The sequence below is a fragment of the Rattus rattus genome, chromosome 2 (assembly GCF_011064425.1).
Source record: "Rattus rattus isolate New Zealand chromosome 2, Rrattus_CSIRO_v1, whole genome shotgun sequence".
NCBI classification, from domain to species: domain Eukaryota; kingdom Metazoa; phylum Chordata; class Mammalia; order Rodentia; family Muridae; genus Rattus; species Rattus rattus.
The window spans coordinates 21,857,339-22,001,517 of NC_046155.1; the positions used below are offsets into that span (position 1 = coordinate 21,857,339).

General features: G+C 43.2%; 1 protein-coding gene and 1 pseudogene across 1 annotated transcript; both read left to right on the forward strand.

Moving 5' to 3' along the window:
* Positions 1–20,275: 20,275 nt before the first annotated feature.
* Cemip2 (cell migration inducing hyaluronidase 2) lies at positions 20,276–103,872 on the forward strand. Its single transcript, XM_032891715.1, has 24 exons — positions 20,276–20,660; positions 34,970–35,312; positions 39,818–39,958; positions 40,314–40,875; positions 44,516–44,685; positions 48,397–48,585; positions 50,421–50,590; positions 51,108–51,317; positions 51,575–51,780; positions 51,914–51,983; positions 54,939–55,067; positions 58,088–58,176; positions 63,707–63,838; positions 64,990–65,025; positions 65,965–66,120; positions 69,528–69,705; positions 79,683–79,898; positions 83,075–83,283; positions 88,770–88,952; positions 91,302–91,521; positions 94,182–94,280; positions 97,950–98,104; positions 101,237–101,340; positions 101,740–103,872. The coding sequence occupies exons 2-24, from the start codon at positions 34,982–34,984 to the stop codon at positions 101,934–101,936; spliced, it is 4,152 nt and encodes a 1,383-aa protein (XP_032747606.1). The 5' UTR covers positions 20,276–20,660; positions 34,970–34,981; the 3' UTR covers positions 101,937–103,872.
* LOC116894721 lies at positions 83,888–86,185 on the forward strand (annotated as a pseudogene).
* Positions 103,873–144,179: the final 40,307 nt, after the last annotated feature.

Here is a 144,179-nt window from a genome sequence, read left to right on the forward strand (position 1 = left end):
TGTTGTTCTTTGTCAATGTCTTCAGCTCCTGGAACAAGACTTGGTACACACCGGGAGCTCAATATAGACTTGTTAATAGATGAATGGAGTTTTCTCTGTGAGGAATCATGAACTCTTGTCTTTAATTCATCACTTGGAACTATGGTGATTTATTCACTCCTGAATGGCTTTGTTGTAACTCAAAATACCAATCAAAAAATACTTCGCTTCTAACTTCTTTCTTCTAATTTTTTGTTTTGCTTTCCGAGGCAGGGTCTCAGTATGTAGTTAAAGCTGGCCTAGCACTTAAAATCCTCACGTCTTAGCCTGCCAGTCGCTCTGATTACAGGCGTTCACCAAACTACTTTGGATTCCTAGTTACTTTAGCTAATTTTAATTTGCCAGAACCCTTTCTGCCAGTAGAATACAAAGATATGATTTCCAAAATTTCCCTGGCCAATTTTGTCTCTCAGTACCAGCACCAGTCATTCCTTGCTATAGTTTAATCCAGATTTTTTATTAATCATTTTATTCATTTGCATTTCAAATTATATCCCCCTTCCTGGTTACCCCTCCATGACCTCACCCCTCGGTCCCAAACCCCCTTTGCTCCCTCCCCTTTGACTCTATGAGGGTGCTCCTCCACTCATTCACCCATTCCCGCCTTACCCCTCTGGCATCCCCCTATGCTGGAGCATCAAGTCTTCTTCCCCTCCCATTGACATCAGATAAGGCCATCCTCTGCTACATATGTATCTGGAGTCCTGGCTCCCTCCATGTATATTGTTTGGTTGGTGGTTTAGTCCCTGGGAGCTCTGGGTGGTCCATTAGTTGATGTTGTTCTTCCTATGGAGTTGCGATCTCCTTCAGCTCCTTCAGTCCTTCCCCTAGCTCTCCCTTTAGGGTGCTCAGTCGATGGTTGGCTGTGAGTATCTGCATCTGTATTGGTCAGGTGCAGGTAGAATCTCTCAGGGAACAGTCATACCAAGGCTAGATTATAGATTTCTGTAGATTTTTTAAAAGAGATCTTCTAAAGATACACAGATTCCTTAAATGGCCAGGCATGGTGGCACAAGCCTTTAATCTTAGCATGTGGGAGGGAGAAAGAGGTGGAAAACTGAGTTTGAGGTCAGCCTAGTCTAATAATATAGGGTTCAAAACTAGCTGGAGCTAAGTAATCAGACTGTCTCAAAAACTTTCTTCACAGGATGGTGGTGGTGAACACCTTTAATTCCAGCACTCAGGAGGAAGAAACAAGCAGATTTCTGAGTTTGAGGTTAGACTGAGTTTGAGTTCTACAGAGCAAATTTCAGGTCAGCCACGTCCACGCAGAGATACCCTGTCTTGAAAAAAAAATCAGTTCCTTAAGTGATTGATTGCCACCAACTTCCAGCTTTCTACCCACTCTTTCAAGCCCCAAAGGCGACTGGATACTTTTTACCACACAGGGCAACTGATTGGACAAAAGTTTGGGACTGGTAGAGGTGTGAGGTCTCCTGGTTCTTCTCTCAATGGTGTTAACGACATTAAGAAATGTGGTCACAACATATAAAAAAGACACGTGCTCCACTATGTTCATCGCAGCCTTATTTATAATAGCCAGAAGCTGGAAAGAACCCAGATGCCCTTCAACTGAGGAATGGATACAGAAAATGTGGTACATCTACACAATGGAATATTACTCAGCTATCAAAAACAACGACTTTATGAAATTCGTAGGCAAATGGTTGGAACTGGAAAATATCATCCTGAGTGAGCTAACCCAATCACAGAAAGACATACATGGTATGCACTCATTGATACGTGGCTATTAGCCCAAATGCTTGAATTACCCTAGATGCCTAGAACAAATGAAACTCAAGACGGATGATCAAAATGTGAATGCTTCACTCCCCTTCTTTAAAAGGAACAAGAATACCCCTTGGCAGGGAAAAAGAGGCAAAGATTAAAACAGAGACTGAAGGGACACCCATTCAGAGCCTGCCCCACATGTGCCCCATATATATACAGCCACCCAATTAGACAAGATGGATGAAGCAAAGAAGTGCAGAAGTGTAGATCGCTCCTGAGAGACACAGCCAGAATACAGCAAATACAGAGGCAAATGCCAGCAGCAAACCACTGAACTGAGAATAGGACCCCGTTGAAGGAATCAGAGAAAGAACTGGAAGAGCTTGAAGGGGCCGAGACCCCATATGTACAACAATGCCAAGCAACCAGAGCTTCCAGGGACTAAGCCACTACCTAAAGACTATACATGGACTGACCCTGGACTCTGACCTCATAGGTAGCAATGAATATCCTAGTAAGAGCACCAGTGGAAGGGAAGCCCTGGGTCCTGCTAAGACTGAACCCCAGTGAACTAGACTGTTGGGGAGAGGGCGGCAATAGGGGAGGGTGGGGAGGAACACCCATAAGGAAGGGGGGGGGAGGGGATGTTTGCCCGAAACCGGAAAGGGAATAACACTCAAATGTATATAAGAAATATTCAAGTTAATAAAAAAAAAAAAAAGAAAGAAATGTGGTCACTATCAATGTTGCCTTGAATATTAAAACATAAAACCCTCGGCCTTCTGGCCATCTATAGTGTGCCTGGCATCCACTCCAGGTCCACCACACATCTATGTGGATATTTATTTATCTACATCCATCTCTTTTTCTGTTCATCTGCCCACCAGCCCTCCTCTGTACAAACCACAACCCACACAAAGGAAGACTTTCTCAAATGATGGCCATTCATTCCGCTTCCCTTCAGAACCTAATCCTTCCTATGTAACACCATTTTTTGGTCTGTTTTGTTTTCATTTTTTATTATTTAAAACAAATTTTAACTTTAAGTATATTTTGGTCATATTCTTCCTCCAAGTTCTTCCAGATCTTCTCCCACTCCCTATACACCCAACTTGAAGTTCTTTGTGAACAAACAAACAAAATATGGCAACAAACCATTCAAAAACAAGAAAACAAAAAAATCACCCAAAATAGAAAACAACAACAGTAGAACAAACAGACACCCAAAACAACAAAACCCCTAACTAACTGTAACCAAATAAAAACACACAAAAAAGACTGCGGAGTTTGTTATACATGGTTGGTTAGCTACTCCTGAACATGAGGACTGTCCTGGAGTGGTTGATACAGCCTGTGTTGTTCTTTTGGGTAAAACTGACTTTCTATCACCAAGCAGTTATCAATGACAATTTACTTGTTAACCTTTACCCTAGTGGATAGGTTTTCATTCATTCATTCATCTATTTTTGAAATAAAACAAAAACAGGATAAGATAAAACTAAAACTATCACATTGACAAGACAAACCAAAGGAAGGAAAAAGAATCCAAGACAAGGCACTTGAGTTAGAGACCCACCTGTTCATACACTCAGAAATCCCTAAAAACACTAACTGTGGAGCCATAATGCATACACAGAGGACCATTGCAGACCTGTGCAGGCCTCGGTCATGCTAACTCAGTCTCTGTGAGTTCATAGGAGTTTTGCTCAGTTCATTTAAAGGACCTTATTTTCTTGGCGTCCTTCATGCCTTCTGGTTCTTACATTCTCTTTTTCTCCTTTTCCATGGGGGTTCCTTGAGCTCTAACAGGAGGAATTTGATAGAGACATCCCGTTTAGGAATGAATGTTCCACGGTCTCTGATTTTATCCCCATACACGGCAGGAAGAAATGTCTCTGAGGATGGCTGAACGACTGTTAAATTCTCTGTTGAGCTCACCGTCTTCTGTTGTTTCTTCAGTGCCCTGGGTGTTAAGAACAGTGCTCCCAGCAACAGTTTCAGAAGTTGTCCCACATACTTTTGATGGTGATTAATATTCACCAGGAAAAGTGACAAGGAAATGGTTTCTGCTTCTTGAAATTTCCCATTTAGTGAAATCATATAGATGTAAAAATCCTGAGTCTCGCATGGTGGCTCACACCTCTGATGCAGGTGCATGAAAGATGGAGGCAGGAGACTTGAGAGACAGCCTGGGCCACGTAGGAAGTTCCATGCCAGCCCAAGCTACACATTGTCTCAAAACAAACCAAACTGTAAAACAAACAAACAATCAAACAGACACAACAACAACAACTCCAAACCAACAGAACAAACCCTTCCAAGTTCCTCATTTTCCTCGCACTAAGATTAAACATGCAGTCAGTGCTTGGATGAGCGGCTCAGTGTGAAGTGCTTGTCTGGCATTTCAGAAGCTCTAGTTTTAATCCTAGTACCAACACACACACACACACACACACACACACACACACACACACACACACACACACACACACACACCCCAGTGTAAATCAATTCTAGTCTTGCCTAGAGGTAATTACTAGTGACATTTGGTGGATTTATTTCTCGACTCTACTCCACACCCCACACACCCATCTGCACTTGCTTTTCTGAAAATGAGATTCTATTGTGCCTGGTATTTTAGAAACTGGCTTCCCACTTTACATCTCTTGAGTGTCTCACTAAATATGCATTTACGCCTTGTGTTAATGATGACAGAGAGCCTGTGTGGAGGTTGGGAGGTCGTCCTAACTCTTACAGATAGTGCTGATTGAGCTGTCTTGTGTGCCAGTTCATGAGGACTGATATTGTCTAGATATGAGTCTTGTTTTCTGAAATAAATGAAACAATCAACAAACAAGCAAAAAACCCACAAACAGTTGAATGGGATAATCCCTACGTGTCTCTCTGTCTAAGGATCTAATTATGGCAGATATCCCTAAGTTATAACACGGCTTTCTTGCTTCTGCATAAACTTATCTTGCATAGATTACATGAGATACTCATGTTTTCAAAGTTCAAAAATAACTGAAGTGAACAGATGTAAGCCTCAAGCCTTTAGAAATCCCTAAAGATTCACTTGATAGCATGTATTAAAACTAACTCATTTCAGCTAGATTCAAGCTAATTCTGTTAGGAAATTTTATTCAATTAATTTTTTCTCATTAGCAAAGCTCATCTGAACCCTCTAGAGAATGATACTTCTCATAGATACTTTGCAGGTTTAACAGTTCATTTTATCTTTTTTTTTTTTTAAGATAAAACAATTAGAGCTGTTCATACAAAAGAGAAAGGTTGAATTGACAGCAATCTTGATAATAAACAGTCACTCGCTTTTCTGCCTACACTAAGGGACATTATTCAATACCATGCCTGAGCTCTACACCATTCATGCCAGAGAAGACAAAGACGTTCTGACATGCTGGTCTAGACTAAAGGGAACCAAGAGGCATGACAAAGGTGACACCCGACCCTTGGCTGGATCCTGAGTTCTGGACTGGGGACATTGCCGAGGCCATGGATGAAGTCTGAATGTGGACATTATGCAGAATTTGATACTATGCTACGTTGTGTCATAATGTCCCCTTTCCCAGGAGATGCAGACTGAAGGGAATGGCATCTGCCATTTATTTTCCAGTGATCCAGACAAAACATATCGAAATGTGCAGAGAAAAGAAAGAGGGAAACATACAAAGATATGGCAAAGGGTTGACAACTGACACGCATCTGGGTGAGGGATCTCACTCCATCCTTAGAAATCCTGTAGCCTTGAAATGATGCCAAGTGAAAAAGAAAACCTGTGCCCAGTGGCACAGGACTATAATGCCCGATGCTCTCAGGAAACTGAGGCAGAAGCTACACAGTCAAGACCTTCCTGGGCAACTTAGTGAGGCTGCCTCACAATTAAAATGACTATGACTGAATGAAAAGGGCTTGGGGCATAGCTCACCCATGTCTCTGTGATCTCAGTCAGAGAGTGCTTGACTCGTGTGCACTCCAATAGTGCAAAAATGAGAGAGAGAGAGCAAGAGAGAGCGTAGAGAGAGAGAGAGTTTAGAGAGAGAGAGAGAGAGAGAGAGAGAGAGAGAGAGAGAGAGAGAGAGAGAGAGAGAGAGAAGGCCTTAATATTTTTCCTAGTGTTACATGATGGAATTGTACAAAAGATACACCTTTAAAATGTAATCCAAATACGAGATCAGGCTTAGTCTTCAAACTATGTTTCTTGTACACCAAACTTTTTATAAAAGAGAGCAAAGCAAGAGATTAAAATGCAAAATGAAACAGACAAGGGCATTCAAGGAAAAAAAGAAGAATCTTTTAATAGCGTTAAACATGGAGAATTTAACATGTAGGAAAATACATGTAGAGAACAGTAATATCAACACGCATTTATTCACAATCTGGAATTAGCAATTGTCAGCAAATTGCTACAGATGTTTCATTTACTGTTTTGTGCTAATGTTTTAAAAATAAGGCCATCAGGACAATTGTAACTATGCACCATGGTCAAGGCTGGCTGGATTAACAGTGACCCCTCAATGGTGCCTAATTCTTGGTCCATGTTCAAATATTCTCACTCTACCCCAAATGTGCCATTCACTGACCAGTTGGAATCAGGAGGCAAAGTGCACATTGTTTCTTTCCAATATTCCTGCAGCCGCTCCCACTCTTCTACCCTCCTTCCTGCCCTAGACTGAGGATAACCTGGAGTGGGTTGAGACAGTTAACAAGGATTAAGTCTTTGTCAGATAGGCTAATTATACCAAAATGCAAGGGTGTTTTTCTCCTTAGGAACAAGGTAAGTGGGGTTTTGAATAGTGTTAGCTCTCCTCCAGGTCTTCACTGATCTCATTATGAGATGATATTGACAACAGTCCTTTCATGTAGTCCAGAAATTATACATGTGTGGGCATTCTTTTTACCTACCTACCTACCTACCTACCTACCTACCTACACACACACACACACACACACACACACACACACACACACACACACACATGCAAATTGGCACTATTATTTTATTTCCCTTTGGCAGAACAACTTAACAAGAAAACTTGAGTGTTAGCACAAGGTATTACACCTAAATAATTTTAAAAGTAGAGATCGAGGGTCCTGTTGAGAATACTTCATCATTTTCTTCCTGTTCTCCCCTTAATATCCAAATACTGAATTGAAGCTGGTGCTAAACTTTAAAAAACCTGAATTATAGCTATGTAATGGGGGACGAGAGGTGTGTGTGTGTGTGTGTGTGTGTGTGTGTGTGTGTGTGTGTGTGTGTGTGTGTAGAGATGGTTCAGCCATTAAAGGCTAGGCTCACAACAAAATGCCAAGATGTGCAATGGGAGCCCATTCTCCTCTGTGGCACACAGTCAGAGCTGTGTATGCAGCTGTCCAACACGGCTTGGCTCCGGCACGAAACAGGCTCTAAGCAGGCAACCTGCTGGTGCAAAGAACCAACTTTCCCACCTCTGCTTGCCCCTGTCTGTGCGTCAGCATCCCTGTTGTGCTCACAATGTGTAACTCTGTCGATGACAGTGTTGTTTCCTGTGTAAATGAAAGTGCGTCAGGGTCTCACGTCACATGGTCACCCCAAGGGTCCTAGTTCATGGCTCTGTCTGAGCAGCACGGTCTAGTAGAAATGTCCCACTCCATCCGGCAGGATTCCCCTCCTTGGCGTGAAGCCAAGTCCAGCTTACCGTTTTGCTCTGTCTGTCAAGCTTGAATCCCTCAGCTGTCCACACCTTACTTTGACCTCTATGCTTCCTGGAAGGGAGATAGAAGTCAAGGACAGCAACATCTGCCTCACTACAGTCAAATGTGTTTCACACTGGAGCTCGTGTACAGTTTTTAGGGTTTTGTTTTGTTTTCCTCTTGTGGTGAAGGAAGTGTAGCAGGCCAGACTCCTTGCGTTCACGTTCCTGGTGCTTATTAACTGCACGCTATGCCAGAGGTGAACCAGATGTCCTGTCAGTAGTTTTTTCAATGGTGTCTACTTCCTCAGGATGATGTGTGAACCAACGGAATCAATATCTACTTCTACTGTGACACACACACACACACACACACACACACACACACACAGACACACACACAGAGACACACACACAGAGAGAGAGAGAGAGAGAGAGAGGACAGGAGGACAGCTTGGCTCATACTGACAGTATATGTGCCACTATTTATTTGCTGGTTTTGCTCTTTGTGCTTAGTGAGAGCATTAGGCCTCAAGGAAGCAAAGGCAAGCAATTGGTTTGATTTGGGGGAAGGAGAAGAGTATAGAAGAGACTATGCTGGGTCCCTTAGTAGATTCATTTACTTACCTATATATGTATGTATGTATGTATGTATGTATGTATGTATGTATGTATGTAATAGTATGTTTAGCCTCAGGGAATGATTTGCTCTCATTTTATTGATTTACACATGGCAACGCCGAAGCATGAAGGGATTGATAACTGAAAGAATGAGTTAATGGGTGAGTTGGGATTGAACTTGAACATCTTAACCCTTCTTTATTTGCTCAACAATCAGAAATGGGACAGTGCTTCGGGAGGGATTCACAGAAAGCATAGCAAATGAAATGACCTGGAACCAAGTTTTGCATCCTTTGATCTCCTTGTTGGTGTCGCTTCTGTGATCAGCCGCAGAGATCAAGGTTATTTCTGGTCCTCACAATGACTCTTCATAGAGTTGAAGATCCTTTTCCAGCTGCCTGTGTGATGGAGACTTCTCGTTCTCCTGGGTTTCCTCACCAAGATAGTCGTCTCTCTAATATTGCAGACAACCTAAAGTTGATGAGGAAAATAAGCCTTATTCTCCGAGTTTCAATCTAATCTGTGAAATGAGGACAGGTACCCTCAATGTATGATTAAAAATCTAGATATTATACTATTCGTTAGAGACAGAGTAATCACGTACATTTACTAGTGTGAATAAGGATATTCGCTAGCTTTAACTGGTCACTCCTCTTTGTCGTGCCTATTACCTCTTTACTGCTCTGTGAGCTGAGAATCAGTATTCTCATTTTCCAGATAATTAAGTGGAGACGTGGGGAGGCTAAGCTCCTACAGAGTCACACAGCTAGTCCTCAGTAGAGCCAAGACTGGATCTGAGCCATGGGATGGTGGGCATTTTTATATTAAGCAGGGCTGAAGGAAAGAGAAGATCCCCGTACATCAGAAAGGAAAAGGTAAGCAGGAGACTAAGCTTGAGTGTGACTTTTGCCAAGCCTCCCTACTCTTTTAAGTACTTACTTGCATTTTGAAATCCAGTTTCTCAGCTCCTCAGCCTGCCTGGCCTCGGAAGGGGCTTCCTCACGGCCTCTTTGTGGTATGCAGTCTATCAGCGCCTACTCACACGATCTGGCTCTTTGTACCTCACTGAATGGTTTTGGCAGCAAATATTAGCATTTTTTCCTCTAACACATCCATTTGTTGGTTTTCACTGGTTCAAGTTACAGCATGCAAACATATTTTTTCACTTATGTGTACTTCTCTTGGTATGGTTTAGTTTCTAGCTATTTACTGCTTTCAGTCAGTTTGCTAAACAGGCAGAGCATAGTTTCAACTAACGTCATAAACAAAGGGACACATCTAAAGCGTTAGCGAATCAACAGGAAGGGTCTGTGGTATAACCGAGAGACCATTTTTGCCCGCGTTTACTCCTCAGCACTGCATAGAGAAGAAGAAACCCACAGAGAAAGAGAGCAATGGGCAGACAGTAAGCATGAGGTCATGAGAGAAGTATAACTGACTCACACTACCAACTCAACCACACTCAACCATACTCCTAAGAGCTGTGTCGTGGGTTGGGGATTTAGCTCAGTGGTAGAGCGCTTGCCTAGCAAGCATAAGGCCCTGGGTTCGGTCCTCAGCTCCGGGGGGGGGGGGAAGGAAGCTGTGTCGTGAGATCATAGGGTCTGTTGTTTCTATTGAAATACAATGATATGCTATATAATTACTCGTATATTTCTGTTGTGTCCAATGAAGGAATAGAACATAGGATTTTTATTTAATGCCCTTGGTAAAATATATTGGTAAGACCTCTGTGAAGGACTGTGTGTCAATGACCTTTTCAAAAATTATAAGAAATCACTTTGTTTAGGCCAGAGTTTCTTAATAGGTATCCTTGAGAGTTTGGGCCAGTCGTTGCCTCATTCTATGGGTTGGGGGATGTTTAGGACCTTGCCTGGACTATATTCACTAAATGCTAGTAGCAGTTTATCCTCAAACCGTTTGAGTGAAAAAAAGTCAAAAGTGTCTCCACATGTTGCCAAATACCTTCTGGGAGACAAGATCACCTCTATTTAAGATGTACTGATCAATTTGAGACTGGAGCCTCGAGCTGGAGATTACATATCTCAGCACATGGGAGGCTGAGGCAGGGGGATGGAGAGTTTGAGATCAGCCTAGGATAAAGAGAGAGGAAAAGAAAACTGTGAGTTCAGTTTGATGCCTGTATTCTTGGATTTAGCTACAAAGTTCCTAGGTGAATTTGTACATAGGGCAGAAGGACCAGTCTCAGGTGAATATTGAGATGGCTGGGTCTTCTCTTTCTCATATCTGTAATCCTCTTTCCTCACACATGGCCTCTCAGTCCAGTGTCGGAGTGAAGATGCAATGGTGTATGCCCTGCTCTCCCTAGCAGAACGTGTCCTGGGCTGCCAATGCCATAGACTCCAGCCTGGCATTCCTGCAGCTATTGCAAAATTTCAACTAAGTAGTATTTTCACATTTCTTGACACAGAGTGAAACACTATCCAAGAAATACTTCATGACTTCCTTTGGTGTACTGTGGATTCTGGGTAGAGGGCAGCTCAAACAGAAGTTAGGCCAAAGAGTTTGTAGTTGACCTTTCCCAGGGACACAGTGATTTGAGCCTGGTTCCCCAGACTCCCAGGTTCTTTCAGCAGCACAGCTTATCTTCCTTGTGAAACCTCCTTTAGAGCTCAGCTTAACTATCATGGTTTGGGAGAAGCATTCCCTGTTCATGTTATTACAAATTCCCCTTTCCCCACCAAACCTTGTCCCCCTGTGCAAATGCTCTCCTCATGGAATGCATGACACACACACACACACACACACACACACACACACACACACACCCCTCATTTTCATGTCTGTCTATCTGTCTGTCCATCTACCTCCAGTCCAGAGTTGACTGGGAAAAGGAGCTTACCAAAAATGTGAATGCCAGAGAGATGCCATCAATATCTGGGGAAATGTAAATCAAACGCATTGCTTTTCTTATCAGAGGGTTAAAGGAGACAAAATTCCACCAAAGAAAAATAAAGCAAAAATCCCTAAACCGTGAAGAAGTTACTTGGCAAAGATTCAAATTCTTCCAAGGTCTGCATTTCTTGAAATCAAAATACACGCTCGAGTTTCATTTCTCCCTAGAAACTGCGCTGCTCTGTGTTAGCCAATAGTGTAAGAGGGTGAGGCCGAGATCCGACCACTCAGAGTGAAGCACAGCTACCTTTTGGTTTAGGAATAAAAAGCATGCACGGTGGGCGAGATTGCTTGCGTGTTCAACTTAGCACAGCTCTGTGCCCTTCTGTAGAAGCAAAACTTTGCTTTGCTGAGAAACTTTGGTTCCCTTGGTCATTTTCTTGAGGCCGCAGATCATTTCTTACAAATATAGCTTCCATTTTACTCAATATGCATGATTTTTATTTGCTCCAGGGAGTTTTTCACATTCTGAGCCATTGTCTTTATTTGAAGAAATATCCCCCAGTCTTAGATACGCGAACACTTGGTCTCGAGTTGGTAGCAGCGTTTGCGGATGTTTAGGTGGCCCAGTCTTGCTGGAGGAGGCATGACACTGGGTGGAATTTGAGATTAAAAGCTTCGTGGCGCTTACAGTTTGCTCTCTGACTCACGATCGCAATAAAAAATGCTGGCCTTCGGGGTTGGGGATTTAGCTCAGTGGTAGAGCGCTTGCCTAGCAAGCGTAAGGCCCTGGGTTCGGTCCCCAGCTCCGGGGGGAAAAAAAAAAAGAATGCTGGCCTTCAACTTCCGACTCAGGCTGACAGACTTACCACCTGCCTGCTGACACGGTTCGCTGCCATCACGGACTCTAACCATCTGAAACAGTGAGCCAAAATAAACTGTGCTTTCTATACATTTCCTTGGTTACAGAGTTTGGAGTTTAATCCCAGCAGCAAATTGCTAATAACAGCCCTCTTCCCCCACTAAGTATTGAGGCCAGGTCTTGTGCACACTCAGGAAGTGCTCTCCCATTGAGCTATGGTCTCGGCCCAATTTGCTTTTATCAGGAGGAGGGATCCCGCCCTACTTTACTTCTCTGATGCTGTGGTAAAACACTGACCAGAAGCAACTGTGGAGGGAAAAAAAGGTTTTTACTACATCTTAGAGGTTACAGAAAAGTTAGGGCAGTAGCTCAAGGCAGAGACCTGGAGGCAGGAATTGAAGCAGAGACCATGGAGGAACCCTGCTTACTGGCTTGCTCAGCTTGATCTCTTGTATATCTCCTGACCACCTGGCCTGGACAGGCTTGGCACTGCCTACAGTTGGCTGGGCCCTCCCACATCCATGAATAATTAATTAAGAAAATGCCCTATAGGCAAGTCAATAGACCAAGAATGGAGGCAAGGTTTCCTCTTCCTGATAACTTTAGTTTGTGTAAAGTAGACAAAAACTAACTAGCAAATCCCTTTAAAAATGCAGGGGCTTCGTGATTCCATTTACCTTCTTGGGGGAAACAGTGAATGATTGTTGAATGACTAAGTGAGCTTTCTGTAAGTGCTCCGAGCAGTATTTAGCTCATCTAGAAAAGATTTGATAACAATGCGACAATACAAAGGTTTAGAAATTCTTCCTCAAAGTAAAGCAACTTACACATTTTAACAGTGCTTTTCTGACAGCACCTCAGCACCTTAGATTAATTACGTAGCCCCCACTACCAGGTTTTCTCTCTAGCCCTAGCTGTCCTGTAACTTGCTCTGTAGACCAGGCTGGCTTCAAACTTAGAGATCTACTCTGAGTAGATCTACATACAGGTCTCTGATCCCGAATCTAAATGCTAGAATTAAAGGTATGTGCTACCACACCTGGCTACATGCAGCAAATCCTTATGTCCAAAGGGAATATAAAAATCATGTTTTCCACTTTTGTTCTAAATGATATGTGTGTATATATGAAATATATTTATGAAATATGAAATATGGAATATTTGACAGTTTTGTTAGTTTTTTAATATTATTTAAGTAATTTTAGCTAGATTTATTGAGGCACAATTGATAAATAAAGATACTGTAGATTGAAAGCATACATGTGATGGTTTGATACACATGGACCTTGGGCAAGGGCAGCCACCATCAAATCCATCAACACATCCTTCTTCACACATAGCAGGCTAGTGATCTTGACTGTCTTTCAAAAGTCTCATTTTTATTTTTTTCCAGAGAGAAATATAGAAAAGTAATTTAAAAATTGTGGAATTTAATTGGAATGGTAACTTTAAAATTTGTTAAGTATGATTTTTCAACTCAAGGTGAGCTTCCAATTCCTAGAGAATTCTTTTTCCAGCCGAAGGGCCTAGTGATGTTGAGGGAATCTATTACAACTTTTGCATTTAAATTGGTTTTTAGTAATAACTTTGGGAAACACGGAGAGCTTTTGTATAATATATTTTGAGGTAATTTCAATAGCGACACATTACTGGAAATTGCACTTTTCCCTTCTGATTCTCCTGCTTGAAGAGAACACAGGATCTTAACTTTTCTGGGCAGGGTGGGGTTGTACTTCCTTTTTCTGGGTGCCTGGAAAGCAGGAAGGATGAAATAAAATCCAGGCGGTAATATGTGATTTAGGATATTGGTTTTATTCCAAGTTGAAGTTTATGTGCTGGGACACTCCATTTTTGTTTGCTGTGACAAAGCACCTGAGCAGCTTCTAAAGAAAGAGGCCACAGTTTTGGAAGCCGATGAAGGGCTTGGGGGAGGAGGCACCGTAATGCAAGAGCTCTTGCTAGAGACCGCATGGCAAGACAGGAAACCCCAGATTTGGAGGCGCTGGGCCTACTTTCTAAAATGTATCATAACCCACTCCCTTTAGGAGCTAATCTCAGAGTCCTGATAGGAGAGAACTACATTAATCCCCCAACTTAATCTAATCCTCCCCTTGGCCTCACCTCTTATAGGTTCCTTCAACTCTCCCACTACCACCTTGAACAAGCTTTGCACACATGAGCAGTGTGTGTGTGTGTGTGTGTGTGTGTGTGTGTGTGAATGTGTGCATATATGTGTGTACATATGTACATATATATATATATATAACTCTCTTATATCCGTTCTTATGTAAATTCATTATTTTATTAGAAATCTCCTAATACTGCATATATATGGGCACGCTGAAGAGATGCCACAGTTCTTATGTCTTTTTTTCTCTTTACAGAAATGCATAGCAATGAGGAAGAATGAAACTATATGTATCTTAGGCACATCTGATAGAAAAATCTTAACCCAAATTAAGCTACAGAAGCAACTTCATTCAGGTCAAATGATCTGAAACAACCATTCTCAAGGTCAGCCCCCAACTGCAGAATGAGAATCAGTGAGAGCGACCCTTTTCAAATTCTCAGGTCTGGGTGCCAACTGCAAAGACTACTGCATAGAAAAGAAAAGAAAAAAATTGAAAAAAGAAAAGGAAATTAGGAAGTTATATTCTTTGAAAAGGTTTGATTCGGGTTGGAGGGATGATTCGTCACATGGTGACATGCTTGGTGCACAGCAGGAGGACCTGACTTGAGGTCCTCAGCATTGTGTAAGGAGGCAGATGTAGCTATGTGGCTGTAACATCCTGCGGGGAGGCAGAGCCATGAGGAATCGAGGGGCTGGCTGGCCAGCTAGGCTAGCCAACCAGTGGGCTTCAGGTTCAGTAAAGATGCTGTGTTGTAGTCGGTATTCATCTCAGTTGTGAGTTTCTACCCCACTTTTGACCATTCAATTTCCAGATAAACGACTCATAGCTTTTATATTTATAACAAGCCTTTAATGCACTAGAGCTAGGCAGATATCTCCCCTCTAATCTATTGTATCTACTCCCCTATCAATAATCCCGAGTTATAACTTGCCATATTCCAACTGGGTTGCTTTTAGTACCAATTGGCCAGCTGTCATGGCCATGGTTTTATGATTCATCTACCCCAGAGCATCTTCTCCTCTTTCCACCTTCTTCTTTCTACTTGTGGTCTCTCCTCAGACCCCAAGCCCTGGAACTGAAACCCCACCTACCTCTCTTCCACCTAGCTATAGGCCGTTGCATCTTTATTCAGTCAATGGTTTTAAATTAAGAAGCAAGTTTACATAGCATCGCGAAGATTTCCTCCTTCCTGGGGGCAACCAATATTTAGCATTACAGCACATGGCAACAGATCAAACCTCAACAATCCTATTTTAAAAGTTAAAATGAAGAGTGTCAGAGGACAGCCACCAATATCCACTTCCAGACGCCAAGTGTGCACGTGTGTACATCCCCTGATACATTCCACTTAGTATGCAGTGCATACATGCACTACCATTACCCTAACAAAATATTTTGTGTGATTTTTTTTAGATGTTGCATGAGGTTACCATTTGTTTGTTTCTTTTTAATGATGAAAGAGATTTAATTCCTGTCAATCACATGGAATTTAAGAGTTTGAAATAGAATACACGGAATTTAAGAGTTTGAAATAGAAAACATACACACACACATGTTTTTTCTTTTTGTAAAAAGATTGTGTCAGAGGTTTTAATTACACTAGGAATTGCTTACATCATAAGTTAAGGCTAATGGCCAGCAAGTTCAACAGGAAGCAAGCCGCCTCCATTAGGAACCAATAAAGTATGAGAATGTAGTTGGCTGGGCACAGGGAAATAAATAAAGAAAAGATGGCCTGTAGACACGCAGTTACGCCATGGTGGCGAAAGGTTACAGTAACATTCCGTAATGTTATTGCACAGAGTGGATGGCGGAGAGGAGGTGTCTCTAAAACTCTTAATTAAGGTGTGGATGGGAAATGGCCTCTCAACACCTTTCTCATGAGTCATTACCACACCCATGCACTGGTGCTAGCAGGAACAAGTATGACCAGGATGACACAACTCGAAAACGACCATTCTGACCCTCATAGGATGGACGTTGTGGTCCAAGGAACAAAGTTCTAGCAGGCTGGAGGAAAGGGGCAAGAGGAAGAGCACATGTAAGTCAAGTGATGGTTGTCTTCAAAGGGTTTAAAAGCTGGATGCTGCAAAAGGGAAGGTGCCCAAATGTGCGCCCCATCTCAGCATGAGTTCCTCTCCCTTCTCCCCGAGGGCAACTCCATTTTCTTCTACCTGGCAGGCAGTGTAATCAAGCCCTGTAATCTGAGGTTGTGGAAATGAATAAAGGTTAATCATGACTCTTGGAGTCTTTAGGTGTTTAGTTCACCAACTCTGAGCAGTGGGCAGGATGGAACCAGATGGGTTGAGACTTGTGGGACATCAGAGCCTTTAGATAAGATGTATAGCAAACATGTGGATGGGTCCATTGCACTGAGGGGAAACCATAACTGTCCCTGGGATGGCTCACCAAGGTGACATTTGCTAGTCATCGAGAGAAGAAATGGCAACTGTGGTAATAGTCAGGGCTGCTAAGTTATGGGAGGTATTTCAGAGAGACCAGGGAGGAACCCCCCCACTCCCACCCCCACACACAGATGCTAGAAACTTGAAAAAATAAAGCATGTTTAGAGGGTAAGTACCACTTTTTAACATTAGAATGCTCTAACTTCGTATGGATAGTGTTTTTGTTTTGTTTTGTTTTGTTTTTAATTAATCTGTGACCTTCAGGTATGGCCTGGGTTCTAAGAGTAGCCAGTTTCCATGCCTGACCCCCCCGTCCAAAGAAAAAATCACCATGAAAGTTACCAGATTGAATATTTCGGTTTAGCTTAATCTTGGGGAGTTAAAGAAGAGCAAATCTTAGACACCAGTAGCACAAGTGGATGGGTACTTAAGAGTACCATAGTTAAGCTGCTTACAGTGTCACTGTATTTAATTCTCATAATGATTCTGCTAGCTAGGTACTATTGCTTTAAAAATGCAAGGGTATCTTGTCCGAGTTATAGTAGTGAGCTGTGAACCTTGGTTCTAATCCAGACAATCTTACTAAAGGGTTTTAACTCTCAGACTTCGGGCTATCCTGCCTGAAGACAGTGACGACATAGTCATGACAAGGGTGGGGGTGGAGGGCATGTTCTGAGCATCCCTCTCTCCCTGATGCTTTGAACATAGCAGTGAGGACATCAAATACCATGTAAGTGTGTGGTATTCCCAGGATGGACCAGGTCCAATGGCTGCTTCAGAAGAGTGTCCAAACACCTAGCTCTTTAGACCTATTTTGCTGGGCCATGCTAGCCGGAATGCCTCCAGTGGAGTTGGTGGCTGGCATTGGGAGTACGCTGGTGCATAGCTTTTCCTTTTCCACCTCCTTCTGGACGCCCTCCATTTACAGGTACCATTTGATGGACGGGCCTAACAAACATTCTGCTACTCTGCCTCAGAGCCTGCGACCCTGGGAACCACAATTGATGATGGTGATGATGATGATGACGACGACGACGACGACGTGTGTGTGTGTGTGTGTGTGTGTGTGTGCTTGCGCGCATGCGCGTGCACGTGTACACGTGCACACGTTACCATTCTGTCTCCTTTGCAGCTTTCTTATCAGTTTCTTTTGATTTGCTTTCATGTTTGACGTGAACATCTAAAGCAAAGTTTGTAAAAATTCTCAAAGGTAGTCTATGAAAAAAAAATGCCTCAAAACTCCTTGTTAACAGAGTTCAGTCTCTAAGTGTAGTTTTAGTTTCGCCTGAAAACGGAGCAGAAGGGAGGTTTGTCTCCCTAATCTTCCCGACTCTCAGCATCCATTTCCCTTGGTTTGGCAAGGAACACAGATGGCGGAAGAGCTCTTTACAATCAAAACCTCTTTTAAAATAGTTTACATGAATTTGTGATGACTATTTATAGCTACAGAGTAGTTGGCCGCCTTATTTCTAATATGCTCTTGCAGAGCTATTTAATCATTCCTGGTGTAGTGGTATAATCACTTTTAGGAGGATTAATATAATATGTCTGAATTCTGTGTCTGGTGCTTCATAAAGATCCAGAAAAGCCATTTTGTATAAATTTGGCACAAGTTGGGATGCAGGTTGCCTCAAATCGCATCAACACCATCGATAGATCAAAACAACAAATGGATTCCCGTCTTTCTAGAGGTCTGACATTTGAACTCGGTTACACTAGTGTAGTCAGCTTCTAGGGAGGTTTCTCCCTGGACCCTTCCAACTTCAGGTGGCTGCTTGCCTCCTTGACTTCTGGTTGGTTTTGTCACTCCAGCCATTGCTTCCTTGGTCATATACCTTCCACACCTTTGTGTTTTACATTTCTCTCTCTCTTCCTCTTGGGTGATTGTAGTTAGGGCTCACCCAGGCAACTCATAAAAATCTTTCAGTCAAGACACTTACCTTAACCACATCTCCTTACCCAGTAGTTTCCAGGATTAGAATCTTGATATATAGGGGTGCACATATGTAAGGGTGGCCTGCCTCTCTTTTAAAAAAATATTTTTAGTATTTTATGTGCATGAGTATTTTGCCTGCATGTATGTGTACCTACCATTGAAGTCAGAAGAGGGCATTGGATCCCCTGGAACTGGAATTTGAGATAGTTATGTAGGTTGCTGAGAATCGAACCTGGATTCTCTAGAAGAGGGGTCAGAGCCACATCTCCAGTCCCCCACACTCCCTTCTTTATTTTTTTTCTTTTTTTCTTTTTTTTTTGCGGAGCTGGGGACCGAACCCAGGGCCTTGTGCTTGCTAGGCAAGCGCTCTACCACTGAGCTAAATCCCCAACCCCCCCCACACTCCCTTCTTATGTTCTAAACATTTCCTGTTGAGGCTACCAAAAAAGTCCTTGGTCTACAATTTGTCACAGAAAACCATCTGCTCTATTATTTTAAGTCGTCCCTTTTTCTCTTCTAAAAAGGGACTGGGGCTGGAGATGGCAGATGGCTAAGGATTCTGTGACTTCTCAGAAGTATGGCTATGTAGAGCTGCTCCTTGGGTGCATCTTTCCAAGGCTTTAGTGCACCGTGGGCCGGATCTAGAAGTGGTTCCAAAATTTACATTTGCAGACTCCTCTGACTCAGTCCATAGAGCTTTGTTGAGGCAATCCCAAGTTTTTCAGGATCTCAGGGGATTCTTATTGGTTCCAGTCTGGAAACATTGATTCAGTTCTACGAAGTCCTGGACCAAACCTTGGAAATAGGGTATCCCCCTTCCCGTCTGCTGGTGGGTCATGGTCACACGGTTGAATTTTTACTGGAAGGGTGGAGAAAACAGGCAAACAAACAACAGCAACAGTGAGCCTGGAAAATGTACAATCCTGTCTGTACAGTATTCACTGAAACAGTTCCCCAGCGGGGACACTTCCAGCTCCGAATTAGAGGATGATGACTGTCCGAATTGGGCAATCTGGCAGCTGTCCGTTAGCTCCTGACCTGGTGGGTCTGACAGACCAAGTCAGGTCGCGCCCTTTGCTGCAGGAAAGGCTTTTCCTCTGCCAGAGCAACTTCCTCCTGGGGACCGGGTGGTGGCAGAGCTACTCAAGCCACCCGGTCAGTATATTCTGCTGGAGTAGGGTGGGCTGAGGATTGGCTTTCAGTGTTGCATCTCCGCCCCCTGCAAGATTCAGCCACTCTGGAGTAGCGTGGGCAGAAGGCGTGACCAGACCTAGGTATATTATTCCGGCCTTAGTGTGAGACGCTGGGGCTGCTCCAAGCTTCCAACAGGGACGGTCTGCAAGAACACACTGCCTCTGCGGAGAGGGCTACGAATCCAGCTCTCCCTTGCTGGTCAGGTGGGGGCAGTCGAGCTGCCAGGACCCGAGGATCAGAAAGTTTTTGAGTGAGGTGGGGGGCTTGCGGGGTACTATTGGGGGAATATTTCTATGCCGAGCCAGATACATTCCGGAGCGATGAAGGATGTCGACAGAAGAGAATAGATCTCAACCCTCTGTGTGTGTGTGTGTGTGTGTGTGTGTGTGTGTGTGTGTGTGTGTGTGTGTGTGTGTGTGTGTGTGCAGGCTCAGGTCGGCTTTGTTAAGAGGTGACAAAAAAAGCAGTATCAGACTCAGCTGGGGTGATGAGGAACACAGACTTAGGTTCAGTCCCACGGGTTTTCGCGAACTCCCAGGTAGTCATCTGCAGCCGAAGGTCAAGGCGCCGCTGGGGAACTCTGGCCACCGACTGTGTTGGCGGGCGTTCTTCCTGCCGAGGGCAGTTGGAGGCGCTGAGTCTTCGTCTGCAACTTGTGGTGGGCGGAGCCTCCGCAGGGCTCTTCCCTCTGACAGCAAGCTCCGCCCAGCCCGCCATTGACACGCCTCCCAGCTCGCGGCCGCCGGCCCAATCCGCCGCACTCTCGGCCCAGCCGAGCCGGCGCTTGTGTGGCCGGAGGCTGCGACCCTATCGAGCCGCGGCGCCCGCCGGACCGGGGACCTGCGCGGCTCGGGAACGCGCCCTGCTGCTATTGTCTCGGGGCCGCACAGGCTCGCGCCGCCCGGACGGCGATTCCCCTCCTCTTCCTCCCGGAGGGAAGGATCCAAGAGCGCCAAGCCGGGCTGGCTGGAGGAGGTGGCCGGGAAGGCGGAGGGAGGAGCGTTACTCCCCGGCCCGGACTGCTTCTCCTACGGCGTAGGCTGCCGCTGAATTCAGACCGGCAGCGGGTCGCGGGTTCCTGGCCATGGAGAGGAGATCTGCACGCGGGGACTCCAGGAGCTCCGCTCCCGCTCCCGCTCCTCTGGCCATCGCTTAGACACCTGAGTAGACCGACGCTAGGAGGGGGAGGGGAAGGTAAGGCTCCTCTGGTCCCGGGTGCCCAGCCCCGCCTCCTTGGCGGTCCCAGGGGCCGGGAGGGCTCAGACCCGACCTGCGCACCTTGGCGTCTTGGAGGCCTGGCCGTCCTGGTGCTGGCGTTTTTTGCCGAGAAGCACAACATCCTGTGTGTCCCAGCGTCCGCCTTCGCCGGCGCCTTCCCGCCGGGGTTCTCCCAATGCGCCCCGAGACTTAACCTTCTTCCACGAAAAGGGGTCCTTAGGAATATGGGTTTGATCCGTCTTTCATCCACCTTTTCACCACGGGGAGGGTAACAATGGATCTTTTAAAGTCGGTGTGAACAGCCCTAAACTTTCTGGAAAGGCTTCGTGGGGGACGCGGACCGCTGTGAAAGGTTGATGGAATGTGCATTGTGGAGGCTTGGCGTCTACAAGAGCGCGCTTGTGTAAAGTTTGGTGGTGGTGGTGGTGAATCTTTGTCTCCTACTGTTCCCCTGAGTTAGTGTGACCCTGTTCCTTGGGGGTAAGGCGCGGCTTCAAAATCTGGGCATCCTTAAAGCTGGGGACCAGTTTTAGCACAGGATCCCACTCCTAACAGTTCCTGGCAGAGTTGGGAGGTCCTGGCAAAGAATGGGGTTCGCACTGTGAGTGTCCTGAGGTGCTGCAGTTAATACTACTTACCGACCTCCAGCAACGTAACCAAGATCTCTGCTGGGGGTTGATGTTTGTCACCAGACCCTCCTGAGGAGCAGAAACACTTCCCTTAAATCCTCCGCTGAAGGTTAGGAAAACAGACTTTGACATGTCTCCTTTCATCAGCAGTTGGGGTTAAGGGTAGAGTGCCTAGTCTTTTAGGAACTTCCATTCAGCTCCTGAACCACGCAGTGTCTGGGACTGACTCCACTGTGCTGGCGACTAGTGTGATGCTGCCCAGTTGCACGTGTCGAAGGCGTGCAGAACTCTTGAGGGCTCTTACCAGTAAAAAAGAAAATTTAGAGGGAGAGGAGGTGGGAGAAGAGTTTCATCAAAGCTGAGGGAGGCCCGAATTCCCACTGCAACCAGGCATATCTGTTGTAAATGGCCACCAAACCCAAATAACGTACAAATTATATATACCCCTCAAGATTAAGAAAACTTGACCAGTTAGCACCGGTCTGGGGACAGAGTCTGAGGTACTCTGGTGTGTCCCTCATTGTCTTTCAAAGGGTTCCTTTGAGTTTGCATTTCTGGGCAATGCAGAATGTGCACCGGGACTGTTGGTTTAGTGTGACGGTGTCTTCTGTTTTGAAACCACTCTCCCTATTTATGTGTAGAGTGGTGGGTTGGAGCTGGAAATTTGTCTCCTGACCTCAAGTTCACTCTCTCCCGTACTGTTCATCTAACTTTTGTCCTTCCAGAAAGTTAAGGTTAGAAGTGCACTCCGAGCCGTCACCTGTCCTCTGTCAGCCTGTGGGTGAGAGTAAGCTGAGTGTGCACCTCTCTGTGTGTTACTGTGTGCACAAGACATCAGCATCTAAATTCTTCTCCCCGCTCCTAGGAAATTCTGTGTAATTGGGATAGCAGGTCCGTGCGTGGTCAGTTGTTTGAGGAAGGTCTCCTCTCTTCATTTAGCCTATAGCCAGTGGATTTCCTGAAGTGTTAGAATCACAGCAAAGTTGAATGTGGCATCACCTCTGTTATGCTGTAGGGGACGCAGTAGGATACCAAGAAAAGGGACAGAGCAGACTAGTGGGCCATTATGTAATCCCGAGACTACCACTTAGTAGCTGTGTGCGCCTCTGAGCAAGCTTCTGAAATGGAGATAAATGAGCCACATTTCAGGAGGAGAAAACCATAATCCCTATTGAATGGATCGTTCGAGTCCTACATTTGTAAATGTCTATACACTATAAAGCACTCTGGATTATTTATTAGTGACACACCCATCCATCCATCTGCCATGGATCCATTGACTGCGTACTTAATAAATCCACTCATCACGCGCCAGGCATTCTGGAAGGACTCTCAGCATACTCTGTGGCACTTTCTGTTAGCAGGAGAGGGAAGTGGAGGAGTGGCAGCAGATGGGGAAGCCAGAGGGCAGGAGATCCCTGTGTGCTTTCCATTGACAAAGATGAGTAAGGCTGCAGCTGAGGAAATGAGTGTTGCTGGGGACCCAAGCAAACTAAGAATACTGAGATCTTATCAGCGTGTGAATGGGAGATCCACGGTGCCTGCGTTTCTTTAGGAGGGCAGAGGAAGCTCTTACTGGAGGGTGGGCAGCAGAATAGTTTCGGACATTATTTGTTAAACCAGGCAAAATAGTAGAGACTGAAAACTGGCCTAAGAGGTATCACCTTTATTCTTCTTTATTTTTTTTTGAGGTAGGGTCTCACTGAATAGCCAGGGCTGGCTCCAACTGCTAAGCCACCATGGTTCTCCCAGTTACTGGCTGACCATTCTATCCAGCAACGCTGAAGGCGGCACGTCAGGCATGGATTTGAAAGAAGGCAACTTTGGCCGTCGAAAACAGTTTGCTGCTGGGCTAATTGATAAATTTTTTTCATCCGTGAGATAAGATTTAAAATGCTTGATGAATATACCAGAGTCAACTAAGTTTCCAATTGATATGCAAATTATTGAATTAACACTGCCAACCCAAAGGTATTTTATACTGTAGTTTGAAACGAGCTGTAACTAGATATAAATTACAGCTTAATCAAGCTGGCTTCCGCCATAGACTTCTGTTTCTTGGCTCCTGTCAGAATGAAAGCAGGTGTGTGGGACCGCTGGCTGCCTGCTGTTCTGTGCTATACCTCCCTGGTCCAGGCATCTGCCCCTCCCCCTCAAAGGGAATCTTTTCACTGGCTTTGGTTTGTGAGCGTTGACCAGAGGGATGAGCTGTCTGGGGCAGGGCATCACTCAAGATGGCCTTGTCTGAGTTTGTCTTTCAAGCCAGCTTCTCTATTAACTCTGCTGTCCCAACAAGATCAACATAGGAGTGGGGTGGGGGTGGGGCATCTGCATATCTGAGACTATGAAAAGTCCCTCTTCCTGTCTCCATTTGTAAAGAGGCATAATTTTCAACGAGACTTAAGTGCTCTCAGAACAGCAGCTGTTGTCGGGGTGAAACCTGAAACTGGAAGCGGCGTTCGCTTTAGTTCCCCCACTGGAAACGCACGTAAGGTCAGCTGATGTTTTATAAATCACGGTTGATGGGAATAGACTAGGCTCAGATATTTAAAGCTATCAAGTTAAAGGTGGCTTTTGTGGGTGACAAGGATGTGAGTCAGGGTGTTGGACACTGCTGTACGTTGCCGAATCCTGGCCTATAGGGGATCCTAAAAATACTGATAAAGTAAGGAAGTGGAGACCCTGAGAGGCTCACTAATTAGGTAAGGTCATGTAGTAAATTAACGGCTGGGCTGGGACAAGTACCCCTTTGTCCTTCTTTCTAGACGGTAATTTCCCACTCCTTCCCTATTTATTCGTTTATTCCACTTTGCTTTTGTTGGCAGTTACTTAAGTGTTTGGTTTTCCCTTGAGCTTAGAAACCCATTGTACTTAAGTTTAAAAGGCAGACCCATGGCTTTTCCCCTCCCACATTTGTTGGCCATGATATGCAGCTCATAGTAGGGTGATCTTTGTGGGAAATTTCTGTCAAATAAGGAACTCTGAGGAAAAGCGTTAGCTTTGCTTGCATTTTCTGTAAACAGGATGCAGAGTTGCAGTATTGTGGAAGGGCATTTTCCCCCCTGAGAAGTTCCTGGAAACATGCAGACTTTTTTTTTTTTTTTTTCCTTTGTGAATCATAGGGATAAAAACATGTTAGGGATAGTTTGTGTGTTCTTTTGTTTCCTCTTTGCTCCTTTGGAGAACTTTAATGCTGGTCATGGAGAACTATGTCCAGCAAGTATTTTATTGAACTTCTAGACTAGGCAAGGCACATGACATCAGTTAGATAAACGAGGCCCAGAGTCTTTAGTAAAGCACCTCTAAGAAAAAGTAAAACAGACCTAGAGAAGGTACTGACTGTCTCTCTACAAGTTGGCCCCTTGTATTATAAGACAAATCTGTTTTGAAGTTATTAGTAGATTCCCTCTGTCGACAGATTGGTAACACGACATTCTTTTCACAAGGTGGAAAAAAGTGAGGCTTTTATATGAGGCCTACCGGGAAAGGTTATGCCGCATTTAAGAATAATTTTTGTTGTTTGCTGTTGTTCTCTTGGTTGACATGCTGTCCCATGGAGCTTAGGCTGGACTTGAACAGCCCAGGATGACCTTGAACTCCTCGTCTGCCACCTTCCTTCTGGGTCTGGGCGTTCTATGATAGACAGTTGCTGAGGGGAGATTGTAGTCTTAGCCTTACCATGTTAAATGCAGCTTTGTGTAGAAGTGCTACTGGGACATTGTTGCTGAAAAGACTTGTAGCTTAAGACAGTCTAGATTGAGCCGCCAAGAAAAGAGTCCTTATTGCCTCATCACAAATCAGGTCGGGAGACTGAGTGTCTTGAGTGAACCAGTTATCAATTTGGAAGCTTTTATCTAATTCTTGGCCTTCGTTTTGGAGACCGCAAACTTCTGCATCAGATGGTTTCAGCTATGGGTTCTCTATTGCTACTCTTTCCTGAGGAACGAGTAGTTTGGCAAGTTTGATAAGTAGCAAAAAACCAAAATAAACAAACCCCCCCCCCCAAAAAAAAAAAAACTACCATCACCACTACCACAACAACAAAACAAAAAAAACCCCTGCATCCCATTTCAGAAGAAATGAGAAAAATTCATTGTGGGTTTTTTTTTTCCAAAAGCCAATACGATAATACTATACAATTAATTTTGTTGACTATGAAGTCTTCATATGAACCTTAAACTCTTGTACCCGTGAAGTAAAAGATGTGGCCTTAATCGCTCAATGGGAATGCATGGATAACCACTAAAGATAAGTAAGTGCTGTTAGTAGGGTGTATTTGAAGGTGGTCTAGCTCACAAGGTGAAATGAAGGGTGTGAAGTCTTCTTGGCAAGGTTCTTAGCATCCTTTTACTTACTAACAGCAGCCGCTGATTTCACAGCATCCGTGTTTGTTTAGACCATGCCTGACCCACAGCCATTTCCATCGGGGTCAGCCAGTTGCTAACTCCACCTAGCTGCGCAGTGAGCACGTGGTCTTATCTTGATCTGGAATCCTTCTGGTCTCTTTCAGTTTTGTTGCCAGTGTTACTGAGTCTGGGACACTTGCTGGTCATGCGTCTCAGGTGTTTAGTTCTCCCTGGTTTGGTCGTGTGAGGTGCAGTCACAGTCCTAGTGCTGGCAATGCTTGCTCGTGAGAGGACCTGTCTTTCAACTCCAGTACCCCTCGGTCAGGGCAATTGCTGACAAGGTGTATGGCCATTTTGCTTGGCTGAGGTTTTACATGCTCTGGAGAGGATGGAGAATGACTTGTAGCTTGACTTAGAGCTCACCTGCAGGTGACATCATGCCCTCAAGAGCCAAAGACTATGAAAGACTTCTTGGGTTTCCCCAGCCACCTTGGTTGTTGCTGGGCAGTATGCTGTCTGTCATTCAGGTGTTGGCAAGCACTCACAAGGTAGGGGAATTGGCACGGGAGTGGTCCAGTGCTCTACATTTGGGTGAGCCAGCTTGAGGGAGTTTTTAGGAAATGAGAAGTATGTTGTATTCGCAGACTGAATAAGATCGCATGCATTCAGATCCACCAAGCCAGTTTTCTTTGTTGTACCGTGTGCTGCAGGTCTTTGTTGATGCATTACTCCCCACTGCCCTTCACACAGAACTTAGAGCTTCTTGACTGGAGGGCCGTCCATGCATGGGTGTGCCCCGTATATGTATGCGATGTGTGTGCCTGTGCGCATGTATGTATCGTAACTATCATGTCTCTATTGATTACCGTGTTTCTATGGTGAGGCAGGACCTTTGTGTTAAGAGATGGTGGTACACACCTTTAATTGCAGGAAAGAGGCAGGTGGATTTCTGAATTCGAGACCATCTAGTCTCCATAGTTAAATTCCAAGGTAGCCAAACTACATAGAAAGACCCTGTCTCAAAGAACAAACACAAACAAACTGGACTTTGTTCTTGCGTTCTCGGATTAGAAGCTTCCTGTTTAGGGGAAGGGCAGTAGTAGTATATGTGGGTCCTGGTCCTGTGATCGGATACCCTAGATCATTTCAACTTGTCTTTATCCTGTGAGTCCCAGCATTTCCTTGTTAGTGTATCACTAGATTATGACTTTGTGGTGAATGTGGGCTTGTTAGTCAAACATTCCTCCTGTTTCAGCCTTTCCCCTACCTTTGACTTCTAGCAACATAACTTCCTGGTGCTTTCTTCTTGAGCAACGTTTTAAAGGGTTGTCCCTGGCATTGTGCAGAGAACGCAGCCAACCAGTGCAGGCCGCTGGCAGCCTTGCCCTTTCCTGTGTTAATGAAATCAGCCTCCTTCAGGTCAGAGCCCGGCTTTGGGGCTTGCTTTGGAAGGTCAGCTGCAAGGCTATGAGGTGCAGGAGCCTCCATTGTGGGCCTCTGCACAGCCATCTGTCACTGTCAGCAGGTTGGAAGCCTCTCTTGTGTCTTTCTAGCCAATGGGGAAGGAGGGTTGGGTGGGTGGGGGGTGGCCTAAGTAGTCTTGGAGGGGACTGGGGAGGAGCTTCCTAAGAGACTGAATGAGGGGAGTGGGAAGGGATCTGAGGAAGAGTTCTAAAAAAGAAACAGCCCTGGGCTGAGATGCAAATGACTCTTCCCTCTCTTTGTCTGATTCTTCAGATTGAGGAGCCTTTGAGATCTGAAGGAGGAACCGCACTGAGTACAGTTGTGGACCTGCTTGGCTTTTATTTGGGGTTTGTGACTGGGGGCAGCTCTTACTCTGCAGAAAGGCGGTGGCAGGACAGTGGGCTCTGTAAGGTAGGAACACAAAATGGAACTATCCCTAAAAGCTGACTGGTTAGCACCCGCCTGAGGCAGGCTCTATTTTCTGTGTGCCACTGCAAATGGCAAGGGCTCAGGTAGACTGATGTTCCTGTATTCAGGGGAAATTTGTTTTTTTTGAGATCTTTTTCTTTGTTTTACTTACAGTTTGATTATGTGGCATTGGGCACAAGTGACTGAATTGGTCTGATCTCTTGGACCTATTGCTCATTCTAGAGGAAAGCTATTCAAAATTGACAGTTCCCACACAATCCCTGTGTCGCCCTGCCCCCCAGCCCCACCCCCTCGCCTCCCCAGGCCTGTGTACTCTGCCTCCTTTTGCTTTTATTTCTGCTTGGGCCAGACCAGTGTTAGCTATTGTCCTTGCTGCCTCAGCTCCTCAGGCTATAGATAGGCAGAGCTTTTCCCAGTGTAATGGATACCTTTGGTTTCGTTCAGCAGTTGAGGACTTAGGAGTCGCCACCCACTGCTTCTCGTGGACTTCTTTAGCAGAGTTGAAAGGGCAGCGCTCTTCAGAATATTTATTGCCAGACATACAATGTGAAGGACTGGACATAAGAATGAATTCAAATGCTTAAAGCCACTTACCTAAGAATAATAGAAAGTATTCACTTGACTGGCTTTTGGTCTCAGACATTTGTAAATATCCCGATTTTGGTTTTTGAGAGACAAGTTTTCTCTGTGTAGCCTTGGCTGTCCTGAAACTCACTCTGTAGAACTCAGAGGTCCACCTGCTTCTGCCTCCTCAGTGTTGGGAGTTAAAGGCGTATGACATCACTGCCTGGCTAATAATTCATTTCTTAATCCCTATCCTTTCCTTTGTCGGGGGAGGTTTGGCTTATCTTTTCTCACACCCGGGAACATTGGCTTGGGTACATGGTGCTTCACGAGAGCAAAGTGGGCTCTGTGTAAGTAAAGCAGTTGCAGTGAAATCAGCCAACATTTCAAAGCCAGACGGTTTAGGGGAACGTGACATCCCCTGAGGGTGAGACTGAAAGGAAAGAGGCGTGGTGTCCTGATGGAGTGTGGCCTTATAGCCACAGTGCATATGGGCTGTAGGGCTTTCAGTTCTCTGGGGACATTGCTTATTCATATCTCAGCTCTGAGTGAAAGGGCACCATGCTCTTCCAACCTGCTGTCTGCTCCTGCAACCAGTGCGTGTGCAGACGTAGGATTCATGCTGAATTTCCCACAGTGGTTATTTTAGGAAAACATACTTTACACTATGTGCTTTGGGAATACAGTGTGTAGTATTTTATTTTTCCCTAAAACACAGATACACATGCACAGGCACTCACACTCACATAAAACTTCCCAACATCTCTTTGTCCCACAGAAATCTATATGTGTTTAAGTACACAATTTTCTTGACACTGATCAAATTTAAATATGTACTTGAAAGTTTTGAAAACTTAAAAGTGCCTAGAAAATCCCCAGGTGCTAAGGTTGTTTCTCATTGAGCAGGTTTGCGAGTTCAAGCCCCTGTCTATTCTTTAGTAGTGCACACAATCTCTATGTAAACAAGACACCTGTATGAGACACCTAACATTTATCTCTTTAAGCCAAACCAACTCTGTTGGGTCTCTCTCTAAGGAGAACCTTAATCGAAAAGTCAGAGCAGCTAGGAGCTAATGGATTGATTGGGTCAGAGGTTCAGATATATTTTATAGTCTGTGTTTGCATAGTTTGTGTGCCTCTTTTTTTTCTGGAATATTTTACTTTTTAATGCATGGTTTTACATTTTAGATACAATAACGATCACACTGTAAAGATTTTCTAAGATCACAACAAAAGAGAAAGGTAGCCAAATTTTAACCAGCTGGACAGAAATTCTCAGAAGCAAAGATTGTTGACTTAACTATTCCGTTGGTCCTTTCAAAACTTACAACCTTGCTAAGGAGTCTTTGATCAGATTATGCTGCTGTCTTGACTGCTTCTATGAGCCTGAGTTTGTATTAAAAATAGATCCTCGTAAGGAAGAGTATAAACAAGGCGAAAGGATTGGACTCCTCCTGAGTGCTCTGCAGGGCTGGGAGCTGCGTGCGTCTGATGGAGCACAGTGGGCGCCTCTGCAGTGGGTAGTGGGTCTGCTCATTTGGAAAACTTACGCTGCAGAAGGAGAGCGAGTGTCCGCCATCACTCTGTGAGTAATAAGCACCTGTGGTGTACATCTGGCATCTCCACATACAGAGACCCTCCCTTTCATCCGCCCCATCATGTCTGCCAGCAGTGTAGAGGGGAAGGTTTTCCGTTATACTGGGTGGTTGAAGCCATGATAGCACACTGTGGAAGGGGAAAGTTAGCAGCCAGTTTGCTACCCTCTCTGTAGGAGCCCTGCTTGCAGATGCAACTCAACCTATTGGTCAGCAGAATGCAGCAGGCTAGAACTGTGTTTTGTAATAGTCGAACAAGAACCAACTTTCTAGTTACATTTCTCAGAGTCTCAAAAAATATTAAAGGTGGGGCTGGAGAGATGGCGCGTGGGCTAAGAGCACTGGCTGCTCTTCCAGAGGATGGGAGTTCAATTCCCAGCACCCATATCTGTCTGCAACTCCAGTTCCAGGGAATCTGATGGCCCCACACAGATGTACATACAGGCAAAGCACCAATGAACATAAAATAAAAATAAATTTAAACACTATTGAAGGTATAAATGGAAAATTCCTGTGGGGTCGGGTAGGGAGAAAAGGTGTGGAGAGCAGCTTATCGACAGAGAGAAGAGATGGGAAGAGAAAACCAGAAATCTGTGGTTTAACAGATTCTTTGGGACTATAATTAACACAAAATTAGACAGATTTTCACCCACTTCGTGTTCCTTCTACTATGTGTGTGTGTGTGCATGTGTGTATATGTATATATATATATATGTACATAGAGAGAGAGAGAGAGAGAGAGAGAGAGTAAATATATGCCCTATTATACTTGGAACACGACACAACACACACACACACACACACACACATGCACACACACACACACACACACACATGCACGCGCACACACACACACACACACACACACACACACACACACACACACATGAACACACACCCTTCTCCTAACATTTATGGTGAATTCCTTTGCAGGAATTTGTAGTCTAACTACAGTAACCACTTAGTTGAGCACCTACTGTCCACAAGACCCTGTGCAAACAAAACCCCAAGGTGAGACAGATGGATAACTGCATAAATTAATCAAAACATAAGGGTCAAAGCAAGGTTTTCTTTAAACAGTATAGGAAGAGCAAACACAATGGGAACTTAGAGACTCTTGTTTAAAACCCCCAAACAGTCTTCTCCAAGTCCTACCCCTTCTTAAAGGTTAAAACTCATAGCTCCCTTTAACATTATCAGCATTAGAAATAACTGCTTTCTGTGACAACTGTCTGTACTTACACCACACAAATTAATTTGTGGCTTGATCTCAGCTGTGTGTGCTCCTCCAGCCTTGCTGTTATTAGGAGCTTGCGCATGCCTGTTTCCCAAGGAAAATCTATTTAAATAATGGTGAGGTTTTAGGGTTGTTTTGGGGGGTGGGTGAGTGGGTGAGGAGGGACTAATAATTGAAAAATAAAATAACATATTGCAACTTCTTTGAACGCTTATTTTTCCTAACATCAGCATTTGTAAGTCAGGCTTTTATGGTCTTAGAAATTGCTTTAGTTATCTTCCTTAAATATTTACTTATATTGCTCATGTAAGTATTTCTAATTGTTCGCTTGTTTGGTTTATAACCAAGTCTTGAGCTAATATTTTTACGTTACCAGGTATATACTCATAATTGTTTCAGGGGGCTGGAGAGATGGCTTAGTGTTTTAAAAGCACTGACTGCTCTTCCAGAGGGCTTACAACTGTCTGTAGTTCCACGATGGACACCTCACATAGACATACATGCTGGCAAAATACCAGTGCACATAAAATAAAAATAAATAAATTAAAAAAGATAATTGTTTAATTGTTTCAAGGACTTCTGAAATATAATCAAACACCAAAAATTATGCTTTAAAAACTGTGGAATGTTTTTCTGATCTCTACACGAATGACCTGGGTATTCCCATTGTAGATAGCTTATTTATTTCAGGGGTAGTGCCATGCCGTATTGGTCTTTAAAATATATATAAAATGGATGAGCCCCTTCTTTGTAATCTGATTTTCACTACAAGAATGACCTTTAAAAAGGGACTGGTGATGCCAGCTCACACCATTAAAGTGAAACATGAGCCCCCAGTGAAACCCAGATTGTGCCTGATGCCCACACTGAAGCCAGAACACCGGAGGAAACACCAGTGCCCTTCTGTTACTGGATTTTCAGGCTTAAGCAGTTTTTGTTGGGAGCTTGGGAGGCTGAACATTTTGGGGGTATTTCCTGGGTGAATTCTACCCTTTCTTTCAAACAAAAGACTTAAACTGAGTTTGGAAGCTAGATTTCTTGAGGCCGCCGCCGCCACTCTTTTGTCTGACCCTCGTGGTTTCTGTCACAGCTCTCTAATGACCCTCTCTCTAAGGGTTTGAGCGCTGCTGCTTTCTGAATTTGTGACACATCTCTTTTCATGAATAATTTAGATCTCTAAGTGGCAATCGATATTTTTTGAAGTAATGTATTCATAGTACCATCTCTGAAGGGAATCCATCCATGTTAAATGAAACACGAAGGAGGTATGTGTCTGTTTTATAATTTTAACAATTTTCATGCATTGAAAATAAGTTATTTTTTGTATTGTTTATTCTAAAATATGGTAGAAGTGCATTTTACTTTCAAGGACAAGAATGGTGGCTCATTTGTGTTTTTTTGTCAGCAGTCTAGTGGACTCAGAAGGACTCATTTATGGTGGATTCCTTCTAAATTTTCGTGTCAAGTTACCATTTTGTGACACTGAGGACATGCTATTGTTATTTCCAGTGGGTTGGTGATTCCCTGGAGCCTCTCTGCTTTTTATTTTTTTATTTTTTTCTCTGTGTGTGGCTACATCTGGTGTGACATATTATCTCCTGAAGAAAGGCCTTTCAGCCTGATGAATAACACCAGCCCTTCTCACCCTGAGACAAGGGAACAGACAGACTGCAGCTCCAGAGGCATCACTGGCACCCCCTTTCTCATCTGATCTTGACAGTTGTGTCCCCTCCCAGGGAGCCTGGCCCCAGGAACATCCCCTCTACCCCTTTCTTTGTTAAGGACAGTTTTTCTTTGTCACACTTGTTTGGGTCTGCTGCTGGGGACACAGAGCTGGAGTTTCCTCAATAGCACCTTGGAGGCTGGTGTTTTTGTCTGAAGTGTAAGCTTCATTTAAATAATGACCTTAAGCTTCTTCTAAACAACGGCTTTTATTCACACATCAAGCCTCATGGATCTAGTCATTTTGACAGACACATCAACTCAGACAATGGCCTTTGCCTCCTGTAAACTCTTGATCAATTCCTGCTTAGACTTCCCCTTCCATCCCTATTCATTTCCATGATTTCCATGTCGTTAGGGTCCTGGAAGTACTTATTTGCCGACCAGAGTTTAAGTTTAATGGGTTTGCCGATTGTTCAGAATGGTTTGGAGGCTCATTGTACAACTGGATTCTTGTTCTTTATTTGGTAGTAGACTAGGAATTTTACTCTGAGGGTGTTAGATAAAGTCAGGCCACTCTGGCTGCTCTGGTTGTTAAGGAAGTGATATAATGAATGCCATGTTGTTTGAAGCTGTTGAGGACATCCTAGTTATCAGCAGTCAGAGTAGTAAGGCATTACCTTAGTGCTAGCTAGCAGCTGGCTCCTCCCTCCCCCCCCTCCTTCTCTTTATTCTTTCCCTTTCTGCTTTCTACTAAATCGACAGTTTCATTCAGAACTTGTTCTTCCTCATGCTGTGATGAACATAGAGAGGAGGAGGACCTCTGTGAATATCACTTTTTCTTACCTCAAAACGAATCATGTGTATCATGAGTCCAGTGAACTTATTCATGGAAAATTCCAGAAATTAACATACTGTCTGAGGCCAGCCGGGTTCTGATTATGACCTTGCAAACTGTTAAGAGCCCAGTCTGTAGAGTCATGCTCCCGAGCTGTTAAATGTAGATCTCTTTCTAGGGTTCAGTTTCTTCATGAACAAAATGGGGATAACAGTACCTACTTGTAGATTTGTTGGTTTAAATGCATTTCAGTCCAGAAGAATCATCGGAACTTTGAATATTTTAGAAAAGAAAAAAAGCCCTTTAGATTCTTTTTTACCTTCATGTTTTGTGGGTGTTGGAGATGGACAGGAGGTCAACTGTGGTTCATGTTGGTTTTGAACTTGTGATGTGGCTGTGGTTAGCACTGGAGTCCTGATCCTCCTGCTTCCACTTTCCAGTGCTGTATTATGGGTATTACCACACCAGGCTAAAGGTTCATACTGAGTGCATTCAGAGTCTGGACCTAAGCGAGGTAATGGGCTAAACTGCTTAACCACGAGATAGCCCCAGTCGGGGAACTGAGCATCCACACATGAATGTCTGCCTGTTGGAACTTCCTAGGGCATCTGTTGGCTTCTCATGGGATACCTGGATTGGGAGGCTAAAAGTGTGATTGATCACTTGATTCAGTATCACCGGAGTGTGTTTTATTACATCATTTGCCCCTTCCTTTCAACGTATGTTTTCAAAACAAGTAAATCTGGAGTTCTCTTTGTAGTAGTTGGGCCAGAATCACAGGGACTAAGCGAGAGTCTGGCAATCTCCATTTCTAACAGGCTTTCGACGCCTTATCCACTCTGAACACTCAGGACCATTGGTGGAGCAGGTGGCTTCAGGCGCTTGTAGAGTCCCTTGGGAATGTTAATTTTCCAGCAGCTTTGACCCGCCTCACCACCCTAACTGAATTGTTCTGGAGCGTGGCCTGGGCAGCTGTAGGATGTGACTATGTGCTCTGAGGTGGAGTGGAGACAACCTAAACTGGAGGTGGCGGTCCCCAGTTACCTGGCTTGGTATTTTCAGTCAGTATCAGGCTGAAGGGCGAATGGAGAAGTGTGCTAATGGTGTGCAGCTGCAGCCAGGGTGTTGAAGAATTCCCGAAAAAGGATGATGCTTATGGTCACACAACTTTATGAATATACTTAATGTCACTGGATACAATAATAAGACGGCGACTTATGCTTGTCCTAGCATATGACATGCTTGACGGCTGGGGATGTAGCTTAGTGGTAGAGTGCTTGTCTTGAATATACAAGGTACTGGGTTTGATCTCCAGCACTGAAACTGTTTTTTAACAAGCTGGGATCATACCTCTGATCCTAGTATTTGGGAGGCTGAGGCAGGAACATTGTCCCGCGTTTGAAGCTAGCCTGGGTTATGTAGTAAGTTCTAGCCCAGTTTGGTCTATAGGACTCTGTCTCAAAACAAAGTTTTAATGCTATTACAGCGTACAGGTTCAAACCCTTCTTTTCCTTTTCACAGTGACAGGGTATCATGTATGCGGCTGGTTCCAGGGGACACTCCCCTGCTTTCCTGCAACCTCAAAACGGAAACGGCCACCGCTCACCTGGTTATGTTCCCGGGAAAGTGGTTCCCTTACGGCCTGCTCCTCCTCCAAAGAACCACGCCTCAGCCAAACTGACCTCCAGGAGCCAAGAAGCCCCAGCAACCTTTGCTTTCTCCCCCGAGGAGCAGCGAACTCCGAGGGAGGACCGAAAGCAGAAGAGACACAAGAACACCTTCATCTGCTTTGCCATAACCAGCTTCTCGTTTTTTGTGACGCTCGCAGTCATTTTGGGAATATCCTCCAAATATGCTCCAGATGGTATGTGGTGCATCTGTGTGTGAATGATGTGTGCGCGCATGCGCACATCGCGCATAGTCCAAAAGAAGCGCTAAGGGGAGGACATAGCACACTTTAAAAGAAAAGGGCCTTTTGTTGCTGAGGCTGGCCTTGGCTGCCTAATGCACAGGTAGGATGAGGTGTGAGTTCTTACGAATGAGAGCATCTGTGGGAAATCGTAAGTGGGAAGGTTTGTCTCAGGGCTCAAGCTGTTCTTGGCGCATCTCTTTAAATGTTCTTTACAAATCCCCGTGGGAGTGCAGGATCGTTACTTTGTGGGAACTGTGAGTTTTGGACCACAAGAAGTGCACTCGGTTATCCACATAGTGATAAAACGGACATGACTAAAGATCTTTTTTAGTGCTTTGAAATGGTGTGATAAGCAGTGCAAAAAAGCTGAGTTACAAACTGTATCCTTAAAAGAAACTGGCCTCCAGGTGTATAAGTTGATACGTTTTTCCAGTCCACCCATTCTGTTCATAGCTGAAGTTCAGGTAGGGATCTTTAATTCCTCAAGTGATATTTGCTTTTCAAGGAGCCAGGCCAGACACTTAATGATCAGTGCTGAGGAGATAATTTAGTTGGTGAGGATCCCAGTTTAGTTCCCACAACCTATGTGGGGTTCGTCACAGCCACCTGGAATTCTAGGGGCTCCAACACCCTCTTCTGCTTCCCTTGGACATTTGCACACCCGCCATGCATTCATTCACAAACAGATCTGAGTGAAAATTTTAAAAAAAAGATCTTTAAAAAGAAAACAAAACCACAACTGTGTGTGTGGCATGTGCTTGTAATCAGTGCTGGGAAGTGGGACCAGGAGATTCCTGAGTCATAATGGAGCCAGCCTAGCCTGACAGAGGACTGACTCACTCTCTGGGTTGTCTCTTATCTCCACATGCATGGGTTCCTCACTCAAACACACACACAGACACACTAAGGGAGGGAGAGAAGTCTCTCTCTCTCTCTCTCTCTCTCTCTCTCTCTCTCTCTCTCTGTGTGTGTGTGTGTGTGTGTGTGTGTGTGTGTGTGTGTGTTGGAGAATCTTTTTTTTTTGTTCTCTTTTGCTGGGGTGTGTGCTCTACCACTGAGCTAAATCCCCAGTGTGTTGGAGAATCTTGTTGCCTGCAGCTTCAATATGTTTCAGCCAACAGTAGCTTCAAAGGAGTGCCTATGGAACATTCACTCAGAGTGCCTGGGGCTGTCACCTAGAGGACTGTCTGGTCCATTGTCTTCTGTCTTTTTCTGAACAAAGTCTATGACAGATTTCTGTCGGAGTAGACATCTCCTTAACTGGATATAATAATGTTAGCAGTTGAAGCCCCTTTGGCCTTTTATAAAGCTTACAAGTTACTATTTTATTTTGGTTTTCAGGGCACTTCAAGGATTTTGTAAATTTTAAGGTCCCGCAGGAAGTAGTTACCAACATTTCTAAGAGAATGCACAGGGAGTAAGAGAGATGAGCCTCTCCACAGTCATCTTTGTTGACCGAGCCAGTTGGCCACACCGTGAATTTATTTGATTTCCCTTACATGGAGAGCTGAATTTCGATTCCCAGTTCCAAACATAATAACCAAGTTCTGATTCACATTTTCCAAATAATCTTCAGGAGAGGGAAGCCAGACTACTGGGAAATCAGAACCGAAGCCTGTGGCTTTCTTTGGTATTTTCTTAGTCCATCTGAGACACTGGGCTGCAGATACAGTTCCTTGAGTTGGTGTTCTTCAATTTCCCATGTTGGCCATGCAAGTGCAAATGATGGCTGGAAACATCTCGTGTGCTGAAATGCTTTATGGTCAGCCTCACTGTGGCTTTCCCTGTTACAAATGTGCTCACTCAACAATTGGGCTAGCCTGGAAGATGGGGGATGACTGAGTTGACTTTTAATGGTTTTTGCACATCATACATTTTCTCATTTAAGTATATTTCACTGGAAGGAACCATGATATGGGGGTGATGGCTCTAACAAAGGGTGCTCTGTAGGAACTGATTTCAATCAATTAAGAATACACATCACAATTACAATGGACTTCCTGTCTCCACAGACAGGAATTCCTTCTCAGTAGCTTGTGACATGGGACACACATTTGCTTCTTATCCGACACTATGGAGAATTCCAGCCGTATGTTTTATGGAAGAATTGGAAGCTTGAAGAAAAGTCATTTTATTTCTGGTAGTACTAGGGACTGAACCCTGGGCTTTACGCTAAGCAGGATTCTGCCAGTGAGACACACGGCCAGCCCCAAGGATACTGCCTTTAATATAATGGTAGTGATCACTGAAGAATGTGAAGAGATAAATATTAAGGATGGATCTGGTATGTGAAGAACAATGCCATCAAACAGTTGCCAAGGCCTTAGTGAGGCCAATTTAACTCCAGTTGCTCCCACTTCAGAGTGACAACATAAGCTACTTAGGTGCTTAGAAACAGGAAGATGACAACATTGGGTGTGCAGGTTCGAACTTACATGCTCCTCTTCTTTACCAGCTCTCTACTTTCACACAGGAGCCTTCGCCCTAAACACAGTATCTTCTCCTTGTCCTAAGCATATGCCACTCTTTCCTTAATTTAAATACAGGTGACTTGAGTAACAATTGGACCAGGATGGTGTAGGGGTGGGGGATAGATTTCTTCTATTCTTTTTAAAATAGGTACTTTTATTGTTTTTCTTTTAATGGTTATGTGTGTATTTGTGTATGTGTGAGTGCATGCCCCCCTGAAGGGGTTGATCACAGAAGCTGGAAGAGGATAATGGTTTCCTTGGAGCTGTGCTTACAGGCACTTGGGAGCTGGATGTGAGGTGGGAACCACATTCAGGTCCTTTGTAAGAGCTCTTAATGCCCTTAAGCATTGTTCTGTCTCCAGCCCCAACATTTCTTGTATTCTTCATGCTCCTCTGATTTAAATACTGTCTGTCCTTTGGGCTCTGAGTCTGTGAAGCTGCCTCAGTAACTCCGGCTTTCTCTTCCTCTGTCTGAGGATACTTGACCTAAACTAAGGACCAGATAATTTATCATTTAATTATTTCATATATGATGGCTTTTTTCCCCCCAGGCTAATTTATAGACCTGAAGGAATACGTCCTGTCTGTTTTCCACACCCCTCATCCCGTCTATAAAATAATTCATAGTATCTTTTACAGAGTGTACAGATGACCTTTGACAAATTTGAGTTATTAGCAGATCAAAAGGGAAGCAGTGATTTTTCTTTCCCACAGAGACAGCCGTCATTTGGTTATCTACGATTTAAGAGGCGAGTTTCAATTCTGTTAAAGGAAGATTGCAAGTAATGGACCTCGTTTCTTCATGTGGCACTTCCGTGTCCCTCAACTCACTAAGCAGTGTTTGCGGTGGCTTCTCTACTCATAATTTCCTCACCTCTGAAAATGAGAAGTCATGGCTTTGGCCACTCGCATTCCGCAGCTGCGTTGGGAAAGTGTGCTTGTGGCAAAAGAGCTGCTGTCACTGCCTACTTCCTGATTCCTTGTGTTTAGGAGGGTGCTTGTGAATATGTAATGTACATGTTAGAGATTTCTACAATTTCTGTTTCCATTAGTCAAAGTCTTGAGGGGTGGGGGGTTGGGAGTCAAATCTAGGACCTCAGGCACGAGAAGCTAGTACTATACCTGTGAGTTACATTGCCAGCTTATTATTTCCCTTTTAAAGCCATCTCTATAGTGTGGTTCCAACTGATAATTACTGTTGTTTATTTCCCGTTGTGGTAAAAACTAAATAAAGCGTTCCCACTGCATGCAGGACCGCAGGAGCGGTTTGCTCCATAGCCAGGAACTTTGCTCACATCCCCTGTAGCCTGGTAGGATTAAAACTCTAGAAACTTGTTGTTTAATAATTAGGTTTATATGTTAAATTCCCAACCCATAATACAGCCACAGAATAAATTCACTTCCAGTTAACAAAGATAGTTAACGCCCACCTAGACAAGATAAAATTGACGTAGACCACCTGGATTGGAATCATCTTCTTCCGCTGTCTCCATCTTGATTCCTCCCGCTCCCCCTCCTCCTTCCTCCTCCTAGACTTTTCCCGCCTACCCTTCCTTCTCATCCAATGATAGGCTACGTCTTATCCTGGACCCACCTTGCTGCGTAATGACATCATCCTACAATTTCCAAAGTGGGTAGTCGGGGGAACTTCATTTTTATCTTGTGAAGTTTGACCTGAACTAGGTGCTGATGACAATTTTTTCCTAATATTTATTTTTATTTAAAAAGTTTAAAAATATCCTTATTTAATATAATAATATAAATATTATATATATTAAATTTATTTATTTTAAAAATTTATTGAAGTAAAAAGTTGATACCGCTGGTGTTTGAGAAGGGGTACCACTCCGGGCAAGAAGTCGTCCCTGTCTCTACACCTTGCATGCATCTGTGTTCAGTGACAGTGATTCTTAGGCTTGGCTGGTCTTCTGGTTTTCTTTCAAGCTGTTGGTTTGTATTCTATATCAAGGTTGTGCTGTTTTGTAGAGAATTGTCCAGATCAAAACCCTCGTCTCAGGAACTGGGATCCAGGACAAGATTCTGCGAAACACATTGTTATCAAGGAGGGGGATATGCTTCGCCTGACCTCAGATGCTACAGTGAATTCTATAGTTATTCAGGATGGAGGTAGGTAATAGTCTCTGTCTGTGGGAGCCTCATGGATGTTCTGTAATGTGGGGGACATTGCTGTTCCCCATATGGAATATCTGTAGTATGCTTAAGAAAGATATAAGACAAAGAAAGGAATGCCCAATTATTTTCGAGTTGCTGGGATTACAGAGTAGCTTAAGGGAGCAGTTTCTTTTGACCGGAGTTTGGTAGGGAACAGTCTGCAGTGGCAGAGGAAGCATGGTCACTGATGTGACTTTCTCAGCTGGGATTGGAACCAGGGGGCCTATCACCCTTACGGTCCATCCCCAGGGACCCACGTCTGGTAGCTAGAACCCAGTTCCAAAGGCTTAGGTGGTGTTGTTTCTTGCAGGACTGCTTGTGTTTGGGGATGACAAAGCCGGATCCAGGAATATAACTTTGAGGACTCGATACATCCTGATACAGGATGGTGGGGCGCTTCATATTGGAGCAGAAAAATGCCACTATCGATCCAAAGCGACAATTACCTTGTACGGCAAGTCAGACGAACATGAAAGTATGCCAACATTTGGCAAGAAGTTTATTGGCGTGGAGGCTGGCGGAACACTGGAGTTACATGGGGCGCGGAGGACATCATGGACGATGCTGGCGAGGACTCTGCATTCCTCGGGCTTGCCCTTTGGCTCCTACGCCTTCGAAAAGGACTTCTCCCGGGGCCTCAATGTGAGGGTCATTGACCAAGACACAGCCAGAGTTTTAGAACACGAGAAGTTTGACACCCACGAGTACCACAACGAGAGCAGGAGACTTCAGGAATTTTTGAGAGCCCAGGATCCCGGCCGCATTGTTGCTATTGCTGTTGGAGATTCAGCCGTCAAGAGCCTGTTACAGGGAACCATCCAGATGATCCAGGACCGGTTGGGAAGTAAGCTGATCCAAGGCCTGGGCTACAGGTAGGTAGACCTCATTCATCTCCTTCCATCTCTGTGTTAGACCCGACATCCTGTGCAAGCAGAGAAGGTGAGCAAAGAACCCCAGGCAGCTGATGCTAATTTAGCTGGCTGCATGGCCACCCCGCTAAAGGTCTTTTTCCATTGGTGCATCAGATTGCATCAGATTAAGTGCTAGATGTACACAGAAGGTCTCGGCTTCGGTTGATGAAGCCCTCTGTGAGTTGTCTGTGAGGCCAGTGGAAAGCGCAGAGGTGTGATTCTGCAGAAGGATGGGCAGAGTGAAGATGATTTGCCTCTGTAGAGCCTTCCTCTCCCCATTATCTTCTGAGCGTAATGAAGGAGGACATACTGAAGGCTGGGCTAATGGAGACGGCTGAGGAGCTGAAAGGTTAGGGCAGTGTTCCAGGGAAAGCCTGTCACAAGAGCCCTAAGGGGCAGGCGTACAAGGGTTTCTTTTTCATTTTGGAATCTCTTGCATGCTAATTCGATTGGAGTCCTTTACATGCTAGCTTGATCCCACTTGCTTTATTGGCTCAGGTCTGTTGAATGCTGGCCCAGGAGAGGCAGCCAAAAGTTAGAGAGCTAAGCCTACAGAAGTCACTTCTGCTTCTAGTTTCTCTACAATTAACCTTGATTTCCTAATGCTGTCTGCTGGCTGAGGGAAGTTACTAGCTCACCATTTAATTAAAACAAACAAACAAGCAAATGTTACTGGCTCACCATTTAAAACAAACAAACAAACAAAACAAAAGAAGAAGAAGAAAATAGAAACCCAACATTGTAATTCTGCTGAATATTCTTAGGGTCATTGGGAAATGCCTGCAGTGACAGAACAGGACTTTACTGCATGCCGAAATGACACACTTAGATTTTCCTTTGGGGCATATTATCTGTAGACATTCTCGAAGATAATGTTAGTGAAGGAAAGAGGTTGGTTAGGCTCTTGGATTGTGATTTATTATTATGTCAAAGTACAAGAGGGGAGAGCAATAGCTAAGAACTGACATGGGGAAATAAAAAAGGCAGGTGTCCCAGAGACAAGAGGCCTGCAGGAACTTGAGGACTGTGCTGCATCGGTAGCAAAGGGAGACACAGGATACCGTGAGTGAGTGTGCCCACAGAAGACAGAAAAGGGTGTCAGATCCCGTAGAGCTACGTTCTGAGCCACCTCACTTAGGTGCAGGGTACCGAAAACTAGTCCTCTGGAAGAGCAGCCAGTACTATTAACTTTTTAACTGGCTGTCCCAACCCAGCTCTCCCCACCACCTCTTAAAGGTTCTAGTACTGTTCAGTAGTAGCACCATAGGCTGGGAAGCAAGCCTTCAATATGTGGGGCCTTCATGGGGACATTGTGAGCATCTCCTTTGTTTCTTTATTCTTTATAAATTCTCTTCAAAATATCACCACCCATTCAATGGAGATGTTAGAAGGGTGTCTACCGGCCTCTGACATTATCTCCAGGGCTCATAAACAGTTACCCCCTTTGAGGACTGTTGGAGTGCATTGAAATTTCTTGCAAGTGGAGGCCGGAAGTAGGAGTCTTCTTGACATAGTGTTAATAGAACAGAACATTGTTTCATGGTTGCTGAGGCAGCTCTGGTCAGTAAAGGAGGCTCTGACAGTCTTCCTCTCCTCTCTGCTGGCAGATAATAGTTGAGACGCTCTTTGCTTGATCCTTTCTGCTGCATCAAGGGATATAAACAGCTCTGGCTGATTCTCAGTCTCTAATCCTCACAGGAGCAGCTGCGAGACTTGGAAGGCTGTACGTCGGCTTGCTTTACTGAACTTTTATCTCTGAGTATCTAGCCATCTGTCTGGCAGAGATTACATTTAGTATTTTTCCGCCCCCCCAGAGTAGGAAGTCCACATTTTTCTTTTCATGTTTTGAACCAGGAGGCTTAAGGCAAATTTCCTGGCTTTTGTTGCTATGTTTTTTTCTTTGACTAACTTTGGACACAAGCTTGGGTGAGTCTGTTGAGTATTTGTTATTGTGGTAGTCAGAGGACATTTTTAAACACATTGCTTTCTGCAGGTTCATTGTAAAATTGAAAATTTGTTGGATTGTAATTCTGTGGCTTTAAGGATGATTAGAAACTTGTAACTCAGTGGTTTTCAAATAATGACATTAAAAAATGCTAATGCCTACAGTGTCTTGATCAGGTTTTCAAAGGATAGGACTTCAGTCACAAGAGTAATAATTACTACTGTAAACAGTGATCTCTAAATTAGAGGGATGTATGTGTGTGTGTGTGTGTGTGTGTGTGTGTGTGTGTGTGTGTAGTCTCTTCGACAATCTTTAATGTCTCCCTCAACTGTTCTCCATCTCATTTTTTAGGGACAGGATATTCTACTGAACCTGGAGCTCATAGATTTGCCTAGGCTAGCTAGCCAGTAAGCTATAGTGATCCGCTTCTTGTCTGCCCCTGGACACCAGGATCGCAGATGTGTGCCACTGGTGAGGTGCTGGGAATCAGTACTCAGGTCTCTATGTTCTTCCAAACCTCCACTGACTGAGCCTTCTCCCTAAACCCTGAGGGTTCTCGTGGTATGGTTAGTAGCATCATTTAGCATCACTGGGCAATGAGCTAGACGTGCAGATGCTTTGATCCTCTGGTTCTCAGGCTGTGGTGGCAGGGGAGTGGGGAAGAGGTCTGGCTTAACAGTTCTTCCCTCCATCCTTCTGATGCTAAGGTGTGAGAGACACCATTCAACTCAGGGTTGAGTTATCCATGTGCACATTCAGGTACAGAGTGAGCTTTTCTAGTTGTCAGGCCATAAGTTCTAGCCCTAATAATATAATAAGAATGGGGTCCCCATTGGAGGAATTAGAGGAAGGATTGAAGGAGCTGAGGGGGCTTGCAACCCCCTAAGAACAACAATACCAACCACCCAGAGCTCCCAAGGACTAAACCACCATCCAAAGAGTACACATGGACAGACCCATGGCTCCAGCTGCAGACGTAGCAGAGGATGGCCTTGTTGGGCACCAAAGGGAGGAGAAGCCCTTGGTTCTGCCAAGGCTGGACCCCCCAGTGTAGGAGAATGTCAGGGCGGGGAGGCAGGAAGGAGTGGTTGGTTGGTTGGGGGAAAGGGAATAACATTTGAAATGTAAATTTAAAAAAAATCTAATTAAAAAAAAAAAGAGAAAGCAGCCAAACAAAAGGAGAAGCTAGGTGTGATGACAGTCCCATCAGTGTGGCTGCAGAGGCAAGAGGGTCAGGAATGTAAGGTCATACTCTCAATTACATAATGTGTTCAAGGCTAGCCTGGGTTAACCAAGACCACATCTCAAAAACAGTACCATCAGACCCTACAAGAGAGCACATGACGGTCATTGTAGGACAAGGATTTATAGTGAGAATGGCACATGCTCGTGTGCCCAGGAAGTCCATGGTTAACGGAAGCCGTGGTGATCACTGTTTCACCTGTGAGAGCTGGAAAAACAAGGTTCTGAAAATCAGGGGCATTTGCTTCTGTGCCGTCAGCTACTTTAGCAAAAGCCTAGAAGAAGTGCAGCCTCATGGGAAAAGTGGAAGGTGAAATACAGATGTCCAATACCAGCCTCCCAGCCTCCCATGTCTGGGGTTTGGGTCATTTCTATGACAAATAACCAGATGTGCTTGCTGTTTTCCCCTCATAGGCAAGCTTGGGCTTTAGTTGGTGTCATCAATGGCGGAAGTTCTTCCTGCAACGAATCTGTGAGAAACTATGAAAACCACAGCACTGGTGGCAAGGCCCTAGCGCAAGGAGAATTCTACACCCTGGATGGTCAGAAGTTCTCTGTGACAGCTTACAGTGAATGGATTGAAGGTAGGCAAAGGTCGTTTAAACTCTGCGAGACACAGGAAAGTACTGTGACAGATGGCTGTAGGGTGTCACTCTGTCCAAACATCAGTCTGTCTGTCTCAGTGGATTTGTTAGCTTGTTGGAGTTAAAACTGATTTCCTTACTAACCCTAAGTTTTGTAGACTCAGGAAATCTAGACTAGCTACTGAACTATTTTAGTCCACACGATGATACTTGGACCGTGTTCTCAACGCTGAGTCAGTGTCTAATAGGATGATGGGCGATCTTGGTTGTCAGCTTGGTGAGTTCTCCTTCAGGAGAGTGAGGATTGTCTTGCAAGGTTTACTGAGGTGGGAAGTCCTACCCACTGAGGGCGGCTTGGGATTTGCTAACTAAACCTCAGTCTTCTCATTTGGAGAATGAGGATAAGAAGAAAAACACCAGATAGGGACGTTGTGTGTATCGAGTGTGAGGTTTTCAGCAGTGTGTGTAGACCGTGAAGACAGGCTAATGCTGCCACAAACGTGACTTGGATTATAATAAAATCTTTCGTGTGGCTATGATTAAACACAATGTTCTGCCTTAAAACAAGTCAATGAGGGGCTGGAGCGATGGCTCAGTGATTAAAGCACTGGTGCTCTTCCAGTAGTACCCGGTTCAGTTCCCAGGACCTGCATGGCAAGGTACAACTGTCTGTAATTCCAGTTCCAGAGGATCTGATGCTCTCTTCTGGCCTGTGTGGGCACTGCACGCATATGGCACACCATCATACCCGCAGGCAGAACACCCATTCACATAAAATAAAAACAACTAAAATATTAAAAACAAAACCCAAATAAAAGGAATCTCTGAGATGTGACAGGAAGTTTCCATGAGAGGAAGTGCTGTCCATGGTGGGTGGAGAAGCTGGCCAAGCCCTGCTTCCGGCTCCCATAGCCCTGTCAGATACTGGTGGTAAGCAAACTCCTAGCTGGAGTTTGGTCCAGTACGTGTTCAATGGTCCTGTCTCCAGGAAAGTTCCAGGCTAGATGTGACTGCAGCTGGGCTGAGTCAGCTTTTCCTGTGTGAGGACCTTCATTTCCAAATCACACTGGCTGCTCGCTTCTCGAAGAGGGGAACGCCTGCCTTCTGCCATGGGCTTCCTGCTTTCTGGACAGGGTGAAAATTCTCAGTCAGAAGCAGGAGACTAAACTTACTTCCTTTCTTACTTGAGTGAGGAGTGCTGGGAGATTATCATAGTAAGCAGGAATTTCACCTAAACCTAGAAAAAAACTGAGAAATTATTAGACACTAAAGTGTTCCCAAGTCCTTTCTGACTTTTTTTTTTAAGAGAAATAAATTCAAATGTCCTTTCAAATCAAAATTTATTTATTTAGTATCATATCTTAGGATAAAAGGATTGAAATTTAATGTGAAAAAAATTGAATATTTCCCCCTTGCTTCCATTTAGGGAGTATTTAATTTTATAAAACCTCAAATTCGGGGTAATGATTTGTTGTCCTAGGATTTCTGATGACCTTTGTTCTTAAATTTCCTGTTTTTGTTTCTTTGGAGGGCGATTTATAATTTCACTCTAAACAACAAAAATATTTTTATAAAGAAGAATTTGTTATAATTGCTGGAGTTATTTGTGGTCATCAATATGACTCCAGGGAACACACCGAGGTGATGTGGAAACTTTACTAGGTACTTCTGTGTGTGTGTGTGTTTGCATGTGTGTGCGCACACACATTCTGTGCAGGAAACACGCAGGCAGAGCAGACTAGTCTCCAGCGACAGGCTATGGCTCGGCCAGGTTAGGTTTTATCTAGGAATTGACTAAGACTGAACCATCCATATTACTCCTGTTCCTTGTCCAAATGTTGTCTTTTTACTCTCCCAACTCAAGTGGACGTGTTCTTCAGTTCAGTTGAGTCAGTGGCATCATGGGAATCAGGCTGATGCTGGAGAAGTATTTATTCAACACGGATCTTTGAAGAGGAGGGCTTCCCACTTCTACTGCTTTTATAAAGGAGTTCTCTTCTCTTCCTATTTCCCTCACATTAGTTTGTGTTCCTGACTCTTTTCTTAGCCACACATATTGTAGGAGCAGTATGTGTTTCAACATGGATTTGAATGCAAAAGACAAACAAGTGTGAGCTAGAGAGAAGCTGGATTAGCAATTCAGTTCTTCTCTTCCTGATTATGGTCTTTCATAGGCAATATTTGGAGAGACCGCCTGCCTTCATCACTTTTTTATTGTTATGATAAAATGCTGTGGCCAAGGTAACTTATAAACAGCGAAGCATTACTCTGGGGCTCACTGTTTCGGAGGGTTAGAGGCCATGACCATCACAGTGCCCAGGCAGGCAGGCTGGAACAGGAGCTGAGAGCTCACATCTTGATACAACCCCAAGGCAGAGAGCTTACTGGTAATAAATAGCATAGGCTTTTAAAACCTCAAAGTCTGTGATACCTCGCCACATCTAATCCTTCCCAAACAGTTCCACCAAGTAGGATAGGAACCAAGTATTCGGAAATATGAGCACATGGGGACCATTCTCAATCAAACCACTGTACCACCAATCAGTAGTCAGAACTTTCCATAATTTATAATACATCATTGTCCACAGGAGCTAAGGTAGACAGGTTTCAATCATGTACTTATAGGTCACAGTGTATCAAAATGGTTAATTATTCACTCAACAGACACCAGTAACCTGCACTGTGAAGAAGGGAAATAGTAGTGAGTACACAGGGGGTATTAACTAGTGTTATTTTAAATAGTGTACTAGTGTTTAATAGGATGATGATGTCTTCACTTTTAACCCTTGCAAGGGTGAAGATTTAAATCCTACCAGCCTCTGCTCAGGCCCAGAGGGGAGGTTACTTACTTCCAGCAAGGATGTTGTGACGTCTTTAAAGATTTCTTGTGACCTCAGGTTGAGGTGCTGGGGGACCAAACCCAGGCATTGTCATGTGCTAACCTGCTTTCTCCCAGCAGTCTCCCAACATTTTATAAACACTTACGTAGTCATTTATTTGGTGAACAAAAGTGGAAACACATCCCAGGTGAAGAACACAGAAGATGTTTGCCCTTCCACTGTGTAGAACTGAGAGGGAAGAAGAAGGCGGCCATCTTGTCCAACACAGTGACTTTGCTGGTCCCTCAACCTTGGACCTCCCAGTCTCCAGAACTCTGAAAAGTAGATTTCCATTAATTATCAATTCAAAATGGAAGTGAATACAGCATGCACAAAGGCACAGAAACGAGGCATGTTTTGCAGTATACTTTCATTCCTAGCACAGAAGTGGTCTGTACACTAAAGTCCTGTCACTCCTGATGACTTGCACCAAGTAAAACCACTGGACAAATTTATTTCAAAGCTGTTCTGGGTCTGACCACTTCTGTTAAAGTATGACCTGTTCCTGGTACATATGGGGGGAATGGGGGCACAGCATTCCAGTTCTTTGACTGAGACGAACTAAGCAAATGATGTCAGCATTGAGAATCTTCAGAATTTTGAAGAATAGTTTACTGATGTAACAATTTGTATCATACATATAGGCTGTCTTTCTTTAGGGGTCAGAAACCCTATTTTCTTGTTTTTGTCATTTGGAGACAAATGACTCGCACGTGGTTAGCATTAGGAAGAAAAGTGCTAAAGTGTTTACTTTAGCTTTGGATTGTAAACGTGCGTTTATAATTTATTTAAGAGAACACGTGTGTTAATGCCTGCTCGTCTGTCTGTTTAGGAATTTCCCTTTCGGGTTTCCGGGTGGACATTGCAGATGGAGTGAAGCTTCACCTGTTGGACGATGTCAGCAGTTGGGAAGCCGGAGACCGGATTGTGGTTGCGAGCACTGACTATTCCATGTACCAGGCAGAGGAGCTGACGCTTCTGCCATGCCCCGAGTGCAGCCGTTTTCAGGTCAAAGTTAAAGGTACAGGACTCCTTACTGTACTTGGGAAGCACATTTTTCTTGGCATCCGATTCCTGTAGTCTTTTCTCCCCTCACCCCCTGAGTCAGCATGGACACTGCTGGCGGTCTTACTGGTGAGGGTGCAGATAGCTAGATCCCAGGGTGGTGCAGAGAATGCTGCCCTTATTGGCAGTGTTGTGTCACTTGTGAGCCGTAGCGGGTAAAGACGAGGACTAGGCAAACTGGTGTTCTAAAGTCCATTCTAGGTTTTTACTAAGTTTTTACTGTCAGATAGTAGTAAACTGGCCTACCAACTAACTAATTTTTTAATATTAGTCTTTCATATGTAAAGAAAGTGGTTTTTTGAGTTCCTACTTGTTTGGCTTTGTCATACTTAATTTAGTCATATTTAAAATCCAAGCTAATAGTTCGATGAGACTTGATGCCCCACCGTAATGGTGAATTACCAGCTGTTGGAAGGGAGCAGCAGTTCACAAAGAGATTCTTACTAGGAGCTGTGAGGGCGAAGAGTGGCTACCATGTGCCAGGCACTCATTTCTCCTCCTGCCCTGCTCCACTGGCCCTGCCCAAAGCCACTTGGGACGTGTTTTGCTTGGGGGCTTTGGCACGCACTGTAGGTTTCGTTAACATGGCTTTCTGGCTTCTTCACACTTAAACGGTGCCGCCAAGAATCGAAAGCTACAGACACTCGTCCAAAAGCACTTGCTGGTCTTGAGTAAAGAACCTTGAAGCTTGACGTTCTAGGGCTTTGGTAGAGTGTTAAGTGGAATGTCTGGCTTAGAGTTGGCGTTTACTTTAACTCTAAGTAGCATTCAGTTTTCTTGTTTTCTTTCTTTTGATAATACCGGGCACATGCCAAAAAAATTAAAAAAAAAAGAAAGGCAAGGAAAATCCCGAGTTCCAGTGCTACCACACCATTCATCATGCCGTCTGTGGAAAGTCCCTCTTTCCTTCCTGAGTTTAAGAGAAAAGCTTGAGAGAGAGAAAACAAACTTCTTTTAAATTTCTTGTAAACGTCCAGGGAAGGTAGATATTTAAAAGCCTGTAAGCAGTATCCCGGCAGTGGTGGTGCACACCTTTAATCCCTGTCCTGGCGAGGCGGAGGCAGACAGATCTCTGTGAGTTTGAGGTCAGCCTGGTTACAGAGTGAGTTTCAGTGTATCCAGGACTCCACAGAAAACCCTGTCTTGAAAAACAAACACACACACACACACACACATACCACACACACACACCACACACACACACACACCACACACACACACACACATGCCCTGTAGATACACACACACACACACACACACACACACACACCCACACACACACACACACCAGCAGCAGCAGCAGCAGCAGCAATGACAACGAGAAGACAGTAAGGGGAAGGAAGATGGGATTTCCATTGATTAGTGTGCAATCAGTGTGAAGTAGAAGCCCAGTGTGACACACAACTGGAGCTGCAAAAGCGTTTGTTTCTAAGACCCTGGCATTTGGTTCTTCTGTGTCCATGAAGTGGCTGCAGAATGATGGGAAGAAGCAGGGGGAGAGTTAGGCTGGCCCCAGGTCTTTAGTGCTGACAACCGAAGGATGCTACAGAGGACTGAGCAAGCTCTCTGACCTGCCTGGGGAGGAGAGCAGCAGCCCGAGGTGCAGGCTTTGGTGGGCCATTGGAAGAGACTGTCCTTAAGGTCCCTGCTTCTAGGAGGCTGTCACCTTAAGATGTTAGAGGCATTCGGAAATGTCTAGAGCTTGCCCAATGAGGAAGAATGCCCTTTTGGATGGCTTCATATTTTCCTTTATTTATTGTCACATTGTCCTTCCCTTATCCACATCACTAGAGATCCCCCAGTACCTGCATGTTGGTGAGATCATAGACGGGATAGACATGAGAGCGGAGGTTGGACTTCTCACCCGGAACATTGTGATCCAAGGAGAAATGGAGGACTCATGCTACGCTGATAATCACTGCCAGTTCTTTGATTATGACACCTTTGGGGGACATGTCATGGTGGGTAAAAGGATTTAATAATGTCTTCTTTGAAATCTAGTTGGAAGTTTTTAAGTTGCCTTGGAACTTCTGAGTGGTGGAATTAGGGGGTGTGTGTGTGTGTGTGTGTGTGTGTGTGTGTGTGTGTGTTGCATATGTGTGGAGGCCAGAAGTCATCCTGAGGGTTCTCCCTCAGGAGTTGTCCACCCATGTGTCCTATGCTCAAGACTGGGTCTCACTGGGACCTAGGACTCAGCAGTTAGGCTAGACCGCTTGTTAGCAGGCTCCATGAATCTGCCTGTATCTGCCTCCTCAGTACCACAGACCTCTGCCTCCCTCCCTTGTCTCTTTGCATAGGGCTGGGGATTGGACTCAGATTCTTATGTTTGCATGGCAGACATTTTACCAACTGATCCATCTCCCCAGCTCCCAAAACGTCATACCACGTGTTCTCCATAGGTACCTTCTTTTGAAATAAAATGTTTGCACACTCCTGGCTTCTTTCCTCTCCTGAAAAGGATTCATTTTTGTCTTGTAGATAGAGAAGAATTTTACTTCAGTCCATCTGTCTTATGTGGAATTGAAGCACATGGGCCAGCAGCATCTGGGACGCTATCCTGTGCATTTTCACCTGTGTGGAGACGTGGATTCTAAAGGAGGGTACCGAGTGCCGACGTCTGTGAACGGCCTGTCTATTCATCACAGCTTTTCAAGGTGCATCACTGTGCACGGGACCAGTGGCTTGCTAGTAAGTAGCCTCCTATTGTGCTGACATGCGACAGTGTCCACTGAAATGCTTGATCTCCTTGATGCTCACCACCCTTCCACTTTATATAACTGACCTCATGCCGTTTTTTTATCAAACCTTCTTTTACTAAGATATTGCTTTTTCTGTCTGAAGAAGCCTAGTCTTTGTTTAATCACCTGAATTATCTTATGATCACTTATCACAGAAACCCCAAGCAGCCTTGTGTCCAATGACATTGTGCACCTACATTTCTGCAGATCAAAGACACCATTGGATTTGACACCCTAGGTCATTGCTTCTTTTTGGAAGATGGTGTTGAACAGAGAAACATTTTGTTCCATAACCTGGGGCTTCTTACCAAGCCGGGCACTCTCCTCCCCACCGACAGGAACAGCTCCATGTGCACCGTCATGCGTGATGGAGTGTTTGGAAACTACATCCCCGTGCCTACCACAGATTGTATGTGAGTATTTAGTGGACAGGCTGTTGTGTGGTGTCAAGGCCTTCAACTGTTTGGAAATCTCTTGCTGGGGAGATTCTAAGGGACAGGGGTTTTGTGAAGAATATTTTAAGTCACCCTCAACAATGTCTTACAGGGCTGTTTCAACTTTCTGGATTGCCCACCCCAACAACCATCTGATCAATAACGCAGCTGCAGGCTCACAGGTAAGTCAGTTTCTTGGTTCTCCTCGAGCTTGTGACGGCTCTGGTTTATACAGGTATGATGTCATGGAGGCTCGCAAACCCAGGCAGGACACCGTTTTCTGGTACTGCTTGTCTCATTGAGAGCAGGAGGTAACTGGGATGGTTCTTCCCTTTCTTCTTAATCCTGGCCAGGTAGGAGCTATGAATCTAGAGACAGACAGCAAACGAAGGGACAGAAGTGAGCGGTCTCCAGGATGATACCATCCCCGGGATGGACTGGTAGGGTGTGATGTGAGACCACTTTGTCGTCTCATGTTTACATCTGTGGTGGAGAAGCAGTGCATCACTTCCGTCTGTGGAGGTGATGATCAAGGAAAGGCTTTTCATGTCTTTATGGGAAGGAGTCAGTGTGTAGAATACTGTGTCATTCTGGCCAGGGACCACATCTTTTTGCAGAATTAGTTACATTTAGGGACATCTTGATAAAGCAGCCTAAAACCTCAGCTATGATTTGTTTAAGACAAATAGGCACATAAACACACAGGAGAACAATTTCTAAGAGAACATTTTTAAATGGTAGAAATAGCCCCATGGATAAACATGGGGTGATTTATCCTTACCATTGAGTGTAGTTCAAAAGTGCTGATATATATATAAATGAATTTTTTATGATATTATCTAGATTGTAACTGTGCTGAAAAATTACAGTGCCAGTCTGTGAACATGCAGTAACTTAAATAGTTACTGTACATAGCATGAGTACACATCACAGTCATTCAGCATGTTAATAAGGAACATCATTTCTGAGAAAGAGGTGACCTGCCTCGAGCAAACCAGCTCACAGGCATCACTGTGTAACCGCTGGACCTACACCAGCAATTGTCCTTAAACACGAAGGATTCAGCGTTGGAAGATTGTCGTTTGACTTGAAGGTTGTCGTTTGACTGGGCAGGCATGGACAGTGGATGATATAGACTTTCATTCATTCGTTCTCCATTGAGTATCTAAGGAGCTTGTGTGGGTTTCTTTTCACTATTTCATATTGGAAAGTTAGGCTGTCAGAACTACTTCCTCTCAGCTTTGCCAGAACCTAGGACCACAGAGGAGAGCAGTCCCAAAAAGTCCTTAAAAGCCTGGGCAAAGCTGTGAGAAGTCCTCCGATCTTGAGCAAGAATAATGACTGTGTCTCACGAGTGGTCATTCTCAAAGTTTTCTCTCTAGAGAAGCTGCTTCAGTAGAGCCAGCATTTGGGAGGGCGTTCCCTCAGAGTAGACAAAGCAGTTTCATCCCACCTCGCCATTTCCTTTTGTAAAGCTGCTGTTACCTGTTTAGACATGATGGAGCATAGCAGCAGGGAGCTGCTGCGGTCCTGTACGTCCTCCGCCCCCAAGCCCTTGGCATCTAGGGAAGGCTGGCTCTGCCCTCTGCTTGCAGGGGTGCAATCTCAAACCTTTTCTCCAGTTCCTTTATGTTTCCTTTTGCTGTCTGAATTGCATCCAAGGTTTTGAGGTGGCCAACGTTTTTTTCAGAATAGTTCATTTTATTAAGACCCATTTGTAAACTTGGGTCATGGAGAAATGTTGACATTACAGTTATTTGGGTGTGTAGGCATGTATATCTTCCACACTTCATGTCTCCTCTGTGTCCCTAAAGGACTTTAGTAACAGCTAACAGGAAACTATGTGTGTTTTATTTTAATGCTCTTTTCTGCCCCCCCCCCCCGCATTACGAACTACTTTACAATAGTCTTACGACACATGAGTATACAGTGGGCACTAAATAAAGACATGCTGAATTTGTACCAATTTATCCTTTTACACTGTATGTTTAAATTAAAAAATGCCTTGTTAATGTTCTATAATATGTTCCTTCACCCTGAGCTAATTATTAATTCAGTTACAAACTACAACCCGGGACTGGGTTAAGAACTTTTATTTTTGTTTTTATGGCTCACTTTATATCAGAAACTTCTAGACTGTTCTGTTCCTGTAAGGGCCAGTAGTCCTGCCGTGGAACAGACAGGGTCCACACTGAGAGACAGCACCCTGATTCATACATGTGGCGTCCCCCACAGCCCCCCTCCCTCTGGCACAAACTTGCCCGAGAACAGGAAGGGCATTGGAGTTGCTTGAAAGAAGCCAGTGAGCTCTGTCTGCCAGCAGACAGTTGTTTAATAGACATGACTCATCTATTGATCAGGTTTGGAGGTAAACACGAAAAACCACATTGCTTGAAGGCTGTGCTGTCCTGGTCGTGCAGACGGCAAACAGGACACTCCTCTGCAGAACATTTCGGACTTTATAATGATGGGAAAACCGCGTTTTGGTATTTGCCAACTATGTCTTTTGTCCCATCCTGCAAGCAAAATCTTATTTGCTTTGAAAAAACAACCGGCTTGGGGATGCTATATAATGTGGACAACTTATTTGCATTCAGTTCTGAACCTTAAACAATGAAAAACATTTGTCGCAGCTCATGAGGGTGTTTCACATGGTGGTTTCATAAAAACTGAGGCTTTATATATGTGGGAGGTCAGTGTTGCATATTTTCTCTCATATCCAGAATCCGGATATAATACAAATATATGTATATATGACATGAAAGTACAGGAGGGGACTCTAAGGGCTTGGGAAGAGGGAGTCTATTACGGGAGGAAGGAAGTGGGACAAGGAGGGGAAACAGGGAAGATAAATACCACAGAGTTTTTTCATTGAAAGAATCTGGATTGTACGTATGTATGTGTGTGTCTGTATATATGATATCCAAGCAGAAGGGAACTCTCTGTGGGGGAAGAGGAGGAGTTTAGAGGAAGGCCAGAGGTATCAGAAGGAATGAATGTGTGTGAAGCATATGTATGTATGTATGTATGTATGTATGTATGTATGTATGTATAAAAATGTCATAACGGAACCCATTTTTTGTACATAAAATTTTTTTAAAATGATGTTTTTAATGGCCTTGCCTTTTTATTTGTAGGATGCTGGAATATGGTATTTATTCCACAAGGAACCAACTGGGGAATCCAGTGGAATGCAGCTCCTGGAGAAGCCAGAACTCACGCCACTGGGAATATTTTATAACAACAGGGTTCATTCAAATTTTAAGGTAGGCTTCTGAATTGAAGTGCGAGTGATCACAGGTGGATTTCCCTGCCGTGATCCCTTCATCCTCTCTGGGGTGCAGTGACAGAGTAGCAATTTATAATGAGCAGATCGTCACCTGGCTCAGGGTTCTGGTGGCTGATTCTTCTAGTCCTCAGCCAGCATCTGGAAAGGTCTGGTACAGTCTCACCATCACTTGCATGTATGATCTGTTTAACTCTGCCATAGGCTTGGTGGTCAGTCCTCATCTTCTCTCTTGTCCTTGCTGTTTGCCCGCCCACCTGCCTGCCTTCCTTTTTCCCCCTCCGTCCCTCTTTCTCTCCTTCCTGTCTTCAATGCCAAGTTTCCAGGATCATGTGTGTTACAGGATGTTGTTGTAAAAATACAAAAATAAAAAAAGTATAGTTGTCTTTTATCCCTCTAGGTCCAGCACCTCAGTGCCCCAAGATATCTGTTAGACATCTTGGCAGAAACACATCCCAACTCCTTGGCGGCCACACACTTTGTTACACTCAAATCGTCACATAAAGGAACACACAACACAATAATCTTTGACCCAATTGTTAAGATATAATTGCCCACATAAACATACAAAGCCCGGTACCATCCGTCCCCTAAGAACATTTGTAACAACCTGTAAAGGTACAGCGTGGAATCTTAACGTCACCCGCCATATTGTCCTGCCACGGCTTCTCTCCCTCTCTTCTCCTCTCCCTTCCAGTCTCCTCCTCTTCCTTCAAACTTCTCTCCCGCCCATCCTTCCTTCTCCTCCAGTGACCGGTCTCCTTCTATCCTGTACTTTACAAATCCAATGGGGAGAAGTTTCTGATGAAGTCATGTGATTCCTGAGTAAGTGAGTAGGCAGCTGTCCTTGGAGCAGTGGAATTAGCATCAAAATACAGATAACTCCTGGGCAAACCACACTACTGGACACATATCTGGGACTTTGGACTTTTCTTCCTGCTTTACTTCCTTCTCCTCTCCACAGTCCTGGCTGGGTGTCCTTCAGCCATTTACTATAATGGTGAAATACTGTTTAAGAACACTGCACTTAATTTAAGTCACAGAAAGGCCATTCAGAAACTCCAGTTTCTATGCCGTTTGTCTTCGAGCCTCCCTTCCATCATGATGAATATCCTTGATTCATTTCCTGTTCTCAGGTCACTTCAATCTCTTTATTCTATGTGGACTGTTAGATCCTTTCCTGTGATCCAATTCAAATCAGCAGTACCTGAGTTAGGATCCAGGCACCCTAGCATAAAGCTCTATACACTGCTGCAGCTCTGTGCCCCTGTAACAGTAGAGCTCGTGCAGGCTGAGTCAGGAATGGCTGGTGCTTGCTGGCTACCAGCCTAGTTCCAGGTTCAGAGAGAGACTGTGTACCTCTGACCTTTGGACTTGTGCATTCATACCTCCCCCCCTCCAATACACACACACACACACACACACACACACACACACACACACACACACAAGCATATACAACATGTGAATCTAAGTGTTACTAGAAACTTTGAATTACTTGAACCGAGACAAGAAGAACCTGCTGTTATTGCTGTGAGATGGAAAGTTGACTAAGGCTAATATTTAGAAAGTAGCATCTCAAAGGGAAAAAAACCTAATTTTTCAAAATTGTATTTGTGATGTGGAAACTCTCTAATTCATGGTGTCATGTGCCGTGACAACACTCACTTATCTCATTAATTGTAAGAGTATTAAATCTGAGGGTATAATTAGGTTTTAATTTGTTAGATTTGGGAATGATTATGCAGACTATTTTCTAACCAAATTAAATCGAACCTTTGGAGTCATAAAAAAGAAGTGTGCCATGTTGGGATCATCATCACGCATGTGCGAACCTTGGCCATCCCCTGCAGCTTTGCGTGCTAGGCTTCCTGAACCTTAACCCAGGTTAGCCACCACAGCTAGATGGCTGCTTACAGGGTTACACTCCAGTGTTTTATGAACACATTAAAAAACATTCAAAATGGAATTTCTTCACTTTATGCTTGCCTGATTTCTCTATTTCTATTTCAGTGAATTAAACAACTAGTTAATTCTGTGTTTGACATCATCAAAACAATCTAAGAGGACTTCTTGGCCCCCGATAGCTCATCAGTTACACTGAACTGTTACCTCTCCGCTTGTGAGGGACCCGAGTCATTTCGTTTTCCTCCTGAATGACGGACTGTGTTCCCCAATTCATCTCTTCTGGCCGCTTTTCTCCACTTTCAGTTGGAGTAGCTGCTTCCTGTGTGTACTATTGCCTTTGATGCTTTTCTTCAATCCCTATTGTTTCGCATCTTCAGCATACCATTTTTAAAAATTACATTCATTATATGAAAACTATCCTTAATTAATTCTTGGAGTCATACGCAGGACAGCATGCACTTACCTCATTAGTTCTAAGGGAATTAAATCTGAGGAATTAAATCTGCATCGCTCGACGTGGGCTTCCCCTTCTCTCCCCCCACCCTTGGTCTTGTCAGTCCATCCAGGACTTGTTCTTGAATATTCCATGCCATCTCTTCTCTCTAGAGTTGTTTGTATAGACTCTTCCTGTGAGTACTTTTCCCTGCGATCTTCAGCTGCTTCGTGTTCACCCCCAGCCATTCTGTTCAGTCAGTTCCTCCTTGTCTTAAGGATTTTAGCATCATGTAGAAGACGGGTCTGGAGTCCTCTCCTAACCCTCATCTCAGTGCCATTTTGCCAGGGAATGTGTTTGTGTGTGTGTGTGTGTGTGTGTGTGTGTGTGTGTGTGTGTGTGTATTTTTTTTTGGCTAATTAACATGTAAAATGTTAAGCTCACACTAAATGGTTGTTGAATGACCAGATGGATGAGCTAAAACTATCCAGGAACAAACGCTACTGCTTTTCATGGCACCTTTGCCCCCCTCTCCCCGTTCCCTCCCAATTTCCAGTTCCAGGTGAAATGAGAAGCTGAAAAGTGTTTTCACACCTCCATACACATGCGGTTGTACCTTAGGATCCATATTCATTGTAGCCCATTGTTGTGTATTTCAGGCTGGTTTATTTGTTGACAAAGGTGTCAAAACGACCAACTCCAGTGCCTCTGACCCAAGGGAGTACCTGTGTCTGGATAACAGTGCAAGGTAGGGCCACCTTCTCAGTGTACCCCTAGGCTTGACCTGATAAGGGGAGGGCCATTCACATTCAAGCACGGGGTGTTCTTTTTGATGGCAACATGTGTAGGTAAAGTTTTGAAAGCTCATATAAAAGACATTTGTCTTTCCGAAGTGCCAAGGAAGTTGATGCCTTGTTCCTCTTTCACAGTGGAGATTCCTGTGAGAAGGGGGTAACAGAGAGAAAAAGATTAGCATAGGTTCCAGATTTCAGAACAATGACTTACTCCCTGAAATACACGTCAACCCCGAAACCTAAGCATATAGAACTACAGTGAGTTCTCAAATGTGGTAGAGCACTGGATTTGTTTCAAGGGAACGATCCCAGATTCAATCTTAAGCTGGCTCTGGTTTTCATTGGTAGCCTCAGGTTAACCTCCTGCAAGCTGTGTCACTCTTCCATGTAACCGCATAATGTGTTTGGAATGTGGGTCAGTGTCTCGCCCCCCTCCCCCCATCCCTGCCAGCCAAAGTAAAGGAAGCATCTGAGGTGCATGGAAAGTGTTCTGGACATGTGGCACCCTGAAGTCACACTCAGTAGAAACCAGGAGCGTACTGTTTTTCTATACTTCAAGTTTATTGATTATGAGGTCGAATGGGTGATAGATTATGAGGGCTTTTGCTGTCCATTTGAAAGAAGCATGACTGCCCCATTGTTAAGGGAATAAAGGGAGAGCCAGACGAGAGGTGGACTCCTGCCTCACACTGCTAAGGTGTGAGGTCAGGAGAGGCTGGGCAAAGTCCACTTGGTGAATTGGACGGCAGGATTCTGAAGGTCAAGTTAAGCCTGAAACCTCTGAGAGTGGTGCTCACGGAACATTTAAGAAGGCCCCAAGGTGATCAACCTGAAGTACCAAAAAAGGACAAAAACTTAAGGAGGACCAGTGAGATGAGGATAAAATTATGAGCCAATATAAAATATTGGCTGTCCTAGTTTGCTTCCTGTTGCTATGATAAAAACACCAGGACTAAAAGCAACTTGGGGAGGAGAGGGTCTATTTCCTCACAGGCTACATCGTATTGAGAGAGCCAGTGTCAGGACCTCACAGCAGGAGCCTGAAGCAGAGACCCCTCGGGGATCTCCCCCTTGCCTACCTGGGGATTAGACACCCACAGAGGGCTGAGCCCTTCTATATCATTTAGCAATCAAGAAAACGCCCCACAGACAGGCTAATCATCTGATCTAGGAAATTCCTCAGCTGAGGTTACCTCTTCCCAGGTGACTCTACTTTTATTAAGTTTACAATAAAACCAATTAACACACTGGCTGAGCCAAAACAAAACACCAAAAAAAAAAAAAAAAAAAAAAAAAAAACCAAAGCTGCTATTGGAAAATTTTCCTTGATAGTGAGGTGTGCTGTGTCAATTTGGTGTTGCCAGAAAAATCGTTAAACGACTGGCTTCTTTTCCTGCCTTGAAAGAATTTATATATTCCTGCTGCCTCAGCGCTCGCTCCCCAAGCATTAGATGTCGGTTCAACCGCCAGCACGTTAGAGGCAGGCGAGGTGGAAGGAGAGACAAGAGGAGCTCTGGGGATTGCTGGACAGAGTCTAGCTGAGTCATGAAGCCCTGGGTCTACCCAGAGAGACCCTGCCTTGAAAACTAATGTGAGTGAGGAAACCAGCCGACAGGAGCCTCTGGCCTCCACACCTATTTGTTCCTCCACACTTGTGTGCATGTGGGCAAAGGCACACTGTGTACTTTGTATGTGTTGTGTACATGCATATACATGGGGTGGAGGGATACATATATTTAAGAGGTTTTGGCCATTGTAACTGGACTACCCCTTCAGAAGTTCGTTACTAGATGAACCTGTGATACTATGAAAATGGTCATTGTTCCTTCCTCTGTACTCTGATATCTCGTACCAGTTTTCAAACACATACTAAGGAATTAGACTCTGTTAGGAGGCTGTTGCTGTGAAGAGCTAATTAATAGGAGAATGACGAGACACTTGGTAGATGTGTGTATGTGTAGTTTTGTGTAAACTGATGTGTAGACTGCCCACATGTGTTCATGTAAACCAGACTCGAGTAAAAATGACAGGACACAAATGAGTAATAGATCAGGCTGTGAGCTGAACACCAGGCTCATGGGACACAGCAGATACACTCATCCTGCTTCTCAGAGAGGAGGCTGACACCAGTTATCAGAATCCTGAAGATGGGAAGCAGTGGGAATCCTGTTCCTCAGAGAGGAAGCTGACTCACCAGTTATCAGAGTCCTGAACATGGGAAATAGTGGGAATTCAAAGATTGGGAAACTTTGTTTGAAGTTGGAGAATTTTACAAAGTTTTTAAAAGGGGCAGGTAGGGTGAGGCACTGTAGCCTATCAGTGCATTGTAACTGATTAGTACATTCCAACTAGGGGAGGTGATTGTACTCGTTACTTTTGCCATTGCTGTGACCAGCTTAAGGGGGGAGGGGATATGTTTGCTCACAGTTTGAGAAGGGACATCACGGCAGGCCGGGAGGAAGCTTAGTGAGCAGCAAGATTGCAAGGCAGCCGAGCACAGCACATCTGCAGGGATCTATCAGAGAGAGGGGAACACTGTGGTCAGCTGGATCTTTCCATCCAGGACCCCATCCCACGGACTGGTACCCCTGGCATTTAGGGTCGGTTGTCCTACTTCAGTTTACCCAGTCTGGCGACTTCCTCATAGACCTGCCTACAGATGTACTTCTGTAAAGGTTTAAATCCCGTCAAGTCATCATCGGTATTGACAGCCAAGAGACTGGAGAGATGGCTTAGCCTTTAGGAGTTTCATTCATAGCCTAGGTTGGGTGGCTCAAACCACCTGTACCCAGCTTCTGGCCTTTATGGCACCTGCACTTATGTGTCCGTACATGCAAAGACACAGAGCTACCCATACACATAAATAAAAATAAAATAAATCTTAAAACACCTAACCATGATGATGATGAAAAATTGATATAATTATTTTTTCTTTTTTAGAATTAAAAATTATTTTATTAGTATTTGTGTACAGGTGTTTTGTCTAGATGTGTGTTAGTGTGTTAGGGTACTACCTTCATGCCCCAGAAGAGGCTATCAGATCCCCTGGGGTGGAGTTACAGATGGTTGTGAGCTGCCATGTCGGGGCTGGGAATTGAACTCGGGTCCTCTGGAAGAATAGACAGTGCTCTTAACTGCTAAGCCATCTCGCTAACCTCTGACTGTATTTTCTAAATACCAAATAAAAAAGCTGAAGTCAGGGACACTGCTTTGGTGTAAATGATCAGTGATCGGGCTGTATAGAGACACTCAGAAGAGGCGGCTGCAGCAGGGGGATCACTCGTTGCTTTGTAATACCTGTGTCTTCATTTAGCTTAGCAGGTCTCAACCTATGGGCCGTGACCCTTTGGTGGCGAGGGTCACATAACTGAAATTCTACATATCAGATATTTACATTAAAATTTGTAATAATTTCAAAATTATGGAGTAGCAATGAAATAATTTTGTGGTTGAGGGTCAGCATAAGATGAGGAACTGTATTAAAGGATCACAGCAGTAGGAATGTGGGGAAGCCCACTAATTTAGAACATTCCATAGCTCCTTTCCATGGCTCTCCTAGTTTGACTTGATGTAACAACTTTATGCAAAGTTGTGTAAGTGCAACACCAGAAATACTCGGTGTGAGGCCTTTTACCTCTCCAGTCTGAACTAGTCAGCTTGGGTAGACATCATCCTCTTTATCCCGGATGCTCCATTCTGGTCTGTACCAGCAGCATCTATCAGGAACACACAAGGGGCCACCATAGGGTCTTAGAGTCCATTCAGCAATGTCGTCCTGGGATATGCTGGGAGGGGTGGGAAGTCGAGGGTGGAATGGGGAGGAACTGATCACATAGTTTCCTGCTTTTGCTGACCTCCCAGTGCTTATTGAGCAAAGGGGGATGTGTGCCTTGGACCATTCCATTTCCCTCCTTCCCACCCCATTTCCTATTCTCCAGTGACTTGCTTGGTACAGAGTGTAGTGGTTGGGCATGGCTGTGCAGCTCACGTGCCCAAGGCACTTGCACTGGGTTCTCTTTTCACAAAGATGCTGGGTTCTCTCTTCACAAAGATGATTCTCTCACGGCCATTTTTGAGCACCAACTGTGGGCCCACAGCATCCTGCAAAGGATCCTGCCTGTGTTATTGAAAAACTTACTGTAACGAACCATTTTTGAAACTCGCAGTTATCATTTTTAAAATTTTGGTTTTCAGGTCTTTCTCCTATCTTCGTGGGGTTGAGTTATGTGACCAGTTTTTGACTTTTTCACTAAGGTCCTTGTAAATGTTGAGTGAAGAATATGAGAAATTTGGTCATTGTAATAAATAATTCAGTTGGTCTTTTAGATTTAGGCATTTCCAACTTATCTACTGAGCTTAGATTCCTCTCTCGAGCTAAAAATATCTAAACAGCATTAATTCAACAACATAATTCATATAGATTTATGTTGAAATATACAGTTAATTTTTTTTAGTGAGTTTATATTAGGAATATGTGACTTAAGAATTGGAGAAGACACTGAAGTACATATCTTCCTGTGTGCATGTTCTTACAGAAGCCTTCTACACAGTGACTTTTTTCTCCATTAATTTATTTACTTTACATCCTGATCTCAACCCCTCCTTTTCCCAGTCCCCCTTCACAGAGCCCCTCCCTTGAGAAGGGGGAGGTCGTTTGGGGATTTAGCTCAGTGGTAGAGCCCTTGCCTAGCAAGTGCAAGGTCCTGGGTTCGGTCCCCAGCTCTGAAAAAAAAAGAAAGAGAAGGGGGAGGTCCCCTCTGGGTACCAATTCACCTTGGTACCTCAAGTTAGTGTAGGACTAGGCATATCCTTTCCCACTGAGGCCAGTCAGGGTGACACAGTAGGGCAACAGGATTGACAGGTGGGCAACAGAGTTAGGGTACACTCCCACTCCAGTTATTGGGGGACTGATGTGAAGACTAAGATGTACTTCTGCTGCATATGTGTATGTCTGAGTTGGGGGGCTGGGTCCAGCCTGTGTATCCTCTCGGTTGGTGGACCAGTCTCTCAGAGCCCCCGAGCCTTCCTGTGGAGTTCCTATCTTCTTTGGGTCCCTCAATCCTTCCACAAGACCTCCTGAGCTCTAAGATTTTGCTGTGGGTCTTTGCAAATGTTTTGGTCAGCTACTGGGTGGAGCTCTCAGAGGACAGTTATGGTAAGCTCCTGTCTCTGCTAGCTGTGCAGGTGGACCTACTATATACATTGATTGTCTAAGAATACACGAAAGGATGCTTTTCTGGAAACTTACATGTAAATAAATGTGACCACTTTGAGTATTTGAACTATAACTAATTAAGTTGTATCTTGACTTTGGTTTTTTTTTTTTGTTGTTGTTGGTTTTTTTTTTTTTTTTTTTGATTTTTGTTTTTTTTTTTGTTGGCCCAATTTGAATCCTTTCTCTTGACCATAGCACATATATACATAGTTTCTATTTCTTTTGCTTATCTCCCTCTAAACAAAGCACTCTTTTAACCGCACATGCAGGTTTCGGCCCCATCAGGATGCAGACCCTGAAAAGCCACGAGTTGCGGCTGTCATCGACAGACTCATTGCTTTTAAAAACAATGACAATGGTGCCTGGGTCCGAGGAGGAGACATTATTGTTCAGAATTCAGCGTGAGTGTTGTCTACGGCTATTTTTAAGTTTCTTATTTTTTATTTTTTGAAAGACAGGGCCTCAGGTATCCCAGGCAGGCCTTGAGCTTGGTATGTAGCAAGACCTTGAACCCTGGATCTTTCCAAGTACTGTTAGCAGCAAGTGCCACCACAACCAGTTGGATTTTTTTCTTTAACTGAGTAGAGTGAAGGTATAGTTGTAGTTCCTGGAATTATTTTATTATAATTATTAACGGGCTGGATGGGGCCCTGAGGACGAACACTACTATTAAGGTTTGGAACCCACTCATTCTGGAGCTTTTGTTGGAAATGAACTTGTCTGGTGTCACGAGAGGCCTTCAGTAGGTCGACCAGAACCCCCAAATTTAGCTTTCTATAACCAAACACTGTTCATGTCAGAGAGCTAAATAGAGCTTTTGAAACTACTTGGAGGTTTTGATTTTTATTGTTGTTCTTTTCGGAAACCCTTTAAAGTTTTGTCCGGCCTTCTTGCCACTCCTTTCAACATGAAAGCTGTCCAATTCAGACTTAATCCGCCTGCTGACTTGTGTGGTACTGGAGGCAGGAAGCACCTCGCTTGGTTTTTTTCCACTTGCATGATTTTAAGAGAGGCCTGGTGCGTTCTGAGTTAAGTTTTAGTGTTCAACAGTCTAGCGAAGAAAAGTTTTGATTTTCTCTGACCATTTTCACCCCCAAATTTAGCACTGTATCAAATTTATAGGGATGTCCAACTTCTCAGACTGAAAAATTGTGAAGCAAAGAGTATGATATAATTCTTTCTAAACATAAAGATTAAAAACATATTTTAGCTAATACCTTTATATGGTGTTTACAAAGTTTCAGACACTATTCAAGTACTTGCAATGGTTTAGTATATCTAATTCTCTCAAGAATCCTATGAGAAATGTATTATTGTTTTAACCCATGGATGAGGAAATTGAGGGGAAGGAGCTGAGAAACAGGTCACAGCTGGCAATGTCAGGATTTGAACTGGGCGCCTTCAGCATGGAGTTGATACTGGGAGGTTGGACTGCTGCATGGTTGCAGGCTGGGCATCAGGACTGCGGGATTTCATGGTCACACTCTGAGGGAGTTGCCTCTTCCGTGTTTCCTGATCACTTAGACGAACTCTCATCATTTTCCTCTTACAGATTTGCAGATAATGGGAAGGGGTTGACCTTTGCCAGGTTTGTAACGGTTCTAACTTGATTATTTTAAAGCTTTAAGGTAAAATCACCCTTAGTATTTTTGCCTGTGTGTTTTGGGGGGTGGGGAAATTAACCCAGGGAAGTTTTATAATTTATTAGCATAAAGAAAAAAAAAAAAAAGAAAAAAAAACCAAAAAAACAAAAAAACCCACTCTCCTTGATACCACTAGAGGGCCAAAACACACACACTTTTTTTTTTAATAGACTAATTGCATTTATGCCAAAGTTGTAGATGAATTTAGCTGAAATTCCACAGAAGGGTTGGGTAGTCATTAACTGTGCTTAGAAGAAAAACTCTTGAACTTCAAGCTAAAAGTCTTTAAAAATAAAGTATGAAACAGGGTGAAGATTAAAAATCATACCTTTCCTCTCAGAACGTGATTTAACGTACAAATAAGATAAGTGTTGGGAACTAAACTTTCTGTGTGTGTGCGTGTACACGTGTGTGTGGGTGCGCATGCATGGGTCTCTGTGTGGTCTTTGTGTATTTTCCACAGCGCTGGAGATCAAATCAGTCCACACTGCCTATGCACTGTGCCACTGACCTGCACCTCTAGCCTTTATGTAACTCGTTTTTCTGTACACAATGATTATTCTACTGGCCAAGTTATACATGCTTGTCACTTAATTGCTATATTCTGGGCAAATTCTTTGTTGCTTAAGGCTAATCAGCTGTTGCTAATAAATTAAACTTCATGCATTTGTATATAATTTTCAAATTACCCACTAATTTATAAAAGGCATTTTCATAGCATAAAAGCAACTTCTGAGGATTTTATAATATACATCGGAAAAAAGATATTAGCTTAAGTTTTTATGGTTTAGCTTTTTAAATTATAGCCTGACTTCTTTTGGGGAGGGGGGGCGGCGTTTAAACTTCCCTGACAATGTCTGTAACCACTCTCCCATTTTCACCAGTGATGGGAGCTTCCCAAGTGATGAAGGGTCCAGCCAGGAAGTGTCGGAGTCCCTCTTTGTCGGGGAGAGTAGGAATTACGGCTCTCAGGGTGGCCAAAACAAGTACATGGGCACAGGGGGAATAGACCAGAAGCCTCGGACGCTACCCAGGAACAGGTGAGTAGGACTTGAGCTGTGGAGAATTGACCTGTCTTTTCTGTAGTGAGCCTGGATAGATGGCCTCCCTTCGGCTCTCCCCTGCCTTGTTACCAACACTCACTGTCACCGTTATTATCTTTGTCTATTATCCCCACGGGATGTTAGAGCATTAATAATTACCCATGTCATAGGTTTTATTATTGGTTTTATGAAGGAACTGTTCTTGTTTCTTATCCCTTACATAAGACCTTATTATATAAGTGGATTCTTTTTCCCTCTTAATGTTTTTTCTTTCTTGAGACAGAGAAAGTTGCCAAACCATAAACTATGACATGAGGTCAGCTTTTCTGCAATTCCTGATGCTGGTTTTTCAGAAATAGCCACTGGAAAAGGGAAATCACCTCTGAAGAGAGCCTTAGAAAATGAGAGCTGGTGGATGCCAAAACTGCCCCAGAATCCAGCTGAGGCCATGCAATTAAATGTGTCTGAGATGTGAGGGGGTCGGGCAAAACGGGCAGGTGTCCTCCCATTACAGTCAGAATCTGAGAGAGAGAGAGAGAGAGAGAGAGAGAGAGAGAGAGAGAGAGTGTGTGTGTTGTGTGTGTGTGTGTGTGTGTGAACTTTTTTCTTGAAAATAGATTCTTCTCTCATACAATTCATCCCAGCCACAGTTTCCCTTCCCTCCATCCCTTGCTCCCCTACCCCTCCCCTCTCCCCCAGATCCACTCCAACTCCATTTCCTCTTTTGAAAGGAGCGTCTCCAAGAGATGGCAGCTAGACAGAACAAAACAAGATACAGTAAGACAGGGCAAAAGCCTTCTATTGAGGTTGGACAAGGCAAGAGGAAAAGAATCTGAAGAGCAAGCCAAAGAGTTAAGAGATACACCCGCTCCCACTGTCAGGCTCTCTGAGCTCTCGTGACCCCTGCTTGGTTGATTCTTCAGTGGACCATGTCCTCCTGGTGTCCTTCTACCCACTCCTAGCCACCCGAAAAATCTATTCTCTTTCCCTGCACGTGTCCCCTTAAAACCCTCCTCTTTACCTAACCTCTCTCTCTGGGTCTGTGGACTGAAGCTTGATTATCTGTATGCCTAATGTCGATTTACAGGTGAAATCATACCATGTTTGTCTTTCTGGGTGTGGGTCCATTTGCCTGCAAATTTCATGATGTCATTTTTTTTAAACCACTCCATTGTGTAGATGTACCACAATTTTTTTATCCATTCCTCAGTTGAGGGACATCTAGACTGTTTGTAGTTTCTGGCTATTATGAATAAAACTGTGATGAGCATATTTGAGCAAGTGTCCCTGTGATGGGATGGAATGTCCTTTGGATATGTGCCCAAGAGAGGTATACTTGGGTCTTAGGTATATTTAGTCCCAGTTTGTGAGGGACTGCCATATTGACACTCAGTAGCATTTGGATTAGAGCCACCTTTAAAGCTGGTTAACCCAGCACCAGGTCTGAGGCTTGGAGCTGTCTTTATTGTATGCGTGTGAAAACCAGGTAGAGAATAACTTCAGTCGTAATCTCCAGACCTCAGTTCCAAGCTGCTGCCCTGGCCCATTGAGAATCAGCCCACTGTGGGACTGTTCTCTCTGATGTGGGTCAGGATGAGGCAGGGGAGTGGGAAAGACAGACCATCGGTTTTCCTGGTGTGCTGTGCTGGATCTGAGAAGTAGTGAGGAGCCATTCTGTGTGGCTTTCCTGTTGGATCCCGAGTACGGCTATAAAAAGATCTTCCTGTTTTGTATGTTAATGGCGCTGCAGCCTAAACCCAAATCTTCCTACGCTTGAGGAGAGAGCTCTCGGGGCCTAAATGTATCCCAGCCGTACTTCAAGAATCTCCCGTAGCTAACATTTATCAATGCTTGCCAAGGCCTGTTCTAGGCAGCTCACCGTCACTTGACCCTCTCAAAACACAGGCAGGTACATCCTGCATCCTCCTGCTTTATAAATGAGAGCTTGTTAAGTAGTGGAGGTGGGATTTGAACCCATTGAGTTTGGCTGCAGCCCTGACACTTTATGATTATTCTGTACTTCCCTCTATCTGTGCGTTTTACAGAAGCACAGGCTGTTAGCTGTATGGGCTGTAGTGAGATTCTGACTAGCTTATTTTTTTTAAAGGTTTATTTATTTATTTCATGTATGGAAGTACACTGTCATTGTCTTCAGACACAGCAGAAGAGTGCATCAGATCCCATTACAGATGGTTGTGAACCACCATGTGGTTGCTGGGATTTGAACTCAGGACCTCTAGAAGAGCAGTCAGTGCTCTTAACCACTGAGCCATCTCTCCAGCCCCCATGACTAGCTTATTTATATTTTCTTGTTTTTTGTTTTTTTAAATTTTGACAGCTAGCTTTATTTCGAAAATGCTTTTTGTATCTTTGCTAAAGAAGATTAAAAAAAAAAAAAAAGCAAAAACTCGCTCCTGGATTAATGAAGAACTCAGGCTTTATTTGACTGTGTTTATAGTCTTGTCTGGTTTATGTTATAGTCTTGTTAGTTTATGTGCCCAGAGTCTATGTATAAAGTATAGTTTTAATCAGACAGTTCATTTTTCTCACTAGTCTAAACATTCTTGTTTCAAACTCTGCCAAGGTACAGGTCAGCTGCCGTAGAAACCCTCTGAATTATCCTTTAACAAATACTTTAAAAGCTTTGATAGGGGAAGAAACCCAAGGAGTTCAGAATATTATATACTATGGTTTAAATAAGATCACTTTCTTGTAATGAAGTCACAAATTAAAACATTTCTGTTATACGTTAATTCTGGTTAGTGATTATGAGAATAAGAGAGGAAGAAGAGTGGCACACTAAGAGTTTTAATGTAGCTCGTCCCTCTGACAGCCCAGGCCTCGAGGCCTGGGACTTCACACTCACAAACTTTTAGGTTTTGCCTATTTACCTTGGTTCCGTGACTGGACAGGAGGTGTTCTCTGCTCACGGATTTATCTTTTAGAACAAAACCACAAAGAGTTACCAAGTATAACCTCCTCCTTTCTTCTTCCTTCTCTTCCTCTTTGTCCTCATTTCTTTTTAATGGTACCCAGGACCTTGGTCACGGAAGGCAAACACTGAACTTCATCCCCCAGCTCTGAGTAAAGCATCACCACTGAGTGGATTCAGGAAATTTAAGTCAGTTCTTTAGAGAGACCTCTGTTGTACCAGAGCAGCAGGTCTGTTCCCACCCAGTCTGCTCTAGCGCGTTGTCTCCAAAGCACTAATTATCTGCACCTTTTCTTCTTTAAGTCTCTCCTAAGATCTTGTATCTTCATGATATTAGGGCTTGTGTCTCGCTTACTGGTGTCTCTTGAAATTTTATCTGCTGCTTACTGAAGACTTAGCAGTATTCAAAAAAACATAAATGCCATGAAAAAGTCAGGCCCGCGTTTATTAAACATATCTTGCATTTTTGTAGGACATTCCCAATCCGAGGCTTTCAGATTTATGATGGGCCTATTCATCTCACAAAGAGCACGTTCAAAAAGTATGTGCCAACTCCAGACAGGTATAGCAGCGCAATCGGCTTCCTCATGAAGAATTCCTGGCAGACAACACCCAAGAATAACGTCTCCCTTGTGAAGTTTGGTCCTCAGGTAAGAATGCTCTCATGGCTTCTCCACGGGGACTGTGGCAAAGATGTCAACAAAGGATTTGCACTGAGTCTGAATGACAGAGAGAAAAGTACAAGCAGTATTAGCCATTCCTAACTCACATGCTGGATCCCACTGGGTTCAGGTGGGAACACAGTGGTGTGACTTGGACTATTTCTGACATGAGATGATGTCTTCAACAGGATCAGTAATGACTTAGAGTGGAGATGTGGGTAGAGTGTCCAGGTTCATAGGAACAAGATGGCTTCAGAGTTTTGGGGATACTGAGTGGTAAGCTGGATAGTAAGCCCACCTCCAGTAAGAGATTTGGTTTCTGCCAGGTGATAACATTTCTCTGTGTCTCGTAGGGTACTCAGGGACAAAAAGTTGGTATAAGGAGGCATACTGGGGCAGTGTGGTAGAAATCGGGTTTAGACTGAAGAATGTAAAGAAGACCTAGAATTCATATGGCAACTGCCAGTTGTCCCAGAATATTTTTCTTCGCCATTTCACCATTACCCATAATCCACAGCAGTGACGTAAGAGAGACTGAGCCTCCAGCTCTCTGACTCACAGACAGCCAAAACTAGAACAAAGCTTACTGTTCTTTTTCATCACATCCACACAAAACTCGGAGTGGCTTGCTTTAAAGTAGGGCTTGTGGGGGGTTTTTCAAAAGCCATAGCCTAAGAGAATCTGTAGTGGTCTCCTCCATCCTCACTGTGGTGGGGATGCCTTGGGAACAGTTGGTGAAAGTGGGAGATAAAGCAACAGTAGCACCAAGAACCCAGCGCCACTCAGCCACTCAACCGAGCAACGTTATTTTCCTTTGAGGTGCTTATCGTTTAGATGTGTTGTTGATGCACAGGCATCCCTGGTTGGCGAGCGCACAGAGTGTGTATAAGTGCCTCGAAAAACGTTCATGGTTTTCTCCTAACAGGAAGTAGCTAAAAGCTATAAATAGAACGCCTGCTTTCTAACTGGACGCTATGTATTTAGTGAAGGATTTATTTCATCCTTATCTGCTGTGCTAGGAATTCAAACCAGGGTCTAGCATACTCTGGCCAGAGTTCCCCCAACTGAGCTACGTCCCTGGCCTCTTAGGAAAGGCTTCGCAGTAAATGCCTGCCGTGATGTTACCGAGCGGGCATGTTCTATGATCAGGTGGGATGTGACAGCACCTACTTTCAGCAGATTCTAGTGAGGTCAGCAGAACTTGGCCAGCTTAAGCCAGCACCAACACTGTGTGTCGGTTTTGGACTGTACTGATATTTTTTGCTGGGTGCAAGTGGTACTTACAGCTGGGTCACTGAATCATCCAGAGTGAAGTAAAATCATTATTGGTGTATTTGAATAGATTTTTCTTTAGTTCAGCTTTAATTCGAAAACAGGGAATGCACAGAATCTTACCCATGTGTTGTGGTTTGCCTTGGGGTTTTCTCTGAATTTGTTAAATAAAGGCAAGAGCGTGAGATTTGGGCAGAGGTAGGAGTTGGGAGTGAGAGGGGGATTAGATTCAGAGGTTAGGTTGACAGTTGACAGTTGGAGACAGTTGATGAGTGGAACCTGAGGAGGGGGGGGTGAGGATTGACAGTTGAGGGAGGAGGGGTTAGAGAAGGAAGCCAGGAGGAAGAAGAGGGGAGTTGAGAGACGATGGGGAACTGAGAGGGTTAGGAGGTACCAGGGGAGAAGAAGCTGGAGACTTGGTAAATAAAAGGTGCAGGGATGAGTAATTTGGGAACTGGGATTAGGACAGTGTAATGTGGATCTGCCAAATCTAGACGCTGGATTGCTTTAATGCTAAATGAGTGTGTTTTTTTTTAAGAAAGAGTCTCAATTTAAGTAAGTGTGGCTGGGCTGAGTTTATGCCAAGATATCCAGAAGATATCTGGGGAAGCGAGGTGTGGAACCCTAGCAGGGAAAAACACCCTGAGGGAAAACATTCCACCCCCGGTTTTCGTTTATACATTTTTACTTTTACTTTATTTTTATTTATTTACAACATATGGCGCCCTAACTAAACCATTAGAACTCAACTAACCCTTCTCTCAACCCAGAATAGGCAGGAGTACTAGTGGATTGGGAATTGACTGGGTCTGAGGGTCTACGAAGAATCGAGAGGACTGCACGTATTCTGAAGCAGAGGGAGAAAAGGTACAAAGGGGCTTCAGATCAGATACTACTTTTGATGTAAGAGAGATATATAACTTATGATACTTAAAGATGAGAAACATAATGAATATCTTTTGGGCCTTATGGAATGATATTTTGAATGGTCTGACAGTTGAGAATTTTGAGGAAAAGACACTTTATCATTTTACCAGTATTGCAATATTCATTCTTCTGATTTACTATATCTTCTCAAAAGACAGGGCCCTAAATAACAAATTTCTAGCTTTAGAACAGAAGATACAGGTAATTATGGAACAACATGAACAACAGAAAGAGAAAATTAAATCTTGGCAATATAGCCTAGAAGGAACACTAGAATTGAAGACACAGAAAATTATAGATCAGAATAAGAGACAGAAAGATGAAAATGAAAGTGATAGACAGAAACTAGAAAGGATGTTAGAACAGAACATACAACAGCTCACAGATCATACTGAACAGCAGAGAAAGTAAAGAGGTTTGGAAGCAAGACTTAGAGAATAACTTTTAAAATTAATCAATCAAAAGATAATGGATAACAAATTATTAGAAGTACAATATAAAGAAAAATTCAAAGTGTAGGAAGCAAAACCTTGAACAGAGAATTCAGGAACTCAAAGAACAGGGGAAAGACAGAAAGAGAAATATGAAAACGGATACAGACTTTAAGAGAGGAATTTAAAATTACAACTAAAGAAAAAAAACTCAGGTAGAGACAGAAGATAAAAATTAAGGAAAGCCAACCTAAGGTTTTTAGGAAACAAACTTTAGTCTATCCAGTTAGTGTGCAAAAGGCCTAAACGATGATCATCCACAGGGTTATGAAGAATTTGAATGGCAAATTCATGGATGTATTAGAATTAAGGAAATTTAAGGAAAGTGTAACTAATTTTGGAATGCATTCGCCATTTGTAAAACCTTAATTTCTTGGGCTATTAAAAATAGAGTAATCCCCAAGACTGGAAAGATATGGTAAGAGCAATTCCTAGAGCCTGCTGAAAATTTGCAATGGATTTCATGGTGAGAGAGAAGAAGTGAGGGAGATAAAGACAAAATAGAGCTAGGGGGCAGAGATTTCCACAGATCAACTGCTTGGTGAAGGTCGCTTTTGCTGAAGTAGAGGTGCAGGCTATATATGACGAAGAAACTCTGTCATGGTGTCGATTGTCAGCCTTAAAGGCCTGGGACAAAATCCAGAATCAGGGAAAAGACTTGAAACATTCACTCAAGTCATACAAGGTCCTAAAGAAACCTTCCCTGACGTTTTACAAAGGCTTACCTCAGCTGTGGAAAGGAGTGTATCAGATTCAGCGGCAAGAAAGGCGATAATTGAGTCTTTAGCCTTTGAAAATGCAAATACCAAATGCAGGGAAGTAATTAGACCACTAAAGGCAAGGTCCGCACCAATAGATGAGTGGATTAGATATACAGCTGATGTTAGATCTTGTTCTCCTGATACTACTGTGATAGGAGAAGCTGCCACTGGACAGCTAGAGATGACCCAAGATTTCAAATGTTTTAATTGTGGTGAGAAAGGGCCATCTAGATATTACTGTAATAAAAACCAAAGTGATACAAAAGGGGACTGTGCCTCCTAGAATGTGTCAAAGATGTGGCAGATATGGACATTTGACTAGGAAGTGTACAGCAACAACAGACAGATGGGACCGCATCCTGACAAAAAACTCCCAAGGGGCCTCCTGCAGGCCCCAATACCAGGCAGGGAGAGTTCTCCTCCTCAGAACGATTAAACAACAAGACTTCAAAATAATATTTTGGCTAACGCTCATAGAGGACCAAAGGCCAAAACTAAAAATACTGGTAGATAATATCGAAATTGAAGGAATGGTTGACACTGGAGCAGATGTTACCATCATCTCCAAAATCTTGGCCCATTAGTTGGCCACTTCAAGGAGGATATGCAGTTTCAAGGTGTTGGCACTTTATCCCAAATAAAACAAAGCATCAGGTGGTTTAAATGTATAGGACCAGAAGGTCAGGTAGGAAAATTAAGGCCACACGTGGCTGATATAGCCATTAATTTATGGGGAAGAGATCTACTACAGCAGTGGAAAACTCAAATTAATATCCCTCAGTTTCAGGTTCTGGCCCTAAATTCATCAGACTCCTAATAAAAACTTTAAATTAGTCAGGAATGTTATCAAGGACAGTTAGAGACTGTCCAAGCTGTCCAACAAGATACATGAGGCTGACAATTTAGTGCTACCCCAAGGGAGCCACTGCTGTTAAAACAACAACAGCCTTGCCACTAAGGTGGCTGACTGACCAACCCATCTGGATTGATCAGTGGTCCATGACAAAAAAAAACTACAGGCATTAGAGCAGCTAGTCCAGGAGCAGCTGGAGGCTCAGCATATAGAGGAGTCCACCAGCCCTTCGAACTCCCCAGTATTTGTCATTACAAAACAGTCTGGCAAATGGAGGGTATTGACAGATCTCAGAGCAATTAATAAGATTATTCAGCCGATGGGTTCCATGCAGCCTGGGATCCCACTGCCTTCTTTGTTGCCTAGGGAGTGGCCTATTATAGTGATTGACTTAAAAGATTGCTTTTTCACTATTCCTCTACATGAAGGCGATAAGGAAAGGTTTGCCTTTTCGGTGCCTACCCTTAATAGAGGTCGCCCATAAAAAGATATCAATGGAAAGTCCTTCCACAAGGAATGTTAAATAGCCCAACCTTGTGTCAATATTTTGTACAGCAGCCATTAGATATAATTCGCAAAAAATTTCCCCAATCTATTATTTATCATTACATGGATGACATTTTATTGTCTGATTCAGATATAAATATCCTGGAAAGAATGTTTGATGAAGTAAAAAAAACATTACCATGCTGGGGATTACGAATCGCCACTGAGAAAATACAAAGAGAGGATACTATTAATTATCTAGGGTATAAAATAAGTGTACAAAGAATTAGGCCACAAAAGGTGCAAATCAAAAGAAGCAAATTAGGAGGACTTAATGATTTTCAGAAACTACTTGGAGACATTAACTGGTTGAGGCCTGTGATTGGCTTGACCACTCAAGAGTTGAGCAATTTATTTCAAACACTACAAGGATAAAGAATTAAATAGCCCAAGGAAACTATCAGCTGAGGCTGAGAAAGAGCTAGTTTTTGGTAGAAAGGAAACTGCAGGAGCACATCTGGATCGTATTGATCCAAAGATGGCCTGCATATTAGTCATCTTGCCCTCTACTCATTCCCCTACAGGAATTCTCATGCAAAGGGAAGATTATATCTTAGAATGGATATTTTAGCACATAAACAGAGTAAGAAACTGAAAAACCTACATTGAGAAGGTCTCTGAATTGATACTTAAAGGAAAATTGAGACTTCGACAATTAGTTGGAATGGATCCGGCTGAAATTTGGTACCTTTTACTAATGCAGAAATTAACTCTTTGTGGGTACAAAATGAACATTGGCAAAAGAGCATGCAGTAACTTCTTAGGAGACATTAACAACAAATACCCTAAAAGCAAAAGACTTCCCAGTTCATAAAACGAACTAACTGGATCCTCCCTCAGATAGTAAAGGGAACTCCAATATCTGGAGCCCCTACATTTTACACTGATGCCAGTAAGTCAGGGAAGGCAGGATATAAATGGGAAAATGTAAACAAGGTGACTGAGAGTCCCTATAAGTCAGTTAAAAATCTGAACTGTATGCAATACTCATGGTGTTGTCAGATTTTGAGAGCCTCTTAATATAGTAACTGACTCTCAATATGCAGAAAGGGTTGTTTTGAACATAGAGACTGCTGAACTTATTCAGGATGATTCCGAATTGACATCACTATTTATTCAGCTACAACAAAAAATCAGAAATAGGAGTTACCCACTATATATAACACACATAAGATCCCATACAGGTCTGCCAGGCCCTCTGACACAAGGTAATAATGAAATTGACCAGCTACTGATAGGAAGTGTACTAGATGCTTCAGAATTTCATAAAAAACACCATATTAACAGCAAAGGCTTAAAGAAAGAATTTTCTATCACTTGGCAACAAGCCAAAGAGATTGTGAGGCAATGTCCTACTTGCTCGTTATATAATCAAACTCCATTGCCTACAGGAACTAACCCTAAGGGTACCCAAAAGAAATGAAATTTGGCAAATGGATGTTCTCCATTTTACAGAGTTTGCAAGCTGAAATACATACATCATACTATAGATACATATTCAGGATTTCAATGGGCAACTGCCTTAACGCCAGAAAAGGCCATTCTGTAATTACACATTTGTTAGAAGTTATGGCTATAATGGGAATACCCATACAAATTAAACGGACAATGGTCCAGCATATATCTCTAACAAGATTAAGCGCTTCTTTGACTATTATAATATAAAAACATGTTACAGGTATACCACACAATCCTACAGGACAAGCGATTGTGGAGAGATCTAATCAAGTCTAAAGGAGATGCTTAACAGGCAAAAGGGGTCAACAAAACTCCCAGAGATAGGATACATAGTGCTTTATTAACCTTAAATTTTTAAATGCTGATGAACAAAAACAGCACAGCTGCTGAAAGACATTGGATTGTGGAAAGACTACTGAACTAAACCAGCCTGTTTATATTAAGGATATTCTGACGTCAGAATGGAAAATGGGAAATGTGTTGTGCTGGGGAAGGGGTTATGCCTATGTTTCTACAGAGAAGAAAAGCTGTGGGTTCCTTCCAAGCTGATAAAATCAGAAATGACAGGGGAGACCTCCTGAAGTCCTTGGCAACACAGAAGAAAAAGGAGACTAAGACGATCAACAAATAGGTGATGTATATATGAGGTTGTTTAGGTCTCCAGGTATGAACTGGCTGAGACTGAAATGTCTATAAACAGCCAGTGATATTTTGAGTGCAAATTCTCATAACTTGTAATTGTATTACAAAATTATGTTACGGTTTGATTATATGATTAACCTAACCTGAAAAAAGGTAGTCATTTTTTTTTTTGATCTTTATTTACTAAACTGTGCACCCTGCTTATCCCATTTGAAAATGCTTATAGAACTATATAATGCTTGTAAAGTTTTGTGTGCTGCAGGATGAAGGAAGAGAAAGATAGCTCTGAAATGATACACACTCTGGGATGCTGAGATTCCGGGACTTTCCAGTCCAACTTCGTGTTTGATTCTCCCTTAATTACACTGAAGATGCTTGATTTAAAGGCCTGCTTTCAGAACTTTCCCAGAATGGACATTCATTTATCCAGCCCTTCAGACTGTCATAGTCAAGATGTCAGCTAAGCGATGAACTTTCTCAGCACAGAATGACTGGCAGGCAAATCCCGGCTAGCTCTACTTGATAAAGCCAACTTTTCCTAATACCCCTTGGGCCCCAGAAGGAATTCTTCGCCCCAATCCAGCTAGAAGCAGACAAGGAAGATCGCCCCATTTCCTTAGGTTGGGGTGGATGGTTCTGTTTATTTTAAGAACTGTGGATAAGTTTTTCTTTTAAGGGATACAATACAAATGTAGCTTTGGGCAGGGGAAACTAGAGAATGTAAACTCAGGGATTGCTACTTTTCCTTTCCTTTTTTGTATCCTTCTTAGATATAGTAATACATAGAAATTAGAGAAATAGACAAACAGATAGATTAAAACTTACTCTTAAACAAAATTTTACGCTATATTTTACATTGATAGAAATGTTTGTAATTGATACAAAGTTGAAGCTGTAATCTTTTTCATTGGTATAGAATGCATTTTAAGGTTTTCAATGGTATACTTTCTTGTTGATTTATAATTGAGATTAATATTGCTACTTTAACATGGGCATTGTGCCTCCACTATGCATCTAAGAATACAAGTCTTAGACCGGTCCTATAACTGCTGTTATACATTATTTTTAGTTGATTAACCAGTACCAGCTAAGGGTCAGATGGCAAGGTTATGGTTCTAAGTCAGTTTAGATGGGTTTTGTAAATACTTCCGATTAGAGAGGGCCAACGTACTCTATGCTTAACAGTTCAGAAACGCCTATGTAGATAGGGAAATCTTCAAGGGCATCAGAAGTCCAAAGAATAACCTGTTTATGGACATTTCTTCATCTAGATCATTTTACTAGAGACTTGTCTGCCTCTGACAGGGCCCCTTAGACTCGAAGAAGAACTTGAGCATCAATGGAGTTGCTCAAATCGTGGTAACGCAGCCACTGAGCAAATTGCTTCAATTCATCTACAGACAAGACACTGTCCAGAAAGGGACAAATTATGCAGAATAGTCGACTGATAATCTCTGCCGAGGCAGGGTGATCAGCCCTTCAAAATCTGCATTGATAAGGTCTGTCAGATGATCCTGGGCCAGAAGGCTGAAGACTGATGCTCCAGCATATTAAGGAATAAGGGGACTGTCCAGGTGATCAGCAGTCTTTATAAAATTGGCTAAGTCTTTATAAAATTGGCTAAGCTTGGAAGCCATGTTTTGTGCTTCCTATGTTTTCAGGTAATATTAATCATTCTTGGATTTCTGATGTGGTTGGAGACTAGTAGTCTCATAGACAACCCGAATGGTTTAGTATTGAGAAAGATGATAAATCTGTTAGAGTAGTTTTAGGGTGGCATAGGATCTAGAACCAGGATATAGTCAAGTATAGTTTTTAGTATAGATGACATGGTTAATGAACAAAATTGATGGACTGGGTGATCAGCGTATTGTTGGTTTTATAAATTGCAGAATGGTAATAATGATGCTTAGTTCACCTATGTATAGGAAAAGATTTTTTAACTGGACAAAAGGGGGAAATGTTGTGGTTTGCCTTGGGGTTTCTCTGAATTTGTTAAATAAAGGCAAGAGCGTGAGATTTGGGCAGAGGTAGGAGTTGGAGTGAGAGGGGATTAGATTCAGAGGTTGGGTTGACAGTTGACAGTTGGAGACAGTTGGTGAGTGGAACCTGAGGAGGGGGGGTGAGGATTGACAGTTGAGGGAGGAGGGGTTAGAGAAGGAAGCCAGGAGGAAGAAGAGGGGGAGTTGGAGACGATGGGGAACTGAGGAGTTAGAGGTACCAGGGGGGAGAAGAAGCTGGAGACTTGGTAAATAAAAGGTGCAGGGATGAGTAATTTGGGAACTGGGATTAGGACAGTGTAATGTGGATCTGCCAAATCTAGACGCTGGATTGCTTTAATGCTAAATGAGTGTGTTTTTTTTTAAGAAAGAGTCTCAATTTAAGTAAGTGTGGCTGGGCTGAGTTTATGCCAAGATATCCAGAAGATATCTGGGGAAGCGAGGTGTGGAACCCTAGCAGGGAAAAACACCCTGAGGGAAAACATTCCACCCCGGTTTTTCGTTTATACATTTTTACTTTTACTTTATTTTTTTTTATTTATTTACGACAACACCCATGGAGTTTATTTCTTTTTTTTTTTTTTGAGGCAGGATTTTTCTGTATATAAGTCCTGGCCATCCTGGAATTTGGTTTCTAGACCAGGCTGGCCTGGAATTCACAGAGATCTGATGCCTGACAAGTGCTAGGATTAAAGACGTGTATCTCCACACCCAGCTATATGTGGAATTAATAATAGTTTACAAAGCAGTATGGCTGGTTCTACTTTTCTCTCCCCCCAGCTATATCATTTAAGTGGAAAAAAAGAATAAAGATGAAGTTGTAGTTTAATGCTTCCCAGTTGGGCTTTAGAAATGTTTTTGCTCAAGCATGTCATTTTGTAGAACTCAGATCAGCTGGCTACCATGGTTGACATCAGTGGCGTGTGACCTCTATGCCTCATCAGGAAAGCTGTAAAAGTACAGTGGGCTCTGTGGCAGGCTCCGTTGTGATGTTTCTGGTCCTCTCTGCCGCCAGGTCTCTCTGAACGTCTTCTTTGGAAAGCCTGGCCCCTGGTTTGAGGATTGTGAGCTGGATGGTGATAAGAACTCCATCTTCCACGACATTGATGGCTCTGTGACAGGATACAAGGACACCTATGTAGGAAGGATGGACAACTACCTGATCCGCCATCCAAACTGTGTCAACGTTACTAAGTGGAATGCAGTGGTCTGCAGTGGGACCTATGCCCAGGTAGGCCCGGCAGGCGGTCCAGGCCTGCAGCTCCTGGCAGTGGTGACTGCAGGGGGACTGGGGGTGTCCCAAGCAAGACTTGATAGAGATAGAGGGGAGGAAAGCAAGCGGCCCTGGAAGAGAAAAGAAGAACGTTTTGCTAAAAGCTCTCTGAAACTAGTTAAATCAAAAAAGCAAGTCAGCAGCAGCGTTATGGTTAATGTACTTTGTGATACAGTTGAGATGCTGCCGGGACAAGAGAAACCACGTTCCCTTTTCTGAGGCAAGGTCCCCCTGCAGCCCAGGCTGGCTTGGAATATGTGGTAATCCTCCTGGCTCTGTCTCCACTTCCTGTGTCCTGAGACTGCAGGCAGGCACCGTAACAGATAGGTAGGTCTGGTGCTTCTTAACCCTTAGGGTTTTTCTTACTGCATTCCAAGTGTGTCTCCTCCAGGGAATTTTCTCTTTTGTTTTCCTGGTTCTAATCTCTGTGCTGTCTGACTGTCAGTGAGTAACCGAGAAAGAATAAGGTTCCAAGGAAGGAACCGAGGTTTGGAAATAAATAGACAGGAAGGAGTCCTGGGAAACCCTAATTGTGTTATGATAGTCTGCAGAGATAGAAAGGGATAGCACAGATATGTGGGGAAATACTTCTTTGAAATCATTAGGCTAGTGTATATTTTAACAGAGGAGAGGCTTACTTGGAAAGTATGCACAGTTAACAGCATAGACTCTGGAGTCAGACTGCCTGGATTCTGTTACGGGCTGAAATGTGAGGTAGGTAAATTAAAAGGTATTCTGGCCGTGCACAAGGAGGACAATGACAGGACAGGACACTTTCATGGAATACACTCAGCTTGTAGTCCAGCCGCCATTGGGGAAGCTGCTGCCATTTGAAGAGCAGGGCTGAAAGCCACAAGGCTGGTTTTAACAGCGAGATGATGGAGGACGATCTTACAGAGCTGAGGCATCAATTACCCATTTGGAGGAGGAGGGCGGGCAGGCTCCTTAGCCCCATATTTAGGCAGGAAGAGTGTGGGATTTAATGACAGATTGCTAAGCTAGGCGTGGTGGTGCATGGCTGTGATTTTAGCATTTGGGAGAGCAATGCAGATAGAGCGCTACTTCGTGGCTAACTCGGGCTACATAGTAAGACAGCATCTTAAAAAAAAAAAAATCAGAAGGGAACAGAATAAAAGAAGGGGCTGATTTGAGCACAAAGAAGGAAATTGGAGGAAGAACAAGGGATACTCTTAAGTCACACTGGCTTGCGATAGCCGACACCAGATGCCTCTTTTATTGTGTGGTTTCTCCCTGCCACTGACCGTGGCTTAGCAGCCAAGTGCATGTGTTTGTGGGTTCTTGCCTCAGTGCTTCCCTGAGTACCCCAAGTTTGATGTGGTTTTCATCTTCTTAGCCTTCTGTGGCTGACATTCCTTAGAACAGAATTCGTCATTATTCTCCCGACTTTGAAATGATCGTACAAGAATGTTACTCTAAAGTTAAGAAAAAAAGTGTCTCTGTAGAAAAAACTTGTTCTCTGTAGACGAGGGTTGAAGAGGGATGAAGACTGGACAGCGTTTCCTGTTTATTTCATTAATGGCTTTGTTGTGGGGATCCTCATTCCTGTGAACGGATGGGGAAAAGAACAGACACAGAGGAACAAGTCGCTGAAGGTCAAGGAGTGGATGGAGAGTTACCTACAGCAAAACAAGAAAGGAAAGAGGGGCTTTAAAAGGGGGTCCCTGTCTTTCATTTTGTCCTTATTTGGAATTGCCCTGGTCCACATTAAATGTCCCCCATCAATACTTAGACTCTCCAGATACTGTAACATTAAAACCAGAACAAAAATAAGGAACCTTTACTCTTTTTTAGAGTGACTGCAGTTTTTATGAAATTTTTTTTTGCTATCTATGTGTGTGTATGTGTGTGTGTATGTTTGTGTTTGTGTGTGTGTATGTGTGCATATGAATGTGTGTTTGTGCATATGTGTGTATATGTATGTATGTCTGTCTATATATGTGTGTGTGTGTGTGTGTGTGTGGTGCATGTTCACTAATGAAGATGTTATATGTCTGCAAAGTATGTGGTGTATGGTTATAATAGCTCATAATTTTCATAAGTTCTAGTTTTTAGCTAAACACTGCATGTTCTCATTCATAACTCAGTCAACCACTTGGCCCTTTGGATTGGTAATGCTGTTTGAGATAGGAACCTAATCATTTGATTTATTTCTATTTGTAGCTGAAGGAAGCCTTGAGTCATTTATGCTTCCTGGGAGACTAGGAGTGGGAGAACCATGGGTCAAAAATTCTTTCCTGAAGATTTGAAATTTGGGTAGAAGCCCAGATATATAGCTGTTTGCTTTTATTTAGGAGTAAGTATAATATGCATTTGTGGCAGAAGGGGGAAGCAACAGAAGACCAAGACAGAATTCCTGTTGTTTGTTTCCAGCGTGAACAAGGTCTCAGAGGAGACCAGTGAATTTTTGGTAAAATGTCAGTGTTCTGCATATGATTTTACTCTCCTGGAAAAATGCGTTGCTGGATATTGATTTGTTTTAGGAAATTGTTCTGAGGCTGTGCGGTGGAGGATGCCTTGGTGGAAGGCTTTAGTTTGGCCTGGACCGTGGTTCAAATGCTACTGGAAAAAATTCAGGACTTTCCAGTTTATCTAAGCTTAACATGTTTTTCCAGATGCAGTAGTGAGCTTCTTAACTGTTACTTTTGAATAGGTGATAAATGACTTCTTGGGCAAATAGAGGTCATGGAAGAGTAAAGCCAGAGCTCTCAGATATGAATTTTCCATCCCGTGGATCAGAGGGAAGTCTTAGACTTGCCTGGGCCATATCAGTTTTCCCTGGCATTTGCTGATTTGCTCTGGCTGTGAGCTCTTGAGATGGAGGGGCTTCTCTGACGAGCCACAGACCTTCTCTGTTTGGATGACTAAGCTGGCCTGTGGTGGTGGACGTGATGACGATACTGGCTAGCAGAGTGAGGATCTGGTTTTAGCCGTGTCTAGTGTAAGCAGGCTGCATTGTAAGTGTGGCTTACACCACTTGGCTTACACTGCTTATTTGGTCTGGCACTTACCACAGAGTCTCTCTTTTCAAAATAGAGAGACCTTTGATGTGTTCTGGTAAGTTCTTGGAGCAGCTTAGTCTTCTATTCACTTCCTTTCTTATCTTTTTCTTACAGGTGTATGTTCAGACGTGGAACACGCCGAATCTTAGCATGATCATCACACGAGACGAATACCCATCCCACCCAATGGTGCTTCGGGGCATCAACCAGCGGGCCATCTCCCCACAATACCAGCCTGTCGTCATGCTGGAGAAGGGCTACACCATCCACTGGAGTGGCCCAGCGCCACGTACCACTTTCTTGTACCTCGTGAACTTCAACAAGTAATGTTTCTCATTCTGTCGTTGCGGGTCACTGCAGAGAAAACAGTAACAACTTAAAGCCATTTCGTGCAGTTTCCTCTTGAGGAGAAGCTTTCTAGGCTGTGTAGATGGAAGTATGATTGTGATACTGATTATGCAAATTGATTTGGCCTTTTAAATGTTTCCTCTCTCTGTCGTCAGGGTATTGTATACAGAAAGGCTGTCCCACAGTGGAGTCTGCTTTGCTCTGTTCTTTGTTTCCTGAGGTAGTTGGGATAGGATCCAGGACTTCAAGCATGTTAGCAAGAGTTCTACTCTAAGCTATGTCATCTGCTCAAAAGATAGGTTTTAATACCATCTGCTGAGTGCTGCAGTTTCCGAAAGCTGGCCCCAGTTTTATGTGGTTTTCTGAGTAAGCCTGCGGAAAATTCAATTAAATTAAAAGGCTGGCCTTTTTTCTTTTCTCTTTCTCTTTTCTTTCGCTGCCTTCTTCCGCACCCCCTTTCCCTGTGGGGAAGAGGAACACCACAACCTTGCTATGTAGTTCATGCTGGCCTTGAAATTGTGACGGTCCTTCTGCCACAGCTTCGAAAGTGCTGGGTACGAATCATAATAGCTGTCAAAAATGGAAAGAATTTGGACTCTAAGCAGAGACTGGACAGAGGAAGGTGATGTGATTGGTTGGTAATGGCTGTTAGGGCAAGAAGAAGGAGTGGTGGGCACCAATACCAGATATTTCCTACCCTGCCTTAAGGATTCTGTCCTGTCTGTGTCAGTTGAAGTACATTTGTAGTCATCTGAGTCCCTAAAATGTGTAGGTTTTACACTAAGGAGAAGAATCAAAGCACCTTTCCTTCTAGTAGGTGTGATGTGGATTCTCTCCTCCTCTCTTTCCCTGTCTGCTGTCAGCAATCTGTTCATTGTATGAGTCTGGACCTGCCTCCCTGAATGCCGTCTGTCTGTCTCTGTCCTTAACAAAGGGCTTCACTCTTAATGTTGAACAGCACAGAAAGCGTCACATGGGGAGGGAGGGAGTGAGGGACACTTTCCAGAAATCTTGGAGTTCCACGAGGAACGAAGCTTTCCTGACTCACTGAGCCCAGCTGCCCCAGATAACAAACCACTGCAAGTTGCAGACAGTTTTACCAACCTGTGTCCATGTGGCTTCTGGCCTCTGTGGTGGACATTTCTTTTATACAGTTGCTTTCAACCTCTTTGCTGTCTCCAGCATTTATTACGTTAACTAAATACATACTCTGGGTCAGCACACGGAAGAGTACATAACTTAAGATTACAGCTGTGTTGTTTAGTGTGTAGAAGCTGATGACATAGAAAGTTCCAGTAAGGTTGTTTATACGCTGTCCTCTTAAAGGCAGGTTGATCAGACAAGTTGAGTACACAGTACCACAGAAGTCTTCGGTCTTAAGTGACCTTGATTCTTAGCTTGCCTGTGAGGTCCAGTCAAAGTTCCAGTCTCACTCAGGATCAAGTCAGGATTCTTGGTCCATCCCTGGTAGGGTGGCGCCTGAAGGCATGGTCAGGAGTCACTGGAATGAGACTGGACAGCTTTGACGATATGAAACTCTCAGAATCCCTCCTCTGGGATTAATGCCTATGGTTTTGAGAAGCCTTCTGCCGTCCAGCGGGGAGCCATTCTTCACTGTGCCAAGTGGGTATTTCCTCAAGCCTAGTCTGGGGCTGGGGAAACAGCTACATTTGCCATACCTTTCTCCAGCAGATTGAACTGGATCTAAGGGCTGTTCCGTGCCTCAGTTCTGGCACCTACTCATGAGTTGACTCAGCTGACATAAAATATAGTTACAACACTAGGAGACTGCATGGGTGCCTCTTGTCTTGCGTATTTGGTGGGGGGGTACCAATACATGCTTATCACCCCCAATATCATCATGAGTACTTCTGGCCAGGTGGACAAGCTTAACTGGAGATAAATACATCAAGGTGTTTGTACTGTATGAAGCTGGTGAGATGTTAAGCTATGTGGTCAAGGACAACATCAATGATAGATTCCAAAAGCTCAGCACTATCATTATTGTTGTCAGCTACAATGCTTTCTATCGTCCTCAGGGTCCCTGAGAAGTTCAGATTCTTGTCAAGAAGAAAGAATTGACCCTGGAGGGTATCTGCAATATCCATCAATGTGGAAGGAGAGGAGTGCAAGCTCGTCACACTATGGCTTTTTATGAAACTCTGTCACCCAGGCAGAAATCTTTATCAATACCCAAAGGAAGTTGGATTGCTCACTGAGAAGATGCATGGTTGGGAGTTCATAGTTTCTGCCATGGATGGAGATAGGGACTAAAAGGCACAAGATATGACCCTGAGGGAGTTCCAGTCTAGTTCTAGGAGAGTATTAATTACTACCGACCTACTGACCAGAAGCTATCAATTCTGACTGTCTTACTAACAGGGCAAGCTATGCCCACAGAATTGGGCATGGTGGTCAGTTTGATCATAAGGGGGTGGCTACTAACATGGTGACAGCAGAAGGCAGGAAGACTTGAAAACATTGAGGTTCTCTACTGGAGCTCCATTGAAGAGAAGCCCCTCTGTCTTGTGGACTTCATTTGGGTGGCTGTCCTGCTACCTGGCCCTGACCAGGGTTCAGTCCTGGGGAGCTGAAGAACACTTGGAGTAAGGAGGAAAGGGAGCCAGGGGATGAATGCCTTGATTTTCATTTTATCTCTTTGAATAGATGTCACTTCTCAGGAAAAAAAAAGAAATCCAATCTCTTAGAGACTTAGATTGTAAGAGAGATTTTCATAATAATGTCTCGCCACACTGTCTCCACTAAACAGTTGTCTGTCTTCATAATGTCACATTTAATCCAGGGCTGTGTTTTTTACTAAGTTATTCATTTACTGTGTGTCAGTTGATATAAAGATGAATGAGTTCACATTAGAGAGATGGGAAAAATAGTGAGTAAATAGATACTTCCTCCTCCTCTTCCTCCTCCTCCTCCCCCCTCCTTGTCCTCCTCCCCCCTTCCTCCTCCTCCCCTCTTCTCCATTCCCTCCTCCTCCCCTCCCCTCTTCTCCCTCCCCTCCCCTCCTCCTTTTCATCTTTCAAGTCTTCTTTGGTGGACATTGGATAGAAGTACTAATCTCATGCTCTGCCTTGGGGAGCAGAGCCTGGACAGAGTGAGGAATTGTTATTCTCTCACTTGTCAGTCTTGTTCAAACTCCAGAGTTGAGAAAGTGCCTGTTGGGCTCAGAATGGTAGATTTGACGAATGGGATTTGGGGAACATCAGAGAAAGGGGGAAAGTTTAGACTAGAAAGGAGGGGGAGTGATTTTCCCCCATGTCTCTGGGGAGCTGGTGCGAGACGCCTTCCAAATATTAAACTCTATAGATGTTCACATCCTTAAATGAAATGACATGATAGTTGCATGTGATTCACATTTCAACACCTCTGTATGCTTTGATCATCCGATTACTTTCGATGTTAAAGCATTTTAAGCAGTTTTATACTTCATCATTAAGAAACGGGGAAAGGGAAAAGTGTATATTTCAGAACAATTATAGTGTTTGTTTTGTTTTTGTTTTAGTTAATTGGATTTGATTAAATGTGGAGGCTGATGGAATTGTGCGGTAGCTCATGGGATTCCATGCAGTTGCTCAAACCTATACCTGAAAATTGGTTTCCCTGTTTATTTTTCAATTTGTTGGAATTTGCTTATGAAGCGGTTGAAATAAAGAGAGGGCTGGGATTTGGGGCACAAGTAGCTTGCTTCCAAGGCTGTGTACTCACGGTGGTGAAGCCCTTCCTGGGAGATTGGTCCGAATGAACCCTCGGTTTCCTCTCTGTTCAGTACCCGGCACTTACCCCTCATGCTCACCCCTTGGTTTTCTTCCCATGTGGCAAACTGTCATTTCTGCTCCTCAGTGTCATTTGCGTAGTTCCAGTGCAGCCTTCATAGGTTGTGGCTGAATCTAGGCCACCCACGTCTTTGCCCAGATCCCCGCAGCAGCCCCTTGCTCGTCTCCTCACCTTTGGTCTGTAGCGCTCCTGGTAAGATTTCCTCAGGCCCCGCCTGACATCGCAGTGAGTCAGAGAGGCCAATGAGGAAAGAGCAGCGGGGGCTGCGGAGATCAGAGTCGTCCGTGTCCTGTTCTGGGAAGTTCTGTTAAGTTGGGTCAGGAGTTTGAGGTGAGAGAGTTCAGTGAAATGATGGACCAGTTCTAGAAAGTACAATGAAACTTTCCATTCAATTCTGCATTAAAAAAAAAAAAAAAAAAGGCTTTTAAAGGGAAAAAGGGTGAGCCCAGAGTTTGAAAAATCAACATGAGCTTGAAATAAAGTCATCTTTTCCGAGCTTAATTAGCTGAAAGTTCATAAAAATTATATGGTGGGCAGAGGCGAGAGGAAGAGATGAATAATTTTTCTGAATTTAGTGTAATTACAGAGAGGCCATTGCTCTACTCCTGCAAATAACACTAAACATTTAAATGCTGTACTTATTAAGCAAAATAAGGAAAATAGAAACAAACAAAAAGAAAATGGAGCAGAGCCAGTCCTTAATCCTGACTAAAGCGAGGTACACAAGCATGGTGGCCGCATTTCCCTTCACCCTCAGGTTGGTCTGAGCTCTGAGCTGAGGCTGTAGCTGTTTAAACAACCATGACCACTGAGGTTTTCTAACCCCTTCTGCTGTCACTAACAACACTTCATAGGACACCTTTGCTTTAAAAGCTTCTTGTCTGCATCCATATGTATTCCTTAGTGAGACTACTTGGTAAACCGTGTGAACCAGTACTAAATTCTTGCTCCATATTAAAGCTCTGTAGACTGATAGGGACAGTTGTGACATGGCCAGTGGTGGTGGCTGCACAGCCTTGGGTATATAAGTAATGCACTGAACTGCACAAGCCAAAACGCTCAAAGGGACACATTTTAGGGTCTATGCAGGTCACCACAATAAAAAATGTCACAAAAGAAAATGCTCAAAGAAAATATTATAATTTTTTTAAAGAAATAATTTTATCTCTAAGGACATTCAGGAGGGATACTGGAGTAGTTTGGAAGTATGGATACATGGTTATGCCTTCATTTTTCTCATTTATGCCATTAGACAATCACTGAACTGTAGTTTTAAAAGGTGTGTGTGTGTGCGTGCGCGCGTGCGCGTGTATTCAGACAATCTCTCAAATAGTTTTACTAGCTGGCAAAACCATTGTCAGGGTGTTGGTGGTTTCATGTTAGCATCCCCATATCCAGCATGAACTTTATCTGTTTAGACCGTTTGTTACCTAATTTTAGTTCTCAAATAAGTTCCAGCTTCTCTTGAAACCAAGTTTTGGTATTCGTACCGTATTTTTGTTAGATCCTATCTCTGTTGTCTACATATTACTACAAGGTATTTGGGGACTAGATATGTATACTAGGCTCAGGACTTGCAAGGCCGAGAGAAATCAGCCTCAAAGTCCCGTATGCTGCGGTGTTCGGAAGAGAGCGACTTGAGTGTGAACTCTCTCTCTCTCTCTTAAAGGGATGACTGGATCCGGGTCGGCCTCTGTTACCCGTCCAACACGAGCTTTCAGGTGACCGTGGGCTTTCTGCAGCGGCAGAACGGCTCCTTATCCAGAATCGAGGAGTACGAGCCTGCGCAGTCGATGGAGGAGCTGCAGAAGAAGCCGTCTGAGAGAAAATTCTACTTTGACTCTGGCACAGGGTAATTCGTGGAAGCACTGGATGAGATCGCCGGCTCTGTAGCAGAGCTCAGAACCCCGGGTGTTGATGTGTGCAGCAGGGCGCTAGTGGGCATTTCTGCGCATCACCGGTAGGGGTTAGGAGCGAAGCTGAAGTGACTGGTAATTGTAGCTGGCAGTAGGACTCAACGGAAGACGTTTGCTGTTCACTTATTACGGCAATTTAGGGGAAGAGATTATCATTGTCAGGAGCCATCGCTAGGCCCACCTGAAAGTAAGATTAATTCGCTCCTCCACAACAACTCTGTGATAATTATTTATGTAAGATATTGATTGTACTCCACTGAAAGCCCTTTTCCCCCTTCTAACCTAAGGTTATTTCTCAAGCTGACCATGAGTTTTTAAACATCACTGTGTAACCATGGCCTGTTTGCTTCCAACTTTCTCTAGGCTGCGTGCATCTTTCTACTTTTTAATTCTTATCCTGCTGTCCTGGGGTCCTGGTGGCTTTGTCTGCTTTTGTCCAGTTACAGTCTCTCAGCCTGTGGGCTATGGTAGGCTTGATCTCCTCTTCTCTCCAGCAAACAGCATGCTCCTTCTGACTCTCCTAAGCCAACAGTCCACCATCTAGGTGTAAAGGCACCAAGGAAGATGGGTTCATGTCTCCAGTAAACTCAGTTACCGAAGGAAGGTGTTAGAGAGTGAAAACCTTAAATGCTTTGAGTCTGACAGCGGTGTAGTTAATGTGCCTTGGTGGGTAACTAACAGGTTTACCTAGAGTAACCAGGGAATTGGGTATCACACTAGCTAATCCTTGGGCAATTGGGAGAAGGGAGAAACAGCTGGGCGAGGAGTCTCAGGCAGAGGAAACTCCACAGATGCATGGAGGCATGAGCTAACATCAGCATGGCATGCTTGGGAAAGACGAAAGGCTCAGAGGGGGAAGAACTGGGAGCAAGGTTGCTGGGGGGAAGCTGGGATTCGTTTGTTAATTATCCGGTTAACCTCTGTTGATGAAGCAACTCATTGTCCTCTAGTACTGTCTTCCCCAGCAGTCAGTGGGGTCATCTTAAGAGTCTCCAATTTCCAACCTCTAATTAAATATGAATAGTCTTAACTGGATCTTTACTTTTTCTGGTGACAGAATTTTCACATTCTCAGTTTAATTTTTACAAAATGAATGGGACACCCAAATTTGAAAGGGCATTCCAGTGGCCATAAATTAGTGATTGCGCATGCACAAAGACATGACATTATTTTCTGGTTTGGGTATTAAAAAAAAAAAATCCAGTTTCTGAAGACCTATTTCTTTTTAATTCTATTCATTTTGACAATTTAAATTATATATTAAAAGGCTTTTGCCTATTTAGGTCTCTATTATTCTTTAACTATTTGTGCTAGAATTACTAGATGTTGGGACAGTTATCAATTTCCTTACCTTTTTGGGGGTTGGGGGAAAGACGGGGTCTCATTTTGCACTCTGTCTGGCCTGGAACTTTCTCTGTGTAGACGACCTTTGAACTCACAGAGATCAACCTGTCCTGCCTCCTGAGTGCTGGAATTAAAGGCGTGTTTTGTTTCTTCTTTGAGAATTTTGTACAGTCCATTTTGATTGTATTCTTACCTTTGAGTTGTAACTTCCTTGGCCATCAGCCTCATCTTAGAATGTGAACTCTTGGTTTCTGGTAATCAGCCACATTTTATCAGATAGTCCTTTGAATCTGGCTTGACTTCTTTGGTTTGGAAACACTCGGTTTTCAGACAATGCTGTAGCATGTTTTAGAATTTGGGTTTTCTAATCATCTTGGTAGGGAGACTATAATTCAGGACTGTTGAAACTGTTCCCTTAGCCTGGTTTTGGCCCAGTTTAGAAGTATAGGCTACAGGCCCATGTGCTCTTGGAAAGCACCATGGGGCTTTGACTGTCTTAGCCTTCGTTAAACAAGTTATAGTCACTGTTTTATTATTCCTCTTTCCACAGTGACTTATGAGCAATAGCAACAAAGGAAACAGCTGATATGAATGCCCTATATTCTAAGCTCAATATAAATATAGTTTTCATGGAGTTTTTGAGACACACTAAATTCCATCCTCTCAGATGATCCCTCGAACTAATTTAAACAAGAAATCAACTCTGATGTCTTTCAGGACAGCTGAATGAAACCTCCACCATGCTCCCCAAGGCAGTCACAAATTTGACTTGTTGCACTAGGGGGATAAAGAGGAAAGCGAGACATTTTATTAGCTTTGCAATTTATTTTTCTTTTAAGGAAGAGTTACTTTATTGGAGAAATATCCCCTTGGCCATGAGTCAAGTTGAGAAATGTTACGCTTCTGAGAGGGACTAACATTAATTGGTTTCTGTTTTACAGGCTATTGTTTCTGTATCTCAGAGCCCACAGCCACAGAGATGGCCACAGTTACTGTTCATCTCAGGGATGCGAAAGAGTCAAGATTCAGGCAGCCACAGACTCCAAAGATATGAGTAACTGCATGGCCAAAGCGTACCCGCAGTATTACAAGAAACCCTCGGCAGTCAAGCGCATGCCAGCCATGCTCACCGGGTTCTGTCAAGGCTGTGGCACCCACCAGGTAAGCAGGGAATAGGAGAGGGCCTTTGGGAAAGTCAGAGTTTCTTGTCTTGGTACCAGGAACACTTGACTTTGAAGCATCTACCTTGCAACTTTAAAAATACATGCTGACGCCCCTTGAATTTGGGGTTGTAATAGAATGTGTTGCTCATAAGAAGCAGAACACTCCCCATTTTTAGCAAAAGTATCTTTCCTCTTGATTAATTTATTGATGATAAGTTGATTAAAGGTTATAGTGCTGGTTAAAATTCTTTATTTCCTAGGTTTAGAATTCTGTTTCAATGGCACTATTGGGTGTATATGTCCAAACGTATTGTGAAGCTGTTCATCCATGCGTATTTAATGGTTTTTGGAGTTATGTGGACTCATCAAGTGAAGGATGACCTTACTATAAAGCTTAGGATGATGTGAATGCCTGATCTTCCTGCCTCTACCTCTTCAGTACGGGATTATAGACCTGTGCCACCGTGCCCCATAATGCTTTGTTTTCAATTCCATCTCATGTCAAAACTTTTCTTTTTTAAAGCATACGGTCACTATTTTGAAGCCCATGCTATTTTCTTGTAAATGAAAATGCAGACTGACTTTGACTAGAAGTAAAATGCTCCTCTTGATATGCTCTTTCTTCAAATATGTTCCAGTTAGCTGAAAAAAAAAAATGGCAGTTGAAGTAAATTGCTAGAATTGCACACAGATGGGGCCCTAAGGAAAGTCAGACCAGTTCCAAAGGAAAAAGAAATTGAGAACTAATAAGTACCTGACACACTTAATACAGAAACAAATATAGGCGAAGGGAGAGCTGGTTCTGACATTGTGCTTCTGGGCCAGCTTCCCCTGGGAACCTGTCTGTCACTGGGAATTCCTACTGTATGGTAACGCTACCGAGTTAGTGCTCCAGCCCGAGCCAGCAGCCCCCACAACCAGGAGGATGCTGATTCTGGGCACAGTGAGCAAGCACACCCCAAAAAGAGAGCTGGCATGGTAGAGTGTGTTGTCGAAGAGTATATGTTTAGCGTATTCAAGGCCCTACATTCTGGCTGAGGCATAGCAAAGAAAATAAAAATTTATATGAGCCCGGTAAGACCCATATCTACATACATACACCCTCATCCAAGCACCCTTCATGCAAACAGGGTTTGGCACTTGTTGACTGGCTTCCGGGAGAGCAAAGATCATTAACAAATATGAGAAAGTGAGGTGGTAACAGTAAATTATTAAAAAACTGCTGGGTGTCAATTTCAAAGCCAGCCTGGGCTCCAGAGACCCATATAATATTTTTACCTTTAGTAATATTGAGGGACACTGAATTCTGTAGCCCATTGTTCGGAATGTCCTTCCTTACTAAAGACACTTGATAACTTTTCAAAATGACTTGATCATCATTGGTGCCCTGGGCTATTCCCCCCAACCCCCAAAGGCTTTCTCTCCTACTTTTAGCATTCTTAGTTGCTATTTCATAGACACATAGAAGAGTTCATTACAAGAATATTGATGCCAGATGTGGCTATATATGCCTATATCTGCAAACTCGTGAAGTCGAGACATGAGGACTTCAAGTTTGAGGCCAGCCTGGTCTACAGTAGAGACATCTCACAATGAAAATGGGACACAGACGTCAGTGCAGGCTGGCCGCACAGCTGCGGTGCATTGGAAGTGTTTGGGAGCGTTGTGTTTACTTGGAAATTTGAGGAAAGTGTTTGTATCTCAGAGCAAACACATGTGTGTTAGAAGTAATTAGAAAAACTCCCAGAACTCTGCCCCAAACTAGGACTCAGAAGAAATACCCAACTCCCCAAATGTCGCTTGGTGAAACTGTTGATGGTGATTTATAAGAACCATATGCTGTTCCTCTGCCTAGGAACTGTGAATTAGACAGGTTGGTCAGGGAGGTGGACCTTAAGGACCAAGAGTGAATTGGAGGAGTGAAAGGGAAAGGAGAAAGTGGGAGGGACAGCATCAGAGGAAGGAGGGAAGCGGGAAAGAATGGGAGGTACTGGTGGGAAGGGGAGGACCACTCTGACTATTAGGGAAATGGGAGCCTGCATGAAATGGCTGGCTGGCTCTGTGTGGGGGGCTGAGACCTGGCCCTGTTCAGGACACTAGAGGTTGGCTAACACTATAGCCCTCCTTATGTAGAGACTTTTCTTGGTCCCAGATTGATGAACCTCATTTCAGGATAATTGATCTGACAAAGGTCTCTCAAAAAGACGAGTTCTAGGACTGGAGAGGTGGCTCAGCTGTTAAGATCACTTCCTATTCTTGCAAAACATAGGAGTGTGATTCCTGGAACTGATACAGGATAGCTTGGTTCATAACAATTTGTAGCTCCTCGGTCCTAGGGGATTTGATGCTCTTTCTAAGCCTCCATGGACATACATATACTTGCACACACATGCATACATAGGCAGGGAGAGACAGATAGATATAATAAATACATAAAAATTAAAAATAAATTTTTAAAAAAGATGTACGCCCGATTTTCCGTGAAATGTTTACAGTGACTTATGCTTACACGTATTACTGAGTTAATTGTATTGACTTGATTGTGTGTGGAAATGCATGCTAAGCATGTGATGTGCCATTGGTACACTTGAGTGTGTTTTGAGGAACCTGTGGGCATGCATGCAGTAGCCTTTACGGATGCAATGTGTTCTTGTCTAGATGGTGTTCAGCAGTGACCCTCACAAGAGCTACCTCCCTGTTCGATTCCAGTCCCCTGGGAAAGCAGAAATTCAACGTGGAGAGCCATCTGTTATTTCCGTAAGTACAGTCTGGTGTGGCCTCAGTCCTTTCGAGGCTGTACCATGTTGCCACAGACTAGGTAGTTTGGAGGCGACAGAAACCTGCTGCTCACAGTTTTAGAACTGGGAAGTCCTAGACCGAGGCAGTGTTAGGAGTGACATCGAGGGAGGGCTGGTTTGCTGGCTCTTAGACTGTGTGTCTTCTCTGTGGCCCATCCTTTCTTGGTTGTAGCTTAGACTCATTCCTAGAGGCTTCCCTGTCATTCCACAAAGCTCAGTCTACCTCCTAATGCCCTCACATAGGGGACCAGATTCTCAAAATAGGAATTTGTAGGAGCACAGATATCAAACCACAGCACTGCTTCTTGGCCTTTTGGCCAAGTACAGCCCACACACCTGTGAACTTCGGTGGCTTCTGGCTTTGATCTTTAATCCTAGTGATGATAGTCATTATTTCTTGGACCAGTCATGGGTTTGTCATCCCCTTTGATTTACTGATGGCAGAGATGCAGCTGAAGTAGAAATGCCTCTTTAACAGTTGTGTGTAGGTTTTGTTTTGTTTTTTTCAAGTGGATTGTTTATTGATTACTCTTGGGCTAATGTTAAAAATCTGTTTACATTACTTACTTTCCATTCACCATCACAGAGGGAAAGGCACCTTTCATTAGGGAATAATTCTCATGTTCATTAGAAATGAAGAAAATCATGGTTAATTTTGTTTTGGGAGTTAAAATAAACTTCCCAGTTGTTTTAAAATATGTGAAATGATGGCTTCTAAATTCCTTCGTCCTTTTCTTTGAAGGTCTCTTTTAGGAACATAATTTTTAAAAAAAGCAAAGAGAGAGCATCAACTTTTCTGAGAGTGTCAGTGAGGTGTAGATGTAAGTCACAGGGTCAGCATAGAATTTGGGCTTAAAGCCCAGTCAGCAACTAGGAACTAGGACTCAGGTAGGGTCTGTCCAAAGTTGGTGTGGTCTGGGGGCCCCTGTGCTAGGAGTTCTTTGCTAACCAGTGTCTGTCCATACTTCCAACAGTCTCCTGTGTTTTCTACAGGAGTTCACTTTGCTAAAGCAATGAAGAAGGTAGCCACAGATCCATGTATATGTGGACAGAATTGGGTTTACATCAGCTCCATGATTTTTAAGCTAATAAGATACATGTAATATGAAATTTCCCATCTCACCCAGTCTTATGCCTGGTTATATGAAGTACTGTTGGCCACCACCTAGCTCTGATTGCCACACTCCTTACCAACAGTTGCCTTGCCCCTGTGCCACATTTATCTCCAGAACTTTCACATCCTGACCCACTTCTGAGGCCTTGGCTTGGTGTTAGTCCCTCTGAAAGCTTCTTTCCCCCTCTGTTCATTAACGTGTGTGTGTGTGTGTGTGTGTGTGTGTGTGTGTGTGTGTGTCTGTCTGTCTGTGTGTGTGTTTGCAGGGGAGATGAGGTGCCTTTTGCAAGCACAGTTTGAATTGCTGAGAATCTAGATTTTCTTGTCTTACATGAAATGTAAATATTCTGATATTTATAATATTGGAGCATTTGTATTTTTTTCATATAAGACTCACTTCAGTGGGTAGACAAGATGGCTAAGTGACCGAAGGCACTTGCTCTCCTGTGCAAGCCTACCCCACGTGACACACCTCCCTCAACATGGCCATATCTCCTAATTCCTACCAAAGAATTCTGCCCACTGGGGACCAAGCATTCAAAGACATGAGGCTATCGAGGCTTGTCCTTCAAACTGCCAAATAGAGATAGGTAGGGGAGAATCCATGTCTTAGATGTCAGAGTGAGCACAGGAAAGAAAGAAAACAGGAGAACGAGGGTGTGTAGAGGAGGGCGGAGGGGACAAACTCAGCCCAAGACAGAAGGGAGTTGTGCTTCCATGCCTACAATGGGAGTTTTTTTTCCTCCAATTCTATGGCTTTCTAACATAACTTTCTGAAAAGGAAAAAAATCGTTTGTGGCAGTGCTCAAAGATTAAGTCTAAGATTGGAAGGAAACGTACAGTTGGCATTCGCTTTGTAAATAAGCCTGTCAGGTGGCTTTGTGAGGTGTGCTTTGGGGACTTAGGGTCGTAGGGGCTAACATGATGGCGGCTCAAGGTCCTGTGCATTCTGATCGTGAGTACTTGCGGCTTGTTTCCTTTTCTTCTTTAAGGAAGACAAGTGTTATCTTGGTGGGCGAGTTTGGTCTCTCAGTTGTCTTGCAGTGTCTTGACTCTCAGCCAGGTTCCCGTGAGGGTGTCTTTCTCTTCCCACATTTCCTCTGCTCCCTGCCATTCCACTTTTGCCCCAGCTCATAGCTTAAGTGTCAGTGCAACTCCCACTTCGCCATTTTGATGTCAGAGAGACATTTGTATTTGTAGGAGAAAGGTTCATTCTGTGGATTTGATATTCTGGACCAGATGCTGATGGGGCCTTCCACAGCTTATGGGTTATATGTGGTGGGTATCAGCACCTGAGCTCTGACTTCCAGACCTCAGGGACATCCTGAGAGCTCATGCTGAGATCTGGACACTTCAGAGGCTGCCCTCTCTTGCTGAGAGAATGTTATCTGGCCAGCAAGGATGTCCCTCTCAACCCCCATACCCCCTACCCCTGAGCCAGGAGAGACCAGGGGAACCTCTTAACCTTTTCCCATCCATAGCCTCCTTTCTGCAGAAGAATTTTTATAGAAATGTGAGGATATACATATATAAAATACCTACACAAGTCAAACACTTGCTCCAGACAAACCATAAAGAGATCCATTTCAAGGCGATTCTTTGATCTGCATATAATTTTACTAAGTATCATCAAAGATTAAAGTGAATTTGAATAGTGAGGTGGATTTCTTTGTTTTCACAAAAAGAGTTAAATTTTGGCTAATCTTAAGATGCAGAGCATCTTTAGTATGTGCATGTTTTTTTTTTTTTTTTTGACATTATAATCACCAATGCTGAGAATTCTCTCTCACATAAATACATAGCACAAAGTGGCAAAAGGATTTTTACGGCCATTTTAGAAATTGTTGAGAATTCTATCCTAATCCCAGACCAAAATTTATTGGGCGTTTTTTTTTTTTTCTAATGAAACGCAAGTCAGCATCTTAAACAAATTTTTAAAAATCAAACATTGCAACAGTACATTCCAAAGATAGCCTAAGTTGGTGCTTACACACATAAGAAAGGCAGTAGGAAAATGGTAAGGGCTTTGGTTTCCATAATTCAGCCATTAGTTTTCTACCTGGGCAGAAAACTGTGCGTTTAACATGCGGCAGACCGTAGTGTGCGGTGTCCTTCACTCAGCTGGGGTGTTTGAAGCAGCGTTTGCTGGGCTGTGGGTGGTAGCATGTACAGTGTAAAGTACATGTACTGTGTGTTCGGAACCTAGAAAGTCCCATGATGCACCATGGCTGAGCACAGCCACAAACACTCTGGATTTGTATGTGTTTTATTTTTTATATGGATTTTTGGGTTTTGTGCACTCAGAACCTTTCAATCGTGGGACTCTACCTAGGGTTATGACCTACAGTTGAAGAAACTGAAACCTAGAAGAATATGGGTACCTCTGTCTCAGGGAGACAGTAAACCAAACACAATAGAATTTGAATCCTGGGTTTAGAACGAGCTCAGGAAAATTCAACCCTCTTGGGGATATTTTGAAATGGAGATGACACTAAGGCCTTTCTGTATCCTCAGGTCAATGGTACTGACTTTACCTTCCGGAGTGCAGGTGCCCTCCTCCTCATTGTGGATGCCTGCAGTGTGCCCTTCCGGTTGACGGAGAAGCGGATGTTCCTTTCTGCAGACATCAGTCACTTGGAAGAATATCTAAAGGCTAGCATCCCTCCAAGGTAGGTCTAGCTTCCCTGCACCAGAGAAAAGCTACCTTAAGATGTGACTCCTCACTACCATGGCACATGCTAACTCCTGATCTCTGTTTACTCCCTGAGTATCCCAGGCTCCCTGCGATCCCTTCCCACCTCAGGCTGATCCCTGGGCCATTGGTGGAGCCTGGATCCTAGATTTTGTGGCTGATCAGAAGGCTCCTGGGAAAAGAAAAATGTCATTGCTCGGTGTTTATTAATGCTGCTTTTAAGAATCTACTTCCCACCCAATTGGCTCACAGGCTTATAATTTTAAAGTAATTTTCTAGTAGTTTTCTTCATTGGTCCCACTGATGGACTCTCACACAGCCTTGTACAGTGACTATTCAGGAAGTCACCACCCAAGTCACATGGTATCTGGAAAAGAATAACTTAATTTTTAAGTGGTTGTGTGTCCCAGCTCTCTTTTAAGAGCAGGGTCTGATTTTGTTGTTGTTGTTTGGGGCTGACCAGACCATGCGTGAGGGCAAGGAGATGAGTTCCCAGACCCTGCTGCTCTGTGGTAGATGTTAAGTGTAGCTTTTAAGGTTAATGTTTCCTGCTTCCTGTATACTGAGCCTTGCTGGCTTTCTAGTCATTTCCATTGATCGGATACTATATGTAGCTTGCAGAACCACCTCCCAATAAGTCCTATAAAACCTTTGGATTATTTTGGCATAACCTTTGTGTACATACGTTCATACTATTTGTGTGTATGCATGTGTGTAGGGGGTTCTGTGTGTGTGGAGAGAGGGGTCATTCCTCGGTAGTCTTCCCTCAGTAGCCATAGAAGTTTGGTTTGAGTTCCCCCTGCAGATGCCCAAATCCACAGATGCCCATGTCCCTTGTTTAAGATGGAATAATATTTGCATATATTCTTCACAGTCCTTCCATCCACTTTATATCATCTCTCTACATAATGGCAAGATCCATGTAAATGCTATTTAAATACTGTTGCATTGTATTGTTTAGGGATCAGCAATAAGGGGAGGAGTCTGTTTATACAGAACATGTGCAGATCCTCCCCTCCCCCAATTTTTCATTATGTTTACTTTGCATAGGATGCAATGTGGACCAGGCATGCCAAGGTGCACACTCGAAGATCAGAGAGTATCCTGCAGGATTGTTTTTTTCTTTCCACCTTGTGGGTCCTCAGACTTGAACTCAGGCTATGGGGCTGGCAAACACCTTTGCCCACTGCACCACTGGGGTGCTGCTTTTTCCCTAATAGTTCTGATAAGTAACCCATTGAATTTGTGTGTGCAGACCTTGTGGATAAGAGGAGCAGCTATAGTTCTGTCTCGTGGTTCAGAATAATTTCAGAGAATTCCTTTCTGAGGTTCCAGTGCTCTTCAAAGCTTTTTCTCAGTGTTTAAAAAATCTATATACTCACTTTTCCTCAAACAACCCAGGATGTAAATCTCACCGTAAATATTAGAGATCACAGTTCTCTACCCAAGGAGAGGCTTTTAGAGAGCTCTTCTCTGTCTGGCTGCTGGCTATATTACTGTTTAGTCTGCAGAAGCTTTTGTGTTGGATCTGGGATTGCCGTGTGTGTATACTGCACTGTAACACAGTGTTGAGAAGTTAGAGGGCAGACCAGGGGTGGTGGAGCGTACTTATAAATCTCAGCAATCTGGAGCCAGAGACAGGAGGATCACTCTAAGGTCTACCTAGCAAGTCCCAGTCAGACAGGCTTCAGAATGGGGCCCTTTCTCAAAACCAAAGAAGCGGAAGTTATGTTAGAGCGCAGCTGACGTGACTTTTTGAGAGCTCGTTGATGTGCATGCGTGCGTGCATGTGTGTGTGTGCGTGTGGGTGTGTGTGTGTGTGTGTGTATGTGTGTGTGTATGTGTGTGTTAAACACTTTTCCAGACAAGCTGGATAATTCCATCCTATGAAGTTCAGATCTACAGGACTGCTGTGGCCAGTCCTGTGTAGTGATTCTGAGCCCAGTCACCACTGCTTTAGAAGACTGAAACCACGAGCCCACAGCGTAGCCCCAGTCTTCAGGACTTGACAAGTCCCACAGGAAGATCTACACTGCTAAGGGAATTACAGCCAGAGTTCAAAGGAGGCATTCTTTTTCTGAATGGAAATTAATACTCTGAGAGGCCCCTGACTAAATTATTAAAGGTCGCACATTTTCTATAAGTGGGAGTAAACAGCTTGCTTTCCTCTTGTACTTGGCAACTTGTACTGCAGTTCACGTCCGAGAATGCTAAGGTCTTTCTAAAGAGATTACACTAATGCAATGGGCTTGTTGGTCAGATGCTAAAATAAACCTTGAGGCCATAGTGTCTGTATCAGGAAGAGAGGCAGGAATCCACGAACAGCTCTAAAGTATTGTGTTGATTTATTGTACATTGAGGATGACAATTTTTAAAAATTTTTTACTAATTTTTTTACATGTACGTGTGGGCCTGGTGCCTTCGGAGACCAAAAGAGGGCATCAGATTTGTTAGAACTGGAGTTGCAAGTGGTCATGAGCTGCCATGTAGGTGCTGGGTGTCAAACCCTGGTCCTCTGGTGGGACAGCAACTGTCTCAACTGCTGGCCCATCTCAGCAACCCTAAAGATGGCAATTAAAACCAAGACAAATAAAACTGTCTTAAACCATGGAGAGCGGCGTATATTTGTTTTTATTTCCTTGTTGCTGTCATCGTAGCGCTGGGGAGTCTACAGCCTCCCTATGCTACACCAACACTGCATCACTGATTGGCCTGCTAGACCAACGCGGAGCAGCACCCCTGCCTTTAGCTTTACATTCCGAGTTTGTGTTCACCTATCCATCGTTCATCTATCCATCATAGAGTTATTGACACAGAGAGTGGTAGAGCACCCAGGAGAAACTGAGGCCACTCTCCACTGATTAGACTAATCCCAAAGGCTGCCCTCATGTGTACGTGACCCTCAGGGGTTTCCTTGTGTTACGTTTGAGAACTTCCCTTTGCAGTAGGGAGTTGGGACTTGTGTCAGGGTGAAAAGCAACTGACCTGTTTTCCTTGGTAAATTTGCTTTTATCTGGTATGCCTCCGCTGTCCTGAGACCAGAAAGATTCTCAGTAAATCTATGCCGAGTGACCGGCATCGGTGCTGATTGTCTGACTTGGACCCACAGGTCAATCGTTCTGTTGAGCACAAGAGGAGAAATCAAGCAGATGAATATCTCGGATTCATTCGTGCTTCTGGGACTGGCCAAGCCAGCACATCTGTACAGCAAAGGTTTGTGTTGGCAGAACCCTGGGACGTTCTTACAGTGCCACAGTACGGTGACTGTGTTCTTATGGTGGTGTTTGTCTGCTAGACTGTTCTCATGAGCTCTGCCCCAAATGAGCACCATTGAAATAGTTTCTTCATAAAGGACCATGTCAGAGGAAGTATGATGGGATATGACTTGTCATTTGGGAGGCAAGAGTTCATTGCTGATGTAAGGAAGTGCAGGCGTTTTATCTATATTTATAATTATATATATATAATTTACACTTACATTTATATATGGATGCATATAAATATAAAAACTGTCTTTGATTTGTTCAAGTCTGACTCATTTACCTCATTATCTTGTTGGAAATGGTAGCTATACACTTTAACATGTCTCTCTCCCTCTCTTTCTCTTCATAGGTAGTACTGTATTTTTGGGATTCAGCGGAAACTTCACCCCATCGTGGACTAGGCTGTTCACCAGTCCTGATGTGCAGGGCCTCGGGGTGCTCGAGCAGTATCTCCCCCTGCAGATGGAGGAATATGGGTGCTCCAGGACCAGCAGTGTCCACAGAAGGGACCTTGAACTGTTACAGCAGGCTTTGAAAGGGCTTTAAAGACTTGCCTGTAATTTAAGTGCTGGGAAAGAAAAGAAAATGTGAACTAACTTATTTAATTTATGGCATTTTAAGACAACACTGTTAACCCGATGGAACCATTTTCTTGTTTTGATACAGAAGGGAGAGAAAGAACTCAAAGCAGTTGCTTGAGTGCTGGTTCGTGCACCATGGCCTTGTGCAGGTGGGAAAGAACCCTTTTGTCTTCGTGAGGCTGCTGAGTTCGGAGAGCAGTTCTCGTGCCCCTTGCTTTGATAAGCCCATCACGGGTGCTTTCTGTATAGTAGGATGCAGGGAGCCCAAGGGCTCCTGGAGCTCCTCAGAGGACTGGCTGCTGTAGCATTTCAGATACTTGAAGTCGAATGCTCAGTCCTGCAGCCAACTCCACTGGCTGCCCTGTTCAGTGATGTCTGGGGCTTATTTCTGTACAGCCCACAAGGGTTTTGCGTGATGCCAGATCCGGTTTTAAGTGACAACTCAGGCCCAGCACATGTCCTTCTTGCCTGGTCATGTGCCCTTTTTATTCACTTGTATACTGATTACTTTAGAGGGTTCACCTTTCAAAGAGGGAACCATATTGGGACAAAAGAGTTTTTGAAATCTTTTTGATCTGTGACCATTGAAGAAAAAGAAAGAAAGGAAGAAACAGCACAAAACTATTACTTGCTTCCAGGTCTGAGGTTGGTGGGACTTTTTCTGCAGCTTTAATCCTTAACCTGTCTTGACCTTTAAAATGCAGAGCTGAACTCATTTACTTTCCTTTAAAAGAAGCAAGCCACTTCCAAAACCGTAAACTCCTGTCATTTGAACTTGCACAAGAAAGCTAAGTGTAGTGGTGCTCACCTTTGATCACAGCTCTCCAGAAGCAGGAGGATCTCTGTGAGTTTGAGGCTAGCCTGGTCTACACAGTGAGTTCCGGGACAGCCAGGGCTATGTAGAGAAACCCTGTCTCAAAACAAACAAAACAAAAACAAAACAAAACAAAATCACCCTGCAACAAAAATTAACTTGCAAAAGGAAACCTGTCCTTGGTTTTGGTTTTGTACCTGTGTTTTGTTGTGTGGAATTTTTTTTTTAAGCGTCTCTGCTCATTGTCCTACCAGAAAATCCCAGAGAGCTTACTGCTTGCTACTCCATAAATATTGTACCCAAGGAAAGGGATCATGGAGTCTGTGGATATGAGCTTCTTTGTAGCCTTTAAAAGAGGGAGTCTCTCTCAGTGAATATAGCTTTCAAAGACAAGGAGAAAGAACTCCGGGTCACCCAGCTCCGCTTCCCCTGGGCTTTTCCTCAGCTAGTGCGGACACATGTGGCAAAGGAGGCTGGCTCTGCAGCCAAGAGGGAAGATGGATCAGAATGCTGCTGTGGGGCGCGAAGGCAGGTGGATGAGTAGCCAGGCACTTCCTGGCTGACAGTAGCAATTGAGTATAGAAAAGTTCATCTTCCTCCATGGAGGGCCGAGGCTGATGCCTGTGCGTTGTGTCCAGGAGACATTCTAGAACAGCTCTGTGACTTGTGATACTTTACAGAACATGCTACCTCAAAGTGCTGTGACAAACCATGCGGACTGTAGTGCTCACAGGACGGGCACATGTCTCAATCAAAGTTTGGTTATTTGTTTATCTGGGTTTTTTAAATGTGGGTGTTTTTGTTTGTTTCTTTTTTCTTTCGTCCTTTTTTTTTTTTTGTACAGTGAGATCTTACCTATTAAATATATTTAGTGGGTCATGGTTCCTGAAGGTGATTGAATTGATTGTGTGTACGAATATGTGTGTGTGTTATGACTTAAATATATTTGATGTGTGCTGTTTTAGAGTTCCTTTTTTATATATATATTTGGAGAAGGGATGCAAGTTTCAAGGCACTCAGTTTTTCTGATTTTATGTACTAATAATTAGGGCCTAAGTTAAATAAATAAAAATGTGTGTGCATGTAATCTGTGTATGTGTATTTGTGAATCTCTGCAATTGCTGAGGTCTCCGATTCTAGCTTTAAAGACGTTATTGGCAGAAGTAAAGGTTGACATCCACACAGCAGATTTTGTAAGGCTGACTTAAAAGGGAACAAGTTTTACCATGAAGAAGATACCAGGTTCGCTTCCATGTTGGAATCACCTACAGTCCTTTAAAAAACACAGAGGTCTGGGTGCTACTGGCTTACTCCCAGCTTTGAGTTCATTGATTTTGGGTGTAGCTGGAACGTGTGAGGTCTTCTTTCATTTTAATATTTTATTAATTTAATTTAATTTTTTAAACCCCTTGGGTGATTCCAACATGCAGCCATGTTGGAAACACTGTACGTATAAACCCCACTGTTCAGCTTTCATCTGCAAAATCGTTGTGATTAAAAAACACCCTCATGAATCCGTATGTTCTTTTGAGACCCCTCCATGGCTCCCAGGATTCTCAGTCTGAAAGTATCTTACTGGCTGGTACTTTTTAAAAGATAGCTTTCAGTCTGTAATCTTTGCCTTTTAGGCACACAAGCTAATGCCTAGGTTTCACTGTATTCTCTTTGTGATGAGAAATTGTATTCCAAGGTAATTTACAACTGGGCAAGGGGGACATTTTCTCTCAGGTGAGGGACTTGGCTGGGTTCCAGAAATGTGGGTTTCCACTCATCAGCTAAGGAGAAATACAGCGGCTTTCAGATGTCAACCGATGGCTGTTTTCTGACAGAAGGTCCTGCCTATGAGTGGCTACCCGAGCCTGTGTTGCATAGATTATTTTGAAAGGTAAAGACTTCCTGTCGGAGAAGATGAAAGACAGGTGCATGGCCTCATGACAGATAATTCTCAAGCTTCCTCCAAGCTGATGCTTTCACTCTGGGGTGGAGACAGGCTCCTCTGTTCGCCAAGTGTACCACACTTACTCATTAGCTCCCTTCCGCAGAATTGAACCTATCCTCTACCATTCTTTTTCTTTATTGTTTTGAGGTGACCCAGGCTAGCTTCTTGCTCAGGAAGCTTCCCCAGTACTGTAGTTACCAGTAGTTCCAACACCCAGCTTCTTCTAGGGCCTTGTTCAAGCCAGACCTCTGGAATACTTGTTGAGGGTTCAGGTATTTACTTAGCCATGTTTAATAACTCGGAAGAATTCTAGGGTGAAGACATTTACTAGGGTAACAGATCATGTTATTACTGTTAATAGGGTAACAGATTGTAATGGTACTGTCAGTCTGACTTCGTAATGAGCCATGTCAGGTTGCTATAAATGGGAGTAGACACTGGGCTGAAGCTAATCTGTGTTCTCTCTCTTCTCTCTACCCCCTCCTTTTCTCTCTCCCTCTCCCCTCTTTCCCTCTCCCACCTGTTTCCCTCTTACCATATCTTGTCCTTTCCCCCTCCATACTGGGGGTTGAATACAGGCCTCATACATGCAAGGCGATGCTCTAAATGTGAGTCTAGACCCCACGTATTTCAACCTTAGAAGAGTCCTGGAGATCCCACCCCAGGTTCCTTGTTCACAGGTGATGTTACTCACAGTTTGCTGGGTGGGCGATTGGAGCCATTCAGCAAAGAAAGTTCTTTTCACTTTTCTTTAGCTTCAGTGGGAAGCAGCTAGCTGATTTAAAGATACTCACTTGGGGCCTTTTGAATGAGCAACTGTGCCCTAGAGGAGCTCTACAAACATGAGCTACATGATGAAAATGTTTTAGCTGAAAATGCTATGAAGGTTGGGAAGTGTGCATGGCTGATTTTTTTAAAAAAATGTTCTTTGTAGACAGAATGATTGCCTTACATAAGCATTTAAAGGTTCCGCCAGAAAAGGTCAGTAGCTTTGGTCATGGTTTTATAATCAAAGTTTCCAAACTGAAATGGTAGCTCCTCCCTACAATTTTGAGTTAAGGATGGGGACGTTTTGCTTTTTTATTTTCTAGTTTTTTTCCAATGTCCTAATTGCACATACAAGGTACACTGGAAAGTTTTAATATACCCATGTATCCATTAGTTAAGACCGTATCTACTCCTTGAAGGTTCATCCTTCGTTATGGAGAATACATTCAAATTCCTCATTACCTTGAGGTATTTAATACATCATTGTGGGTGGAGGAGTGAGTTCTGTTGTGTGCCTTGGTACTGTTGAAGGAGCCTTTGGCCCATAAGGACCTCAGATTCCTACTATTAAACTCTTTACTGGAAAAGTTTGCTGAGCCTCGGTCTTGGGGAAAGGCCCTCTGGTCAGGTTCCTGGTCTTGTTCCTGGAATGCGTCGACATTTGGAGAACTTAAAAAAGTATAATGAAAAAAAAAAAAAAAAAAAAACCTGTAGCAGTCACATGAGCCACTTGAAAGCACAGGCTCTGCCCTTCCCCCACCCCAGGGGACTCTCCAGCAGGTGGAGCCAGCAGTGAAATTGCATTGCATCATGGGCTCTCATGGGTGTTTGTAGCTTAGGAAGGCTGCAGTTTGAAAGCCCCACAGGACCCAGTGAGGCACTTATTCCTTCTCCACACTTCCTCCAGTAGGACCACATCCAGCTGCACTTGGAGAACTGTATGTTCTTAGCTTACTGGTTCCATCTTTCTCCATCGCCCCCCCCCCCCCCAGGATAGATTACTGCTAGGCAGATTTGCTGCCCTCCAGAGTATGTGGCAGTCACTGAGGCAAACTTGTATGTGAAGCCCAGGATCAGGTTTCCCCTTTCCCTTAATGGTGTCTGCAATTGTCACTGTTAAGATTATTCCTTTGGCTATGGTTACTATCTACTTAGAACTCTTAGGCATCCTTTGGGTTTTGCTTTTTTAAATTTTTTTGTTTTTTTTTTTTGTCGCTTGAAAGAAAAGTATACGTTAGCTATGATCAGACTGCACAATGACAGCACAGGTGTCTCGGCTTTGGAAATAGAATTATTTTGTACGTATCAAAGTTCCTTTAATCCAGATGTGTTATCTCAAGTTGGACAAATGATCAGAGACAAGCGATTGCTTTGTGAACCAATGCCTTCCACTCCATGACCTCCATGGACCTTGGCAGGAGGTGACTGGGTGGACATTGATCTTGTTGAGGAAAGGGTGAGGACATGCTCAGTTTCTCTTGTGTTGGCCCATCAGCACCTACTTACTGGGGGAGACACCTAGACTAAGAAGGCTTCTGCAGGAGGACTAGTATCAGAAGGTAGGGAGAGTCAGTAACTCCCTATATGGAAAAGAAGAAAGTTCCGATGTAAAAGAAGGCTCATGAGAAGAGAAATCTTTTTGATTACTTAATACATATTATATATACACACATATATGTATATGCATATGTATATGTATATAAAGTATATAGAATACTTTTTAAAATAATAAAATATAAAAATAATAAAATAATAAAATATAAAAATATTTTATATAAAATGCATATATACATACACACATATACACATACTACATATACCTTTGAAGTCAGCTTAAGGAAGACAGCTCTTAGCTGTTACAGGCTGGAGGCAGTGAAATAATTGGTAGTTATTTGCTACAGATATGATGGATATTTTGGTGAGCAACTTTGGTCTGATGCCAGTAAAGGCAATTTAATGGTATCAAGCAGGACTATAAACACATTGTGTAATTACAGGAGGTATTGAATGAAAGTGGCCTTGGCTCACGACAGCTGGCAATCTGAAACACCTGGTGGGCTTCACGTACTTGTAAATTCTTTAGTATTTTATAACAGTTAACAAATTAGGAACTCAGTTTTTAAATACATTTCCAAGATGGCGGAGGGCACGCCGAGATTGCCCGGTGCCGCTAGGCCTCAGCCCCTGTCTTGTTTCTGGGCAACAGCACCTGGAGTCAGGCAGCACCTGCCTAGGGGACCACTTTGAACACCCACAGGAGGATTGCATTTTTGCTGGTGGTTGCGAGGGTGCAGAAGCTCAGTGACCCAGCTGTTACAGAGCAGAACTCTGAAATGTGGAAATGACTCTTCTTCAGTGAAAAAGTGGCCACACCCACTTTACAGTTGGACTGTATAGGGTTCTGCTCTTGACATTCTCCTGAGGGGAAACTTGAGTCCAGCTAATAGTCTGTCTCTTCCAACCCCCTTGACCATGAAGCAGGATTCTCAACCTGTGGGACCCGCCGACCCCTTTAGAGTCAGACAACCCGTTCACAGGGGTTGCCTAAGACCATTGGAAAAATACGGATATTTACACTATGACTCATAACAAAAGCAAAATTATGAAGTAGCAAGGGAAATAGTTTCATGGTTGGGTATTACTACAACATGAGGAACTGTCTTAAAGGGTTGTAGCATTAGTAAGGTTAGGAACCACACAACAACTTTTAGCTAAAACTTCAGCTTTTCAACCACCCATGTTTTCACTCCCTACCCAAGGGGAAAAGTCACTAGTATACAGCAGAGTGGTTTGAGCTGGCTTTTACATAACAATCTGAAGCTGAATTGTACACTTGGAAGCAATGCTGTTGGTAACAAACCTGCCCATTTCTTTATGGACACACGTTACACCAACACCTCTTGCTCTCTGCTCAAGGTTCCAAGGTGTGTGTGTGTGTGTGTGTGTGTGTGTGTGTGTGTGTGTGTGTGTGTGTGTGTGTTATTGACAACACTGAATCCCCAGACCTCCTGTAACTCCTCATCCTGTTTATGAGTTCCCTGTTCAACACTCAGGATCTTGAGTCCTTGCTAACCTAATTCAGAAGTAGGTTTCGTGTCTCAAATGCATTCTCATTTGGGCAATAATTCCATTTAAATGTCTGCCACAGTACCTACTGTGCTAAAAAGAATGCGTACCTGAAGGTTTTAAAGATCTAACTCTGGTTGATTTGTAAGACAATTTTCCCCTCCCACGTTCTGACCTAAATGTAAAAAGTGTAGCCATCTAAGTGTGGAGAGAATTATAATTGTGGAAGAGCCACGACTTACAGAATGAGTCACTGAGTAATTGAGTCAATCTCAGAAACAGGAAGTGAGCACTTGGCTTTGAAAGGAGTCCTTTCTGTTGGCCAGGCGTGTTATAGATAATAGCCGACTTTCCTCCTGTTTTAGGTAATGTTCCCAGAACACAGACCAGACAAGTAACACCGTGAGGCTCTGAAGCATGTTCTCCTTTTGAATTTGAGCCCAGGGATTTAGCCACAAGCAAGCATATTTGCCTAGTTATATTTCTGGAAGTCTTCTTTGTAGTGTCTTCCATGTCTGTAGCTCACCGTATTTCAATAGCTAAAAGGAAGAGATTTGGTAATTATAACTTTCCCCTGCTGCAGCACCACTTTGGAGAAATGCTACACAGGCGAGATGAGACTCAGCAGAACCAGGGACCTCCTGTTCACTTTACCCATGGGTGGAGGGAGATCAGTTACAAACATGACATGATCCCAGAGGAGAGTTTGCTTTACTGATGATCTGTTGTTTCTATCTCTTGTAAATTCTTTGAAACAGCTTGCTGTTAATTCAACTAATGATGTAGTATAAAAGAAGAGCTGAGCCCAAAGTCTCTGGATAACTATGTTAGATAGTGATCTTCTCAGTGATCCCTTCAATGCATATGTTGTTGTGTCCTACATGACAGAAATGACACAGGATTACTTGCTTTCACTTGGTCACTTTGGGAAACACAGAGCAAGCCAACTGAAGAGTTAAAAGATAATAACTTTGGAAATTTCATATTCTCTCTCTTGCTCCTTCTCCCCTATCTCCCTCCCTCCCAACTGCCCTCACATATGTGTGATGTGTTTGTATATATGGTATGTGTGTGTGTGTGTGTGTGTGTGTGTGTGTGTGTGATATGTATGTGTGTGGTATGTATGGTATGGTGTATATGTTTTTATATTTGTGCATGTGCATGTGTGTGTATATGATGTGTGTGTATGTATGTGTGTATAATGTGTGTGTATGTATGCATGTGTAAGTGTGTGTGTGGTGCGGTATATGTGTGTATATGTGTGTGGGGTATATGCATGCGTGTGTGTGTGTGTGTGTGTGTGTGTGTGTGTGGTGTGCTGCGGTAGAGATCAGTAGACAGCTTCCACATTGTTTATTTCCTCTCAACTTTTTTGAGGAAGGATCTTTTTGTTGTTTGAAATTGTGGTGTGTACTCCAAGCTACTTGGTCTACAAGATTCCAGGGATTATCCTGTCTCTGCCTCACATCTCATTTTAGAAGCATTCAAATTGCAGACTTCAATCCGCTCAGTTTAACATGGGTTCTGGGGACCAAATCTCTGGTCTCTATCCTTCCACAGCAAGTGTTTTATCCACAGAACCATCTCCCCAGCCAATCATAATATTGGGAGTAAAGAATGACTGAAAGAGGGTTGGGGATTTAGCTCAGTGGTAGAGCGCTTGCCTAGGGAAGCATAAGGCCCTGGGTTCGGTCCCCAGCTCCAAAAAAAAAAGAATCAAAAAAAAAAAAAAAAAAAAAAAAAAAAAAAGAATGACTGAAAGAACAATGACTCTTAGCTTTTTGCTGGGGAGAGGGAGGTTGTTCCACAGTGTCAGGTCCCACTTGCCCCAAAGAAAGCAACTAGAGGGGCTATAGACATGGCTTAGGTTAAGGCTACCTGCTGCTCTTGCAGAGGACTCAAATTGGGTTCCCAGCACCCATGTGATGGTGGGTAGAGAGGACTCACAACTGCTGTAGCTCCAGCTGCAGGCATCCTGACACCCTCGTCCGCCTCTGCAGGCACCGGCACTCAGGTGCACATGTTCACATGCACATAACTAAAAATAACAACGAATTTCAGGACAGGATTGAAATCAACAAGACTGTGTTGGCAACACAAGGTTTAGGGTCTCAGGCAGCCACTGGCATGAACTTTAGATAGAAGAAGGAAGAACTGGGCTGTGGGGGACATTACCAAGCTTGGTCAAGGTGTGGTCTGGTTAAGTATTATCTCAGTTCTAGATTTGAAAGGTAGTAGGAAGAAACCACTGCTTGTGGGGCAAGCTGGTCTGCATGAGACCTTTCCTCCGGCACAGGGGCGACCACAAGGATTTGCTGTTCCCAGAATCCAAGGTGACTAAAGGTTTAGGACAGTGACTAGAGACTTTCAAATACCTTTTGTATGTCTGGGAAAGGACACGGTAAAAGGTGACAGTAACATATACCTTCATTACTTTATCTTTGTGCCAGGATATACCATGCTTTTTTGTCACCTGGGGGCCCAAATGAGTCAGTCCTTTCTAGCAAAAGCAGTTTCTTCGTAGGTGTTATTTTTACTTTTAAATTAGCAAGTGGGAGCCAGTGGACTAATTGTTTAATTTCGGAGTTTGCAGAGTGTGACAGGAGTCTTTTAAGAGCAAACTCTGCCTCCTGTGATCACCAACCTGTGTGTGTGTGTGTGTGTGTGTGTGTGTGTGTGTGTGTGTGTGTGTGTGTGTGTGTGTGTGTGTTGGTCATATGTCTAACAATTTATTTCTTATTCCAATATCATTAGCTTGTTGAGGAACACAGAGGTCATGGTATACTGTTGTGTGTGGGAGTCCTGTTTTAAGGGCAGAGTCAAGTCTGCTGTTAATTACTATGCTAAAGTTACCTGTTCAGATATACCCACCCACTTAGTGTGAGGTTCTAAGTTTAGAGCGAAGGCTGGCTTAGCCTCTTTGATTAGATTTCTATGAGTCAAATCATCTAGAAATGAGCTGTTGACTAGGGGGTAGGAAATTGCCAGGCACCACATAGGAGAGAATGGGCTGCTAAGGGGAACGATCTCTGTAGTCTAGAATACTTTCCTCTGGACTCTTAGTGCAGCGTGTCTACCAATGCCTGGGAGGATGTTTCTTCCCGGCATGTGTACGTGTGTTTGCACATGCGGGTATGCACACACATGTGTGTGCTCGTGTGTATGACAGAGGTTGATGTCAGGTGTCTTCTTCTATCGCTAATTATCTTAGGTCTCTCACTAGAACCCATAGCTCTCTGAAGTTGTCTATCTAGCCGTAGTTAGCTCAGGGGTCTTGTCTCTGCTTTCTGAGTGACACTGGGCCTTCCAGTGTTTACACAAGCACTGAGGATCCTAACTGGGCTCTTCATGTTGGCATGTTAAGTGTTTTCTCATAGACCCAGTATCATGTTTCTTTCTTTCTTTTTTTCATATTATTTGAACTTTCCCAAGCTATTTTTATTGGTTATTTATTTTATTTACATTTCAAATGTTATTCTTTTTCCCAGTTTCCTGGACATAAGCCCTCTATCCCATCCCTTTCCCCTTCTTCTATAAGGTTGTTCCCCTCCTCATCCACCTCCTCTTTCCTGCCCCCCTCTGACATTCCCCTACACTGGGGGTCCAACCTTGGCAGGGCCAAGGGGTTCTCCTTCCATTGGTGCCCAATAAGGCCATCCTCTGCTACATATGCAGCTGGAGCCATGGGGCAGTCCATGTATAGTCTTTGGGTAATGGTTTAGTTCCTGGGAGCTCAGGTTGGTTGGCATTGTTGTTCTTATGGGGTTTCAAGCCCCTTTAGCTCTTTCAGTCCTTTCTCTAATTCCTCCAACAGGGGTCCTGTTCTCAGTTCAATAGTTTGCTGCTAGCATTTGCCTCTGTATTTGACATGATCTGGCTGTGTCTCTCAGGAGAGATCTCTATCTGGTTCCTGTTAGCATGCACTTCTTAGCTTCATCAATCTTATCTAGTTTTGGTGGCTGTATATATATATATATATATATATATATATATATATATGGGCCACATGTGGGGCAGGCTCTGAATGGCTGTTCCTTAATTCTCTGCTCCAAACTTTGCCTCCATATCTCCTCCTATGAATATTTTTGTTCCCCCTTTTAAGAAGGAGTGAAGCATCTGCACTTTGGTTATCCTTCTTGAGCTTCATGTGGTCTGTGGATTGTATCTTGGGTAATTCAAGCTTTTGGGCTAATATCCACTTATCAGTGAGTGCAAACCATGTATGTTTTTCTGTGATTGGGTTACCTCACTTAGCATGATATTTTCTAGTTCCATCCATTTGCTTATGAATTTCATGAAGTCATTGATAGCTGAGTAGTACTCCATTGTGTAGATGTACCACATTTTCTTTATCCATTCCTCTGTTGAAGGGCATCTGGGTTCTCTCCAGCTTCTGGCTATTATAAATAAGGCTGCTATGAACATAGTGGAGCATGTGTCTTTGTTGTATGTTGGAGCATCTTTTGGGTATATTCCCAGGAGAGTTATAGCTGGGTCCTCAGGTACTGCAATGTTCAATTTTCTGAGGAACCTCCAGACTGATTTCCAGAGTGGTTATACCAGTCTGCAATTCCACCAACAATAGAGGAGTGTTCCTCTTTCTCCACATCTTTGCCAGCATCTGCTGTCACCTGAGTTTTTGATCTTAGCTATTTTGACTGGTATGAGGTGGAATCTCAGGGTTGTTTTGATTTGCATTTCCCTGATGACTAAGGATGTTGAACATTTCTTTAGGTACTTCTTAGACATTCCATATTCCTCAGCTGAGAATTCTTTGTTTAGATCTGTACCCCATTTTTAATAGGGTTATTTGGTTCTCTGGAGTCTAACTTATTGAGTTCTTTGTATATATTGGATATTAGCTCTCTATCAGATATAGGATTGGTAAAGATCTTTTCCCAATCTGTTGGTTGTCATTTTTCTTATTGACAGTGTACTTTGCCTTATAGAAGCTTTGCAGTTTTATGAGGTCCCATTTGTCAATTCTTGATTTAGAGCATAAACCATTGGTGTTTTGTTCAGAAAAGTTGCCCCAGTGCAGTATCATGTTTCTTAAAGTAAAGTTTATGTGCCATTTCCACCAGATCCATAGGTTTATAGCTGAAATAGTCTATATTCTAGATGGATTGTATTAGCATCTTGGGTTAAAACTGTGGTGTGTGTTCACACAAACAACTTATCTAGTGAAGGTTTCACAGAACCTTCAGATGTAATGAGGAAGACCTTGTGAATGAGTGGATCAGTTCAGGACAACCAGTTCAGTAAATGATGTAAGAACAACTGGGTTCTTACAAATGAATCCTTGTCTCAAACCACAGAGGAAAAATAGCCTACATATAGATTAAATTTAGAACTGTAAACCTTTCAGGAAATAATATAGGAGAATATCATTGGGACATTGAAACAGAGAAGAACAGTTTCAAATACTTCAAAATCAAGTCAGAGGAGGCATGACTCAGACACTGAGAGAGTGTACTGCTCTGACAGAGGGCCTGAGTTCAATTCCCAGTACCACTGGGAGGCTTGAATGTCCTGTAACTCCAGCCCCTGAGAGATCCAGTGCCCTGTTTGTCCTCCATGGGCAATGCATTCACATACTCACACACAGACATACACACAAACATACAACAATTAAAAATAGATTTCAAATAAAACAAATAATCAATTATACACAGGGTAGTTCTGCTAGGGTCTAGTCTGCCTCCATTTATAGGAGCTCCTATATGATTCAATGCACTGGGTAACTTAAGTGGGGGAGAAGCTTATTTCTCAGAGTTCTGAGATTGGGAAGTCTGAGCTCAAAGTACTGATGGATTATCCACATCAGAGCACATAGACAGCAAGCAGCTCTTCATTGCATTCTTACGTGATGGAAGGCACAGGGTAGCTCCTGGACCCCTTGGACAGTACCCCTGCTGGGATTACCAGCCGGTGGTGCCAGCACATTGATGTGTGTAGTTCTGGGAGTGGAACCCGGAGCCTCACACACGCCAGACAAGTGCTCTACCTACTGCCCAATCGGCTGCCCCGTTATCTGCGTTTCATGGACTTTTACTTAGATTCCATCTAAGAAACTACATCTAACTTCTTACTCATGTAGGAGTCTCTCGATTATAATAATTTGTCAGGCTTTCCTCTGCATTATTTTTAAATTTATTTTGTATATAATATACATACATATTTTGTATATAATATAATTTGTATTAAATTTATTTTAATATAACTTTGACTGTTTAGAAGATACTCTGTTGTGATTCTGTAAGAATGTTCCTCATGGACATCTGCTTGATGCTTTTCAAGTGTTCCCCACAGGGTTGAAGAAGGGAGGAAGTAGAGTGCCAGCCTCGTCACGTGGCAAAGTGTATAGATGGTTAAGATGACATCCTGATGATGTCAGCTGGTGGAGGACACCCAGTCAGATCTCAAGGGCAACACCACTGTTTTGGCAACCCTTCTCCCTTTCCTGAGCTAAAGTCTTTGGAAGGAAACCACTGTGCAACCGATACCAATCTACTGTATAATAGAAAAAATTTTATCTTAAAAGAATAGTGATTTGTCCCAGGTCAGAGTTAATTGTAGTCCAAGGTATGATTTAGACCATAGAGGAGTAACTTAATCCATAATGAGGTAATCTTAATTTGACAATCATTATAATTCAAATACTTTTATTACATTTAATTTTATATATAGTTTACATGTCAAATTAAGGCAGTGAATGTACTGAATTAAAAAATCACTTTTCTTCTCAACAACCCTTCTATTGTTCGGTCTAGGGCCTAGATTTATTAGCTATGATATTTTTAATATTAACATATGTTCTCCCATTTTCACAGAGCTGACCTCAGAATGAGCAAAGGAAACATTGTGCACACTAGAAAGAAGGACGGAACCACTACCAAGTAGTAATGAGGAGATGACTCTCCATGGGAACCAGAAAACTTTACCCAGAGTCTTTCCAGAGCATTTGCCATCCGGGCAGGAAGTTCTCAGAGTCTTGGGAATGTAATAAGAAAAAGTCCACACCCAGCTGCTATGCCTTCTAGGGATCTCAGCTCTCTTGATTCCTTGGAGCAGGCATGGTGCTTAGATCCTGTAACACACCAGGGATACAATGCCAAGCACATTTCTAACATTTGCAAGGGCCTGGGCTTGGTTATTCACATCACAGACAGATGGAGAGGCAGCTACAGTTATCATTGGGATGCTGGGTCATCAATCGGGGACCCTGGATGCTGATGCTTGAGAATGGCACACTACCTCGCTGTGAGGACGACTCACTCTTGAGTAGGAAGGAAAGTGACTTCGGGGTGAAGCAATGAAGTAAAAGAATGCTGAGGAAAAGGAACAGAGACAATGGCGGAGCTAATTATGGTTCAAGGGAAACTGGAAACAAAATACTCCACAATAGCAGGGCAGTCATGAGGAAGAGGTGTGGAGGAATTTACAGCATGCTAAAGGCCCTGCCCTTTTCAGAAGAGAAGATGTGACTAATCTGACTCTGCCAGTTTATTACAAAGCTAAGGGTATATTCTAAGAATAAAATCAGTTGCATAATTTCTATATTGGGAAAAAAGAAATCAATCTGTCTAATGCACAATAGTGTTAGAAACAAGAAAAGCAGAGGATAAAATACGAAGAGGGTAGACAGTAGTAATTATGAAAATGGGTAAGGGTTAAATTAATTTCTAATACTGGTTATGAAACCCTCAAATGCTATTGAGAAGTAAAATATTGTCTGCGTTCCTTCTATTCATAAAATTATATAGAATGATTCAATCAACCTATAAATATTACTACAGTTATATTTATATTATTAAAAATGTTATAATATTTAATATATTATAATATTATAAACATTACAGTTATATACAGTTATATATGTCATATATACAGTTATAAATATTATAAACTATAAATATTGATACAACAATATTACATAATGCCAACTTGAATAGCATCCCTAGAGAATAATGAAGCGCAGCCTGGCCATAGGAGAATGCATTAGACACAAACGCACTTTGCAGAGACTCCGTTGATGCTGTCAGATGAAGTATCGTGACTATGGAAAGCAGGACTCTCCCTTTCCAGCGAGTCACTAGTTTATTTACATGTGTGCCACGTTGGTCCCCATGCTTGCTTTTTTGATTTTTTCTTCTTGTCTCAGGCTTTGGCTTTTACACTGGATTATATCCTTGGGTAGTTGTCACAGGGCTGCAGTCTCCCACAGTACCCCACTTCTCCTGCAGTGGCGTCTGCAGTCCTGTCTCTTGTCTCTCTCCTCCATGTGCTTCTTAGGATGAGGGTGAGGGGCTGCGTAGAGCCCCTCACTGCCCCACAATCACAGGCAGTTGGTGTGCTTTGGAGGTAATCCATCCCAGAAGGACTGAGTTACATAAAATGCTGTGTGCTCACAGATGGTGGGATTAATACTACCGAGGGAAATGCCTTCAAAGAGGAAGCGACCTTTAAGCAAAAACTGGAAGAATGAGGAGGAACGGCTTTTCAGGCAGAAGGAATGTGAGCTGGAAGAGGATTGCATGGCAGGGTAGATTTTATTTTCTCCATCTTTTTGTTAGTTTGTTGAGGATTTTGCACAGTGTGTTTTGATCATATTCACCCCTCCCCCCAACTCCTCTTACACCCACACCCCCCATTCTCTAGCCCCCTAAATTTATGTCCTGGTTGTCTTTTTTACTTTTTGAACCCATCAAGTAGTTTGTGCTGCTTTTATATTCTTGGATGTGTAGCCTTTTGCTGAACATGGTCACCTGTCCTGGGTCCTCACCCTGAAAGAAAACTGGCTTTCCCTCTCCCCACAGCTATCAATCACCAGTGACTCCTCACCTGGGTAGTGCTTCGTGACCCCCTCTCCTTTCTATGTTGGAATTTTATCTGGCTTGAGCTTGTGCAGTTCTTGTGCGCGCTGTCACTCCCGCTGTGAACTCAAAGGTGCAGCTGGCCTGCTATGACAGGAGACATTGTTCCCTTGTAGTCATCCACCACCCCTAGCTCTTCCAATCCTTCACCCTTTCTTCTGCAATGATCCCCGAGACTTAGAGGGAGCGGACATGATAAAGAGTTTAGATTTGGACTGATTATTGCAAAGTCTCCTGTTCTCTGTACCGGTCTCTGTGGGTCACTGTGGGTCTCTGTGGGTCTCTTTGGGTCTCTGTGTTGGCCATCAAATACTGCAAAAGGAAGCATCTCTGAGGGTTACAAGGTGCACTACACAATGGGCGTGATGCTCGGTCATGATGCAGCATTTTGCTTAGTCAAATATAGTATAGCTAGAGTTCCTGCAGCAAGGAAGAAGGGAAAAATGAAGCTGAAGGTGGAGATTTGGGGTCATAAATGAGGCCAAGAATGCCACATTCAGTGTAAACTTTAATCTACAGACAGGGATACACACCCCCTTGTTTAAACACAGGGTCCATTGGAACCATTCACAGTGTATTTTTAGCTTGTTCTGCTTCTTCGTTTTTGAGATTCTATCTTACATAGGTCACATTGGCACAGACCTTACTACATAACTGAAGATGACTCTGAGCTCGTGATCTTCCTGCTTTCACTTGCCAAGTGCTGGGTTACAGATGTGTGCAGCCATTGTCCCTTTCCATTAGGCACGGAAGCCTAGTCAGTGGTACCTATGCTCCCGATGTTCTTAGGCTTGCTGGCTGTAAGGCGGCATGCTGTTACTTATGTTGCTAGATGAACACACTTGCTTTGCAGACTCCTTTTAGATGGATCATGAAGCTGAATTCTTATGAGGCTAATGCTTATGAATACACATGAGTGTTTGTATGCGTAGTCAATGGGGAACTTCTTTGGGTTGCAGAACTAAATCATATTTTCTCATGTCTACGCCTCAGTTTCAAACTTGGAAGGAAGGTATATGACTTTTCTGTTAGCCGTTCCTAACACTTGTGCTATGACTGGAACAGCTTAGGGGTAGACCTAACTGGGTGACAGGGAATAAGGAAATGACAGACATATGTAGCCACCCGTACAGAAAAGCTGGGATCAAGTAAGTTATATGCTCTGATAAAGTCATGCTAGCAGCAGCCGGGATACCCAGCGCATGTATTTCGTACATCTGAATGGAGGGGTTGAGTTTGTTGGTCACAGCTCGGTAAGGAGGTAGGTAGGTTTAGCTAACGTTGGTAGGAAGTCTCTAATGGGGGACAGTCTCAGGGTATAAACACTGGAGAGGAGGAAGCTGCAGCTGATATTTTCTGTATACACTGTCAACATCCACATGTCGCCATGGGAAGGCTTTGCCATTCTCTTGAGCCTGACCTGGGGAAGTCATTTGCCAGACTGTCCTGGGAAACAACTTGACATTCCCATGGGTCCGAGATACTGGGGTTCTTAACATGGCCATGGCCTTGTGAATAAGGCCCCCTTCACTTAGGACTTTATATGCCTCTCCCCACCCCTGTCCATGATTGGAATAAAATGAAATAAAATAGACATTTAAAACAAAAATATGTGAAATGAGACAGGGTCCTGTCAGACTTGCTTGGAACTTTGTAATCCTTCGGACATAGCACTACAACATCACACTGGTTTTTGTTTTTGTTTTTGCTTTGTTTTGTTTTTGTTTTTAATCAACATGCTGGGTTGGGGATGTAGCTCGCTTGCTTAGCATGTATAAGGCCCTAAGTTTGATGCCTATACCACATAAGTCAGCCATAGTGGCATGGTATGTTCTTTGAGCTCTCCTGGAGGTAGGAACATAGGAACCAGAAGTTGAAGTGACTAGGCCACGTAATGAGTTGATGGGCAACCTGTGTTATATAGGACCCTGGATCAAAAACAAAGCCAACAAAACAAAAAACAAACCAAACTAAATCTCTAGCCCAATAAACTAAAGTAGGCCCCAAATCAGGAATGAAAAAAACAATTACAACGGAAACCACAGGAATTACAAAGGATTATTAAATTTTATCATATATGTTAACATATTGGTAAACCTAGAAGGAATGACATGGCAAGGTAGAGGGAGAAGGATTAGGAAATCTCTGCCGACCAATGTCAGACTCATACTTAATAACATATCGAGCAGGAGAAGCTGAAGCTCTCTGCTGTGAGACGGAACAAAACAAGATTGCCCCTTTACCACTTATATGTTAAATGGACTGGATGTTCTGGCTAGAGTCATTAGCTAAGATAGAGGACATCAGATAGGAATGTAGGGTGTCAAATTGTCCCTATTTGTAGATAACATTATCATAGATATAAAAGACTTAGATTACATCAAAAACTATCCAGACTAATAAACGAATTCTGTGGGTTGTTGAAAAATCCCTTCCTTAAGGTAGAGAGAGAACTTAGCAGTTAAGAGCACGTGATGTTCTTCCGGAGGCCTGGAGTTCAGTGCCCAGGACTAGCATCAGGGAGCTCAATGCTGCCTGTAACTCCAGTTCCAGAGCATCTGACCCCTCCTTGGGATGTTGGGGGGGGGGTATCTATATTCACACTGACACTACATATACACATGAATAGAAATAGATAAAATTAGAAATTCTTTGTTACTGTTCTGTATAGAAAAGCCACTATCTGAAAATTCATCAGGAAATTAATCCTATTTAAAATAGGTACAAACATTTTAATTGGGAATAATGTGACCAACAGTGTAAATGATTAATGCATAGAGAACTGTAAAGCAGGGCTTCAGAACTTTAGCACGCACAAGGCTCTTCATCTGTCCCCAAACAAAGATCAAACCAAACCAAACACATGGGAGAGAAATAAAAGAGGACATAAATAAATGAAAAGATTACTTTCTATGCTCATAGATTAGAAGAATAAATATTAAAATGTCCATATTGTCCAAAATGATCTACATGTTTTAGGTAATCCCTATCAAATACGGGTAGTGCTCTTCCCAGAAACAGAAAAAAACAGTGCTAAAGTTCATGTGAAACAAAAGACTCTCCCCACCCCCAACCCCTGAAATAGCAATCTTGAAAGAAAAAATAACAAAGCTGGGGGGAAATCACTTATCTGACTTGAAAATATATCACAAAACTACGGGAGAGCAACCAGTGTGGTACTGCCTTTCCCAGACAGCCTCACTGAATTGAGCATAGCAAACAGGAGTCAGTCTGTCCACTTATATGTGATCATCTCTCAATGGAAGCAGCAAGAATTAAAGCTAAAGAAAAGGCTGACTTGCCAACAAACAGTTCCAGCGAAAATTGGATCCTTCCTCGTAAAACAAAAGTAAAACAGGTCCTAGAAACTGAACTTCCCAGAAAACACAAAAGCCATGCCTGGGTTAGAGATTTTATAAGGCCAAAGGAATTCTTTGATTATGGAAAGTTATGGTGCTGTAGACCAAGGCCAAATGATCTTGAGCTATTTCAGTCCCCTCAAGAGCTAATCATTGCCCACACTTGTGTGAACTCACATCCTTGTGACTATGAAAACTTTTAAAATGAATTCCCCTGGAGCACCAGCTTTGCACCGAGGCAAAAGCTCAGAATGTGATCAGGCACAATGCCTGGGACCTACAGAAGTTTCCCCACTTGCTCATAATAAATATATTTGGTCAGTGTGATTGATGACTTACTTTGTTCTGTAACAAATAAAATTTCCAGTTGATATTTGCTAGAGGAGCAACATGACTAAGAAGATCACATATGATGCGCACAGTGAAACATGCAATTCCTAAGCCATTTCCCCCATAGTTGGCTTAAGAATAAACTAGCATTATTCTCTTTGAAGCAAGAACTCCATTTTGTATTGAGAACCTCTTCCTCTAGACAGACAGACAGACACACACACACCTGCACACACGCAAACACGCATGAGATGGGCTGAAAATTCGCATGTAAGATTTGCAACAATGACATTAGTAGAAATTGCAAAACACTTCACAATACTATTTTTCCTAGGCAAGAACTCAAAAGCACAGGTAACAACAGCAAAAAATTACTTGCATTGAGTTGCGTTAAACTAAAAGTCTTTTGCACACTAAAGAACAAAATTAATAGAATGAAGATATAACTTACAAAAGCAGTGAGAAATATTTACAACCTAAGTCTCTGGCAAGTAATTAATATGTAGAAAAAAAGAATTTAGTAACAAAGCCAATGAATAATGCAGTGAAAACACAGGCAAAAGACTTGAGTGGACATCAAATGAATGCACACAGCCAGCAAGTACATGTAAGAGGCAGGTCATCGATGCAAATTAAAACCACAACAAGAACCCAATTACTTCACTTCAATTAGGATGATGAGCACAAAAATAAGACCTAAAATCAAGAGTGCTGTCACGGGTATGGGGAAATAGGGAGGTTTATTTATATGCTCTTGCATATAAATTAGTATGGCCATTATGGAGTTTCCTCAAACAAGAGAAGTAGACCTAGCATGTGATCTAGCAGTCTCACCATGAACATCTATCCAAGGAAATGAAGAAAGATCCCAAGGTATCTGTACTCCTATGCTTATTGTAGCGCTGTATCCTATATTCACAGTAGCCAAGATGGGAAATCAAAGCACATGTCCACGAATGTGTAAATAGATGAGGAAGATACATTGTTGCAATTCCCAATAGACAGCTACTCAGTCATAAAAGAATGATCTATCTTTTATACCAACATGAGTGAGTCTAGAAGATATTATATAAAATGACACAAGCCAGGTACTGAAAAACTGATATGACCTGTGTGCCAAATGATACAGTTGTTTTCTAAGAAGTGTAGAATAGACCAGTGGTTACTATAGGCTGGGAAGGCAGGACAGGGATGACTGTGAGAGGTAAGTCAATGAAGAGAAACTTATAGCCAGATAGGAAGCGTAGGTGTGAATGTTTTGTAGCTCAACAGAGTAAACACCACAGTTAATAATTGTGTGGTGTTTACTTCAAAACAACCAGAGCATCCACGTGTCCTAACACAAAGAAGTGATAAACATTTGATGTGATGGATGTGTTAATATGATGATTTGATCATTCATTACCTGTTCCGTACATGTTACAAAACATCACCTTACACTTCATAAATATGTGAAATACTGTGTCGATCAAACAACCAAACAAGATCAACAGAAAATACATGTGCCCAGAGAGGACCATTTTAAGTGTAAGGCTGAATCAAGGCAAAGGTTATAGGAAGATAAGTAAAACCTTTCTGGTTTATCAGAAGCAAACCAAGTAAAAACCAGTGTTTGGATGTCAGAAAGGAGAGTGGCTCCACATGAGTCTTCAGTAATGTCTAACGCTGCTGAGACAGCCAACAGAATTAGAATTCAACAGAGGTCAGAAGATTGCAATATGGCTTCCCCACTGTGATTTATTCACACAAAAGGCGGTTTTGAGTAGGCGGTGAGAACAGGAGCAAGATTAAAATTCTGTCTTCTAGAAGTTCTTCCTAGCTTCCTAGAGAGGAGGTTAATGTTTTTGACAGCAGGGACCCTTGAGTACGAATGCGATTGGTGAAGTTTGTGGGATAGGGGAGGGAGAGTTTGCCCAGAGGAGAGAATTTAGGATTAGGTGGTGGGTAGAGGTGGCAACATTGGCAATACTTAGTCTTCCCTTCAGTCCAGTGTTGCATCCAGCATTCTTTTTAGGGCTGACTTATTGGATATAATTCTTATAGCTTGTTTATTTCATAGGGATGTTTCTATCTTCATCCACTATGATAGTTTTGCTGGGTATGGTGGTCTGTGTTGGCTTTCATACTCTTTTAGAATTTGAAGTGTATCATTTCAGGTTTTTCCGGCTGATCATTAGGAACCCAGCTATTGTTCTTGTAGGTTTTCTTTATATATGGTGTATGTACTTTTTCTGTCCTGCAATATACTTTCTTTGTTGTGTATATTTGGTATTTTATATGCCATGGGGAGTTTCCTTTTTGGTTCTAGATAATTCTTGTTAAAGGACATTTCTAAAGAACTGGTAGATTTGTGGAAGATATGCCATCTTAATCTTTAACATTGTTTTTGTTTTTGCTATGATGTGGCCTTGGCATATGGACTTGTTTTTGGTTATATTTTAGTCTGACTTAGATTGGGTCAGTGCAGGAACCACAAGTCTGTAGCAAGGTCAAGGAAAGCTGGCACATAAGCTGCTTGGGTGGACATGGGCCAAGCAAAGCCCATATTAAATATTTGAATCCCAGCTTGTGGATGTGGAGATGGCAGAAATGGCAGAAAGGAGGAGGGAGGAGGAACTTGCAACTTTAACTTTTTCAAGTGCCTATTTTTAATGGTGGTTCTTAAAAACTTTAACCTCTTTTGTAGCCCATCACCCACTAGAGGTAGTAGAAAAGAAAGGATATGGAGGACTTGGACCTGTTTAGAAAGGTTCTTTGGATCAAGTCCTATCTGTGTTGACTGGAAATTGGCAGGTCAGTTCGCAGGTTAGCAGCAGCAGCTCAAACCACTTGCAAACACTTCGCAGATACACCATCAGCCGCAGTGGCATGACCTAGCAGGAACAGCCAGGCCTCAGCCTTGGTGCAAGTCAGCAGGAGGGACCAGGGCCAACAAAAACACTAGAAAAAGTTCTAGGCTGTGTCTCTCTCAGCAAAGGGAAGATCAGTGAAGACACAGACCCGTAAGCATTGCACGGCCAGCTCTATAAGCAAGCTAAGCTCAGCCTTCATCACTGTCTATTGAGTCCTATTTATCCTGTCTCCAACATCACATGTCCTCTACGGGTCTTGCCTCAGCATGTACATCTGTCTCAATTGACATCACTCTGCCAATCAGCCCCAGTCTGCAGAAGTGGCGAGAAACTGCAGTATACCACCAGAAGTTCTTTTGATGCATTTCTCTCTTCGGAGTCTCAATAAATGCAGCTCAACTATGCAGTGTAAGACAGAGCAATGCATGCGTTTCATCAGCAAAGAATCCTTCATGTGTCCCTTCGTGTGCTAGCTTTAGCAGGACATCCTTTCACCTGTGTCCACATCAGCTAAGTGCGCTCCTTCAATTTTTTTCCCAAGCAAAACAGCATTCAAATGACATTCCAAAGAACCCTTAAGTTTCCACTTCAGGAACTCACCAGGCAAAGTCAGTTCTTGAGCTCTGGACTTGGAGCTTTGTCTGCAGCTACGGAGCTGGTGGTGTGGTAATGGTGCCCAGGCTTGTAATAGGCAGCCATTTTTCATATACCTCAATCAAAAAACTTGTGCGATGTTTCCTAGTTCATGTAAAGCTCCTGACTGTTATGAGAAAACATGCAGGTGAATTCCTTCTTTCTTCCACACCACTTACCTTTTTGCTCAGTGTCAGATCTTCTGCTACATACGCTGGACTGTTCCTTCCTCCCAGATTACATTATCACACTCTGCCCTGTTTCTGTGACTTTCTACACATTCAGAACCTTTTGATTAAATGCCAGAGCATAGTGAAATATTTTCATAAACACCTAAGCAACGGTTAATGTCAATACCAAAGAATTAGTTTGAAAAACCTCCAAAGAGACGTTGACCTTCAGTGTGACCAGGCAAGGGTACAGAGGCTCCTCCATCTCGTATTCCTGCTGAGGCCATTTCTGGGCTGACTAGAAGTTTATCTCCTTGATGGAGAGTTCCAGGGAAAACGATCCAACTTTTTCTAGGAACCCAAGGTCCGGATGGCCTAGCTAACTTAGCTTTTTTGAAACCGCCTGTTTGTGCAGACTCTTCAGCTAACTGCTCACCTCAGATTCTGTTAAACTGCTCACTTCTGTGATGTGAGATACCGGGATATGATCTTGACCTTCAAAACCCTTGAGCTCTGGACTCTCAGGGCTCTACCTAGGTCCCTGAACACTTGGATATAGTCCCAGCTGGCTGGAATAGAGAGTCCCAGTTGGCTATAACTGAGTGGTTATCATTCGGGACATCATGTGAGTGGCTATGACTCAGTATATTCTGCACATGCTATCGGTGACAACTTTCTCACCATGTCTTGAGGACAGAGATGGTAAAACAACACCAGTTGTGAAATAACTCCAAATTCAGAGATATTAAAATCTCTGAACAAAAAACATGTGTATTTCAGAAGTGCTGAAATATGAAACAGTTTTTATGTAAACGTGGTCATTGAAATTGATAAACTCCAAATCATAATTTTGACAAGGTCCTACTTTCTACTTCGCGATTCTGATACATGCCATATTAAGGTTGACAGGCGTCTAAACTTTTCTTATGTTCTTATATTCTTTCATCTTATGTTCTTACTTTTTTTTCATCTTTCCCAAAGGAAGTATGAAATACCCAAGAGAATAATGCTCTGGGAAAGGGAGAAAATAAACATTTTATCTCTTGACCCCAATTAGCTTTGCACAGGTATATGTCTCCTCTGCAAGCAGTGGAGATCCCTACACCTAGGCAAAAGTGGATCTGATTTAATTCCTGCAAGTTTAACTTCCTAACTATTATTTTTCACGAGAGCATTTATTTTCAATTGAAAATAGGTTCTTTTTTTCATACACTATATCCTGATTATAGTTTTCCCTCCCTCTGTTCCTCTCAGTTCCCCCCTCCCTCCCTGCTGGACCTATTCCCTTTCTGTCTCTCATTAGAAAAGAACAGACTTCCAAGAGATAACAACCAAACATGAGAAAATATAATGAGATGAGGCAAAAGCTTTCATATTGAGCGTGGACATGGCAACCCAACAGGAGGAAAAGAGTCCCAAGAGCTGTCCGAAGAGTCAGAGACCCCTCATTTTCACAGTCAGGAGTCCCATAAAACTCCTAAGCTCATAGCTCTAACATGGGCAGAGAACCTGGGGCAGACCCACGTGCTTGTTGCTTCTGTCTCTGTGAGCTCATATGCACCTTGCTTAGTCCATTCAGAGTCAGAGTGCTGTGTTCTCCTGGTGTCCTCTACCCGCTCGGACTCATGCAACCTTTCTGCCTCCTCTTCTGAGGGGAGGATTTGATGGAGACCTCCAATTTAGACTCTTTCCACATAATGTCTGACTGTGGGTCTCTGTATTTGTTCCTATCTGCTGCTAGAGGAAGCTTCTCTGATGATCTGAATAAGGCCCTGATCTGTAAGTACAGCAGAATTCTATTAGGAATAATTTTATTATTTTTGGTTGTTGTTTGTTTTGTTTGTTGTTGTTTTCGTTTTTGCTTTGTTTTGACCTGTAGTATTTGGTTTAACCCTAGATCTTTGGGCTATCTAGTCTTAACTTCTTAATCCCTAGAGAAAGGAAAAGGAATGAGTTTGTGAAATCCTGTGGGTCCCAATCGTTCATAAATCTGTAAGGCTGGAGGACCAGAGATTGCCTAGTTCTAGAATAGCATGCTTACAGTTTGAACAGTCAGCGTATAAAAATCACACTGTGACAAACAAGCTTTCCCAAGTTATTCTCCGTTGGGAAGGGGGAAAAATATCAAACCCGGGTTAAGTAAGCACACTGGGATTGCTAGTAAGTAAAACCCGGTGCTTAGAAGATGTGGTTGTAAATGCCAGTCCTGTGTTCCTTTCCCCTCACATTCCTGAGGGGCAAGCCCTTGTCCCATCTCCACTCTGCCTTCCATCAGTCACACCTCTTTCTCTTCCCTTCAGTCACTTTGCTTTGTTATTGTCTCTTGTTGTGTCAAGGTTGGTTTGTTCCATGAAAATAACAAATGCCTGGATTTCCTGCTCCCCAGAGCTCTGGGGTGAGTTAAGTCTACAGATGTTTATTCCTGGTGACAATCCCTGTTGGCCGGTTGTGCAGTGCTTTTGTTTGAGGGCTGGCTTTGCTCCACGATGCTAGCCGAAGGGGGGATCCTAAGAATTCGCTTTCATTTAGATCAGACAGTTGAACCAATCGAAGAATACTTGCCCACGTCTCTTGGCTTTTATAAGCCTTAGAACGAAATTTTGTTGTGCAATCTGAGAGCGAATTTTTTTTCCATTTGATCTGGCTAGTTAGTGGAAGATGATTGCTCAAGGGGAATCATCTTCTCTGATCTATTTCATAGGAAATTTCCCATAGGAATTCTAGGAAGAGGAACAAACGACAGAGGCAGAGAGTGACATCGGAGCTGTTGAGTGTCGGCTGATTCTGTGGCTAGCGGGGTAGCCATTGAGTGTTCCAGTCTCTGGTTCTGTGGCTAGCAGCGCAGCCAAACCTAAGGAATGTTGGCAGTCTTTGAATCGGAGCTCCATGTCTGGCCACAATGCTAATAGTTCCTCAAGGGAAACTTGGTATTTGATGCTAGGGGCCTCCACTGGCTTTTTCTTTTCTTCTTTTTCTTTTTGTCAGACACAGGGTTGCAGTAAGGAAGGATGGTAGAAAGAACGAGAGAGGATAAAGGGCTCGCTTTCCGAGAGGATTAACTGCTCGCTTTCCCTTTCCTGACAATCATGTCCCTTTTGCATTTCTGCCTCTGTCAGATGTTGCCTAGTGACAATGAACGCTTCTTGTGTCTCTCTCATTCCAGATAGAGAGGGGCATATACCTGGGAAGCAGATAACAAGAAGCTGTGGTCTAGAGAGCTGGCGCAGGGAGCAGGGGTGGAAATGGAAGCTTAGGTGATGTGAACAAAGCCTGATGTGAACAAAGTTTACAGGAATCGAGAGTAAACCCCCAAGGCCTGTAGCCTTTGTTTGGAAAGTTTCTCAGGGTAAAGGCTGGCCAGGTGTCAAGAAAGCTTTTCCACCAGAGTTTCAAAACAAAATACCGAAGAAGAAGAAAAAAAGCTCTCAAACAAACAGAGCATCTTTCTTTCCTTTCTGCTGGCCAAGTTTTAAGTTCAGCGAGAGGACTGGTGAGTTGGATTTGGGGATGTGATCTGTCTCAGAGTAACTGGAGAACCCTCCCCATCTTGGACCACATCAACCCTGTAGCATTGACTAAAGCTAATTGCTTTATTGGGCACACTTTCCCAGACCCTTGGCCTTCCTGTGAACTATGTAGCCTGGAACATACCGAGTACATTTTTCAAGGTACGATTTTTCTATGAGTTTCCCTTTCTTAATGTTAAGTCTAGGAAAAAAAATATAGACTTGTCATGAATACTATTTTGTTAGTTAAATAATTTATAATACTTATTTTTGATTTTTTTTAAAGGCTAGTGATAAAGTGCCCTCCCCAGCCCCCTTTTTCTGACCATCATCAAGGCTATGGTGGATGGCTCCCTAATGCTGGGCCTAGTTAAAAAGCCTGTTTTTTGTTTGTTTGTTTGTTTGGGGTTTTTTGGCCCGGTGGCAAGTAGAGCCCAAATGGGTGGACAGAGAGCTTTTCTTGCTTTCTCTTTCCACTTCCCCCACATATGCTCTAACACTTGGGTGGTGGGTGGGTTGGGGTGGCGCAGAAAAGCAGCCTGAATTAAGAACACTCAGGTTTTGACAGGCTTTCTCTGTCACCGCTCAGGGTCGATAGCTTGCTCCTGATTGGTCCCATTCTCTATCTCATTTGAATACAACGACTACCCAGTCAGGGTCCATCTGGCTTTGAGTAAGCATAGTGCGCACAGAAGTTTTGCCAGTCTAGCCCCATGTCTCATGCAGGGTTGGTTTCCAACCCTCCCTGCACTCTTTAGGAGGGTGAATCCTGAAGACAAGGCCTTGCAGTCAGGTTTCGGGCTGGAGTTGGGTCCTCAGCTAGATCCGGGCTCTGACTAGGGGCTTTGCTCCTAGAGGCTCTAGGGAGAAGGAAGCCATGTCTCCGGACAAACCCAGCACACACAAGCAAACGTACTCTGGATCCCACTGCTCCTGCTTCCCAGGCAAAGTTTTTGTTTCCACCTTAAGGGGCCTCTGGTTCCAATCGGAGAGCCACCTTTCTGTTCCTGCCTTGGCCTGTGAGATCTGTTACTTAAGCTTTAAGCAGGGGGCTCTTCCCGGTCTGCCAAAGATAGAAGATGTGCTGCTCCTGCTGCAATTTGTGGGTGGCCTTCTCCCGATAGACGGCTCTGCCCGGGACTGTTCATGATTGTTCCCGTAACATTTACTAACACCTCTCTCGGCTGGGCAGCTGATGCCTGCTAAGAATATGGCAATATTTTGTAACAATACCAACCTCTCCTGACTGGCCGGCATTCTTCTTCTTGGGCCAGTCAATGTTCTACTCTACCATTTAAACTATCCCTTCTGGCAAATAAAAGAAACCCTTGTTGCCTCTTTGCTGTCTGCCCAACCCATCCTGGAGAGAAGGTAGGTCAAGACTCTGAGATATTCAACAGTCTCCATTGTTCAAACTGTGGCCACATTGGTTTGCAGTGGTTAGCTTCAAACTTACTTTGCAGTTCAGGCTGGCTTTGAACTCATAATTCTTCTGTTTTCCCTTCCCAAGTGAAAGGATTACAGATGTGTTCCATTGTGTTTGGATCAAGAATTGATATAATTTTGCTATTTATTTGACACTGCTTTTTTTTTCATGTTCAACAGAAGAAATTTACCCCAGAAACACCTTTAGAAACATTGCTAAACAGAATTCCCTTTTGTTTCTTACACCATTTACAAAAGATTGGAAGTGCCAAATGTATCATGTTGAGAAGGCTCATGAGCCCTTCTCATGTAACACGGAGAAAGTAAACATCAGGTACTTACACAAATCAATCATGGCATATATGCTGTGAGTTCTCTAATAGTTCTTTAAATTTTATTCAAAGCACTTTATATTGAATGCATATAGTATGTCCATATTGCTCTCACACAGTGGTACTTTCAGGATACTGCTCAGTGTGGGTTATGTATGGCAGTATTTGTTTTGTCTTCCCTGATTACTATGTATCGTTTATGTTTGAGTCTACAATGTCTCTCACAGGATCATGTGTTTGAACAATTGGCCCCTTGCTGGTCTGCTTATTCTGATTCTTGGTCTGTGCCATATGGGCATAGATGGCCTCATGTTCCTGTTATGAGCACCCTGCTATGGCTGACTGAAATCCCTCCAACACTGTGGCCCGAGATAAACATCTCCTGCTATAAGCTACTTTTGTGAGGCATTTGCTTACAGTAGCAATAACAGTAGCTAATATAATATTCTTCTTCTTAGGTCTCATTCCCTGCCATAGGCCTTTTGCGGTTATCTCACAGTCTTGGATAGTCTACCACACCTCTTCCACTCTCGTGGAACTTAAAGAAGTTCTTATGACATATCCCCCAAGCCCAGGACTATGTCCATCAAAAGAATTCTTTGTTTCTGCTACAGAGCTCTTGGCTTCTAGTATTTTCCTTTCATTCTCAGACCTCATGTCTCTTTGTTCACATTAGCCATCTGTTCTTGCATGCTTTAATTTTTTTTTTTTTTTTTTTGGTGGAAAACCTTTGCATATTAGTCACTGGCTATGCTCATGTGCTCTTAGTGACTCTAAAGCATGCCAGTTTGGGCAGGGCTCCTGTGGAATTACTCAGTCTACCACCTAAACAAAAAGCCCGAGTTCCTAGCCAATGAAAAGACCCCACGCCACTCCACCTTCCTTGACATCCTCATCTAGAATGTTGCATTGTGTGGAAGGGGAAGGGGCAGGGAATGTTGTCAATAGTGAGTGAAACATCACAGCATCTGGGGACCACTGGGCTCTTGGTTTTGTTCTTTTGCTTCTCAATCCTTGCCTATCGTTAATGGTTCTTTTGTTAAAGGCGGTGATTTTTGCTTATGTTAGTTTGAACCCTTCTTCCTAGAGTCTTGATGTTTGCAACATTGTTATCTGGGTTCAGAGCTCCGGGTTTGCAGCTCCTTCCTGTCAGCAGCTTGAAGCAGTCACTTTGCTGTCCTCTGGCATCTGGGACAGACATGATGTCTGTTGTTTGTCTAATGAGCACTTGTTAACAGGAATTCTGTCTTTCTCTATGTGGCTTTGAGAATCTTTCCCTTTGTGCAAAGCTACCGTGTCTTCCGCTCGGACATTTCTTTCTGTCTACCATTTTCAGTTTCGTGTCTTTTTAAGTGCATAGATTTATGGATTTTTTTAAAAAACTCTTCGAGGTTTGGGTCTTTATTTTTGGTGAACAGTGCCTTCATCTGTTTTGTTTCCTATCTTTCGAGCATCCTGATGAATGCACCCGGGTGTCTGCATCTTGTCGTCTCTGTATTGTACTTTCCCATGTTGGCCTCTTTTATCTTTTGCCTCTTAACAGCCCCTCTTCTCCACTTTCGGAAAATTCTAACTTAGTAGTTCCAAACATTCTTTTTGTCTTTGGCTCTTTGAGTTTGTCCAGAGCATGGTGTATTTTAATATCTTTTCAGAAGCAGCAGTTTAAGATAAGGGAAGGAAAATTTCTACGCGGGACAAGAAGAATCTGGAAATAGATAATTATGTGTCGGTAGTCTGGGGGAGATTTTGAGGAGCCACAAAGGTGAGCTGAGAAGGTTGTAGCCTCATTAGCTGCCTTTAGACTAGATTTGGGAGATATGTCCTCGGTCTCCAGAAGAAGGGACAATGGCTTTTGTGCTTCAAGAGGAAACAGAAGAAAGGTTTAGGAATCTGAATTCATTCCCATTTTTGCTTTAGGCCTCCTGAGGAGTCTTGTATATAATTCCATAGATCCTTGGCCGTTTCTTCACTAAATGCGCAGCTGTCAATTTGGATCCTGAGGGAGTCTGGCCTATAGTCATGCCCCCCTGGATTATAAAGAGGCCAGCAACAAATTACTCCATCCTTTGAGAGCTTACAAACAAATCTATATAGATAGCCACCTTACAGACAGGTAGAAAATTGCCCACTACGGGACATAAATAAATAAACAAACCTTGTAACTGAAATTTACAAGGTCCCAAAAGAGTTGTGCTCAGACCCTGAGGCCCAGCTCTTTACCAGCATCCCTGAGAGATGCGTGTTACATGGGGAGGGCTGTATTGGTTTGTTAGCTTTTCCCCGTTTTTTTGAGCAGGATGACCTGAATAACCCAGGCCAGAGGCTATACAGTGTTTTGTTTCTTCAGTTAGGTTCCAAAGACAATGCTGATCTACCACTGGACTGGAAGTCAGGATCACCAGGGCATTTAAGAAATAAGAAATGGGAAGGTGGAGGGAGAAGATAGAGTCCTGAGTGATTGTGTGCTGTTGACATGAGCACGGTCAAGTCATGGACCCCAATGCCTTAGGCTGGGAATGGCAGAGCCTTCTCCAGGTCAGGCTCAAGAGACTGGCAAAGCCTTCCTCTGGACCACACATTGAGTTTTATTTTATTTTTATTAATTATTTATTTATTTACTTTTCAAATGTCCCCTTTCTCGGTCACCCCTCTGTGAGCCTCCCACTACTTCCTCCCTCCCCTTTGTCTCTAAGAGGGTGCTCCCTCACGCACCCAGCCACTTCCACCTCACCCCTCCAGCATCCCCCCTTCTCTGGGGGATGAAGCATCCACAGGACAAAGCACATCCCCTCCCACTGATGCCAGATAAGTCAGTCTTCTGCTACATATGTAGTGGGAGCCACAGACTAGTCCACGTATATTCTTTGGTTGGTGGCTTAGTCCCTGGGAGCTCTGAGGGGTCTGGTTAGTTGATATTGTTCTTCCTATGGGATTGCAATCCCCTTCAGTTCCTTCAGTCCTTCCCCTAACTCTTCCATTGGGGTCCCCAGGCTTAGTCTAATGGTTGGCTGTGAGTATCTGCATCTGTCTTAGTCAGATGCTGGTGGAGCCTGTCAGAGGACAGCCATACCAGACTCCTGTCTGCAAACACATCTTGGTATCAGCAATAGTATCAGGGTTTGGTGTCTGGGGTTGAGATGGATCCCAAGTTGGGCCGGTCTCTGGTTGGCCTTTTCTTCAGTCTCTGCTCCATTTTTTGTTCCTGCATTTCCTTTAGACAGTAACAATTCTGGATTAAAATTTTGAGATGGGTGGGTGGCCTCAACCCTCAACTAGAGGCCATGCCTATTTATTGGAGGTGGTCTCTTCGGGGTCTCTCTCTCCACTGTTGGGCATTTTGGCTAATGTCATCCCCATTGGGTCCTGGGAGCCTCTAACTTCCCTGGTGTCTGGGACTTTCTAGTAGTTTCCCTCTGTTACCCACCCCCAAATGGCCAAGAAGCACCTAAAGAAATGTTCAACATCCTTAGTCATCAGTGAAATTAAATCAAAACAACTCTGAGATTCCACCTTGCACCAATTAAAATGGCTAAGGCCAAAAACTCAGGCAACAGCAGATGTAGAGAAAGAGACACACTCCTCCATTGCTGGTGGGATTGCAAGCTGGTACAATCACTTTAGAAATCAATCTGGCAGTTTCTCAGAAAATTGGAAATATTTCTACCTGAAGAATCAGCTATGTCACTCTTGGGCATATAAGCAAAAGAGGCTCCACCATATCACAATATGCTCTATTATGTTCATAGCAGCTCTATTTATAATAGCCAGAAGCTGGAAAAAACAAGATGTCTCTCAATGGAAGAATGGATACAGAAAATGTGGTATATTATCACAATGGAATACTACTCAGCTATTAAAAAGGAGGACTTCACAAAATTTGCAGCCACATATGGATATTAAGAATAGTTGATCTTTATCTCAAACTAGTGCATGCAGAAACAATCACATCTTCCTTCTCCATAACTGCAATATGAAAGTGCCCACCTACTAGGACCATCAGTCCCCCCGCTTCAGCTATATACAACAATCCCACCTCCTCACTCAGCAGTACATAACAAATGAATTGAGTTTGGGGGCTTCTGCAGAAGTGCTTCTCCATCAAAGTGAACATCCCACTCAATCCCAACTTTTCTGAACATGTGTCTGAGTGTCTGTCATTTCTTAGTTCTTTCTTCTCCCCAGTGAGGTCAAGTTTAAAGCTATGTAGGTCACAGCACTATGTGGTGCTAGGAATCAAACCCAGAGGCTTGTATATGCCAGACAAGTCCTGGATCACCAGGCTTCATCCCTGTCTCTCAAAGAAAAACTTTATAACATTTTCTCTCTCACACAATCTGGCAAAAGTCTTTCATTTGTACTCAAAGCCCCAGAGGGATAAAGAGTTTTTGTTGATTCCTAGTTTCTAGTTGCATGTATAAAATGGGTGGTTATTACCCCATTCTAATAACCAAAATAATGAGTAAAATGAAAGTGAATAAAGTGAGAAATGAGGTCACAGGGCCAACTACTGCCTCTGAAATGGAAGATACAGATGGGGGATTACAGAGAATAACACCTTGCAAGAATGGGAATCAGAGAGCAGCAGCCTCCAAGGGGAAGAGTAGGAAAGCCAGAAATGTAGTTGACAGGCCGCTTTGTTTTAGACATGTCTGGGAGTTAAAATTCCTGCAGCGATGCATCTATGCTGCAACCAAACACTTTTGCTAGTGCTTCCTCCATAAAAAGTTTCCTTGTAACGGATCTATTATTAAACATGCCAGAATATTCTGTTGTGCTCAAGTACTGCCTGTAGGACAGATGATTTAGTCTGGGTGGCATGGCTCAGCAGGTAATGGCTTCACACACAAGTGTGAATGCCCAGGTTCAAATCTCTAGAGCCAGCTTTGTAAAAGCAAAGTTTAAGGATTTCACAAATCCTTACATTTTAAAAGTACATAACCAAAAAGGAAAAGGGTAGTGAAAAACGTACATGTTGTGGAGGAGATGGTAACTTTGCACAAAGGGAAAAAATTCTCAAAGTCACATAGAGAAAGACAGAATTCCTGTTAACAAGGGCTCATTAGAAAAACAACAGACATCATGTCTGTCCCAGATGCCAGAGGACAGCAAAGTCACTGCTTCAAGCTGCTGACAGGAAGGAGCTGCAAACCCGGAGCTCTGAACCCAGATAACGATTATGCAAACATCAAGGGTTCAAACTAACATAAGCAAAAATCACTGCCTTCAACAAAAGAGCCATTAATGCCAGGCAAGGATTGAGAAGCAAAAGAACAAAACCAAGAGCCCAGTGGCCCCAGATGCTGTGATGTTTCACTCACTATTGACAACATTCCCTGCCCCTTCCCCTTCCACACAATGCAACATTCTAGATGAGGATGTCAAGGAAGGTGGAGTGGCGTGGGGTCTTTTCATTGGCTAGGAACTCGGGCTTTTTGTTTAGGTGGTAGACTGAGTTATTCTACAGGAGCCCTGCCCAAACTGGCATGCTTTAGAGTCACTGAGAACACAGGTATGGCCTCACCCTCAGAATGTTTGAGTCATTGGGTTTGGAAATGCTTCGAAGTATTCAAATTTCACCATTCCCAAAGAGATCAGCGCTGCTGCTCTGGGGTCTGCACTCAGAGGTCTATCTACTCCCTCTGTTAGGAAATCAATGTAACTAAGGATCAGGTCAGAAAGCTAAGAGTGAACACTAAGGAATCAAACTCCAGGGGATGAAGAGACGGCCCAGTTGTTAAGACCATTGCCTGTTCTGCACGACCGAGGTTCAATTTCCATCTCCCGCATGGCAGCTCATAACTGCCTTAACTCCAGTACCAGGAGACATGATGTTCTTTTCTTGTGACTGTAGGTACCAGCCTAACATGTAGTGTACAAACATACATTTGGAGCAACGCACATACACATTAAGATAAATATTTAAAAAATATACAAAACTATATAAATCAAATCAAGGAGGAAAAGAATGTCTGTATAAACTGTACCACATTCAAGAGAAACGTGTGAATGGGATGAGATAGGAATCTCACACAGAAGCCCTGAGGAGTAGGCTGCTGGAGCTCCTTGGTGAGTATTCAACGATCTTTTGTAAAGATGGGCTTTGTATCTTGTCATAGTAAAGACACCTATTTTGTTTATCCAGCATCCCAAACCCACTTATGAGGAAGCTATAGAAACCTGTTCAGTCAGGTTTGTCTGTAACTGTCCACAGCATTGGTTAAGATTAGAAAAAAAATGCATTGATCTGCCCCTAAACCAAGCAGTGAATTTAATCCAGGACTTTGACTCAAAATACTATACATTGAAAAGAAAAGTACCATGTGACTAGAGTCTATGTATAGTTTCTTTAATGTTCTGTATCATATAAGATTATTCACTGTAGCTTTTTATTTTGTTTTATATATAAAACAAAAGTTTAAGTTTTATATATAAATATATATATATGGTGTGTGTGTGTGTGTGTGTGTGTGTGTGTGTGTGTGTGTCTATGTGTCTGTGTCTGTGTATCTGTGTGTGTTTGAAGGAATCACTTTTCTCTCTACACCATGTGAGTCCCTGGAATGGAACTAAGGTAGTCAGGTTTGGGTTGACTTTACTTACTGAAGAATTTTACAGGCCCAACTCCTAATACATCAACTCAATTTAGTTAAAACTATAATTGAAACTATAAACCACCTGTCTTAAGATACTTATATAGGGACTGAAGAGATAGTACAGTAGTTAAAAGCACTGGCTGCTCTTCCAGAAGAGCCAAGTTTAATTCCTGGCACCCTCATGGCAGCTGACAACTCTCTGTAACTCTATTTCCAGGGGATCTGACACCCTCACACAGATGTAAATGCAGGCAAAACACCAATGCACATAAAATAAAAAATCAATAAAAATCTTTAAATAGGATATTTAATATACTCTTCTCTTGAAATGGTATTTACTATGAACCTTTAGTGAAATCTTGTCATAGATGACTTTGAGAATCCAGGATTTGGGTTAGATATGATCTATTGTTTAACTTGGAAAACCATGCAAGAGCTTAGAGGATATTTTCCTTCCTGTTTTCATGACTTTAAAATTAATCTATACATCTTTTCGTGTTTGTTGTCATCACAGAATTATCTCTATAAGCCTGTTTACTTAAAATGCAAAGACATTTCTTTATCACCAGAAGGCATTTTTTATAGTAGTTGTTGTCTTAATGCTGATGACTTGTGAAGCTTGTGATATGTACTTTATTTTAGGAAATTACTCAAATTACTGAGGGGGGGGGAGTTTGAGATTTGCTTGGAAAAATTAACAGTGGTATCTGTTCTGTTTTTGTTTCAACCAGAAGATTAAAAACTGTTCTCTGAAATTAGGAATGTTTAACAAGAAAAATCAGTAACTTAAAAACTATAATGAATATACTAATTTTCCGGGAATGTTTGGTAACATGATGAGATAGTCAAAATTAGACCATAAATCACAATTTCTAGACTATGTGTAATAAGATGCTGTTTATGTAAACAATGGATTCCATCCTGAAGATACTCCACACTTCACTCTTTTGCCAGAAACTGAATTGTCTAGTGAGTATAAATGTCTATTATGCACAATATAGTTCGGTGATAGATTATGAAATGCAAATGATACTGATGATATTAGGAGAAAGGAAGGGGCTTAGATGGTATGTGACAAATTTTGAAAACACATGATCCGATGGCGATAGGATGCAAATGCTATTTGTTGAATTTAGCATGGGTACTGAGATTTTCAGAAGATCATTAGAGCTTTACGAGGTTATGGAAGATGCATAAATAAATCTGTAAAACTCTATTCATTTCATATATATATATATATATATATATATATATTCATCACAGCAGACCCTCTCCTTTTTTTCCACACCAAAGCTGTTCCTATATCAACATACAAATACTGTGCTTCCATAGGAAACACAGGGATGTACAGTGTGGTGCTGTGATAGCAGTGAAGCAGTGGCATATTGCTGTCACAGAAATATCTGAACATTTCTAGTGACTTCTTTCTTGTCCGTGATGATCCCACAAACCATGGCCAATCCCCTGATGCTCTCTCAGCAACACCCAAAACATTAAGCTGGTGTTATGAGATTAATAGGCATTTCTTACCAAGCCCAATGCAGAGAAAGCTCCAGAGAAATAGAACCAATAGTCTCTCTCTCTCTCTCTCTCTCTCTCTCTCTCTCTCTCTCTCTCTCTCTCTCTCTCTCTCCCTCTCTCTCTCTCCTCTCCCTCTCTCTCTGTCTCTCTCTCTCTCTCTCTCTCGTGTGTGTGTGTGTGTGTGTGTGTGTGTTTGTGTGTGTGTGTTAGTGTTAGTTTTGCAGAACAGGCTGGCAGTGTGGACATCCCTGTGGGTTGTGGTGATGCCTGAAGGTATGGAGGGAGATACCATTTTTTGGACACCTTAGTCTAAAAGACTTCACCCAGTTGAAGCCGACCTTATTCACAGCTGCCTTTAAGTGTTTACTAGATGTAAAAAAATACTGTCGTGGAATCATTGAGGCTGTTGTTCGATAAATAACTAAATAATAGCCAAATTAATCTATCAATTTCGACGTTGATGTACCTTCTTCCTCCCAACTCATCAGCTGGAACCTGCTAGATTCTTACCATTCCCTTTAGTTTCTATAAAGCAGTGGCCTGCGGTTCACTTAATCCAGCAATCTGTGTTCCAGAGCCTCCTTTTCTTTACTTTCTCAGAGCACCCATTGTCAGGGATGCCCTCTGACATCCATGTCTTCATTTTCACATATGTTTTTATATTCCTTGCTATTCAATTACAAGAGATCACCTATCTGAATGGAAGCCACTCTCACGATCGACCATCCTCCAAGTTTCACTGCATCTTTCCCTCTCATAACTGTTCCCACTCGATTCCGTTGCTAAGAGAAGAGTCTCTAAGGTAAAGAAAATATGTCTCCGTAAATGGAAAAAATCGTAATGAATTCTACCTGAACTCAGGACAGCCAGTTCTCATCCGTAGTAAATTCATTTTGAATGTATCAATATATATGACTTTTGTTTTTGTAGTGCCAGGGGTTGAACCCAGGCCTCACGCGTGAAAAGCAAAGAGTCTACCACGGATCTCCATTTGCCAGCCCTCAGAGCAAACATTCTCAAGCAATGCAAGATCTGTTGAGAGTCAGTAAGTGGTGCTTTACATTTATAATAGCAAATATTTGTTAGTTCAACAATGTCTTTTGTGGGATTGTCTTCCACTGTTTCCAGTCTGTTGCAGACGCAAGTTAACGTCAACTGAAGTGCACCTGAGGTAAAGGCTCACCACGAGAACATATTTAGCACAAAGAAAACGCAGGAGAGTGTGTAGAAATGCAGAAATAATGCAGAAGGCAGATGACAGAGGAGTCCATAAGGCTCCATCTTCTCAGCCTCTTTCGTGGAATATTCAAGGCAAGTTATATGGATTTAAGTAAACACACGAATGCAGCACAAGCTTCTATGCTATGTTCTATGAAGAAGCTACTAGGTCAAGTATTGCTCAGAGTGATTTCTCCTGGAATTATGACATCAAAGTGTCATTTTCATAGAGTAATGTTTTAGGTGAAAAAGTCAGTTCACTGTGGTATTTCCTCTTTCTATTCTCTCACGTCTTCTTTCTCTTCATCTGTCAGTGGTGTTGACTCCCCGTGTCCCGTTCTGATGACTATACAAGCCCTGGCTAGATTTATTGTACCACCCTTGAACATTTTGTCTAGACTTTGCAAAAGCAATTTGATTTGAGACATCTGAAATGGATACACATCTGAATTAGTTACTTTTCCATGATATGATAAAATACCGCATCCAAGGTAACTTAGAGAAGGAAGAATTTATCTTGGCTTGTAGTTCCCATGGGGTAGGAATCTGGCACGGAGGCATGGCAACAATGATGAGAAGTTGAGAGATCACATCACCATCTGAAAGCATGAGGCAGATAAGGAACTGAGTGTGGGTCAAGGTTTTAAATGCTCAAAGCTGACCCCAGTGAGCTACATCTTCCAACAAGGGTGTACTGCCCCATAACTTCTCCAGTCAGTGCCACCAGTTGGGAACCAAGTGCTCAAATACCTGAGCCTACAAGGAACACTTCTTATTCAAACCACCATAATATTTATTATAAAATCTATTCTGTCTCCTATTTGTCCTGTCATTGAATGCTACCATGGTCTCGCTAGATGCTTAATCCAAGTACTGGAGAGTTGTCAGTGACTCCTTTTTCCCCCTGTCTATAAGCTACAGGCATAGTCTGTGGTCTATCTGTGTGCTAGCTGGAAGCCATGGTTTTTGCTACTCCACCACTCTCACAAGCATCTACTCACCTGAATTCCTACTGCTGTGTTCTTAGTTAGGGCCATCTCGGTGTTTGCGTTCAGCTGTCATCCCCCAATCGTCCCTCCTCATTCAAGCTTGTTCTCCCTTCAATCTTTTCCCATGCTACTACTCCATTGACTTCTTAAAGCACAAGTCCAGTCTCCTTACTTCTTCATCTAAAATCCCCTGTTTTCTTCTTTGACATCAGGATGTCATATCAACGGATTGACTGTCATTTGGCTTCTTCTTTGTAACCTTTCTGCCTTCTTCCCAGTTTCTGACCAATGACACCATACACAGTTCCTAGCAGATCAGGTTCTCTTGGGTTTTGTGCTCATGACTATGTCCCTAGTGGCTAAGGTTATGGTTATATTGTCCCGGTGGATGGAGTTATTTTGTTTATTTGTTTTCTTTTCTGTACTTGAATGACTCAGTCACTCAGCTGTTACTTTTAATCAGCTTCCCTGTTTTCTTTTTTTTCTTTACATAGTTTCTGCTGACCCATAGGTTCCCAGAGCATCACAGAAACAATTGGATCTAGAATTTGCCTTGCCATATATTTGCTTCTTGTCAGTAGTGGCTGGCATCTATCAGCCAGGAAGATAGACTTTAACTTTCAGCTTCCAAGTAGGGCTTCTTCCCAGGGCATACAGTACACACTCACACACACACACACACACACACACACACACACACACACACACACACATACACAAACACACATGAGTAAATGAATACATCTAGACTTCCCTAAGAACTGTGTTGATGGCTGCAATTGAGACTCCTTTCTTATCATCCCATGTAAAAATAAAGAGAAAGAAAGTAGTAGAAAAAAGACGGATTTCTCAACAAATACTCAGTGTCTGTTGGCCACATGAATATCATATAAAGACGTTTTGTAAAGGTCTAAACTGACAGCTAAAATAAAAGGGTAAAGAACAAAAAACATTTCTATTGAGTAAGGTAGCATAGAGCATTACAAAAACGTTTTTGATAAACAAATAATAGCTTCTCGATGAGACAAGCTTTAAATTTAAGCTTGAGGTTTCCCGAAGGATACATGTTTTAAGAACAGCGAAGGTCAAGATTCTAAAAATCTGGAAAGAAATCCTTAGGCAGCTATATTTCATAATGAGTAGCTTAGCCAACATTCAGGAGAAAAACTGAGTATTTCACAAGCATCATCTCAATCTATAAATGGTGTGGAAAATGTAGAGTGAGCACATCTGGCTGCTGAGGAAACTGTAGCTGTCTATCATATCAGCTCGATGGAAGCTGCATGTTCTCTCCTTTCAATGAAGACACTTCTCTCGTGGGATGCTGATCTTGACTTTGCTGACCATGCACAGGCAGTGTGTGAACTCCATAGTACCACATAGGCTCTTATGCTGCTGGCGTCATGGCCAAGGCGCACTTGTACCCTGGCTTCCTGTTTTTTTTTTTTTTTTTGGATGGTTTCTCTATATCAGGAGTATTTGGGGAATAGGAATGACAGGGGTAGATGCAATAGTGGACCAGAGGCTGTGGAGGGTTTTTACTTAATCCCACCTTTCATTTCCTGCGTGGTTTGTGGGTTTGAGTGCTAAGAATGTACTTCCTCTGCATAATGAGGAAGTGGCAGGGCCAGGAGCCAGAATAACTGGTCAGAATGCCCCAAGGAATAGAATTAAAGCAAGAAATGGAAGGCTCCCCATCAGACACTCTAGCAGCTTACGTCCTGCATGTGGGTGTGTGTGTGTGTGTGTGTGTGTGTGTGTGTGTGTGTGTGTGCACAAGAGGGAGGTAGAGAAACAGAATGTCATCATGTCAAGTATAGCAATCTGTCTTCGCTTTTTTGGACTGCCTCCAAAACGGATGTCCCTAGTGAATTTGGAAGATTTTTATGAATGAAATATTATTTTATTTTGCTATAGCTAATTTGTGTCATTAGAGATTATTGATCTGCTCATAAAGACGGAAACCAAGAAAGGCTCAGTCACCTCATATGCCTCTGGAAATGAAAAGCAGAGCTTGAGTTCCAGAGTAAGAGCTCTAATGGTCCTGGGCGAAGAGCATGGCCTTTGCTCCCCTTTGGTGGCTCATAAGAAAGAACCCATTGTAAATTACCCAGTAGTTTCCAGCTGGTTTTTAAATCATTGACACTTGAAATTGTACAGTTCCAGTTAGTGGAAGTTGCAACAAGACCCAACTGACTTGCCTCCTGCCTACTCATGGAAAATTTCTGGTCAGAATTTTCTGTCTCAAGCATATGCAAAAAAGAATCATGGTGCTGGGTAAACAGAGAACAAGGAGGGAAATGGAAGAAAGAATGGGAGGGATGGGGGTGATGGGGGAGTGAATCTGGAAAAGAAGTTTGGAGAAGGGAGCGAGGGGAGAGTTGGGGTGAAGGAATAGGGAGAGAAGAAGGGCAGTTAAAGAAGAGAGGGAGGGCATGGGAGCGCGGCAGGAAGGAAACAGCTAGTTCATGTCCATGGCTCCTCTGGCCATAACTGAATTGTGAACAAGAATTTCTCGTTAAGAATAATAAAATGTATAAAATAGGAATTCAAAGAGATGATGCTAAAAACAAAACCCCCAAATATACTGTGGAACAAAATGAAAACGGAGCTTTCAGAGCTGAGGGAACAACTTAAACAAAACAATGCCATTAGGAAACTTAATTGGAAACATAAATTAAAAAGAACAAAAAGCACGGCCCGCACAGCTGAAGATCGCATTATTTACACAGAGGAACTGCTGGTGGCGATACGCAGTGAATGCAGGAACAATCGAAAGGTTGACTTGTTCAGCTGGAGTGCCTCTAGGCCCACTGGACTGCCCACTCAGTCACCACTGTGCTTGCCTGGACCCCAATTATATGAGCACTCCCTCATTTCCTGCTCGGGGTGAGCTCAGCCTCTCTCTCCTGTCACCTCAACAAAACCTCATCGTGAAAATCTGATTAGTATTTATTATTTATTTGTTTATTTATTTACACATTATGCCTCCTGGAACAAGGGTCTTTCTGTCAGGACAGTGCTCTGCAGAGGGTGAGAGCCTGTCTTTACTGAAGACTTCATTCTGTGGTGTCTCCTGGAAAACAGGGAGGCCTTGTTTACTGCCTCCTTTTCACATCCTAACTGACCAAACAAATGGAAAACCAGAAAAAGAAATCCCTAAACAAAACCACCACTAAGATTAAGTTCAACAGTCCCTTTTCCCAGAGTGTTTGAACTGGGCCAGATGAACCAATACAAATCCGTGTAATAGCCCCACTTTGAAATTTAGGTTCACAATTACTAAAGGGATACTGATACTTCTCGGTTTTCTATTTTCTCCCCCACATTCAGGTCCCATTCCCCCTCTCTTCTTTCCTCCCAGTTCCACCCGTACAAATCCCTCCCCCCATCTACCCGGAGGAGAAGCAGAAGCCCACCTTGGGTACCACTGTGCCCTGGGACATCCACTCACAGCTTGACCAAGTCCATACTCTTGGACTGAGGCCCAACTAGGCAGTCCAGTTAGGGGAAGTGAATTCAATGGGAAGCAACCTAGTCGGAGACAGCCCCAGCTTCAATTGTTAAGGAACTCACATGAAGATTAAGATGCACAATTGCTACAAATGTGTAGGAGAACAAGGTTCAGCCCCTGTGTGCTCTTTGGTGTGTTCTCTGGAAGCCCTCATGGGTACAGGTTAGTTGAGTCCCTATCACCTCTGGGTCCCTCAAACTTTTCCCCAACTCTTCTATAAGACTCCCTAAGGTCCATCTAATGTTTGGCTGTAGATTGCTGCATCTGTTTTGGTCAGTTGCTGGGCGGAGCCCCTCAGAGGAC

Bases quoted from the DNA above. Each gene is read 5' to 3' on its own strand.
- Cemip2 (XM_032891715.1), top strand. From the start codon at position 34,982: ATGTATGCGGCTGGTTCCAGGGGACACTCCCCTGCTTTCCTGCAACCT. The intron at 69,706-79,682 runs GTAAGAATGCTC...CTCTGCCGCCAG, and splicing joins TTGTGAAGTTTGGTCCTCAG to GTCTCTCTGAACGTCTTCTT. The intron at 98,105-101,236 runs GTAGGTCTAGCT...TTGGACCCACAG, and splicing joins AAGGCTAGCATCCCTCCAAG to GTCAATCGTTCTGTTGAGCA.